The following is a 144,179-nucleotide window of genomic DNA, read 5'->3' on the forward strand; positions in this document are numbered from 1 at the left end:
AGGCAATCTCATGCAGATGCGCTAGGAAGGATGTCATCCTTCTTCGGAAACTTGCTGCCGACCAATGGGCATACCAGAACCCCTTGAGATAACGTAAGGTGCCAGCGATCATCCTCATCCACTCCTCTTTCAGGCCAGAACCATAAGTCTGAGGGCAATTGGATTCATGATCAAACAAAACATCACAAGCTTCTTCCTGTCTTCTCTGTGGAGATGCTACAGAAAACTCTCTGGTGGCAGAAAGTGGCTCTTCAGGAGACACCCAACTTGACAGACTCTAATGTTATGAAGAGATAAAATTCAAACCTGCCCTTTATCACCAGATGCTTGCTAGTGTCAGGCCAGGGATCCTCCCTTTTAAGTAAGGGGCAAGGAAAACGCCTCTCAGGAATATCCTTGGGCAGGCTTGGGTATGGAAGTTTCAGGAAATCTTGAAAATCTTTCTGTGAACTGCTACATCGGATTTCAGGAGTTCTTTTACACAGCATGGGAAGATTTGAGTACCCATCTATTTTCAGAGGACCTAGTAGAAAAACATTGTATCTTTCTAGTCTCTTTGATGTGGAACGCGAAATCCTTACTAGTCCCTTTTACAGAGGAAGAGATTGGCTTCTTTGTTTCTGGTCCAAAGAAAATGAATGTGCCTTTTACGTTTCTTCATAGTCTCTCTCTGACTGGAGGCTGCAGTGGTCGGTTTTTGGCATAATGGGCATGGAGTTCAGATGAGCCTGGTGGCACGTGTACTTGCTTTGTCTCTGCAGCTCAAGACAGACGGGCTCATTTTGCAGTCAGAGACCGGTGCCAAGCTTGCTGAAGTAGTGGAGGAAGCAGCCAAAGACCTGTCTTCTGATGAGCAGATAAAAGGAATCACGTTACATTGTTTAAGGAGAAAGGAAATGGGGGTGGGAGGTGGAATCAAAGGAAAACAAATCAAAGGGCGAGAGGGAAGGGGAAATCCCTCTCCTATGGAGTTTTCATAGTAGGCTAAATGAAGTTGTCAAGAGACTATCGATGATGTAATTCATGTATCAGGAGCCATCTCATTGCTTGTGCAATCCTTTAGTTAATAGATGAGGAAACTTGTGCCAAGGCACCTTATTCAAACACATAGCCAGTTAATAAAACTAGGAATTGAATCCAGATCTTAGGATTTTTCTTATTACTATAGAAGAGATAGAAAAAAAAAAGTTCATTTCCATGCTAAATTTCTACACTTTTCAGGAATACAAGTTAGAATACCAAACAACTCTATTTAAAAATAAAACACAGTACATGGCAACACGTAATGGCAGTAAAGTCCATTTAGATGTATCATTAAGAAGGGACATGTCCCTCAAGGATGTCATTCTTGCTTGGAGCACCCAAGCCACACAGAGGACCGAGGGGCTGCCCCCCCTTCCCATGAGTTATGATGCCCCGCACTGACCCAGATTTTAAGGGGGACAGCACTGGAGACACAGTGCGGATGTTGTGACTGATCAGACCACCACCACCACCACCATACACACACACACGAAAACACACATAAACACACACACACAAACACACACACACACACACACATACACACACACACACACACACACACACCAGAGCGAAACACAAAGGGAGCACAAGAAAGCAGCAAGGGAAGCAAAGAAATGAAGCCCCAAGGATTCCCAAAATAGACTTTGAAATCAGTAGGCAGAGAGTGGCACTTCACCAGATAAGATTGCAAAATCCTTGGAATAGTATTTGGGAACCTTTCAGGAACCTGTTTCATGACGCCAATTTACTTCCAACACTGTGGATAGTGACACACATTCAATGAAGCAAGTGCTTGGCTGCCAACTTTGAGCCGGCTCTATTATTTTACACTCAGCCTATCCAGACATTTCCTTGCAAACTGGCATTATTTTTTTAGCCAAATAAGTTTCTAATGGCTTATTTTTCAATTTAAATAAACCACATCATTTAATAACAAATATATATTTTTTAATCTCCACAAATGAAAAGTTGGTTCTAAAGTATAAACACCAGGGTTATTGGGTAAAAGGGACTGCAGGACACAGGGTACTAGGAACTTCAGAAGCCTAGGGATTTTGGTGGAAACACTGATTGAGGCACACTAAGACACCGCTTGAGGTGGAATAGCCCTCATGCAGACCAAGGAAGTGTGATGTCTCGGCAGTGAGCCTCCAACTCAGTCACAATGACCGACTACTCAGAACTGTTTTGGAGTAAGGGGAGACTGTATGTAAAGTCCCCAGAAAGGACCAGTGTCAAGGCTGGAGTCTGAAGGCATCAATATATTACAGAAACTTGCTTGTGTTCGAATCACTTCTGAAATTCCTAGTACCCTAGTACCCTGTGTTCGGCAGGCCCTATTACCCAATACCCCTGCTGATTCTACTTTATAGACACCTTCTCGTTCGTTGAGACTTCTGATTCAGAGTGACACTGCAGGACAGAGTAGGAAACCCCAATGGGATTTCGAAGGTTGCGGATCTTTATGGGAGCAGCCAGCTTCATCTTTGTCCTGGGGAGTTGTCTGGTGGTTTTCTAACACCAAACTTGCAGTTAGCATCCAGATGTTAAACCCCTGCACCAATAGGGTTTCTGTTTGAGATTTATAATCATCCACTGCTTTTAAATCTATTCCGCTATATAGTGATCAAGTGGACAGAGCACAACTGATCCCTAGAGTTTGTGTTTAGTGGAAAGCCTCACCTTGGTCCTGGTGGTTTCCAACTGCTGACCATTCAGTTGGCAGACCCAACACACTCTACTCCCTGTGTTCTTCAGTGTGAGGGCCCAACTAAAAAACACTGCTATCGATTCAGTTCTGAGGTTAGTGTCCCCAAGGGTCAGATCAGAGCTGCCTCTGTGGGTTTCTGAGACTGCAGATCTTTGTGGAAATAGAAAGCCTCCTCTTTATCCAGAGGAGCATCTGGTGGTTCGAACTGTTGACGTTACAGTTAGCAGGCCATCGTGTTATCCACTTACACAAGTGTGCTGTGTGAGGACTCAAAACCAAACCAAACTCACTAACTTCGAGTCCATGTTGACTCCAAGTGACCATCTTGGATAGAGTAGAACTGTTCCTGTGGGGTGCTGAGGCTGTAACTCAATGAGTTTAGACATCCTCAACCATCTCCCAGGTGAGGACTTGTGGAGGAAAAATATTACCTAAGGGGGTTAATGGAAGGATGACTAGAGTCTGTCCCCTGAGGAGCAAGCCCTGCTGGCCATGGAGGCAATGCTTATAAAATTCTTTCCTAGGTGGCAGCAGCAGCATCAAGCTGGTTGGTGGAGACCATCTATGTAATGTAGCGCCTGCATAGTGTCACAGAATTAACAGCTGAATATGGAAATCTTGAGTTACATTCCTTTCCCTTGGTTTCAATCCACATGGGAATAGTGAGTCATGCTGCAGGAGTGAGCAAAGAACTCTAGGTGAGGTGAGAGCTAGCTACCTGGCCACTGGTCACGTCTCCAGGAAGACAATGGTGTTGGTTTGAGCCTAGTAGTTGGCTGAATGCTGACCCAAATATCTGAGCAGGGTGGATCCAGGTTGCATGCAGTCTTGCTGCCTAACCCAGATGGAAGTGCATCTCTAAACCACTCACTGCCATCGAGTTGATGGTGACTTCTAGTGCCACCATGGGACAGGGTAGAACTGCCCTTGTGTATGTTTTGGTGGCTGGAATACTTTTCTGTGAGTAGCAGTTCTCTTCTTTCTCCTGAGATAGGGGCCAATGTTTATATATTTTTGACCATTTGGTTAGCAGCCCCATTTTACACCCATTCCTCCACAAGGCCTCCTGAATTGTGTTAAAATAGTAGGAAATAGTGGCAATCTAGCTGCTCCCACTCTTGGCGACCCCCTGTCTCTCATAGAACTCTGCTCCATTGGTTTCCCAGGGCTGAGAGTTTGCAAGTATAACACCAGGCTTTTCTACTGAGGGAACTATGCATGGATTCAAATAGCCAGCCTTTTGCTTAGTAGCCTAGCACCTTAACTTAAAATAACCTATACGCATGATTAGTTATTCAATTGACTAACCACAAAGTGGATGATGTGGGGAGAATTATCAACCCCACTTTCGAAAGAAGTAAACTGAGGTACAAAAAGACACCGCTTGAATTGGAAGAGCGCTCATGCAGAACTAGGAAGTTTGACATCTAGGCAGTGAGCCCTCCTACTCAGTCACAATCAACGACTACACAGAACTGTTTTGGAGTCAGGAGAGACTGTATGTAAAGAACCCAGAAAGTATGCATGTTCAGAAAGGATTCTGGAGGGATCAATGTTTTAAAGATAGTTGCTTGTGTTTGCATCAATTTTATCCCTATCATTTTTCTCCTGCAACCAAATCCCCGTCCCACGGAGGATGACACCTACAGTGAACAGTCCGTTCTGTCTGACATCTCCACTAGGACAAATAGACAATTTGAAAAGGCTCTTTGATTCTGTTGCCCGCCCCTACCCGTAGACAAAAGTGCGGCCAGCACCAGACCTCAAACCTGCAGGCTAAGAGTTTGTCACAAGTCCAGAAAAAGCTGTCAATATCCTGAAAAACTAGCCTGCAGAAGAGAAGACATAGAATCAAAAGCGACAGTTGAAAAAGAAAAAAAAAAAACTCCAGGTGAGTGTAATTCAGACAAGCGGGATCAATGAAAACAATACAGATTCTTACAGTGTAAAATCACTTTTACTTCCGTACTATTGTAATTCAAAGTGTTTCACATATCTCACCTCCAAAGATAACTACAGCAGATTGTCGTAATGCAGTTCATCATAACTTTAATACAGCACAACTCAGAGATTGTGTTTTCCGGGTCTTTGAACATGATATAAGCCAATTCAGTTGTGGGCTGATGAACTGAATGTGAAATTGACTTGTTTTTAAAAGCTTGAATGATCTGGAAGGCTAAATGAATGGGGGAAAAGATGGTTTAAATCCTTGGAATAGTGATTTGGGGACATTTCAGAAACCTGTTACATGACGCCAATTTACTTCCAACACTGTGGGTAGCGACACATTTTCAATGAAGCAAGTGCTTGACTGCCAACTTTGAGCCGGCTCTGTTATTTTCCTCTTAGCCTATCTAGACATTTCTTTGCAAACTGGCATTATTTTTTTTAGATAAATTTGTTTGCAATGGCTTATATTTTCAATTTCCATAAACCACATTATTTAATAACAAATAATTATTTAATGGTCACAAATAAAAAGGTGGTTATAAAGTATAAACACCAGGGTTATTGGGTAAAAGGGACTGCAGGACACAGGGTAATAGGAACGTCAGAAGCCAAGGGATTTTGCTGGAAACACTGATTCAGGCACACTAAGACACTGCTTGAGGTGGAATAGCACTCTTGCAGACCAAGGAAGTGTGATATCTGAGCAGTGAGCCTCCAACTCAGTCACAATGACTGACTACTCAGAACTGTTTTGGAGTAAGGGGAGACTGGATGTAAAGTCCCCAGAAAGGACCAGTGTCAAGGCTGGAGTCTGAAGGCATCAATATATTACAGAAACTTGCTTGTGTTCGAATCACTTTTATCTCTATAATTCTTCACATGCAAACAAAAATCAGTCCCAGGGGGATGGCAACTACAGTAACCAGATTGTTCTGTCTGACTTACACAATAGGACACATAGACCATCTGAATTGACCTTTTGATTCTGTGCACCACTCCCTCCCATAGACAAAACTGCAGCCAGCACCAGACCCGAAACCTGCAGATTAAGAGTTTGTCAAAAGTCTAGAAAGAGCTGTCAATACCCTGAAAAACTGGCCTGCAGAAGAGTAGACAAAGAATCAATAGCTACAAGTGAAACAAAAAAAGCTCCAGGTGAGTGGAATTCAGACAACCGAGACAAATGAAAACACTAGAGCTTCTCACAGTGGTTCACGCTGGTTTAGTGGTAGCCAGGTTCAAGTCGCATTGGCCTGAATCGGTGTCTCCACCCAAATCTCTAGGCTTCTGAAATTCCTAGTACCCTGTGTCCTGCAGTCCCTATTACCCAATAACCCTGCTGATTCTACTTAATAGCCACCTTCTCATTAGTTGAGACTTCTGATTCAGAGTGACTCTGCAGGACAGAGTAGGAAACCCAACTTGAATTTCCAAGGCTGTGGATCTTTATGGGAGCAGCCAGCTTCATCTTTGTCCTGGGGATTTGTCTGGTGCTTTTCTAACACCAAATTTACAGTTAGCATCCAGATGTTAAACCCCTGTACCAATAGGATTTCTGTTTGAGTTTTATAATCATCCACTGCTATTAAATCTATTCTGATATATAGTGATCAAGTGGTCAGAGCCGAACTGATCCCTAGAGTTTGTGTTTAGTGGAAAGCCTCACCTTGGTCCTGGTGGTTTCAAACTGCTGACCATGCAGCTTTTATTTTTTTCCACCTGTTGCTTTTGATTCTATGTCTTCTCTTCTGCAGGCTAGTTTTTCAGGATATTGACAGCTTTTTCTGGACTTGTAACAAACTCTTAGTTTGCAGGTTTGGGTTCTGGTGCTAACTGCAGTTTTGTCTATGGGAGGGATAGGGCAACAGAATCGAAGAGTCTTATCAAATGGTCTATTTGGCCTACTAGAGATGTCAGAAAGGTGCACAGGTGGTGTTAATTGAAGGGCGGAATGATTCATGCATTGGTCACTTTAGCTTTGCAAGTTCTCCAGCATTTTGACTTTGAAATTCAGTATAGTGAGATGATGCCTTAGCCAGTTAAATGCTACTGCTTCCAAGCCTCACGTACACCCAGACATATCTGAGAAGAAGCCATATTATCTACGTGAAACAGCTTTGGGTGCTCCACAGCTATATGCAGAAGCCCACCAAATATGAGACTATTTTGCTTTCTCTGACTTGGATTTTACTAGCAGTCAGCCTCATTCCATCTCTTTTGTAGATGCTTGAAGACTGTGTGGACTCTGGGGGGCCTATGGGATAATGGTGGGCTTATGAGATTAAAAAGATCTTTTAGGGAAGTTTTCTTGATGTGCATTTAATATTTAATTACAACTCTCTTTTATACACGTGTGTCTGTGGATTTCAACATCTAAAGTGAACAGATTAACACATTCCGATAGTGGAGTGAACCTCCCTTCCGTCATATCCATAGGTATTTCTCCCTCCTATGGGCAGCTGGACAGTAATTCATCTGGGAAACGTCTGGTAAACAAGGACAACAGTGCTTCCCCAGGTTTCTGTGATGAGGGGACAGGCCATTGGTTACCTTTATAAAAGTTGCCTGACTAGTCCTAGTGATGTCAGTTTCTGGGATCATAGAGGCTTCCTCTTCCTCGGTTGGTCTTGTTGGTAGGTGCTATCCAGTTGGTCTGCTTCAAAGCAACCTCAATGTACAGGAAAAGGAAAGGCTTTCCAGTCCTGGACCACCCTCATATCTTTCTGATGTTTGAACCCATCTTGCACCCCCGTGGCCATGCATCGTGCAAACGGCCTGGCTCGTTGTCACTGGCCCTCGCCTTTAATCAGACCAGAAGGTTTCGCCATCTGGCCCTGTCTCTGACAAAATTCTGCCTTGGTTTACTAGTCCTCCACTACCTGACAGTGTATCCATGATTAGCATAAGGTTTCAGTGGTGCATTAGTTAATCCTCAGTGTGTCCTTAGTCTAGACAACCTGTTGCGTGCTTTGCTCTTTTCATGACGTTGCTGGCATCGGAAATACCAGTTCCTGAACTCTGGCCTTCCTTTCTGTACCTAGCTACAAATGGACAGATAATAAACAGGTCACGGTTCATCACCGGCCCATGTATCACCCTTGGAACAGAATGGGGGTAGATAATAAATAATGAATTGTCCTGCACAAGGAGATGGAGCCCTCGTGTCTGAATGGTTACAAACACCAGCCGCTCCAGGCGCACAAAAGGCACTTTTAATTCCAGTAAAGAGTTAACAACCTTAGAAACCACGATGGGCAATTCTTTCCACCTGCAGCCACCCTCACTGCTTTTGTTTGTTAAGATGGAGGAGGACATTGTGGATTGGGCTGGGACATATGGGCTAATGTTGGACTTGTAGACTTGGGCTGCACTGGTTTGGGATTTTTTCTCCATGTGCATTTCCCCTTTATCTAAAGCTCTCTTTTATACATTTCAGTTTCTGTGGATTTATTTCTCTAATGTACTCAGACTAACACAACTAATATAAGAAAAGGCAGGACACAAGTAAGCATCCGTTTCCGTTTGGGAAAGACACTAAACAGTGAATAGCTATTTTCCTCCATGCCATCTCTGGGTGGCACAAACAGTTAAGTGCTCAATTCATAACTAAAACGATCATCTGAGCCCATACGGTGGTACCTCAGAAGACCGACCTGGTGGTCTGCTTTTGAACCCTCACACAGCCTTGCAGCCCTATCCCACATGGTTCGGTTTTGCTGTGCACACCTGGTAGTTCCATGACTTGGAATCTACCCCACAGTAACTGTTTGGATGAAAGGTACTCAGTCCTGAGTTATGACTGGGCCCATCCTGATGATTCTGTCATGAGGCAGTCCTGACCGAAGTCAAATACCTCATGATTCTAGCTTTTCTTTTATTATTTTTTCCCACAGGTAGTTAAATGACTTTATTTGGAAGGCTTTGAAGTCAAAAATAACACTCTTGAAAGAATATTGTTTCATCCTTTAAGTCGGGTCTGCAGATATATAATCATTGATTTAGCTGGAAGATCAAAGATCCGTTAAATTATTTAAATTAAAATATATTTTGGTTCTTAAAATTTATTCCATAAAGTACATATTTCCCTATAAATTCCCTACTTATACAAAAGAGGTAAAAAATAAAAACAAACAATAAAACAAACACAAAATATAAAAACCCCAACAAAACAGTAACTGAGCATCTTTTTAAAAATTGTAAAAAACTAACAAGAGAAACCAATGTTGTGTGTGTTTGTTAATAATAAAAAAAGTGAAAAATCTTTGGATGGAGGACTCCCACCTCTGGCTTTACATATCTCACGGTCATCAGTCTGTGAGGCTAGAATACATTGGATATAAACTTACAGCTACAATGTCATCAGAGGTGTGTGGTATAGCATGAGTGCATGCTACTTATGGTAAACTTTCTAAAAAAAGAAAGAGAAGCAAATGGTCATAATGCAGCTCATCATAACTATAATACAGCACAACTCAGAGATTGTGTTTTCTGGGTCTCTGAACTGATATGAGCCAATTGAGTTGTGGGCTGATGAACTGAATGTGAAATTGACCTGTTTTTTAAAAGCTTGAATGATCTGGAAGCCTAAATGGAATGGGGAAATATATAGTTTAAATCCTTGGAATAGTGATTTGGGGACCTTCCAGGAACCTGTTTCATGTCGCCAATTTAGTTCCTACACTGCGGATAGTGACACACATTCAATGAAGCAAGTGCTTGGCTGCCAACTTTGAGTCGGCTCTATTATTGCCTACTCAGCCTATCCAGACATTTCCTTGCAAACTGGCATTATTTTTTTTAGCCAAATAAGTTCCTAAAGGCTTATTTTTTTCAATTTACATAAACCAAATTATTTAATAACAAGTAATTTTTTAATCTTCACAAATGAAAAGGTTAAAGTATAAACACCAGGGTTATTGGGTAAAAGGGACTGCAGGACACAGGGGACTAGGAACTTCAGAAGGCTAGGGATTTGGGTCGAAACACTGATTGAGGCACACTAACACACCGCTTGCAGTGGAATAGCCTTCATGCAGACCTGCGAAGTGTGATATCTAGGCAGTGAGCCCTCCTACTCAGTCACAATCACCGACTCCTCAGAACTGTTTTGGAGTCAGGGGAGACTGCATATAAAGTCCCCAGAAAGGATCAGTGTCCAGGCTGGAGTCTGAAGGCATCAATATCTTAAAGATACTTGCTTCTGTTTGCATCACTTTTATCCCTATCATTCTTCTCATGCAGCCAAAACTGAGTCCCAGGCGGATGGCAACTACAGTAACCTGACTGTTCTGTCAGATTTCTACGTTAGGACACAGAGACCATCTGAATAAACATTTTGGTTCTGTGTCCCTCTCTGTCCCATAGCCAAACTGCAGTCAGCACCAGACCTTAAACCTGCAGACTAAGAGTTTGTTAAAAGTCTAGAAAGAGCAGTCAATACCCTGGAAACCTAGCCTGCAGAAGAGAAGACACAGAATCAAAAGCTACAGCTGAAAAAAAAAAAAAAAAGCTCCAGGTGGGTGTCATTCAGACAACCGATTCCAATGAAAACACTTGAGCTTCTCACAGTGTAAAATTGCTTTTACTTCCGTTCTATTGTAATTAAAACAGTTTCCCATATCTCACCTACAAATGTAACTCCAGAAAATTCAAGTATATTAAGGAAGAGGCAATTATTCTGGTGTTTCCCCTGAACCGATTAATGTAGCCTCAATCAGTTTTACTATTCTCAGCTCGTGCCTTAGATTTTCAAGTACTTGAATGTGAAGGAAATCATAAAATGCCACGTTTCACAGGCTTCCTTCTGCGCTGCCTCACCCAGATGTACTTTTTTCATCTTTAGAGTGCCTCAACATGGGCTTTTTTGGGGGGTCAAAGAGCATTATCATTTCTGATCATCAGTTGTTGATGGGAAATTTTACATTCTGCACGTTCCCGTATACAATAATTACATTAAACAATGGAGCTTTCTGTATCTTCCTGTTTTTCACAACAGGTTATGCTCACTGATATTGTTAGCTTATCCTGCCAAATGTACAGGATGCACAGGTGGTGTTAATTGAAGGGCGGAATGATTCATGCATTGGTCACATTAGCTTTGCATGTTCTCGAGGATCTTGATTTGGAAATTCAGTATAGTGAGATGATGCCTTAGCCAGTTAAATGCTACTGCTTCCAAGCCTCACGTTCACCCAGACATATCTGAGCAGAAGCCAAATTGTCTACGTGAAACAGCTTTGGGTGCTCCACAGCTATATTCTGACTTGGCTTTTACTAGCAGTCAGCCTCATTCCATCTCTTTTGTAGATGGTTGAAGACTGTGTGTATTCTGGGGCGGCTATGGGATAATGGTGGGCTTATGAGATTAAAAAGATATTTTACGGAAGTTTTCTTGATGTGTATTTAATATTTTATTACAACTCTCTTTTATACACGTGTGTCTGTGGATTTCAACATCTAAAGTGCACAGATTAACACATTCCCATAGCGGAGTGAACCTCCCTTCCGTCATGTGTATAGGTATTTCTACTTCCTACGGGCAGCTGGTCAGTAATTTATCTGGAGAACGTCTGGTAAACCAGGACAATGGTGTTTCTCCAGCTTTCTATGATGAAGGGCCAGGCCATTGGTTACCTTTATAAAAGTCGCCTGACTAGTCCTAGTGATGTATGTTTCTGGGATCATAGTGGCTTCCTCTCCTTCGGTTGGTCTTGTTGGTAGGTGCTATGCAGTTGGTCTGCTTCAAAGCAACCCCAATGTACAGGACAAGGAAAGTCTTTCCAGTCCTGGGCCACACTCATATCTTTCTGATATTTGAACCCATCGTTGCAGCCCCCGTGGCCTTGCATAATGCAAACGGCCTGGCTCTTTGTCACCGATCCTCCCCTTTAATCTGACAAAAAGTGTTCGTCATCTGGCCCTCTCTCTGATAAGGTTCTGCCTTGCTTTACTAGTCCTCCACTACCTGACAATGTATCAATGATTAGCATAAGTTTTTCTGTGGTGTATTTCGTCATCCTCAGTGTGTCCTTTGGCTGGAAACCCTGTTGGGTGCTTTGCACTTTTCATGACGTTGCTGGCATCGGAAATACCAGTGACCTGCATTCTGGCCTTCCTTTCTGTACCTAGCTACAAATGGACAGATAATAAACAGGTCACAGTTTATCATCGGCTAATGTGCCACCCTTGGAACAGCATTGGGGTAGATAATAAATGACGAATTGTCCTACACAAGGAGATGGAGCCCTCGTGTCTGAGTGGTTACAAAGACCAGCCGCTCCAGGCACGCAAAAGGCGCTTTTAATTCCAGTAAGATTTAACAGCCTCAGAAACCCAGATGGGCAGTTCTTTCCACCTGCAGCCACCCTCACTGCATGTGTTTGTTAAGATGGGGGAGGACATTGTGGATAGGGGTGGGGTATATGGGCTAATGTTGGACTTGGAGACGAGGGCTGCACTGGTTTGGGATTTTTTCTCCATGTGCATTTCCCCTTTATCTAAAGCTCTCTTTTATACTTTTCAGTTTCTGTGGATTTATTTCTCTAATGTACTCAGACTAACACAACTAATTTAAGAAAAGGCAGGAAACAAGTAAGCACCCGTTTCCGTTTGGGAAAGACACTAAACAGTGAAAAGCTATTTTCCTCCATGCCATCTCTGGGTGGCACAAACATTTAAGTGCTCATTTCATATCTAAAACGATCATCTGAGCCCATATGGTGGTACCTCAGAAGACCGACCTGGTGGTCTGCTTTTGAACCCTCAAAAAGCCTTGCAGCCCCTATCTCACACGGTTCAGTTTTGCTCTGCACACCTGGTAGTACCATGACTTCGAATCAACCCCACAGTAACTGTTTGGATGAAAGTTTCTCAGTCCAGAGTTATGACCGGCCCCATCCTGATGATTCTGTCATGAGGCATTCCTGACCGAAGTCAAATAACTCATGATTCTAGCTTTTCTTTTCTTATTTTTTGTCCAGAGGTAGTTAAAAGACTTTACTAAGAAGGCTTTGAAGTCAAAAGTAACAATCTTGATAGAATTCTCTTTCATCCTTTAAGTCGGCTCTGCAAATATATAATCAGTGATTTAGCTGTAAGATCAAAGATATGTAAATTTAATTAAAATAAAATATATTTTAGTTCTTAAAATTCATTCCATAAAGTTCATATTTCCCTATAATTCCCTACTTATACAAAAGCGGTAAAAAATAAAATCAAACAAAAAAACTCAAAATATAAAAACTCCAGCAAAACTGTAACTGAACATCTTTTTAAAAATTGTAAAAAACTAATAAGGGAAACCAATGTTGTGTGTGTTTTTTAAGATTTAAAAAAGTGAAAAATCTCTGGATCGGGGACTCCCACCCTCTGGCTTTACATATCTCACCATCATCAGTCTGTGGGGCTTGAATACTTTGGATATAAACTTACAGCTACAATGGCATCAGAGGTGTGTGGTATAGCATGAGTGCATGCTACTTATGGTAAACTTTCTAAAAAAAGAAAGAGAAGCAGATGGTCATAATGCTGCTCATCATGACTATAATACAGCACAACTCAGAGATTGTGTTTTCTGGGTCTTTGAACTGATATGAGCCAATCAGGTTGTGGGTTGATGAACTGAATATGAAATTGACTCGTTTTTTAAAAGCTTGAATGATCTGGAAGGCTAAATGGAATGGGGAAAAGTAAGGTTTAAATCCTTGGAATAGTGATTTGGTGACCTTTCAGGAACCTGTTTCATGATGCCAATTTACTTCCAACACTGTGGATAGTGACACACATTCAATGAAGCAAGTGCTTGGCTGCCAACTTTGAGCCGACACTATTATTGCCTACTCAGCCTATCCAGATAATTCCTTGCAAACTGGCATTATTTTTTTTAGCCAAATAAGTTTCCAATGGCTTATTTTTTTCAATTTCCATAAACCACATTAGTAAATAACAAATAATTTTTTAATCTCCACAAATGAAAAGGTGGTTATAATGTATAAAGACCAGGGTTATTGGGTAAAAGGGACTGTAGGACACAGGGTAGTAGAAACTTCAGAAGCCTAGGGATTTCGGTGGAAACACTGATTGAGACACACTAAGACACCCCTTGAGGTGGAATATGCCTCATGAAGACCTACGACGTGTGATTTCTAGGCAGTGAGCCCTCCTACTCAGTCACAATCACCGACTCCTCATCACTGTTTTGGAGTCAGGGGAGACTGCATATAAAGTCCCCAGAAAGGATCAGTGTCCAGGCTGGAGTCTGAAGGCATCAATATCTTAAAGATACTTGCTTCTGTTTGCATCACTTTTATCCCTATCATTCTTCTCATGCAGCCAAAACTGAGTCCCAGGCGGAGGGCAACTATAGTAACCAGACTGTTCTGTCTGAATTCTACGTTAGGACACATAGACCATCTGAATAAACCCTTTGATTCTGTGTCCTTCTCCTTCCCATAGACTAAACTGCAGTCAGCACCAGACCTTAAACCTGCAGACTAAAGATTTGTCAAAAGTCTAGAAAGAGCAGCCAATACACTGAAAAGCTAGCCTGCAGAAGAGAAGACACAAAATCAAAGGCAAAATTGAAAAAAAAAAGCTCCAGGTGGGTGTCATTCAGACAACCGATTCCAATGGAAACACTTGAGCTTCTCACAGTGTAAAATTGCTTTTATTTGCATATTATTTTAATTCAATCAGTTTCCCATATCTCACCTACAAATGTAACTCCAGCAAATTCAAGTATATTAAGGAAGAGGCAATTATTCTGGTGTTTCCCCTGCACCGATTAATGTAGCCTCAATCAGTTTTACTATTCTCAGCTCATGTCCTAGATTTTCAAGTACTTGAATGTGCAGGAAATCATAAACTGGCGCGTTTCACAGGCTGCCTTCTGTGTTGCCTCACCCAGATTTACGTTTTTCATTTTTAGAGTGCCTCAACATCGTTGTTTTTTTGGGGTCAAAGAGCATTATCATTTCCCATTATCAGTTGTTTATTGGAAATATTACATCCTGCAGGTTCCTGTATACAATGATTACATTAAACAATGGAACTTTCTGTATCTTCCTGTTTTTCACAACAGGTTATGCTCACTGATATTGTTAGCTTATCATGCCAAATGTCCAAGATGCACAGGTGGTGTTAATTGAAGGGCGGAATGATTCATGCATTGGTCACTTTAACTTTGCAAGTTTTGCGGCATCTTGATTTTGAAATTCAGTATAGTGAGATGATGCCTGAGCCAGTTAAATGCTACTGCTTCCAAGCCTCACGTACACCCAGACATATCTGAGAAGAAGCTACATTATCTAGTTGAAACAACTTTGGGTACTCCACAGCTATATGCAGATGCCCACCAAATATGAGATTATTTTGCTTTTTCTGACTTGGCGTTTACTAGTAGTCAGCCTCATTCCATCTCTTTTGTAGATGGATGAAGACTGTGTGGATTCTGGGGGGTCTATGGGATAATGGTGGGTTTATGAGATTAGAAAGATCTTTAGGGAAGTTTTCTTGATGTGCATTTAATATTAATCACAACTCTCTTTTATACACGTGTGTCTGTGGATTTCAACATCTAAAGTGCACAGATTAACACATTCCTATAGCGGAGTGAACCTCCCTTCTGTCATGTGTATTGGTAATTCAACTTCCTACGGGAAGCTGGACAGTAATTTTTCTGGGGAATGTCTGGTAAACCAGGACAATGGTGCTTCCCCAGCTTTCTGTGATGAGGGGCCAGGCCATTGGTTACCTTTATAAAAGTCTCCTGACTTGTCCTAGGGATGTCTGTTTCTGGGCTCATAGAGGCTTCCTCTTCCTCGATTGGTCTTGTTTGTAGGTGCTATCCAGTTGATCTGCTTCAAAGCAGCCCAAATGTACAGGACAATGAAAGGGTTGCCAGTCCGGGACAACCCTCATATCTTCCTGATGTTTGAACCCATCGTTGCAGCCCCCGTGGCCATGCATCCTGCAAACAGCCTGGCTCTTTGTCACTGATCCTCCCCTTTAATCTGACCAAAAGTGTTCGTCATCTGGCCCTCTCTCTGACAAGGTTCTGCCTTGCTTTACTAGTCCTCCACTACCTGTCAGTGTATCTATGATTAGCAAAAGGTTTTAAGTGGTGTATTTCGTCATCCTCAGTGTGTCCTTAGTCTGGAAATCCTGTTGGGTGCTTTGCTCTTTTCATGACGTTGCTGGCTTTGGAAATAGCAGTGACCTGCATTCTGGCCTTCCTTTCTGTACCTAGCTACAAATGGACAGATAATAAAGAGGTCACAGTTTATACCAGGCCAATGTGCCACCCTTGGAACAGCATTGGGGTAGATAATAAATGACGAATTGTCCTACACAAGGAGATGGAGCCCTCGTGTCTGAGTGGTTACAAACACCAACCGCTCCAGACACACAAAAGGCGCTTTTAATTCCAGTAAAGAGTTAACAACCTCAGAAACCCAGATGGGCACATCTTTCCACCTGCAGCCACCATCAATGCATGTGTTTGTTAAGATGGAGGAGGACATAGTGGATTGGGGTGTGACTTATGCGCTAATGTTGGACTTGTAGACTTGGGCTGCACTGGTTTGGGTTTTTTTTCTCCATGTGCATTTACCCTTTATCTAAAGCTATCTTTTATACATTTCAGTTTCTGTGGATTTATATCTCTAATGTACTCAGACGAACACAACTAATATAAGAAAAGGCAGGACACAAGTAAGCACCCATTTCCGTTTGGGAAAGACACTAAACAGTGAAAAGCTATTTTCCTCCATGCCACCTCTGGGTGGGACAAACAGTTAAGTTCTCAATTCATAATTTAAACGATCATCTTAACCCATATGTTGGTGCCTCAGAAGGCAGACCTTGTGATCTGCTTTTGAATCCTCAAACAGCCTTGCAGCCCTTATCTCACAAGGTTCAGTTTGGCTCTGCACACGTGGTAGTTCCATGACTTGGAATCTACCACACAGTAACTGTTTGGATGAAAGATACTCAGTCCTGAGCTATGACCAGACCCATCCCGACGATTCTGTCAAGAGGCAGTCCTGACAGAAATCAAATACCTCATGATTCTAGCTTTTATTTTCTTATTTTTTTCCACAGGTAGTTAAAATACTTTATTAAGAAGACTTTGAAGTCAAAAGTAACACTCTTGATTGAATTTTCTTTCATCTTTATGTCGGCTCTGCAAATATATAATCAGTGATTTAGCTGTAAGATCAAAGATCCATTAATTTATTCAAAATAAAATATATTTTAGTTCTTAAATTTTATTCCATAAAGTACATATTTCCCTATAAATTCCCTACTTATACAAAAGAGGTAAAAATAATAAAAACAAACACAAAATATAAAAACCCCAACAAAACAGTAACTGAGCATATTTTTAAAATTTTAAAAAACTAACAAGAGAAACCAATGTTGTGTGTGTTTGTTAATATTTAAAAAAGTGAAAAATCTCCGGGTTGGGGGACTTCCACCACCTGTCTTTACATATCTCACCGTCATCAGTCTGTGGGGCTTGATCATATTGGATATAAACTTACAGCTACAATGTCATCAGAGGTGTGTGGTATAGCATGAGTGCATGCTACTTATGGTAAACTTTCTAAAAAAAGAAAGAGAAGCAGATGGTCATAATGCAGCTCATCCTAACTATTATAAAGTACAATTCAGAGATTGTGTTTTCTGGGTCTTTGAACAGATGTGAGCCAATTGAGTTGTGGGCTGATGAACTGAATGTGAAATTGATCTGTTCTTTAAAAGCTTGAATGATCTGGAAGGCTAAATGGAATGGGGAAAAGTATGGTTTAAATCTTTGGAATAGTGATTTGGGGAACCTCCAGGAACCTGTTTCATGACGCTAATTTACTTCCAACACTGTGGATAGTGAGACTCATTCAATGAAGCAAGTGCTTGGCTGCCAACTTTGAGCCGGCTCTTATACTGCCTACACAGCTTATCCAGACATTTCCTTGCAAACTGACATTATTTTTTTTTGCCAAATAAGTTTCTAATGGCTTATTTTTTCAATGTCCATAAACCACATTATTTAATAACAATTTTTTTTTATCTCCACAAATGAAAAGGTGGTTATAAAATATAAACACCAGGGTTATTGGGTAAAAGGGACTGCAGGACACAGGGGACTAGGAACTTCAGAAGCCTAGGGATTTGTGCGGAAACACTGATTGAGGCACACTAAGACACCCCTTGAGGTGGAATATGCCTCATGAAGACCCACGAAGTGTGATATCTAGGCAGTGAGCCCTCCTACTCAGTCACAATCACCGACTCCTCAGAACTGTTTTGGAGTCAGGGGAGACTGCATATAAAGTCCCCAGAAAGGTTCCGTGTCCAGGCTGGAGTCTGAAGGCATCAATATCTTAAAGATACTTGCTTCTGTTTGCATCACTTTTATCCCTACCATTCTTCTCATGCAGCCAAAACTCATTCCCAGGCGGATGGCAACTACAGTAACCAGACTGTTCAGTCTGACTTCTACGTTAGGACACAGAGACCATCTGAATAAACACTTTGGTTCTGTGTTCCTCTCCCTCTCATAGACAAAACTGAAGCCAGCACCAGACCTTAAACCTGCAGACTAAGAGTTTGTCAAAAGTCTAGAAATAGGTTTCCTGGAAACCTAGCCTGCATAAGAGAAGACAAAGAATCAAAAGCTACAACTGAAGAAAAAAAAAGCGCCAGGTTGGTGTCATTAAGACAACCGATTCCAATGAAAACACTTCAGCTTCTCACAGTGTAAAATTGCTTTTACTTCTGCACTATTGTAATTCAAACAATTTCCCATATCTCACCTCCAAATGTAACTCCAGCAGATACTAGAATATTAAGGAAGAGGCAATTATTCTGGTGTTTCCCCTGCACCGATTAATGTAGCCTCAATGAGTTTTACTATTCTCAGCTCATGCCTTAGGTTTTCAAGTACTTGAATGTGAAGGAAATCATAAAATGCCACATTTCACAGACTTCCTTCTGTGTTGCCTCACCTAGATTTACGTTTTTCATTTCTAGAGTGCCTCAACATGGGTTTTTTTTGGGGGGGGGGTCTAAGAGCATTATCAATTACCATCATCAGTTGTTTATGGGAAATTTTACATCCTGCAGGTTCCCATATACAATAATTACATTAAACAATGGAGCTTTTTGCATCTTCCTGTTTCCCACAACAGGTTATGCTCACTGATATTGTTGCTTTTCATGCCAAATGTCCAAGATGCACACGTGGTTTTAATTGAAGATCAGAATGATTCTTGCATTGGTCACTTTAGATTTGCAAGTTCTCGAGCATCTCAATTTTGAAATTCAGTAAAGTGAGATGATGTCTTAGCCAGTTAAATGCTACTGCTTCCAAGCCTCACGGACATCCAGACATATCTGAGCAGAAGCCACATTATCTACGTGAAACAGTATTGGGTGCTCCAAAACTATATGCAGATGCCCACAAAATAAGAGATTATTTTGCTTTCTCTGACTTTGCTTTTACTAGCAATCAGCCTCATTCCATCTCTTTTGTAGATGGTTGAAGACTATGTGGATTCTGGGGTGCCTATGAGATAATGGTGGGCTTATGAGATTAAAAAGATCTTGTAGGGAAGTTTTCTTGATGTGCATTTAATATTTAATTACAACTCTCTTTTATACACTTGTGTCTTTGGATTTCAACATTTAAAGTGCACAGATTAACACATTCCCATAGCGGAGTGAACCTCCCTTCCATCATTTCTATAGGTATTTCTCCTTCCTATGGGCAGCTGGACAGTAATTCATCTGGGGAACGTCTGTTAATCCAGACAATGGTGCTTTCCCAGCTTTCTGTGATTAGGGTCCAGGCCATTGGTTACCTTTATAAAAGTCTCCTGACACGCCCTAGTGATGTCAGTTTCTGGGATCATAGAGGCTTCCTCTTCCTCGTTTTGTCTTGTTGGTAGGTGCTATCCTGTTGGTTTGCTTCAAAGCAACCCCAATGTACAGGACACGAAAGGGTTGCCAGTCCTGGGCCACCCTAATATCTTTCTGATGATGATCAGCAGGAATATCAAGTCATGGGTGTCTCTCACCCCCAGGAAAGAATACAGGAGTTGCCAGAATCCTCAAGAGAAGGCCATGCCCACATTGAGACCTCACTGGCTATGGCCTGAGTGACAATCTGGACTCCACCGCTACGCAAGATGATGGGAGATTAAAAAGCTACCACAGTATCGCTACTCCCATTACTGTTCCTGAGGATTTTATCTGTCCTGGAATCCGTGCTATTTTTTTAACGATTTTTCTTTCAGCATCTTTCTGTGGTGTCCCTGATCTGAATGCCCTGATGCAGTATCTGTGAGTCTCCTGTGAGCAGGGACTGTGTTCTCTACATCTGGGTCTTCTTAAAGCTTTGCAAAATGTTGTCATTTGAATAACACTCAATAAATATTTGTTGAAGGAATGGCATTGCAGGTGACAGTCAGTACCTATTCTCCCATCATTTATATGGTTGGCGGTCTTTTTACCTCTCAGACATATAGCTGAATCATTACAATGTGAGGGTCTGAGCCTGGTTACATTATTGGGACATGTAGTCAAAAGACAAAATATGTTTGCCTAAAGCACCTTTTGAGTATGATGTTTCAATAAAATAAATTGGACAGATCCTGGCAGCAGACATGTTTCAGCCGCTCACAAGCTATGTGGCTTTGAGTAGTGTACCCTAAGCTCTGAATTCAAGGTAAGTAGTTTCAATGGTCAATATGCATGTGAGAGCTGGACAGTGAGTAAGGAAAACTGAAGAAGAATCAATGCATGTGAATGATGTGCAAACAATACCGAAAGTCGTCTGGGCTGTCAGAAGACCAAGCAAATCCCTCTTGGAGGAAGCACGGCCAGAATGCCCCTTAGAAGTGAGGATGGCAAGTCTTCATCTCACATCCATTGGACATGCTATCAGGAGAGACTGGTTCTTAAGAAAGGACATAATGCTTGTTAAAGTACAGGGGCAGCAAGAGGGAAGAAGACCCTTGATAAGATGGATGTCCACAGTGGCTACAGCAATGGGCTCAACATGGACCAACGACTTGGTGATGACACAAGAGCAGGCAGGGTTTCATTCCGTTGTACAGTTCCGGTTTCTGGTACAAAGGAAAATAAGTTGCCCTATCCTGTGGGGTCGAGGCTATTGTGCCTGCTGTGTATTTTGTCCTAAGGACTTGCAGTGTTGTTCTTTATACAGTGTTGTTGTTATTAGCTGCTTTTCGGTCCATTTTGACTCATAGCGACCCCCATGCATTTCAGAGTAGAACTGTTCCATAGGGTTTTTAAGGCTGTGACCTTTTGGAAGCAGATTTTCAGGCCTACCTTCCTTAGGCACCTCTTGGATTCTGGGTGGGATTTAACTGCCGACCTCCTGAGTGCTTGTCAAACACTACCCAGGGAGTCCTCCCACTGAATAGTGTGAGTGTATTCCCACCTAGGGTGCTCCTCTTCCAGTGCTTGTTTGGACGGTATTCTCTTTTGATCCATAGGGTTCCATGGACTCATTTTCAGTAGTACATCATCAGGTCTTTCTTCCCAGTGTGTCTTAGCTTGGATGCTCTGGTGAAGCGTGTCCAGAGTGGCTTGCTCTGGTTATAATCGTAGCTGGTGACACCGCTTACAGCAATCACAGCTATAGACAAATGACAACATGATGACAAACTGACAGATGGGTGGCAGCCTAGGGAAGGAATGATCAACACAACACAACCTGAATGGAAATCGAGCTATGGAGTCTCTGAGAGTCCAGGCTCTTCGTCCTGGCACAGCCTGGGGCAGGGCCTGGAGCCAGGAACTGTGGCTGCTGGGGTGAGGACCCCCAGCTTCCCCACTTGGCATTCCCTCCCCAAACACAGCTGGCAGCCTGTGGGAATTGTCTTTCCCCTTGCACATGACGGCACTGACGAGCATAACACAACCCTGCTGGTGGTTAATGACTGGTGACATTTTGAGGCCGCTGCCCACTTTTGGTTGAGGGAATTTGCCAATGCTCGGAAGTTGTTGGGCTCTAACGAAATGCAACCCCTGCAAGCAAGCACTGAGTCAAGTGCACGAGGTGTGGGGCACTCTGACATCCCCGTGTGACCGTGAAAAGCAGGCTGCGGAGCAGTGGTGGCTGCTGAGGCTCCTTTCTCCTGGCAATACTGGCGTGCTGAAATGGCGGGCTGATTTGCCATGTTAAACAGGGTTTCATGGGAACTTGAGGATTAATAATCCACATGCCTGCAATCAATATTTTATGTTCATCGTATAATTTACTTTGAAAGGGAGACGACACAGTTCTCCGAATTTTTGGGTGAAGTAAACCACTTTTCCAAAGGAGTAAGTGGATTTCTGTGTTTATAAATCATGCCCACCACTTGGGAGTGCAGAGGAGGAGATGGGAGGATGGTAAAGGAGAGCAGCAGGAGAGGACCTGAAGACCTCATGTTTCCTCAGGGTCAGGGGCCAAGCGAAATCAATGTCCCTGGAACACCACTGTCTCTCTGGAATGGTATTAGCACAGCTTGTTATTTGCATACTGTACTGAGTTCATTCTGACTCGCAGCACCCCTATAGGGAAGAATAAACATGCCCCAATAAGTCTCTGAGACTATAATTCTTTACTCAAATAGAAAGCCTCATCTCTTTTCCATGGAGGAACTGGTGGATTCAGAACTGCTGACCTGGTGGTTAGCAGGCCAACACCGAACCTACTATACCACCAGGACATTTCTTTTTAGCCTATAGACTTTCAAATGGATAGAACAAGACCCATCCCAACCCTGTTCACGGCTATCAACCCCCCTTTCTGTGAAGTCCCCACTACGTTCTGTGAAGTTCACCACTTTCTCCGTGTGTGTGTGTGTGTGTGTGTGTCTGTGTGTGTGAGAGAGAGTTATAAAAACAGGAACTTTGACTCCTTTTTAGAACTCTTGCAATTCCAGGGCTTGCTCAACAAAGCACAAATCCCCAGTGTCTTCAACCTGACTTGTCCCATGTGGAAATACACATTGGGGTTCCAGACACACTGAGCTAATGAGTGAGTGGACACTACTGTGCTATCTAAACAAACCCTGTGTGACAGGGCTGCACCTGCCTTACTTAATTGAATAACCAGAACCGTTTTCTAAAATAGGTAATATCAACTTAATCTCCCTGCCATCGAGTCACTGCTGATGCATAGCGACCTTGTAGGACAGGGGAGAATTGCCCCCATGAGTTTCTGAGCCTGTAACCCTTGACAGGAGTAGAAAGCCTCATCTTTCCCTCACTGAGTGCTGCTGTTTTCGAACTGCTGAGTTTAAGGTTAGGGACACAATGTGTAACCCACTACACCACCAGGATATGCTTGTGTCAACTTTCTATATACGAAAATGAAATGTCGCCAGGTCCGATGCCATCTTCATGGTCACTGCTGTATGTGAGTCCAAAGTTGTGGGCCAATACATCTCAAGGAGAATCGCCTGCATATCCAATGACACATCCCCGCACCAAACCGGATTTCCTTTTCTACTGATCAGCCTTGCTTAATGACTTGGCCAAAGTGAGCAAGCATAAATCCTCCCAGCCTCCCTTGCCAGGCACAGTGTGGTTTCCAAGAGCAGTGTTTCTTCTACAATGGGAGTGCTCATGCTTTTGCCACACTGGGCAGATTCTATGAATATTTTGACTTTTTTAAAAACTTATTTGATCATAGAGCATGTTTCCCTTTTCCCTTTGTATGGGATGACAAAATTTCACTCACTTCCTAGTCATCCAAGGAAAGAGTAAAGTTCCCTGCCCTGCCAGCGAAGGGCTTGGCCAATAGAATAAAAGTGGAAGGAGTTGTGTGCCACTCTCGATCAGAGGTTTTAAGAGAAATGGTCCTTTTGTTGCTTACCTATCCTTCAAGAGGAAGGAACCCTGGTAATATAGTGGTTATGCGTTGGGCTCTTAGCCTCATGAGTCACATGCAAGTCTTTCAATTTCAAAGCCTGATTGTTCCCCTGCACAAAGCTAACAGAGATAAGCAACAACTGCTTGTAGGCTGGAAAGATTGCCCGAACATAGTGTACTTTGGGGATTTCTTACTGCCAGGAGAAATACAGGCGATGTGGCAGGTGACGGTCCTAGTATCTCTCAGCTTCCAATCAGAGGCAGGTTCTGAGCCTTCAGTCAGGGCCACTGGAGGAAGTGGCTCATGGTGCTGCTGCCATAGTCCATCCCAGGTCAAGCCCTCTGAGGTGCTGGGTTACAGAGTTTTGGATTGGCACTCAGTGAGGGCTGCTTCAAAGCTCCTTCCTTTCTTAAACTTGCTCCTGCAACCACATTCTTTCTGAAGGTCCTTGTCAGTAAGCCGAAATCCCAACCAATTTGCTGAGTCAGGACAAAATGCAAAATTGATGGTACCGAGAGACATTAAACCACCTACAACCTTTTAGACCATGTCAACAGATCATCTGTAGCCTCAACTGCAGAAACATTTCACTAAATCCTCTCTGTTTCTCCACAAAGATTAGGAATGCCCTTCTTTCTTTTAAAAACAGATATTGGTCTGGCACCACTTCGGTTCCAGCTGAGGTAGTGGATTCACCTGAGCTAAGCTCTAGAGAGGATCACTTAATCTTCATTCAATATATATGTCATGAGGACTGTAGATCATGCAGGGACTGCACAATCCCTCTGTGTCGTCAGTGGCTGCATCACAGCCTGGCCCATTGGGAAGAGAGACGGACCCATGGCAATTATAAGGCAAGATGCTGAGGGTGCTGGGGTGGTCTAGGGATACAGGAAAGGAACTATTGGGCATGGAGGCAATTATGAAGGGTTCTTTTTTCCTATGGACCAAACCCATGCCAGTTGCCATGAAGTTAACTCTGATTCATAGGGACTCCTTTGGGCCAGAGTAGAACGACATTCTGTTGTGTTTTTTTTTTCTATAACTGATTTTGTTGTTGTTTGAAATGCAGCACCAGGCCTTTCTTCAGAGACACTTCTGGCTGGGCTTGAAGCTCCAACCTATGAGTTAGTAGCCCAGTATGTTAACCAACGGCACCACCCAGGGACTCCTCCATGTGACTAAAGAATGACTTAAGGACTTCCCCCACAGACCCAAACCAAAACCAAATCCACTGCCATGGGGTTGACCTCATATATGGCACAATAGACTGGCTTTGCTGATTTTCAGAACTGCACATCTTTACTGGAGCAGAAAACCCTCATCTTTCTCCCAAGGAGTAGCTGGTGGGTTTGAACCATTAACTTTGCCATTAGCAGCAGCCCCACTCTTAACCCAATATACCACCAAGAGTGGTTCAATTTGGAAAAATAGTATGTGATCACCTATCTATGAAGGAAAACCCCTCTCATAGAGTGCACTTACACAAATGAGAAAGAAATGAGTCCCCAAATGCCCGTCTTAATCAACAATCTGGCGAAGGGTGTTCTGGGAAGCAGCTTTCAAATGTGGCTGGAGATTATAAAATTAATCAACCTAATCCCTGTTTTAAAGAGCCCTGGTGGTACAATGGCTAAGGACTGGGTGGCTAAACAAAAGGCTGGTAGTTTGAACCTGCCCATGGGCTCTAAAGGGGAAAAGACCTGACGAGCTGGTCCCATAACGATCTCGGCCTAGGACACCTTTGGGGGCAGTTCTACTCTGTCCTGTAGGGTCACTATGAGCTGACATCAACTTAAAGACACACAGCACGTTTGACTCTACGTCATTTGTTGATAGAGTTTGTGCAGAGCATTCTGAGTAAAAAACAGACTCAGGGGCATCTGACATCAACCAGCAACAGTCTCTTTCCTTGAGAAAGACTGTGGAAAGGGATGAGGAGGGAGCTTCCAAAAGCGTGTGGAAAAATGATACGAAAAAATAATGGAATTTTGCCATGAGCTTTTTGAAGCTCTCTTCATGAGAGCTAGTCCTCCATGGAGGTTTCTAGAAAAGTGAAACACAAAGGAAGAGGCTGGTAAGTCCCACTGAACAATTCCAGGGGAGATTGGGTCTTGACTCAGAGTACTTGAGCATTCTGGCTTATTCCTCCAAATAGCAAATCAGACTAGACCAGATTCTGAGACTCAGGGAAGGCAAATAAGACACACCAGGCCCATGATTCAGACTTATGGGGAAAGTCACACTGGAGAGGGAAGGCCTCTTTACCTTGTGTGCCTGGCAAGTGTCTCATTTGCCTTATCTAAAACCCAGCCCTGGAAAAAAGGCTAACAGTACCAGCTTCAAACTTGTGTTTGAATCTTGTCTCTGTCACTTATTAACTTAGCCACCTTAAATCCCTTCCTCCAGTTTTCCATCTGTAAATGAGGCACAGTTCCAATCATAGGGCCTTCAGTAAATGGCTATTATTAGCTAGGCATTCACTCCTGTTTTCTAGGCGAGAGTTCTCAGCCAGGTTTTTGTGGGAGCTTGTTCTTCAGGGTATTGTCATAGATGAGTGTGTCACCCAGATTCCTCTCAGGGCCAAGAGACTGATTTCCCCAGCTGCTGAGAGAGCCACTGATAGAAAAGGTCCCAGCTGTCTGGCCCCTATCAGGATTGCCTCAGCTGATAAGAGCTCATCCAAGGTCTGCTCCTTCCCCAAACTAACCTTCATCCAACGACTTGTCAATGTAGGGGTATAAATGGCATAGTGGAGGCATTTGACCCCCCTGTAACTTCACAAAAGGCAATAGAGGAAAACCAAGATAAACAGCCCAAGGCTGATTCCTATGAGACAGAGATCAAAATGCCCCCACCCTCCTTTCTTTTCACAGTTTCTGACACCAACCATCCCTACCATGACACTCTCTTCTTCTCTGTTGGGTTTGATAATCCTTAAATGGCAATGGCCACACAGAACTCGCAAACAATACTTATGTTTCTGGGGTTAATTGGGGACCTAGCAGGTGACAATTCAGGATCAGAAATGACTGGGGATATAGTTCTTCAATCAAGACAGTCTCTTCCCAGTGGTGCCCAGAGGCAGAACTTTTTATGGTCCTTGGCCTCTGCCCTGCAGCTCCTTGACCTCTGCTCTGCTTGGGACTGTGTACAAAGTTCTTTCAGCTCAGCTGATAAGTGCGTTGAGGCAGCCCCCTTTGTCTGGAAGCCTTGGCCCAAAGACACTCAGCTTTCTCATTCTGTATGCTGGCGAGCTCCCTGTTCTGGGGTCTTGGTGCTGCTGCCTCTGCTTCCATGAGCTATTTATCTGCCACTGTTTTTCATTGTCTCCTGATGCATCCAGTGTCAGGGATCTCTGTCTCCTGGACAGAGGTGGTGCTCAGAGTAATAATCCTGGGTCCAAAGAGCACACTCCACTGCTGGCTCGTCTTTCTCGGTGCTCTTGAAACTCCACTTTCTGTTTCTGTGTTAACTCACCCAGGATGACCAAACCGACCAATCCCTACATTAGGGGTCTACAGGTCCTTTTGAATGGTCTCACCTCTTCGAGGATGCCATGCACCTTACTGATATTATTAGCATGCTATCTACTTCCCTCGGTGGCATAGTTCCACCCTGTCATTGGTAGGAGTTACAAAGACTATAGCTAGAGGAGAATTAGTAAGCAATTCGCTGCAACGTATTAGGCTAAAAAGTCCCAGGCTACTGGTCACCACTTGGCCAGGTCCCACTTACAGAGCTCCCTGTGATGGCTCCTTTTGCATATCAATGTGGCAAGGCTATGGTGCCCAGTTTTTTGGTCAAACAAGCATTCATCTATTTGCTCTTGTTTTTTAAACATTTTATTAGGGGCTCATACAACTCTTATCACAATCCATACATATACATACATCAATTTTATAAAGCACATCTGTACATTCTTTGCCCTAATCACTCTCAAAGCATTTGCTCTCCACTTAAGCCCTCCGCATCAGTTCCTCTTTTTTTGTCCCCTCCCTCCCCCCTGCCCCCTCCCTCAGGAGCTCTTGATAATCCACAGATTGTTATTTTGTCATCTCTTGCCCTTTCCGGAGTCTCCCTTCCCCCCTTCCCTGCCGTCCATCTCCCAGGGAGGAGGTCACATGTGGATCCTTATAATCAGTTCCCCCTTACAACCCACTCACCCTCCACTCCCCCAGTATCACCCCTCACACCCCTGGTCCTGAAGGTATCGTCCACCCTGGATTCCCTGTGCCTCCAGCTCCCATATGCACCAGTGTACAGCCTCTGCCCTATCCAGTCCTGCAAGGTAGAATTTGGATCCTGGTAGTTGGGGAGAGGAAGCATCCAGGATCTGGGGGAAAGCTTTGTTTTTCATCGGTACTACATCGCACCCTGACTGACCCATCTCCTCTCCTAAAGCCCTCTATGAGGGGATCTCCAGTGGTCAACATTTGGGCCTCTGGTCTCCACTCTGCACTTCCCCCTTCATTCTCTATGGTATATATATATATATATATATATATATATATATACACAGAGATATATATACATATATATATATATATATATATATTCTTTTTTTTGCATGATGCCTTATACCTGGTCCCTTTGGCACCTCATGATCGCACCGGCTGGTATGCTTCTTCCAGGTGGGCTTTATTGCTTCTGAGCTACATGGCCGCTTGTTCACCTCATCTATTTGCTCTTATGAAGGAGTTGGTCTCAAGCAAAATAGAATACCTTCCATAATGTGGGAAGGGGTAAACCTATCAGCCAAAGGCCTTCAGCGCAGAAAGGGAGTTTCCCTAGGGTGTGTTCTGACCATTCTTATTCTTGTCTTTTCCCATCACCTAACCTATGGATTTTAGGATGAACATCTACAGAGCTCTTTAGGCTGTTGCTTGACCTATGAATTTGGAACTTGCCATTCCCCTATGTGAGCCAATTCCTAGAAATAAGCCTCACTCTCTGGGGCTCTGGGGTCGTAGTGGGTGGCCCATTGGGCATCCAACAGCAAGGACATCAGTTTGAAAACACCAAGGGCTCCTTGAGGGAAAGATCGTAATCTTTGTAATCTTCGTAATCTCCTGAAGAGTTACAGTCTCCAATGCCCAAAAGGTCAGTTCTATACTGTTTTACACAGTCATTTTGAGTCCACCTTGATGGCAATGAGTGGCCGGTGCAGTGGTTAACCATAGGAGCCCTGGTGGATATATCGATATCTCCAGTTTCAGCTATATAACTGGTTTGGTTTCTCTAGGGCACACTGACTATGACACTCTCCATAGGCAGGGCTGAGACCTCTGTTGAGATTTCCCTCCTGTGCCCTTCCTTGATTCCCCCCACAGGTGCTTATTCCCTGAGCATTCCTCAATAAATGTCAGGAATCCAGAGCTAATTCTATCACAGTGTCTCCTTCTTCCAGGGAGTCTGAATGGCTTCCGGGGAGTATGAACTACAGTCTCCATCCAACTTCCTCCTTCAATTTCTATGAACCGGATCTTATTTGGGGCTCATTTGGTTGTAAACAGGCAAAGAGACCAGTACTTGGAAGAGAGAATCCTAGGAAAATGGAAAGGTGGGGAGAACAAGAGGACAGCTGGCTCTGTCGACCGTTCCTGACCACCACTGGCATGTTCCTGTGTTCTTTGTGTCTGTCTCTCAGGGCACATGCTGTAATCTCGCAACATAGAGCGCCTCCTCCACGTGGCGGGACATGTGCTTCTGAATTATGCTTCTTAGATGCCAGGCCACTTGCAAAAGCGGGACTTTCCTTTTCGTTTTTTGGTTGGAAATGTTCCAGAAAAAGCGTCTAGTTGACCCATCTTATGTCATTGTCTCCACTGGGCCAATGAAAACAGCCTTGTGACTGTATTGAAATGTGGTGTCTTCCCCAGGGAACTGATGTTTCAGCCAGTGAGGTAGTTCACAGGGACAGATAAGAAAGGGGGTTGGGACAGGTTAAAATAATAATAATGTCTATTTGCAAAGAATAGGGCCTTATTATTTTTCAGATGCCCCCCATCTGAACACCCTACCACTGAATATAGGCAGGAGGTAGGGCCCACCTGTCACTCAAGCAGCTAAAAATGTACAGCACTTGCTGTAGCAGCTGCTAATGTGCCCATGTATTAGCACTTGGCACCCACCACTCCCATAAATGCCAATGGTCTCACAGGAAGCACATGTAACTCCCCACACAGGGAACAGTCATTGAGCAGACAGGGGAGTTGACATCCTCCAGGACCTAATGCCACTTTAACCAATGACACATGAGGATAGGTGGAGCCACACTCCAGTTCCCTCAGCCTTTGGGTGGGACAACTACAAGAGGATTTATACTGTCTCTGGGAACCTACTCAATGACATTTCTTTATCGGCCCCTTCCCTTTGCTCTATCAGTATTACCCTTCTCTACTGGTCCTTCCTGGAGGCACCTCCCAAGGAAACAATAGTCTAGCTGCCATTCCAATTCTAGTGGATTCCAATTCTTGGTGATCGCATTCATGTGAGTCAATCAGAACTGTGCTTTCTGCAGATTCTTTCTCTCCCCTTTTTAAGAGTAGTTTTAAGGACACTGTGAAAGCTTCCCACCATCCAGTTCCAGAACATTTTCATCGACCCTGCAGCCATTAAGCAGTCATTCCCCATTGCCCCTCCCACCCCACCCTGGGAAACAACCAATCTACTCTATGGCTCTACGGGATTTACCTGTCCAGCATTTTTCCTCTAAATGGACTCACAATACATGGCATTTGGTGTTTGGCGTCTTTCACTTCATGTCTTGCGTTCACCTGTGTTACAGAGTCTGTCCGAATCAAAGGCCTTAGTTTTCTTGTGGCAGACTATATGTATACCCCACTCTGTGTAGATCATATTTTCTCTATTCTTCTACTGATGGGTATTGTTGGCTTATTGTTTACCTTTTGCCCATAGTGATTAGTGCAGCATCCATCTGGGTACTCATCTTTCATTCCTTTAGATATGCACTTGGGAATGGACTCCCTGGATCAGCTGGCATGGGTTCATGACCAAGTGGGTTATGTTGGGCTGCTAACCGTAAGGTCAGCATTTTGGACCCTTTAGCTACTGCGAGATAGAAATGCTCTCATAATGATCCACAGCCCCCCAGACCCACCAGCCGCAATTCTACTCTGTCCTTTCGGGTTGCTGTGAGTCAGAATCGACTCGATGGCAGTGGTAGTGATGAAGCCAGCGACTTGAGAGTGGAACCGGGGACCGTGGAGAATTCTGGCAGTAGCCATGGTGTCCTCACTACCCAGATGCCAGCAGCCACCAGTGAACAAAGGAGGCACAAGCAAGGTTCTCGCTGACTTCATGCTGGCAACCTGGCTGCCCCTGCTTCCTCAAATGCCATTTCCTCAGCTTTACTGGCAACGGGGTGTACTGCCTATTATCATGTCACCAACTCTTTCAATGGTCCACCTAGCCAGGTGTGATTCCAGACACTCACTGTGCAGCCACCATCAGCGAAGGTGGCTGCCCAACTCATTTGTACACATGCAAAGAATGTGATCATTCTTGGCACTGGTGTCCTTAGTCATCCTGGTTGGTATATTTACATCCTTGGGGAGCTGGGTCAGTGAGCAAGCGCTTCTCAAGGTGCCCACATGATCTGTTTACTGAGAGTGCCAGCCCAAGGATCTGACTTGCCACCCACAGTGAACGCACCTCTGAGGCAAAGGGGAAGGCTTCTTTCTAACTGGGAGACCAGCAGGTCTTCTGCAGACATCACTCCCCTGCAGCACTCTGATCCGAGGCCTTTCATATTCCAAAGAGCAGCATTAAGATTCCCATCTGTCACCCAGTCAGACTCACCTGTGCGAATTCTCTTTTCAGAGCAAGACAGCCAATGCAGTGAGCTGGGTAAAGGGGCAGTCTCACTCTGAGGAGACTCAACCAGGAGTGTAGGGACAGGGAGTGAAATGTGCAGCTTCCAGCTGCCACCCAAGCCTCCGTAGTGCAGTGGCATGAGAGCAAAGAGATAGTCCTTTGTGACTCTTTGACCTCCTTCCTGGCCTTGGTGGAATTAACACTGCTCAGTGCCAGTCTCTTCTGAATATACGGAAAAGATAGCCCAGAAAAGAATAGAGTTAAATAAGAGCAGGACAGAGTAAGGTGGCTTCATGCTGTTGCATTTGTGTGTCTCAGAGCCCATCCTGGCTCACAGTGACCCTCTGTGACAGAGAAGAACTGTTCCACAAATTTTTCTAGGCAGAATTTTAAGGAAATGTACCTAGCAGCACAGTGGTTGCATGTGTGGCTGTAACAGAGAGACTGGCAGTTTGAACTCACTGATCCCCATCGAGAGAGTGAAGACGTGACTGCCTGCTCCCATGAAGACTCCTAGCCTGTTGTTGTCTGTCCATTTGTGGTGCTGTGGTGAGTTGTGTGTTACTGTGATGCTGGAAGCCACGTGACTGGTATTTCAAATGTCAGCAGGGTTACCCCAAGTGAAGAGGTGTCAGGGAAACTTCCAGGCTACGAACAGAATACAAAGAAGGGTTCCACTGCCCACTTCAGAGGAAGTAGCCGCTGAAAACCCTAACACTATAGCACAGTGTGCCTTTCTTTCCCGTCACAGGGAGTCAGAATCGCCTCAATGGCACATAACAACCAACAACACCTTTGAGGAGGGAAATCTCCTTCAGTAGGGCTGGGTGAGTTTAAACTGGGTGGCTTCTTGGTTAGCACTTGAGCTCTGAATCATCTCACCACCAGGCTACCATCTTCATGATGCAGGCAAATAAAACCATCTTGGTCCTGCTCGGTATTGCCAGCGTCATCATGCTCTATCTCCCATAAGCACATGTCTGGTGGTTGGACCACAGCAAACCCGGTTGACACTATTTCCTCATCACCCCGTGTGTGTCAGAGTAGAAGTGAACCATGAAGTTTTCTTTGATTAAAAACATTTTTATTGTGATTTGGGTGAAGGTTAAAGAGCAGCTCAGCTGTCCATTGAGCAATGCATACACATTTTGTTTCATGTCATCGACAGCAATTCCCACAATGTACCATCACTTCCCCCACATCTTCTTGTTTCTTGTCTCCAAGCTTCCTTCATTCTCAACTTTTTTGAACTTCGTTCTTGGGGGAATGCTGTCTTTTGATCTCATGTGATCTATTATTCTACGGTATCTGTATGTCTCTAATGTCATTGTTTCCATTATAGACCTGTCTATTGTTTGGTTGGACATCGAGCCATGATGAGTTCAGTTCCAGACCTGCAGGGTAACTAAGCACCATAGTCTTGCAATTTCACCAGCCTTTATCCAAACAGTAAGCTTGGTGTTTTATCATGATTTTGAGTTTTGCCCAACATTTCCCTTCTACTCTAATCAAGCCCTTCTAATGTGATCTATTTCATAGCAGTCGATAGTGGGAGCTAGGCACCATCTAGTTCTTCTGGTCTCCAGTGGTGGAGGGTGATCATTGCTTGAGTCACTAGTCATTGATTCATTGTGCCCAATCAGTTCTCCTCTTCTGCTGTCCTCTGGATGGGGAGAGACCAACTGTTGCCCCTTTCCTGATTGCTCAGGAACTTTGAAAATCCCAGAGATGATGGTCCTGATCCCCCAGGCTCAACAACTCATTCCCTCACAGTTTTTGCATCTGTCTCAGAGATTTTATTCCACCCCCACCCCGTTTTATGACATTGGTCCCTGTATGCTCCACCATATACCTGGATCTATTTAACAACCAAGGTCAATACATTCTATAAACTTTTCAATGGCCGAGGATTCTGAAGAAGATTGCCAGGCTTCTCTTTCACAGCTCCTCTAAGTGGGTTGGGAATGACAACTTTTCCCTTAATAGCAGAGCTCATTAACTGTTTACACCCCTAGATACTTCTTACTCTTAGAAAACTCACTGCCATCGAATCCATGCTGACTCACAGCCAACTTATAGGGCAGCGTAGAACTGCTCTTTGAGTGTCTGAGACTCGAACTCTTTATGGGAGCAGAAGGCCTTATCTTTCTCCCACAAAGCAGCTGGTAGTTTCAAACTGCTGATATAGCAATTAGCAGCCCAACTTGTAGCCACTAGGCCACAAAGGCTCTTTTTCTTCTTAGCAAAGAGAGGGAAAATAAGCAAATGGAACATTCCCCTGGTGCTTCCCGTGGATGCTGCGATGGGAGCTGGATCCTGAAGGCCCGGATTGGCTGAAGCTCCATTTACACAGGAACACATGCCTTCCTTGTTAGTATTTGCATTGGGGAAGCCATTTCCTGCGCTGACATTTTGCATCTAGTTAAATGCCAGCAACTCCAGAGAGACGTAGCTTTTACCTGTGGCTCTGCCCTTCTGGACAAGCCTTTGGTGCTCGATGGGGCTACTTTCAGTCTATGATCTTACATGTCCGTTTGGATCCCTTCGTCTCTTGTTTTTGTTTTGATTAACACAAACTGGATGAACAGCTTCAGGCTTAATATAATCGCTGCTGAATATTTCATTGGGAAATGTTCTTAAGAAGGCAGTTGGCATCCATGATCTAAGTGTATGCATAGAGATTTCTTGTCAGATGGTAAAGTGGCTTTGATTAATTATTGTTATTATTAGTGAATTAAAGACAAATGTGCCTCAAAATGTGAACATTAGGTATGTGTGTGCATGTTTTAAAGAGCACATGGCTTGGTGATAGAGAGGGCGAAGCACTGGTGAGGAGCACATGACAGTGTTCAGAGAGATGACAAAGGGTAGTGATGAAACAAAACAGATTCCAACCTCACCCCCTCTGCTCCCTGCCTCAGAGGGAGTTCACAACAAGGAGCAGAAAAGCCAAGGGCATTTCCTGCCCTCTCACAGCTGGCAAGCGCCACAGAAGGCATGGGGTTTTAATGCCGAGGCTTTGCTGCTGTGAGGCAGGGAGGGGGGCTTGCCATAGTTTCCACACGCTGACATCACAAACATACCGCAAGTGGGAGCCTTTAACACACCAAAATCAATGTTCTCACAGCACCGGAGGCTGACAGCATCATGCCAGTGCACCAGCTTGATGGGCAGGCTCTCTTTGTCCATCCCTGGGGGCTGAGGGCTGGTGGGCGGTATTCTTGTTTTGGCTTCAATAACCTCCATGGTTGGTGGTCCTTGGAGCTCTCTGCATGGCAGCTGCCTTCTTCCCTTGGAGTTGGTTTGCTTCAGTGTTGAATTGAATCCTTTTGTATCAGCCAAGTGATTGGTGTAAGGTACAGCCTCTTTAATGTCACAAAGAAAATCTCTGCCAAGGTGGGATTACATCCACAGTAAAAAATCCCACTCCTGTAGAGCTCACTCCAGCTCATCATTGCCCTCTCCAGGGGGGTTCCATGGCTGGGCATATTCATGGAAGCACACAGCCACAATTTTTCTCCAGAGAAACAGCTAGTGGGTTCTGAACTACTGACCTTGTTGTGAATAGCCCCCTTCTTAACATGTGCGCCAGAAGCCCTGCTCTGCGGTTTGATGAGCAGCCCTTCTGGCCATTGCTAAGGGCTACATGGCAAAGCCATTTGGTACAAGCAACGTTATCATCAGCAAAGAATGAGTTTAGCTGGCCTCAGTATGATGCTCAGCAGGGAAGTGATAAACTGCTTGGCTTGGGTTTTATGCAGGAGAACCATGGGAGCTGAGATGTGCAGTCTCTTGATTTGAACCCAGACACTCTATCTCCCAGCCTGAACTCTCACCATCATACTCAACTTTTGGGGGTCAAATGTTTGACTCACCTGAGAGATGTGCAGGTGAAAGCGTGCCCCAGAAACATCTCCCTCCCATCCCTGTCATCTCGGAGAGTTCTCCAGATAAGGATTGGTGGTTCATGTGAAGGGACATACTGTAGCATTTCCCTTGCACTCCTCAAAGGCAAGAAAATGACCCACAGCACCTCGAGTTGCCAGCAGTGTCAAAGGGGATGTGCTCCTTGAGACTCAAGCTGAGTCCCCAGGAGACGAGCTCTCAACTGTGGAATTAGCGCTTTTGAAAAGGGGCAAATCTTCCAGCAGTTCTCTCTTCAGAGGCCTGGCCGTACGCTCTGCAGACTTGTGGGCACGCTCACTCTGGTGAACCCAAATTCTTGGGAGAGGCTGATCTTTCCCTAGAAAACTGGCCACATGCAAAAGCATAGAGACCAATATCTGCCTCCTGCTGGAAGGATCTGGAAGGAGAAGGGTGGCTGGAGTCCTCTAGGAGGGAAGTTGAGAGCCAGGAGAGGCAGCAAAGCCACAGTTCCAGCAGGTGGTGTCCTAAGGCTAAGGGAGCTTGCCAAGGATCAAGTGAGTCCTGGAGGTGTCTGCAGCCCATCTTGCTGAGGGCCTCCATTTATTTCATATATCTATGGATAATGGGAAGGGCCCCCAAGGCCCGCTGGCTGACCTCATATGATACGCCGTGAACTGTCCACCTTGGCATCCTCCAAAATCTTTGAAAGCTGCAGCCCCTCCCACCCACTGGCAGCCTTCTTGGACAGGATCGCCTCAACACTGCTGCAACCATGGGCTCACACACAAGGACCATTGTGAGGACGGTGCAGGACCAGGTGGTGCTTCAATCTCTTGTGTGTACTTTTGCTATGAGTCAGGAGCTCACTCAATGGTATCTAACAAGTTATTGTGAGATGACATAAGAGGACTTCATGGAGGCCCTTCCAAGAGAGGGTTGGAAGATAGCATGGTAAGAGGCCTGGTCAGGAATGTGCTCATTGTGCTCATTGTTTCCATCCCCTTCTCCCAGAAGCCAATGCTCTAGGGAGGAAAGGCAGGCCCAGAGACAGGGAAGGTCTAAGGAAGAGGGAGCGATAGGAGAGCAATAGAAAAGACAGGTTACTCTCCCTCATTCCCAGTATAGCCCCTCAAACCTCAGGCAAAGCCTCTGATTCTGAGGCTTATAATAGGATCAGACTGAACATTTAATCCCTCAAGCTGCCTGGAAAGTGTGGGAGCTGATTAAGATGGCAAGAGATGAAGAAGGAAGGAATCTATTGGTTACAGATGTGAAAGCACCTGTTAGTGAAGCCTTCTCAGTTTCTTATTGCCTTATCAATGTCATCAGTCCACTTAATGTACTCACTTTCCAAACGCCTATTAACCAATTGTACGTACCTTAAGTTCTTTCTAGGAGGCAAAATTAATATTCTCATTTCCGAGTTGAGGCCACAGAAGTTTGGACAACTTCTGGTTGTTGTTGTTGCTGGCAGGTGCTCATCAAGTTGGTTCCAACTCATAGCAACCCCCGTGCATACCGGAAGGGAGCATGGCCCCGTCCTGTGTCCCCCTCTCTGGAGGGCACTTGCCTAAAATCTTTAAATTCAAATCTTCATGTTTTGTCAAATGAAATCATTTCTTTAGTCGATCTCAGAAATCTTTATGTAAAAACGTTGGAAACGCCTTTCACTCAAGGTCTAGGGAGACTGAGTAAGGTGGGAGGGGCTCCAGGACAGATGGTGGGAATCACTCCTGCAGGTGGGTGGTAGGTTGGCGAGGCCAGTGTGACTTGCCTCCCTGGTGACTGACCTCAACCAGCAATGGGCAGCTGGACACATGGCATGAAGTGACCTCTGGTCTTCGTGGCGGTGGATGCCAGTAGACCGTCAGGTATGGGAGACCCATGTGAAAATAGGTTACTTTTCTCTTTCTCTCCAAGTTTCTCTGTGATCTCTTTATGCTGCCTGAGCCCGCATGCATACTGACAAAGGCAGACATGTGCACACACATGGCAAAGTAAATAGAGACGCCCACATTCACAGACGTATCCATCCACGTGCAAATAGGCACATATGTGCACATGCATGCCAAAGCAGACACAGACATCCATGAATGCACATGTATTCGTGCAAGCTGATTTTCATGGGGAAAAAAAGATCAGATCTATCACTGTCAAGTCCACTCCAACTCAAAGCAACTGTAGAGCAGAGAGGAGAACTGCCCCATTGGGTTTCCAAAGCTGTCATCTTGTCAGACACAGTCAGCCACCACTTTCTCCTGCAGAGCAGCTGGGATTTTCCCACTGCCGGCCTTTCTCTTAGCAGCCGAGCACTTGCTGATTTTCATAGGAGTCTGGAAATCAGTTTCATTGCCTGCTAGTCACACCTCCTCTGTGAGTTAGCACAGCCTGGTAAGCTTGGAAGGAGAAAAATCTTCCTTCCCGAGGTAGTTGAGTGGTTTTCCCCTGAGGAAATGGTTCAGAAAAAGATTTCCTTCACGAAATCAGAACACTCTTGAAGAGAAATTTCCTGCCAAAACATTTGTTTGCTTGACAACGAGACAAGTGAAGCAGCCCCCTGACTTCCCCCTTGGGTCCTCTTTCTCATCATGACTGCTCTGCTCAGCTACAAGGCTCCAGGTCCTGGGAGCAAGGGTGCCCTTCTATTTGGAACCTCACAGGGCTCCACTGTGAGTCAGGGAAAGACCTGGAAACTTGAGCATCCTGAAACGGGGCCTGCATAGCAATATCATCTGTCATCAGGCTCATCGTTTCTCTCATTTTTTGTAAGATCATTGAGCCCTTGGAGCCCTGAGAAGTTCTCTCAGAGGAAGCCATCCTCCTCCCATGAATCCAAGAGGGACTGCTTAAAGATTGTTGTCTTCTACTTACAGGAATACGAGCAACCAATTGCCATTGAGTCAACTCGGACTCACGGAGAGCCCAAGTGTGTTAGAGAAGTCCGGTCCCTAGAATTTTCCATGGCTGGGGTGGGTTTTTTTCCAGAGGCATATCACCAGGCCCTTCTTGGAAGGCACCTCTGGGTGAACTCAAACCTTTAACCCGTAGTTCGCAGCCTAGCTCATGAACAACACCATCCAAGGACGGTACAGTTACTTGCAAATGGTCACCTGCAGTAGATGAACCAAGGTCAAGTAACTGCCTGAGAAACATCAACCAGAGGAAAGCAGAGTAAACCCCAGGGTTCTTGGGAAGAGGGCCAGAGAGAGAAAAAGGAGAAAACAGCTTTCTCAGGACATCAGAAAGGAAAGGACTCCACTTTGTGGATGCCAAAGAACAATCCCAAGCCAAGCATGGGTGAGAAACAGACACCACCCAAACACAGCGGGCTGGATTCTGTCGCCAAGTGTTGAACACCAGACATGGATATGACAGAGCCGCTAGTCATCCGTGGAAAGAAACTGTTTGCCCATTGTCTGGTAGTTTTGCAGCATTTGAACAACCAGGCCCCTGCTGCCTCTTCTGGCCTGAAATATAATTGCAGCCATAACCACCCAGCGTTTCAATGGGTAGAACTCCTTGGGGAGGGTTAACTACCCAAATTATTTGGGAGATCATTTTAGGATTGTCCAGGAGATCTTTGGCTGTGTCTATTATATGAACGATGGTGTCTTTTTTTATAAAAAGAAACTTTTTATTGTAAGGTGGGTTAAGATTTACAGAGAAAATCAGCTTTGCACGTAACAATTTATACACGTTTTGTTATGTGACATTGATGACAATCTCCTGCAATGTAATATCACTCATGCCATTGAAACTCTGCTTCCTGTTTTCATTCACCCTTCTCCCTTAACCTTGCCTGCCTTTTGAATTTGGCCTTGGGCAAATACTGCCTATTTGCTTTTGAATGATTGATGGTTCTGAGGAAAGTGTGCACCTCAGGTGTGATGAAGGAAAGTCGGCTCCCTCCCTGCATCTGGGAACAGATGGTGGGGCTGCCCTGGAAACAGCAGGCCAGTCAGCTGGAGCAAAAAAGTCTTGGACTCTAAAGCCCTGGCAGGGCAGACTGAAGCTACCTGGACTGTTTTTTCTTAACCCAGTGGCTCCTGCTACCCTCACCACCCCCAACTAGGTAAAAAGGGAAGAAAGATGCATTTTCTTTACAGAGGCAACTTTCTAGAAAGGAGACAAGCCCACCAGCTGTGAAAGGTCCCCTTAAACCATTTTACTTTGAGCAAGAGGAAGAAATGTTGAGATTCCCAGGGCCACGTGGAATTGTGGATCCTCTAGTTTAGGTTCCAGTGATGCCAGATCGATTTTTCTAGAGAAAGTCAAAATTCCTGTTTTCTGAAAAACCTCCTGATTTTTTCAAAGGCGATTCAATAACATTGGATAGAAGCCAGGTAGGCCAAAGAGCCCTGATGGCACAGTGGGTTATGTGTTGGGCAGCTAACTAGAAGGTCAGTAGTTTGAAACCACCAGTCACACTGGGGGAGCTTGGGGTGGGCGATAGGGTGGGGGGCTGTGCAGAGATGAGACTTTCTAGTCCATGTAGAATTTCAGCCTCAGAAACCCACAGGGGCAGTTCTGCTCGGTCTTACAGGGTCACTGTGAGTTGGAATCTTCTAGATGGCAGTGAAAAAGCAGGCCAACCAGAGTCCACACAGGTCCTCATTTGGCCATGGGAGTCCCCAGTCTGTGACCCTCACAGAATCGACCTTTGTGTATCGATGTTAAAAGTGAGATTAGAGAGGGGAGCGCCTGTCCCCTTGAGGAGCACCGAGTTGACTTTCCAGTCTCCAATCTGTAGCAGACATTCCCGGTGCTCCTTCTCTTCATTCCCAAATTCCTGATTCCGTGTACTCGCCTCAGTCACCAAGGGCCAGCTCTGAAGGTCCCTTTGCTGGTGCTGGCTGAATGTGCTGAGGAACATATGCCCCTGGGAACAGCCCTGACCAGGCCCCTCACTCCTTGGATGGCAAAACTCTGAGAGGCGTGTGCTACACCTACCCCTGGAGACTTCCTAAGTGATTAAGCAGTAGGTTCCCAGGTTTGTAATTGGATTCACAATCTATTTGTTATCGGTGGCCTTCCCTCCACTGGCTCACAACCCCACATCATTACCTGCATGCTCAGAGTTTCCTAAAGAAGCTCATTGCCTTTAAGTCTTAGGCCAGGGTCTGATTCAGTGAGAACCCAAACTAAGCCCTGGTCTGAATCGTTATGTGTCCTTCCTGCCATCCAGTTGATGCCGACTCATGGCATCTCTATAGGATAGGGTAGAACTGCACCTGTGAGTTTCTAAGGCTGGAACTCTATTTTTTTTTAACATTTTATTAGGGGCTCATACAACTCTTATTACAATCCATACATATACATACATCAATTGTATAAAGCATATCCATACATTCTTTGCCCTAATCACTCACAAAGCATTTGCTCTCCACTTAAGCCCTTTGCATCAGGTCCTCTTTTTTTTTTTTTAACCCTCCCTCCAGCTCCCCACTCCCTCATGAGCCCTTGATAATCCACAGATTATTATTTTGTCATATCTTGCCCTCTCCGGAGTCTCCCTCCCCCCCTTCTCTGCCGTCTGTCTCCCTGGGAGGATCCTTGTAATCTGTTCCCCGTTTCCAACCCACTCACCCTCTAATCTCCCAGTATCGCCCCTCACACTTCTGGTCCTGAAGGTATCATCCACCCTGGATTCCCTGTGCCTCCAGCTCCTATATGTACCAGTGTACAACCTTTGCACTATCCAGTCCTGCAAGGTAGAATACGGATCATGGTAGTTGTGGGGAGGAAGCATCCAGGATCTGGGGGAAAGCTGTGTTTTTCATCGGTACTACATGGCACCCTGACTGACCCATCTCCTCTTCTAAACCCCTTTGTGAGGGGATCTCCAGTGGCCAGCAAATGGGCTTTGGGTCTCCACTCTGCACTTTCCCCTTCATTCACTATTTTATATATATATATATATATATATGGTATATATATATATATATATATGTATATATATATATATATATATATATATATATATATATATATATATATATATATATATATATATATTGCATTATGCCTTATACCTGGTCCCTTTGGCACCTTGTGATCGCACAGGCTGGTGTGCTTCTTCCATGTGGGCTTTTTTGCTTCTGAGATAGATGGCCGCTCATTCACCTTCAAGCCTTTAAGACCCCAGACACTATCTCTTTTGATAGCCGGGCACCATCAGCTTTCTTCGCCACATTTGCTTATGCACCCTTTTGTCTTCGGCAATTGTATCATGGAGGTGTGCAGCCAATGCTGTGATTTTTTTGTTCTTTGATGCCTGATAACTGATCCCTTCGGGACATCGTGATCACACAGGCTGGTGTGCTCTTCCATGTGGGCTTTGTTGCTTCTGAGCTAGATGGCCGCTTGTTTATCTTCAAGTCTTTAAGACCCCAGACACTATCTCTTTTGGTAGCCGGCCACCATCAGCTTTCTTCACATTTACTTGTTCACCAGCTTTGGCTTCAGCAGTTGTGTCGAGAGGATGAGCATTGTAGAGTGCCAATTTAATAAAAGAAAGTATTCATGCATTGAGGGAGTGCTTGAGTTAAGGCACAAGGTCCTGCCGCCACCTTAATACTAAACCTATAAATATAGACACATAGATCTATTTCCCCATCCATATATATATATATATATATATATATATATATATATATATATATATATATATATATATATATATATATTTGCATGTACATGTCTTTGTCTAGACCTCTATAAATGCACTTTGATTCCTAGCTCTTTCCTCCATCTCCCTTGACTTTCCTCCTGTCCCACTACCATGCTCCGTCCCCACCTGGGTTACAGCTGTACCTCTTCTTTACGTAACCTTAACCTTGATCATTCCCTACCACGCCTGCCACTTCCCCCTCACTACCATTTTGAGCCCCATGTTGTTCCCTTGTCCCTGTGTTTGTTAACACCACTTCCTTACCCCCCCCCGCACCTCCCCCTATCCCAAGTGCCCCCGGAACTGTCGGTCCTGTTGTTTTTCCTCCAGATAGTTCATCCAGCCTCTCTTATTTAGACAGACCTGTGGAGACACTAACATGCACGAAAACAAGACAGAGGAAAACAGAGCAACAGTATACAACCAGACAACAAAACAACAAAAACAAACCACTGACAAAGAACAAAACAAAACACATCAAGAAAGAAGAGCTTATAGTTAGTTCAAGGATCATTTGTTGGACCTTAGGAGTGTTTTCCAATCCAGTCTGTTGAGGCACCACAACCTGGCCCCAAAGTCCACTTTCAGCATTCCCTGGGGACCTTGCCACTCCGTTCCCTTGCTGTTCCACTGCACTCCACCACACTTTGCCTCGGTGTGGTGGAATCAGGTTAGGTGCAATTCGCACACTGTGTCTCCAGTGCTATCCCCTGTATCACCCTTTGTCACTGAGGGGCATCATGTCTCATAGTGGGGCCAGCCATGTTGTTCTCTTTGTGGACTGGCTGCTCTGAGACTGGAACTCTTTAGGAGAGTAGAAAGCCTCATCTTTCTCCCTTGGAGTGGCTGGGGATTTCAAATTTGCCATTTCAGACATTGCGTTTAGCAGCCCAACACATAAGTTATACCCCACCATAGCTACAGAAAACAATGAAGAAACAAAATCCAACAACACTCATTGCCATTGGGTGCATAACAATCCTATCGAGAGAAAATACTCCGGCCTCCTGGGTTTCCAAGGCTATAACTCTTTGTAAAAATAAAATTGTGTTATGTTTTCAGTGAAAGTTTACATAACCGATTAGATTCTCATTTAACAAATTCTCTACTTGTTTAGTGGCATTAGTTACTTTTTTCAATAAAAAGGAAAGCAGAAAATTAAAAAAAAGAACAAATGAATAACGTGTTAAGTGTAAAGACAAGTGATAAGATGTTAATGTTTAACCTAATCATATCTGCAACAATACACTTTCTGATGTACTGACGGTGAGCAGGGTTTAATCCCAACCCCGGTGAGTGGTCCCAGGGGATTTAATGGAGGCTTATTCTCTGTGGAATCTCTGCCAATGCATTTTGAGTTTTTATACTCATCTAAGGCTATAACTCTTTTTGGGAGAAGAAAGCCTCATCTTTCTCCAAAGGAGCGACTGGTGAATTCCAACTGCTGACCTTGCAGTTAATAGCCCAACACATAACCCATTATGCCACCAGAAGGGACATTTGTCTCTTGGTGCCTTCGAATGCAAGCACTACAATTATGCAAGGAGGATATTTTTTTCTGTACTGGAGCCAGGTCAAGCCAGAACCAGTGTGTCCATGGTTTGCAGCGAAGTCAGAGGAAGAAGAGGGTAGACTGTCTATAACATCTCATAGCCCAGGGAAATGCTAGGCCTGGAAGGGTCATGCTGGCTCAACCATATTCAGAAAGTCGGCACACTAACCTCCCCGGCTCAAATAATTACCAGCACCATGTCTCTGAATATCACCTAAAAGCAAAATAGTGAAAGCACCATTTCCATTTCATAATACTTTTATTAAAAGTAAAGTTCAATTCAGTGATGTGAAGGAGCTGGGAAAATTATCTTTTCATTTCTTTCTTTTTCTTTCCCTCCCTTTCCCCTTCTTCTCCACAGAACTGAGAGGCAGAGGGAATAAAGGCAGCATGGCACCAGCTGGAGGACACCGTGGGGTCAGGGTCACCATTTAACTCATGTTTCTCCAGTTTGGAGGGGCAACTGGATGTCCTCATTTGTGAATTTGCTTATTAATCTTTTTGAGTTAACAAGGTCATGGCAAAAAATGATTGTTGGTGTTTTTGTTAGGAACCTTCTAGTCCAGTTCAACTCATAGTGACTCAATGCATCAGTGCAGAGCTCTCTAGACCAATGGTTCTCAACCTGTGGGACCCTTGCACAGGGTGACTGTAACAAAATTACAGTTATGAAGTAGCAATGAGAATATTTTTATGGTTGTGGAGGTCACCACAACATGAGGAACTGTATGAAAGGGTTGTGGCATTAGGAAGTTTGAGAACCACTGCTCTAGGCTTTTCTATGCTGTAATCTTTACAAGAATGAGTTGCCTGGTTTTTCTGCCAAGAACAGAGCCACTGGTGGGTTCAAACCTTCAACCTTTTGGATAGCAGCTGAGCACTTAACCATTGTGCCTCCAGGGCTCTTTGATAAACTCTATTAGAGGGTCTTAACCATTGCAACCCCATGGATCCTTTTGGCATTTAGGAAAGGCTATGGAACACCTGCCCACTCCCCAGAATATTTCCAAATACCTCCAATGAAATACAGAATCACAAAGGCACAAATTGTATTGAAATGCAGTGATAAAAATAAAAGACATTGGATTTGTGGCAAATATACATGTTAATAAATACATGAAATATGATCTGATGGTGGGTCTAATAAACCAAACCCACACCATTGAGTTGATCCTGACTCACTGTGGCCCTATATAAAATTCCTGAGGCTAAATCTTTACAGGAGCAGATCATCTCACCTTCCTCTCAGAGAACAACTGGTGCCTTTGAACTGCCAACCTTGAGGTTACCTGCCCAATGGCTCACCCACAGCGTCACCGACTGTTCTAGATAGTGATGAGCATGAACTGTACTCAACGATGGCTGCAACGACTAGCATGGGGTGTGAAAGCATGTAGAATTTCTCTCGGTGGTAATCGCATGGCTATTCTGAACACAGCTGTGGACATGCTAAACTGCCCTGCGAGCTTAGGGAAACTCACTCAACCAGGATTGTCCCTCATTCAATTTGACATTGCTCCCCAGCCTGCTGGGGCTCAGTGGCTCAGTGTTAGGGTCCCTTGTCTAGATACCAGGGCTGGCATGGAGAAAGTCATTCCTCTGCAGCCTTCTAGTGTGTGGGGGAAGATATTAGTGTTAAGCCTTGGCAGGAAATTACTGGATTTTCCTGGCAGCCACATTCTTAATAACCATTTACTGGATACTTATTATATTCTGAGGGTAAATTGGTGGTTCCCTTGTAGTATTCTCCTTTTCCATGTGGGACATATGGGTTTGAGTCCAAGACAATGCAACTCATGTGCATCCAACACTCATTTGTCAGGGGGATGCTTGGTTATTGCTGTGGTACTGATTTCTGTGTTGCTATGATATTGAAATGGGGAAGCTTTGTTGAGTGCGGCTATGAGACTGAACCTGTTTCTGTGATGTGTCCAGACTAAGATGAGCGATGAAGAAGAGCCTGGCATTCTACTTCTGAAAACCAGTTAACGAAAACCCCTGTGAATCACAATCTGATGCACAACCAAAGAGATGGTGCAGGACCAGGGAGAATATTGCCCATGGAGTCACTGGGAGCTGGTTGTCACAGTGAGTTGGACTGGAGGCTGACTCAACAGCAGCTAACAACCATTGTGTTCCAGGCACTCGATTTGCTTTAAAAATCTAGCTCAGCCTTCTACTACAGGGAAGTGATTAATCATGCCTACTTTATAGCACACTGTGAACCCTGATCAATGTCAGGCCCTGCTTGTGTTTTGTCCCTCCTTTTCCACATTCACATCACTTCCATTCCCCTCTTCAGACTAATACCCCCAGCTGGGTGCTTGGTGTGTGTGTGTCCTTATAGGCATACAGCCATGTGCACTAGACCATGCTGCCATGTGCACTAGACCATGCTGCTTGGTGAATGGGCTTTCAGCTTCCATGAATGGTACTGCAATATAAATCTCATTCAGTTTCTGACCTTTTCAACTCTTTGCAAAGTCATTAAGAGTTATTGCCATGCTGCATATCAATTGCATGTGCTGCTGCATGCCACTTGGTCATGAGCAATCATCATCTTTCTTTTGTTTCCTTCTTCAGTTGTCTGTTGATTGGCATCCAATTCGGCTCCAACTCTTCTCTACTGCAGGCATCAGTGTGGTGACCATTCTTGTAAAAATGCCCCAAGGGCCCTGCGAATTGCATAAATAGCTTGGCCTATATACCCAGGAATTATGTGTTGGGCTGCTAACCCCAAGGTGAGCAGTTCCAACCCACCAGCAATTCCATGGAGCAAAGAGAGGCTGTCTGCTGTCGTAAGAATTTAGTTTTGTAAACCTAAAGCAGCAGTTCTACTGTGCCTTGCAGGGTTGCTAATGAGGAAGAATCAACTGGGGTTTTGTTTGTTTTTATACATCCAGGAGAGAGCTTTGATGGGGGAGATATTAAGTGCTTGGCTGGTAACCCAAAGGTCAGTAGTTTGAAGCCGTCTTCCACACACTGTGGGATAAAGGCACGGCTGTCTACTTCCCAATAGAAGCCTTGAAAACATCATGGGACCATTCAGCTTTGTTTGATAGGTTCACGAGGAATGAAAGTCAACTCAGTGACTGCGCTTCTTTGGTTGTAAGCCCAGGAGGGGCTCACTAGGTCCTAGGGTCCATTCAATGGACTTTCACTAAGCTCTGCCAGATTGCTGTGCAGCAAACCTGCATCATTAGCAGTGTTTCTCTGCTTTCCCCGGATCTCCAATGACACTTGGTATGTTTGTCTTTCTAACTGTTGCCCGTTTGATGGTTTTAAAAGGCCAAGCACAATAAACTCATCTATCCCAGGCACTTTATGGTTCTGTAGCAGATTCTTAGGGTTGCCATGCCACATTCCTTTGACCCATCTCTGACACCATCTCCCTGCCTTCCAGTCAATACCGACTCATAGCGATCCTGTGGGGCAGTGTACAATTGCCCCCTGCGAGTTTCAAACACTTCAACTCTTTATTGGAGTAGAAAACCCCATCTTTCTTCCTTGGAGCTAGTAGTTTTGAACTGTTGACCTTGAAGTCAGCAAACCAACTTGTAACCACCGCACTTCCAGGTCTCCTCCTGATATCCATCATAGCAGTGGTGAACGGCTCTATGTAAGTGCAGGCTCCTGCTGAAATGGTGTCTCATCACAACTGTGCAGCACGCAGCTCTCCATGTCCTTCTGCCTCGAAGCCTTTTCAAAGGCATGGAAAGGCAAACCCAGGAAGGTAGGAGAGGTCACCTTACTAGGAGGAATGCTCAACACCACTACAGGCGAAGAAGAGCCCAGCCTCCTGTTTCTGGTAGACAATTCTAGGACTGAACCCATGTTCCTCAGAAGTCCTGGGGGAATCAAGCCCCTTTATCCTACATTAAAAGCCTCAACACCCCGTTCCCATTGTGATTGCTTCTCCCCCTAACTCAGTTTTGCGTCCGCTTTCCTATTCCCACTCCCTGCCATCAGATCTCAAATAGACTCTCTGCACCCAGGCCTGAGGAATAAGCTCGGCATGCAAGGGCACTCAATCCAAGACACACACATTACTCTGAATCTCCAAAACAACCCTGTGGCTACGTGTGTAATCCCCAGTTCACAGATGAGAAACGGATTGAAAAACAGTGACACACCCAAGATCACACAGGCCAGTGTTCAAGTCTGTGTCTATCAGTTATTCTTTTATTCAAGTATGTCAGAGAAGACTGGGTCTTAACACTTGAGCAATCTTCTTGGAAGAATAAGGCAAACTACAGAAAACACAAAATGAATATCGCTTTTGTTCATTTATCCATTTGCAAAAGACATAATACCTATAGTGCTAAGAATATTATTCAAAGTATCTATTACTACCCCCTCAAAGCTTACATACTAGTCACCAAACTCAAACAAATAAAATGCTATCAAGTTGATTACAACTTATAGCAACCCCATATAGGGCTTCCAAGACTGTAAATCTTTACAGAAGCAGAGAGCTTCACTTTTCTCCCCCTGAGTGATTGCTGCATTTCAACTACTGACTTTGTGGTTAGCAGCCCATTACTAAATGATTAGTTCCATAATCATTACGCTTACTTAACTCTACATTCTTTTAATTATTTCTCTATCAGTCCAAATTGCATCTGGCTACATGGGAAAAAAACAAACCGACTCTACTGGTCTAATCACAAAAGCTTCATTTTTCTTATATTAACACCAAAAATACCAAACCAGTTGCCACAGAATTGATTCTGATTTACAGTTACCACATATGATTCAGGGTTGAACTGTGCTCCATGAGGTTTTCATGGGCTTAATTTTTAAATGTAGATTGCGAGGTTTTTCTTCCATGGCATCTTTGGCTTAGCAGTGAAGTGTGTTAACCCTTTGCACCACACAGGTGTTTGTCTTATACAATAGTAAGTCTTGAAATAGGTAGCCTAGGTCTGGCGTATTTGCTCAGGGACTCATCTTGGATGTAGGAGAATGCATGCTTTTTGGTCTGCCAAACTCACGTAACCTATGTGACAGTCCCATCTTTCAATATTCTGACTAGAGAGCATGATAGCAGAAGAGCCAAGGACAAAAATGAAATGGGTTATGCCAGACAAGTGTTTTGCCTTAAACAACAACAAAAACTTTCTTGGGAGTCCTACTCAGTATCTTTCACCTACACATATTTGGCCCAAACTGGGTCAAATGCTTATGCATAGCTGCAAGGGAGCCTAGGAGTGAGCGATTTAAGTAGGTACATTATCACCCTAAACAAAATTGAGCTTCTATTAGTAGTAAGAATGAGAAAAATGGATACTGTTTAGGCATATAGCAGGGTTGGGTAGAATTCTATTTTGTGTCTTAATTTACATTTTGAATGAACTCAGAAAAAGTCATAGAGAGTAGAACAAAGGGATGGAAGTGCATCCAACCACCTCAACTACTCATTTCTTTTCATGCTCTCCCTCTAGCTTCCCTGAATAGTTCTTGGTTACACATTGGGCTGCTAATTGCACGGTCGGGATTTTGAAATCACCGGCTGCTCTTCGGGAGAAAGATGGGACTCTACTCTGTAAAGAGGTACAGTCTCAGAACCTCACAGGTACAATTTTACCCATGTCCTGTAGGGTCGATATGAGTTAGCATTGATTCAATGGCAGTGAGCTTGGTTTGGATAGATCTGTGGAATCTTAGGATGGAATAGTTTGAATACACAGAAAAAAATTCAGTGGAATCATAACCCTCTAAATAATTACCCTCTAAAGCCACAAAGATCAACTGTGTCCAGCATGGTGACAGTTTAGCATATGCCATGGGGACATTGCTCATATCCCAGTGTTGTTAATCAACAAAAACTCACGCACTGCCACTTATAGTGACACTATGCACAATAGAATAAAAGCCTTTCTAGTCCTGTGACATCCTCACAATGGTCATATTTTAGCCTATTGTTACAGCCACTGTGTTGATCCATCTCATTCAGGGTTTACCTGTTTTTGGATGATGCTCTACCAAGTATTTTGTCCTTTTCTAGGGACTAATTTCTCCTGATACCATGTTCAAAGTATATGAAATGAAGTTTTACCATCCTCACTTCTAAAATACATTCTGGCTGTACTTCTTCCGGGACAGACCTCTTTGTTCTGCTGGACATTCATGGTATATTCAATAATATTTGCAACATCATATTTTCTTCAGTCTTCCTTATTTATGGTCCATCATTCACATGCATATGTCAAACATTACCATCAAGTCTATTCTTATTCATAGTGACCATATAGGGTTTCCAAGGCTGTAAATCTTTACAGGGTCAAATAGCTTCCTCTTTCTTCTGTGGAGCAGCAAGTGGGTTGAACCACCAACCTTGCTGTTAGTCATTCAACCCATACCAGACACTGAAATTAAGACTCCTTTCACATGCATCTAAGGTGATTAAAAATATCAAGGCTAAAAGCAGGCATAACTTGCTAATCCCCAGAATAAAACACTTGCTCTTTCACATTTTAAAGAGGTCTTTTACAACAGATTTTTCCAATGAAATACGTTGATTTATTGACTGCTGCTTCTGTGAGTATTGATTGTGGGTCCAAGTAAAATAGAGTTTAGCTACATTTCTCTATTTGTAATGATGTTTTGGGTTTATATTTGTCAAGTTGAGAAGACATTTGTATTCTTAGTGTTGAAGACTAATTTATACTGAAGGTGTACTCTATGAGCTTTATCAGTAAGTACTTCAAGGCCTATTGACTTTCAGCCAGCAAGATTGGGTCATCTGCATAACACAGGTTGTTAATGATTCTTCCTCCAATCCAGATGCCTCAACTTCTTCATACAGAGCAGCTTCTCAGATTATGTGAATAAGTATAGTGTGATAGATAGGTAGGTTTATAGTGCCAACCTGGCCAATAAGAACATGTGGGATTAATAAGTTCGCAGTTTGATTAGTGGGCAAAGAGATAAATGGCTCAGCAAGCCACACCTATCTCTCAGTTGCTCTCTGGTGATCAGACCAGTGTGTGGCTGCCTTACCTAGTTCTGCAGTTTGCTGCCTGGCTGTACTGCCATATTTACTGTTGCATGGAAGTGAGTTCAACTGAGTCCTCTGTACTGCTATGTGGACTAATTAGCTGTTATATTCCTTCGTGTTCTATCTATCAAATCATAAATGTCCTAGTTTTGTTTCTCTAGAGAACCCTGTCTAACACATATGGTGAAAGGATATAACCACAACACACACTCTCCTGATTTTAAACCACGCACTATCCCCTTGTTCTATTCGAACCACTTCCTGTTGGTTTATGTACAGGTACCACAGGAGCACAATTAAATGTACGGGAATTCCCATTGTTCTCATATGCATTCATATGCTACCCAAAGTTTGTTATGATACACAGTAAAATCCTCTGCATAGTCAATAGTACATAAGTAAGCATTTTCCTTGTATCCTCTGTTTTCAGCCAAGGTCCATCTGAAATCAGCATTGATATACCTTGCCTCATGCCCTCTTTTAATACAGCCTGGATTTCTGGCAGCTTCCTGTTGACATATTGCTATAACTACTTTAAAGTTATCTTCAATAAAATTGTACTTGCATGTCATATTAATGTTATTTTAAATTAATTTGCAGATTTTGTTGCGTTATATTTCTTTAGAATGGACACAAATATTAATCACTTCCAGTTGGTTGGCCAGATAGCTATCTTCCAAATTTCTTGACATGGACTATCACTGCATGAGCGTGTTGAAATATTTCCATTCCTATCCCTTCCTTGCTTTTCACTAATGCTTACATTGCAGCTTCAACTTCCTCTTGCCCTTTTGAACTAGTAGAACCTCAACTAAATCTTGGGAACAGAGACTCTGTATACTCCTTCCATATTCTTTGGATTCTCCCTGCATCATTCAATAGTTTGATAAATAATCCTTCAACATTTTAATCCAAGGCTTGGATTTTTTCTTCTGTTCTTTCAATTGATGATATGCTGACTGTACTCATTCCTTTTGCTTTCCTAATTCCAGGTCATTACACGTTACAATATAATTCTTTATCTTCTCAAGCTGGCCTTTCAAATTTTTCTGTTCAACTCTTTTATTTCATCATTTCTTCCATTTGCTTTAGCTGCTTTAGGTTCAAGAGCAAGTTTCACAGTCTCCTCTGATATCTACTGTAGTATTTTCTTTCTTTCCTGTATTATTAATGATCTTTTTGAGGAGCCCCCAATAAAATGATTTATGATAAATAAATATATAGCCCCAGATGACATGACAAAAGAAAAAAAGATTGATGACCTTGATGCTATTTCACAAGTCTTTTGGTAGCTGATCATTAATGTTCAATATGTCCGAACCATTCTTGAGATAGGCTCTAAATTCAGGTGAGATATTGTGATAGTAAGTTTTGGTGTCAATTTAGCTTGACCAGGATCTTCAGAAGGTGCAGGTCACAGTCTCCTTGGGGGTGTGATCGATTTCATAGCTATAAGTAGACTGTGCAGAATGGGCTCACTCTTTTTCTTCCTGATGAAAAGACCCTGGACCCTACATCTGGCTTCTTGGGATGGCAATCACCATGAGACCTGCTGACCCTAAGAGCTGTCTGTGGCCTGCCAACTGCCTGTTGACTTTGGATTCTCCCAACTCTGCCTCCACCAACCTGTGGTTTTCCTGTTTCTTGGGCTATTCCTCCAACAGCTTCATGAGTCTGGAAGGGCCTCTAGTTTGCATCTGATTTATGGGCTGGAGTTGGACTGGGGTTTCTGGTTGTGTGGACTTCTTAATGTAAAATTCTTTATTGATATAAATTTCCTTCTTCTACATGTATCAGTATCACTGGTTTGTTTCTCTAGAAACCCCAGCCGACCACAGATATAATGTAGGCTGTATTTTGGCTCTTTTGCATTCTTATTTTAATTTTCTTCAGGTTTGACTTGAACTTGCATATTAGTAATTGATAGTCTGTTACATACTTGGCCCTTGGTCTTGTTTTGTCTCAATGATATTGAGCTTCTCTATCATGTCTTCCCACAGATTTAATCAATTCCATTCCTGTGTATTCCACATGTATATATGCCGCTCCTGTTGTTGAATAAAGGTGTTTGCAATGAGGAAGTTATTGCTCTTGCAGAATTCTTTCATGCATTCTTCAGCTTCTTTTCGATCCCCAAAGCCATAGTTTCTAATTACTCTTCCTTCCTTTTTGTTTCCATGTGTGCATTCCAATTGTCATCAATTATTAATGCATTTTCGGTACATGTGTGATCAAATTCAGACTAAAGAAGTTGGTACAATTCTTCATTGGCTTTAGTGGTTTGTGAGAAAATTTGAATAATGGTTCTATTAACCGGCCTTCCTTGTGTATGAAGATAGATATTATTCTGTCACAGGCAGCATTGCACTTCAAGAAATGCTCTTTTTGAGGATGAAATGCTCTTTTTGAGGATGAAAGAGACATTCTTTTGAATTTGTCATTGTCAGCATAGTCATTCTTATCATTTTAAGATTCAAAGGGACTATTTCAACTCACCAATGCCTAGGATATTCATCTTTATAGGTCAGATTCCGTTTTTTATGATTTCCAATTTTCCTAGATTCTTATTTTGCACGTTTCATGTTCTGATTATAATGAATGGTTGCAATGATTTTTCTCATTTTGAATTATAATCCATCAGCAAATGAAGGTGCCAGAAAGCTTTAGTACACTTTGTTGCTAGATGCCTTCAAGTCAGTTCTGTCTCATAATAATGCCTACACAACAGAATGAAACATTGCCTGGTCCTGCCCCATACTCAAAAATTTTGTTATGTTTGAGCCCATTGTTGTAGGAATTGTCTCGATCCATTTGATCGGGTGTCTTCCTCTTTTTGCAACCCCTCCACTGTAATGTGTATGATGTCCTCCAGGGACTGGTCTGTCCTGAAAACATCTGCAAAGTACATGACATGAAGTCTCGCCATCCTATCTTCCAAGGAACATTTAGCTGCACTTCTTCTCAGACAGATTTGTTTGTTCTTCTCTCCACCCATGGTACTTTCAGTATTTTTTTTGTCAGTACTTTAATTCAAATGCACCAGTTCTCCTTCAGTCGTTCTCATTCAATGTTCAAATTTCACATGCATAAGATGTGGTGGAAAATACCATAACTTGGGCCAGGCGCAACTTAATCCTAAGTGAAATTCTTGATCTTCAGTACTTTAAAGTGGTTATGTGCAGTAGATTTGCCTAATGCAATATGTTATTTGGTTTCTTGATTGTTGTTTCCATGAGCATTAGTTGTGAATCTAAGCAAGATGAAATCCTTGATAACTTCAATATTTTCTCCATTTATTATGATGTTATCTACAGCTCCTGTTGTGAGGTTTTGAGTTATCATTAAGGTGGACTCTACTTTGAGAAAGCTCTCTTGCTCGGTGATATTTTGATTGTTTTGCAATCTGAGGGGCTCATTTTCTGGCATTATATCAGACAATATTTTACTGCTATGCAGAAAGTTTTCAATGGTGAATCCCTCAGAAGTGGACTGATTGTTTTGTCGTCCTGTCAGTTCTTAGTCTGGAAGCTGTTTTGAAATCTGTTCACCGTGGGTGATCCTGCCTGGTATTTGAAGTACTAGTGGACTAACTCCCAGCATCACAGCAAAGCACAAGCTACCACAGTGCAGCAAATTGACAGATGGGGCGGGGGAGAGGAGTTGTCATTGTTAAACACTGTTAATTTGGCTCTAACTCATAGCACCCACAGCCTGTTTCCTCACAGTTTATGTTGGAGACCATTTTTTGCAGCCAGTATGCCAATTCATCCCATTGAGGACCTTCTTCTTTTTTTCACCACTCCACTTTACCAAGTATGATATCCTTCTCTAGGGACGATGCTCAGCTGTTAACATGTCCAAAGTATGTGATATGAAGTCTTGCCATTCTCACGTCTAGGAAGCATTCTGGCTCTACTTCCGCCAAGAAAGATTTGTTCCTTCTTCTGAAAGTCCATGGAATATTCAATATTCTTCAACAGCATCATAATTCAAAGACATCAACTTTTATTTTACCTTTCATAATTATTGTCCATTTTCAAGTACATATGAGGTGATTGAAAATGCCATAGTATGATAGTTATATAATTTTATGTCAGTTTCAAGATATGTAAAAGTGTAAGGTTGGTATCCAATCTGTCAATCACACCATAGCCTGATGGTGCCTCTTTGTGCCATGGCCTTCTCATAAGGAGGACCCTGGAAACCTCCCCTTATTTTTGCATTCACCTGACTGCTTCCTGCCCACGTTGAGAGCTGCCAGAGTCTTGCCATGCTTCTTCAAGGGTGTGTGTATGTGTGTGTGTTTGTGTAACAAGGACACAAAGTCAGAAGCCCTCCAGAGATTCTGCAAGGGTGTATGTGTGTGTGTGTGTGTGTGTGTGTGTGCGTGTAAAAATCACACGAAGTCAGAAGCCCACTATTGATTCTGCAAGGGTGTGTGTGTGTGTGTGTGTGTGTGTGTGTGTTGTGTTTGTAATAAGTACACCAAGTTAGAAGCCCTCCAGAGATTCTGCAAGAGTGTGTGTGTGTGTGTGTATGTGTGTATGTGTGAAAACGACACGAAGTCATAAACCGTCTGGAGATTCTGCAAGGGTGTGTGTGTGTGCGTATGTGTGTATGTGTGTCAAAACGACACGAAGTAAGAAGCCCTCTAGAGATTCTGCAAGGGTGAGTGTATTGTGTTAAAAGGACACGAAGTCAGAAGCCCTCTAGGTTTTCTGGAAAGGTATGAGTGTGAGAGTGAGTGAGTGAGAGTGTGTGTGTAATAAGGACACGAAATCAAAAGCCCTCCAGAGATTCTACAAGTGTGTGTGTATGTGTTTAAAAAGGACACGAAGTCAGAAGGACTGCAGAGATTTTGCAAGAAAATGACTTTAGATTGTGTGTGTGTGTGTGTGTGTGTTAAAAGGACACGAAGACAGAAGCCCTCTAGAGATTCTGCAAAGGTGTGTGTGTGGGTAAAACGGACACGATGTGAGAAGCCTTCTAGAGATTCTGCAAGGGTGTGTGTAAAAAGGACACGAAGTCAGAAGCACTCCAGAGATTCTGCACGGGTGCTTGTGTGTGTGTGTATGTGTGTGTAAAAAGATATGAAGTCAGAAGGCCTCCAGAGATTCTTCAAGGGTGTGAGTGTGTGTGCGTGTGTGTGTGTTTAAAAAGGACACGAAGTCAGAAGGAATGCAGAGATTTTGCAAGAAAATGACTTTAGGTTGTGTGTGTGTGTATGTGTGTGTGTGTGTGTAAAAAGGACATGAAGTCAGAATACTTGTAGAGATTCTGCAAGGGTGTATGTGTGCTTATGTGTGTGTGTGTATATAAAAAGGACACCAAGTCAGAAGCACTCTAGAGATCCTGCAAGCGTGTGTGTGTGTGTGTGTGTGTGTGTGTGTGTGTGTGTAAAGAGGACACGAAGTCAGAAGCACTCCAGAAATTCTGCAAAGGTGCTTGTGTGTGTATGTGTGTGTAAAAACATATCAATAAGAAGGCCTCCAGAGATTCTTCAAGGGTGTGAGTGTGTGTGCGTGCGTGCGTGCGTGTGTGTGTGTGTAAAAAAGAAAAGAATTCAGAAACCCTCTAGAGATTCTGCAAGGGTATGTGTGTGTGTGTGTGTGTGTGTAAAAAGGACATGAAGTCAGAAGCTCTCCATAGATACTAAAAGGTTGTGTGTGTGTGGTTTTGTGTGTTTAAAACGGACAGAAATTCAGAAACAGTCTAGAGTTTCTATAAGGGTGTGAGTGTTTGTGTGTATGTGTGTGTAAAAAGGACACGAAGTCAGAAGCACTCCAGAGATTCTGCACGGGTGCTTGAGTGTGTGTATGTGTGTGTAAAAAGAGATGAATTCAGAAGGCCTCCAGAGAGTCTTCAAGTGTGTGAGTGTGTGTGCGTGCGTGTGTGTGTTTCAAAAGGACACGAAGTCAGAAGGACTGCAGAGATTTTGCAAGAAAATGACTTTAGGTTGTGTGTGTGTGTGTGTGTGTGTAAAAAGGACATGAAGTCAGAATACTTGTAGAGATTCTGCAATGGTGTATGTGTGCTTATGTGTGTGTGTGGGTAAAAAGGACACCAAATCAGAAGCACTCTAGAGATCCTGCAAGCGTGTGTGTGTGTCTGTGTGTGTGTGTAAAAAGGACACGAAGTCAGAAGCACTCCAGAGATTCTGCAAAGGTGCTTGTGTGTGTATGTGTGTGTAAAAAGATATGAAGTCAGAAGGCCTCCAGAGATTCTTCAAGGGTGTGAGTGTGTGTGCGCGCGTGCGTGTGTGTGTGTGTAAAAAAGAAAAGAATTCAGAAACCCTCTAGAGATTCTGCAAGGGTGTGTGTGTGTGTGTATAAAAAGGACATGAAGTCAGAAGCTCTCCATAGATACTAAAAGGTTGTGTGTGTGTGGTTTTGTGTGTTTAAAACGGACAGAAATTCAGAAACAGTCTAGAGTTTCTGCAAGGGTGTGTGTGTTTTTGTGTATATGTGTGTAAAAAGGACACGAAGTCAGAAGCACTCCAGAGATTCTGCACGGGTGCTTGAGTGTGTGTATGTGTGTGTAAAAAGAGATGAATTCAGAAGGCCTCCAGAGAGTCTTCAAGTGTGTGAGTGTGTGTGCGTGCGTGTGTGTTTCAAAAGGACACGAACTCAGAAGGACTGCAGAGATTTTGCAAGAAAATGACTTTAGGTTGTGTGTGTGTGTGTGTGTGTGTAAAAAGGACATGAAGTCAGAATACTTGTAGAGATTCTGCAATGGTGTATGTGTGCTTATGTGTGTGTGTGTGTGTAAAAAGGACACCAAATCATAAGCACTCTAGAGATCCTGCAAGCGTGTGTGGGTGTCTGTGTGTGTGTGTAAAAAGGACACGAAATCAGAAGCACTCCAGAGATTCTGCAAAGGTGCTTGTGTGTGTGTATGTGTGTGTAAAAAGATATGAAGTCAGAAGGCCTCCAGAGATTCTTCAAGGGTGTGAGTGTGTGTGTGTGTGTGTGAGTGTGTGTGTAAAATAGAAAAGAATTCAGAAACCCTCTAGAGATTCTGCAAGGGTGTATGTGTGTGTGTGTGTGTGTGTGTGTGTATAAAAAGGACATGAAGTCAGATGCCCTCCATAGATACTAAAAGGTTGTGTGTGTGTGTGGTTTTGTGTGTTTAAAAAGGACAGGAATTCAGAAACCCTCTAGAGTTTCTGCAAGAATGTGTGTGTGTGTTTCTATTTGTTAAAAAAGGACCCAAAATCAGAAGCCCTATGGAGATTCTGCAACGATGTGTGTGTGTGTGTGTGTGTGTGTGTGTGTGTAAAAAGGACATGAAGTCAGAAGCCTTTTAGAGATTCTGCAAGGTTGTGTGTATGGGTGTGTGTGTGTGCGCGCGTGTGTTTGTGTAAAAAGGACACAAAGTCAGAAGACCTCTAGAGATTCTGCAACGGTGAGTTTGTTGTGTTAAAAGGACATGAAGTCAGAAGTCATCCAGAGATTCGGCAAGGGTGTGTGTGTGTTTAAAAAAGACAAAAAGTCAGAAGCCATCCAGAAATTCTGCAAGGATGCATCTATGTGTGTGTGTGTGTGTGTGTGTGTGTGTGTGTAAAAAGGTCACGAAGTCAGAAGTCCTCCAGAGATTTTGCCAGTATGTGTGTGTGTTTCTAAAAAGCACACCATGTACGAAGCTCTCAAGAGATTCTGCAAGGTTATAGGTGTGTGAGTGTGTGCGTGTGTAATAAAGTCAGGAAGCCAGAAGCCCTCCAGAGATTCTGCCAGTATGTGTGTGTGTGTTTGTGAAAAGGACACTTAGTAAGTAGCTCTCAAGATATTCTGCAAGGGTGTATGTATGTGAGTGTGTGTGTGTGTGTGTGTGTAAAAAGGACACGAAGACAGAAGCCCTCTAGAGATTCTGCAAAGCTGTGTGTGTGTGTGTAAAACGGACACGATGTGAGAAGCATTCTAGAGATTCAACAAGGGTGTGTATTTGTGTGTGTATGTGTGTGTAAAAAGGACACGAAGTGAGAAGCACTCCAGAGATTCTACAAGGGTGCTTGTGTGTGTGTATGTGCGTGTAAAAAGATATGAAGTCATAAGTCCTCCAGAGATTCTTCAAGGGTGTGAGTGTGTGTGCGTGTGTGTGTGTGTGTGTATATAAAAAGAAAAGAATTCAGAATCCCTCCAGAGATTCTGCAAGAGTGTGTGTGTAACAAGGACTAGACGTCAGAAGCCCTCAAGAGATTCTGCAAGGGTGTGTCTCTGTGTGTGTGTGTATGTTTGTGTGTGTGTAAATAGGACACAAAGTCAAAAGACTTCTCGGGTTTCTGCAAAGGAATGACTTTGAGAGTGAGGGAGTGTGTGTGTGTGTGTGTGTAAAAAGGACATGAAATCGGAAGCCCTCCAGAGATTCTACAAGCATGTCTGTGTGTGTATGAGTAAAATGGACAAGAATTCAGAAGCCTTCTAGAAATTCTGCTAGGGTGTGTCCATGTGTGTGTATGTGTGTGTGTGAGTTTGTGTATAAAAAGAACACAAAGTCAGAAGCACTCCAGAGAATCTGCAATGGTGCGTGCATGTGTGTATGTGTGTGTGTAAAAAGAAGACGAAGTACGAAGCCTTCTAGAAATTCTGCCAGGTTGTGTGTTGTGTGTGTGCGTGTGTTTGTGTAAAAAGGACACAGAGTCAGAAGCCCTCTAGAGATTCTGTAACGGTGAGTGTGTTGTGTTAAAAGGACATGAAGTCAGAAGTCCTCCAGAGATTCTGCAAGGGTGTGTGTGTGTGTGTTTAAAAAGGACAAAAAGTCAGAAGCCATCCAGAAATTCTGCAAGGATGCATCTGTGTGTGTGTGTGCGTGTGTGTAAAAAGGACAGGAAGTCAGAAGCCCTCTAGGAATTCTGGAAAGGTATGAGTATCAGTGTGAGGGTGTGTGTGTGTGTGTGTAAAAAAGACACGAAGTCAAAAGCCTTCTAGGGTTTCTGCAAAGGAATGAGTGTGAGAGTGAGGGAGTGTGTGTGTGTGTGTGTAAAAAGGTCACGAAGTCAGAAGCCTTCCAGAGATTCTACAAGCGTGTCTGTGTGTGTATGTGTAAAAAGGACAAGAATTCAGAAGCCTTCTAGAAATTCTGCTAGGGTGTGTCTGTGTGTGTGTGTGTGTGTGTGTAAAGAGGACATGATGTTAGACGCCCTCCATAGATACTGCTAGGGTGTGTGTGTGTGGTTTTGTGTGTTTAAAAAGGACAGAAATTCAGAAACCTTCTAGATTTTCTGCAAGGGTGTGTGTGTGTGTTTGTGTTTGTATCTGTGTAAAAAGGAAACGAAATCAGAAGCCCTCTGGAGATTCTGCAATGGTGAGTGTGTTGTGTTAAAATGACATGAAGTCAGAAGTCCTCCAGAGATTCTGCAAGGGTGCGTATATGTGTGTGCGTGTGTGTGTGTGTGTGTGTGTGTAAAAGGGACATGAAGTCAGAAGCCCTCTAGAGATTTTAAAAGCTGTGTGTGTGTGTGTGTGTGTATAATAAGGACATGAACTCAGAAGCTCTTTAGTGATGCTGCAAGGGTGTGTGTGTGTGTGTGTGTGTGTGTGTGTGTGTGTGTGTAAAAACGACTTGAAGTCAGAAGCCCTCTAGATATTCTGCAAATGTGTGTTTGTGCGTGTGTGCAAAAAGGACACGAAGTCAGAAGCCCTCTATTGATTTTGCAAGGGTGTGTGTGTGTGTGTGTGTGTGTGTAAAAAGGACACCAAGTCAGAAGGCCTCCAGAGATTTTGCAAGGGTGTATGTGTGTGTATAAAAAGGACACCAAGTCAGATGCCCTCTAGTGATTCTGCAAGGGTGGGTGTATCTGTATGTGTGTTTGTGTGTAAAAAGGACACGAATTCAGAACCCGTCTAGAAATTCTGCTAGGGTGTGTCTGTGTGTGTGTGTGTGTGTGTGTGTGTGTGTAAAAAGGACATGATGTTAGACGCCCTCCATAGATACTGCTAGGGTGTGTGTGTGTTTGTGTGTGGTTTTGTGTGATTAAAAAGGACAGGAATTCAGAAACCCTCTAGATTTTCTGCAAGGGTGTGTGTGTGTGTGTGTGTGTGTGTGTGTGTGTGTGTGTGGTTTTGTGTGATTAAAAAGGACAGGAATTCAGAAACCCTCTAGATTTTCTGCAAGGGTGTGTGTGTGTGTGTGTGTGTGTGTGTTTGTATCTGTGTAAAAAGGACACGAAATCAGAAGCCCTCTGGAGATTCTGCAATGGTGAGTGTGTTGTGTTAAAAGGACATGAAGTCAGAAGTCCTCCAGAGATTCTGCAAGGGTGCGTGTTTGTGTGTGCGTGCGTGTGTGTGTGTGTAAAAGGGACATGAAGTCAGAAGCCCTCTAGAGACTTTAAAAGATGTGTGTGTGTGTGTATAATAAGGACATGAAGTCAGAAGCTCTTTAGTGATTCTGCAAGGGTGTGTGTGTGTGTGTGTGTGTGTAAAAACGACTTGAAGTCAGAAGCCCTCTAGATATTCTGCAAATGTGTGTTTGTGTGTGTATGTGCAAAAAGGACACGAAGTCAGAAGCCCTCTATTGATTTTGCAAGGGTGTGTGTGTGTGTGTGTGTGTGTGTGTGCGTAAAAAGGACACCAAGTCAGAAGGCCTCCAGAGATTTTGCAAGGGTGTATGTGTGTGTATAAAAAGGACACCAAGTCAGATGCCCTCTAGAGATTCTGCAAGGGTGGGTGTATGTGTGTGTGTGTGTGTGTGTGTTTGTGTGTAAAAAGGACACGAATTCAGAAGACCTTTAGAGATTCTGCAAGGGTGTGTGTGTGTGTGTTTGTGTGTGTGTGTGTTTGTAAAAAGGACACAAAGTTAGATGCCCTCCAGAGATTCTGCAAGGGTGTGTGTGTGTGTGTGTGTGTGTGTAAAAAGGACACGAAGTCAGAAGCCCTCTATTAATATTGCAAAGGTGTGGGTGTGTGTAAAAAAGACACCAAGTAAGAAGCCCTCCAGAGATTCTGCAAATGTGTATTTGTGTGTGTGTGTGTGTGTGCAAAAAGCACACGAAGTCAGAAGCCCTCTATTGATTTTGCAAGGGCGTGTGTGTGTGTGTGTGTGTGTGTGTGTAAAAAGGACACCAAGGCAGAAGCCCTCCAACGATTTTGCAAGGGTGTATGTGTGTGTATAAAAAGGACACCAAGTCAGATGCCCTCTAGAGATTCTGCAAGGGTGTGTGTGTGTGTGTGTGTGTGTTTGTAAAAAGGACACAAAGTTAGAAGCCCTCCAGAGATTCTGCATGTGTGTGTGTGTGTGTGTGTGTGTGTGTGTGTAAAAAGGACATGATGTCAGACGCCTTCCAGAGATTCTGCAAGGGTATGGGTATTTGTTTGAGTGTGAGTGTGAGTGTTTGTGTGTGTGTGTGTGTGTGTGTGTGTGTGTGTGTGTGTGTGTGTAAAAAGGACCCGAAATCAGAAGCCCTTTTTGTGAGCACTGTCTCTGTTCCATAGTGGTCCTTATCTCTCAATTTTGGACTCCCAGATACCTGAGGGTGTCATGGTTCTGTGTTGGGGTTCTAACGGCAAGGACAGCAGCTAGGCCCTACCAGGCACTCCAAAGGAGAAAGATGACACTTTCTGGTCCCCTAGATAGTTCGTATCGGAAACCCACAGGGGCGGTTTTGCTGTGTTCTGTGGGGTCACTGTGAGTCAGAATCGACTCAGTGACAGTGAATGTGGTTGAGTGTTTGAACACCTTCCTTTCATCCTCTGTGCAGGCAGCTCTGTTTTAGAGGAGTTAGGCCAGTCCCATGTATTAGACTCTCCTTCAGAGCAACCTGGCAGGTGTGTGTCTGCGTGTTTCTAAGGTCATCTTGTTTTTCTCATTCAAGAAATGTGGAGAGCAGGGGTCTTCAAATCGGTTTAAAGAGAGAAAGGGGATAAAAAGGAGAACAAAGAAAAAGAGGGTGAAAAAGGATTGGAGGGGAGGGGCTCTGAGGAGAAGAGGGTGTTGCTCAGGCTTCCAAGGCTGTCAATCAGCCTGGTAGCCAGCTGTGAGCTTCCCTGGTGCACCTCCAAGATCCCAGAATCCCTAGTTGACAGTGGAATTTGCATAGCGAACTGGCGCATTGAGCCGAGCCGGAGGCCTCTGTCTGCAGCAGAGACCAAGCCCTGTGCGGCAGCTCCTGCTCCCATCTGCAAGCAGTGGGGTCCAGATGCGGGTCCTGCGGTCTGCTTCCTGTTGTAAAAGGCAGGGTTGGGACAAGTAGCCTTCTACTGAGTGTCTCCCCCATCTACCCAGTCGACCCCCTTACCTGGGGGAGCAGGCTCCAGGCTTGCTGTGGCCAGCTAATAGCAAGTAGTAGGCATAGCGCTAATGAAGAGAGGGGACAGCTGGGCAGAGGGCCTAAACCTGCTGAGCGCCACGGCCCCTGAGACACTGGCGAGCTGTTGGCTCCCAGCTCCTTGTCCCTGACTCTTACCTGCCTCCCTCTCTCGAGTTCACTCTTGAATTTCTGTCTCCATCCAATCTCACCAAGCCTTGCTGCCTGACTGGAGAGGGAGCCTGGAGGCTGTTAGAATGGCGCTGCTCAGGCTCTTTGGGCTAAAGAGTCTGACGTGGGCCAGCAGCTCCATGAAGTTCCCTCCCTCAGGCAGTTTTCTGCCCCTCCATCCCACTTAGTCTCCCTGCAGGCCTGGCCCTGGGCCCTGACCTTCCACTTGCTTCCTCATCCAACATGTGGAGGGATAGCTCTTGCCAAGTACACACATGGGTGCAGACATGAGAGATCCCACCCTCTCCTGGAAACCAGGTCTGTAAACAAGGGCACAGCTGAGGCCTGTTCTTACCCAAATCATGTGCATCCTTCTCTCTGCCCTCTGCCCTGGGGTATGGACAAGAGCTCTGGGAAGACCGGCCACCCCATCGCTATGGGGCATGGCCCGACGGTGCTGGTGCACAGAGCACTGGGCAGGCAGGGATCCCTACAGGCCCTTGTACCGTGTGGGGCTACAGAAGGGGAGAAAGGCGGAAGAGTGCTGTCAGGAGCCAGCTGCACGTTGGCAACGTGGGGTCCTCTGGGCTTGGCCACTGAGGTGGGGTGCTAAGTCTGTGCTCCCCTCTCCCTCTCCCCAGGTGTATGGTTGTGCTCTTCAACCCCCGGAAACACAAGCGGCACCACATCCACAACAGCTCCAGGTAAATGGGCTCTGGGGCTTTGGGGAGTGCCACCTTTCCCCAGAGATGGCCAGAGGGGTGCCACCTGCTTCTCTGTGGCATTGGGCCCTGTTGGGCCCCAGGCCTGCGAGGGAAGCAGCACAGGGACGGCGGGTTTGCTGCCCTTGTTTTGAGAGGGGACTGTGAGAGGCCAGACCTGGGCCAGGCTGCCAGTGCCCCTCTTGAGCCTGCCCCCATTCCTTTCAGGAAAACCATCACTGCCCTTGCCTTCTCTCCTGATGGCAAGTACCTGGTCACCGGTGAGGTGAGTGAGGAAGGAAGCTCAGGCACTGCAGAGGGGGTGACCTGGCCTTAGCAGAGAGTGACAGCCTGCGGCCCACATAGGACTGGTGCCAATTTTGACTTTCTGTACTGGTGTCCACTTTGGGTGTTTGGTCTGCCCTAGAGCAGTGTTCTTAGGCTGTAGCCTGCATCAGAAGTGCCATGGTCACCCCTTAGTACAGACTGCTGGCTCTGGGGTTCAGCAGGTCTGGGGTGGCTCTCTTCAGTTTGCAATGCTAACAAGTAGTTCCCAGTGAGGCTGAAGCTGCCAATTTGGGAACCACATTTTGGAAACACCTCCTTAAAACATTCCTTAACCCTGGAGTCCCCCTGCTGGTCACAGTGTGGAACAGGACTGCCCTCCCATAGACTTGCCCTGTGAGGCTGTGAGAGCAAACCGCAGGAGTGGTGGTTCTTGCCCATCCAAATCACGCCAGGAACCAGTCCCTGAGATTCCCTGTTCCTCAACACTGATCACATTCCCTCCGGGGGTGTCCTTGATTCATGTGCAGGCGCATTAGGTTAGGTGTCCTTCATTTATGTGCAGGCTCTTGTCCAGTGGCTGGGAGGGCCAGGCCCCCGTGGATGGGGAGGGAGCTGGCTGCCTCTGGCCTTTACTTCGGGGTTTTCGGTCCCTGCAGAGTGGACACATGCCTGCTGTGCGGGTATGGGACGTGTCGGAGCGCAGCCAGGTGGCGGAGCTTCAGGAGCATAAGTATGGCGTGGCATGTGTGGCCTTCTCACCCAGCGCCAAGTACATTGTCTCAGTGGGCTACCAGCATGACATGATCGTCAATGTCTGGGCCTGGAAGGTGAGTGGGCTGCTGGCCTCAGGACAGGCGGGGCCGGGAGGGGAGCCAAGAAACTGCTGACCGGTGGCCTTCACTTCCGCATGCGGCCTCAGTCCCTTTCTAGAGAACTCTGAGCAGAAAGGAGCAACTGGGTATCTAGGATGCTGAAGAAGGGGCAGAAGGAGAGGTCACGTTCACAGCTTGTCTAACCTCCTTCAGTGTGGAAGTTTCTTTTCCCTCAGCTCCTAGAAGCAGAGCCTTGATTTCCCTTGACTTTCTCTCCAGAAAAACATTGTAGTGGCTTCCAACAAGGTGTCCAGTCGGGTGACAGCAGTATCCTTCTCTGAGGACTGCAGCTACTTTGTCACTGCAGGCAACCGGCACATCAAATTCTGGTACCTCGATGACAGCAAGACCTCAAAGGTGAGGCAGCAAGTAGCCACTAGGGTGGGGTCTCCCCAGATCTGTTCCACCTGCGCCCCCTTCTGCATGCTCAAAAGCCCCTTGGAAGTCTCAGCTGGGCCAGGTGCTATGTCAATCTGCAAGGGAAGCCTTCTCCCTCTCTCCCCAGGGCCTGCTTTCCAGGGGGTAGCCTGCAGGGTGGGTGGCTGGCACCTGTGTTGGGTCTCCACAGGTGAATGCCACTGTGCCCCTGCTGGGCCGCTCCGGGCTGCTGGCGGAACCTGCGGAACAACCTGTTCACTGATGTAGCCTGTGGCCGCGGGAAGAAGACTGACAGCACCTTCTGTATCACATCCTCAGGGCAGCTGTGCAAGTTCAGTGACCGGAGACTGTTGGACAAGTGGGTGGAGCTGAGGGTAAGTGAAAGCTTTGTCGGCACCCTCCCATCTGTCACCTCCGGGCTCCGGGGCACCTGAGTCTGCATGCACGCTGGGGGATGCCCCAGGCGGAGGGAGGTGTTTGGGAACCTCTCTGCTCGCTCGCGCTCTCTGTCTCTGCCTCTTCCTCTGCTTTCCTCTTCTGCTCAGCACACAGACAGCATCACAGTAAGTGTGCTGTACCTGTCCGCTGCCTCTGCTGCGTTTCTCTTGGCCGGCCTTTTCTGGGTGTGTCTTTGCCCAAACCTCAGGTGCCTTATGAGGCTTGATGACTCCTTCCCCCTAATTGCACAGGTCTGTGGGCCCTCTGGCCAGCTGCTGTTAGAGGGAGGGGCATTGAGGGGCTCCGGCCAGGGCAGCTGGCCTGCCTTGCATTTGTCCTTGCCTCTTGGCTCATGGCTGTTGAGGTGTCGGGTGAAGGAGTGGGCAGATGCCCTTGCTGACTGGGGCTTCTGTGCTCACAGACCACAGTGGCCCACTGCATCTCGGTGAGCCAGGACTACATCTTCTGCGGCTGTGCTGACGGCACCGTGTGCCTTTTCAACCCCTCCAACCTGCACTTCCTCAGCACGCTGCCCCGGCCCCATGCCCTGGGGACAGGCATTGCCAGCATCACAGAGGCCAGGTGAGCGGTGTGGGTGGGCCCCTGAGTCCTGTCAGAGCCCCACTCTGTGCCAGGCCGTCCCTGGCATGCTGCAAGGAGAGGAGGGTGCACACAGACCTCTGGGAAGACCCTTGCAGTCAAGCACAGGTGGGTCTTTTAGCATTTGTTGCTCACTGTGGGCAACCGTGGTAATCTGAGTCTGCAGTGTGGTAATGCATTGTCCTGTAAAGACCACAGCTAGGACAGACGGGCAGTTCCTTAGGGTTTCTGAGAGAGACTGGAAACCTGACGGAGCAGGCCTTTCTCCCTCAGGGTGGTCCTGGGTAGCAGCTGCAGTAGGAGGGTCTTATTGTAGCCTCGGGCCTTGGGTTGGGTGATTGCAGGAAGTGAAGTTTTGCTCTGGTTTCAGTGCTGTCAGGAAGCGGGGCAGTTCTGCAGTTGGGTATATTAATTTCTCTTTCAGGGCAGGAGGGGGCTAAATCTGCAATTGGCAGGAAATGATATATGACCATGACTGTGGTTTGCACAGTGCCCTTCCTTTTCCTCTGACGTGAGTCTAGAAGGGCCTGATATCTGCTTGGCTGCATCACGGCCACACACTGTCCCCGCCTGACGTTGGGGCTATGAAATAGCTTGTGTTCTTTTGGAGAGCCCCATGGCAAGGAATGCCAGGCCAGCCGCTGCGTTTTCTCCAGTGACTGCTGGCCAGGCTGCTGCTCCTCCCTTTAGTGCCCCATTTCATGAGCGCTCACTCACCAGTTTACCCTGTCTGCCCTGGACACACCTTCCCCCCTCTTTCCTCAGTCGCCTTTTCGCTGGAGTGGCCAATGCGAAGTATGGGGACACCATCGCCTTGACCTTTGATCCTGCAAATCAGTGGCTGTCTTGTGTGTACAATGACCATGGTACTTATGTCTGGGATGTGAAGGACCCCAAGAAAGTGGGAAAGGTGTATTCAGCTCTGTATCATTCCTCCTGCGTCTGGAGTGTAGAGGTACGTGGGCCAGGTCTGCTGAGACTGACCGTGTTTCCTGGCCTACCATTAGGAGCTGGGGTTCCTCAAGTGTGGAATTTGTTTCCTCCAGCACCTTTGCATCCCCAGCAGTGCCCCTGGGTCCCTTCGTATCTGTTAATTGACTCTGAGGATGGGAGGGGATTTTAGTGCTGACTCATCTCAGACGTTTTTCAGTATGCCCCTGTGCAGTCTTAGCTTGGCCTCTTTGGACATGTTCCTGAACTTGACCAAACCTTAGTTTCTGCAATTGTGAAATGACATACCTGATGCATTTGATTTTTACGAAAAGGAGACAATGTAAGTGGGAGATTTAGAATGCCTAGTACTTACGAGGTGCTTGGTTAATGTATATTCCTTTACTTGTTAAAGACAAGAGCTAATCATTATGACTTGCTTGCTATGGGATAAGCCTGGGGCTAAGTCTTGACCAGCCTTTTCTCTACTCTCATTCCGTCCCATCTCTGTGGGCAGCCAAGGTCTGACCCGGGTCCCTCTGGTCCTTGTGCTCCTCCAGGTCTACCCTGAGGTGAAGGACAGTCAACAGGCCTGCCTGCCCCCGAGCTCCTTTATCACCTGTTCTTCTGACAGCACCATCCGCCTGTGGAATACAGAGAGCTCTGGGGTGCATGGCTCCACCCTGCACCGAAACATCCTCAGCCACGTGAGCCTGGTGCCCCCACACCACAGTCTCAGGATCTGGGTCTCCAGACCAGACTGTTCCAGATGTTGTTTGGCCAAACTCTGACAAGGATGTCCTCGTGGCCCGCATTTCTCTCCCTGACAGGTGTCCTGTGTCAGGCCTTCCTCACCCACCTCTTCTCCTGACCTGTTTCACTAGTACCTCATTAAGATCATCTATATGGATGGGAACATGCTGGCCCTGCTGGACACCGAGCTGCCTGAGGGAGACAAAGCCGATGGGTCCCTGATGGACCCCCATGTGGGCATCCAATCTATGTGCATCAGCCCCAACGGGCAGCATCTAGCATCAGGGGACCGTATGGGCACGCTCAGGTAAGGCCATTTCTGGAGTGCAACCCGTTGCCTCCAGGGGACACGATGGGGGAACTTTAGGCCCCCAAGGACAGAGGTTCAGGAGGGTTTAGCTGAAAAGGGTTGGGGACAAAATTTATTATCTTCAAAGGAAAGATACTAACTTGACAATGAAGAAACGGCAAAACCCACCCTTAGCCAAGTCATTAAGGTTAACATCCCGTGGCAGCAGCATGCATCTGGTGAGAGGGTACACTGAGAGGCTTCTAAATGTTCCCAGAAAATGTTATGACTCTTAAGAACTCCCAATAAAATGTTGAACAACAACAACCAACGTTAATGGAAAGTTTCTTTTAGTTCTGTTTTTCCATGCAGACTCCTCCTAGCATTGTGTCTGGTATTCTTGACCCAAATGTATAAGGAACTTAGGATAGTCATGAGGAAACATCAGGCAACCTTCATTTGAGGTACACCTGCCAGAGTAACTTATCACACTCTCCCAGGTGTCAGGGTAGGAAAGACAAGCAAAGACTGAAAGCCGTTCTAGACTGGGACAGATGACACCCCATGTGCCGTGCGGGCTCCTAGGATCGTGGAGCAGAAGGACATTCGTGGGATAAACAAACAAACTCATTGGCATTGGGTTGATTCCAACTCACAGAAACCCCCGCTGGTGACATTTAAATAAAGTCTAATAATGTTGTACCAGTGTGACCTCCGTGGTCCTTATCACTGTGTACTGTAGTGCATAAAACATTAATACGAAGGGAGACCAGGTGAGAGAGTTGAATGTGACATATCTTGACTCATTTTTCTAAGTTAAAGGTTCAACCCAAAAGGTAAAGTAAAACAGCTCTTGATGGAGAGGAAAAGGTGGAAGGGGGTGGGTGATGATTCTTTCCCCCGCTGCCTGGCACTGAACGGCCTCTCCTCTCTTCTCATTTTGCAGGGTCCACGAATTGCAGTTCCTGAGTGAAATGCTGAAGGTGGAGGCCCATGAGTCAGAGATTCTGTGCCTGGAGTACTCGAAGCCAGATACAGGTACCTGGCCCTGGCCTAGTATGGCCTTGAGTGAGCCCCTCCAGTCTGGCCAGAGCCACTGATACTTGTCCTGCCTCTTGACTATGGGGCTGATCGTTCTTTTGGCTACCAAAAGAGTTAGTGATCCTTCTTGATGTCTCTGAAGGCTTCTTGTTGTCTCTAAAGTCTTTGGGGAATACTGCATCTCAACTCTGCCCGACTCCATGGCTCATGTGGCTTAAGGATGTGGGGCTCAGTTTCTCTGGGTGCTCTTTTCTGGGCACTCATCAGCTGACGGAGTTCATCCCATCCCAGGTCTGAAGCTGCTGGCCTCAGCGAACCGGGACCGGCTGATCCATTTGCTGGATGCAGGGCGGGAGTATAGCCTGCAGCAGACGCTGGACGAGCACTCCTCCTCCATCACTGCTGTCAAGTTCGCAGTTGTGGGAAGAGCACTTAGACACACTCTGCCACCTACCACCCCTGCCACCTGCCTGCCACCCCCAACACTCCATAGATTCTGAAAGGTTGTGTGTGTGTGTGGGTGTAAAAAGGTCACAAAGTCAGAAGTCCTCCAGAGATTCTGCCAGTATGTGTGTGTGTGTGTTTGTAAAAAGGACACCAAGTACTAAGCTCTCAAGAGATTCTACAAGGTTTTATGTGTGTGTGTGTGCGTGTGTAAAGAGGTCACGAAGTAAGAAGCCCTCCAGAGATTCTGCAAGGGTGTGTGTGTGTGTGTGTGTGTTTAAAAAGGACACAAAGTAAGAAGCCATCCAGGAATTCTGCAAGGATGTGTGTGTGTGTGTGTGTGTGTGTGTGTAAAAAGGACAGGAAGCCAGAAGCCCTCTAGGAATTTTCCAAAGGTATGAGTATCAGTGTGAGGGAGTGTGTGGGTGAGTGTGTGTGTGTGTGTGTGTGTAAAAAGGACACGAAGTCAGAAGCCCTCCAGAGATTCTGCAAAGGTGTATGTGTGTGTGTGTGTGCGTGGAAAAATCACACGAAGTCAGAAGCCCATTATATATTCTGCAAGGGTGTGTGTGTGTGTGTTGTGTTTGTAATAAGTACACCAAGTAAGAAGCCCTCCAGAGACTCTGCAAGAGAGTGTGTGTGTGTGTGTGTGTGTGTGTGTGAAAACAACACGAAGTCATTAACCGTCTGGAGATTCTGCAAGGGTGTGTGTGTGTGTGTGTGTGTATGTGTGTGTGTGTCAAAAGGACAGGATGTCATAAGCCCTCTAGAGATTCTTCAAGGGTGAGTGTGTCGTGTTAAAAGGACACGAAGTCAGAAGCCCTCTAGGTTTTCTGGAAAGGTATGGGTGTGAGAGTGAGGGAGTGTGTGTGTGTGTGTGTGTGTGTGTGTGTAATAAGGACACGAAATCAGAAGCGCTCCAGAGATTCTACAAGTGTATGTGTGTTTTTGTGTGTGTTTAAAGAAGGACATGAAGTCAGAAGGACTGCAGAGATTTTGTAAGAGAATGAGTTTGGTGTGTGTGTGTGTGTGTGTGTGTGTAATAAGGACACGAAATCAGAAGCCCTCCAGAGATTCTACAAGTGTATGTGTGTTTAAAAAGGACACGAAGTCAGAAGGACTGCAGAGATTTTGCAAGAGAATGAGTTTGGTGTGTGTGTGTGTGTGTGTGTGTGTGTGTGTGTGTGTGTGTAAAAAGTACATGAAGTCAGAATCCCTGTAGAAATTCTGCAAGGGTGTATGTTTCTGTGTGTGTGTGTGTGTGTGTGTAAAAAGGACACCAAGTCAGAAGCACTCTAGAGATCCTGCAAGGGGTGTGTGTGTGTGTGTGTGTGTGTGTGTGTAAAAAGGACACGAAGTCACAATCACTCCAGAGATTCTGCAAAGGTGCTTGTGTGTGTGCGTGTGTGTAAAAAGTTATGAAGTCAGAAGAACTCCAGAAATTCTTCAAAGTGTGTGTGTGTGTGTGCGTGTGTGTGTGTAAAAGGACACAAAGTCAGAAGCCCTCTAGAGATTCTGCAACGGTGAGTGTGTTGTGTTAAAAGGACATGAAGTCAGAAGTCATCCAGAGATTCAGCAAGGGTGTGTGTGTGTGTGTGTGTGTGTGTGTGTGTGTGTTTAAAAAGGAAAAAAGTCAGAAGCAATCAAGAAATTCTGCAAGGAAGCATCTATGTGTGTGTCTGTGTGTGTGTGTGTGTGTGTGTGTAAAAAGAACACGAATTCAGAAGCAATCCAGATATTCTGCATGGGTGCGTGCATTTGTGTATGTGTGTGTGTAAGTGTGTAAAAAGAACACGAAGTCCGAAGCCCTCTAGGATTTCTGCAAGGGTGTGTGTGTGTTTGTATCTGTGTGAAAAGACACAAAATCAGAAGCCTTATGTAGATTCTGCAAGGATGTGTGTGTGTGTGTGTGTGTGTGTGTAAATAGGACATGAAGTCAGAAGCATTCTAGAGATTCTGCAAGGTTGTGTGTATGTGTGTGTGTTTGTGCGTGTTTGTGTAAAAAGGACACAAAGTCAGAAGCCCTCTAGAGATTCTGCAACAATGAGTGTTTTGTTAAAAGGACATGAAGTCAGAAGCCATCCAGAGTTTCTGCAAGGGTGTGTGTGTGTGTTTGTGTGTGTGTTTAAAAAGGACACAAAGTAAGAAGTCATCCAAGTATTCTGAAAGGGTGTGTGTGTGTGTGTGTGTGTGTGTGTGTGTGTGTGTAAAAAGGACACAAAGTAAGATGCCCTCTAGGAATTTTGCAAAGGTATGTGTATCAGTGTGAGGGAGTGTGTGTGTGAGAGAGTGTGTGTGTGTGTGTTTAAAAAGGACACGGAGTCAAAAGCCCCCCAGAGATTCTGAAAGAGTGTGTGTGTGTAACAAGGACATGAGGTCAGAAGCCCTCAAGAGATTCCTCAACGGGGTATGTGTGTGTGTGTGTGTGTGTGTGTGTGTGTGTAAAAAGAACACGAAGTCTGAAGCCCTCTAGGATTTCTGCAAGAGTGTGTGTGTGTGTGTGTGTGTGTGTGTGTATGTTTGTATCTGTGTGAAACAGACACAGAAACACTGTGATCGTGAAGGAAAACAAGGGAGAGCAGAAGTACTTCCAATAATCCAACACTTAAATTAAGCCTCAAACCTAAATCCTTTCCTAAAACCAACCCTAATCCTAACACTAACCTAGGTGAAAACCTAACCCTAGGTCTAAACCTATACAGAGATGTAACCCTAAGCCTAGGTCTAACTCTGTATACTCCTAACCTTAAACTTAACCCTAACCTAAGGCTCACCCTAAACCAAGGCCTAACCCTAACCGTATGTCTACCCTAAGGCTAACCCTAATCCTAACCCCAAATCTGATGTGAACATGCAGCTCCCCCTACAACTAACCTTACTCCTAACCGTCACCCTTCGCCTGAACCTAACTTGCCTCTATCCCTCACCTTCAATCGAAGCCTCCATATCACCGTTATTGTAATCCAATCCCTTAAACTAGACAGAGAGCTAAACTTAACCTTAACCAAAACGGATGTAACACACAAACCGTAAGCCTGACCCCAACTCTTAACCACGCACACTTTCTAACCCTCACACAAATATTAACACCAACCCATATCTAAACAGTCAAGTTTACCATAAGGCTAAACGAGACAATAGGTTCGCTAATCCTTAAGCAATAAGCCCTACACGTACCTTCAACCTCACACTCACCCTACATTTGATCCTCAAATTTACCATAACCCGAATCCCCACACAGCCGTAACTCTAACGTGAACGCTAACCCTGTCCCTAAACATGCCCAAATGCCTATACCTATGCCCGTCTAAAGTTGAGCCAAAACCGAAATCTTCTGTGCCACGATTTTGCAGCAGTTTAAAGAAGTACACTGGGAAAGATTTTTCTGCAAGAAAGAAACTGCAGGCGACGTGCCTGAACTGAGAATATGATGCTGCACGAGCTCTTTGGCCCCAGATGCTAGAAGTGCCATGAGTGGGCACTATAAAGAAACGGAGGTTACTTTCTCCGTGATCATCAACCCCTGTGGATTCTCTTTGTTCTAGACGCCGGAAATAAAGACAGTTGTCCTAAGTCACATAAACCTCCACGGAGTGGTCTTAGTGAGGCGCGGGAATTTGCCGGTATCAGAGAATTCCGAAGAAGGCTGAACATCAACAATTGAATGGCCATTGCCCAGAAATGAAGCGGCAGCCGGATCAGCTTGGGAAATAAGCTTCCATTAGATAATGAAGATGTGAGAATCGGGTACGTCCACAGTTCACGTTTCCCATAGATCCATGAAATTCCGTGTTGAATTTTAGTCAGAAAATGAAACCTATGGAACCTCTGTTCAGCACGGCCTGGTGTAGCTCCCAGAGGCACAATGGTGCTCCTCTAGAATTTGCACGAAAAAAGTTTTCACGGGAATAAGCAACATTGATCAAGCCAGGTGGGTCTTGGAAAAACGAAATTGCTGCGTGTGCCTGGAATACTGACAAGCACACACCTGTGTCATTCCATGGCGCACTCAGCACAGGAATCTGCAGCGATTGAGCCAAGACAAAGATAAGTTCAGGCAGGCAGCACAAGTGTAGAAAAGCATTTGTACTTCAAAGAGGAGGCCAGTATTGTGAAACGACATACCCAAGGCACATAGTTTTCATCATCGGCAGAATTTCACGGAGCAATATTGCTGGGAGAGAAAAGGCAACACCTGAAGGAGGCACGCTCAAAAAAACTACCTAGGGCAGGAGGCGGGTTGCCCCAATGTGCTAGGGCTGTCAGGCCTCAGCATTGTAAGGAGAGTTCACTGAAGTCCCTGAGTGAAGTTTTCTCCGGTATCCTACGAGTACATTCCGAAAATTTACTCTGCGGTTTCTGATGATCCTGGGTTATGAACCGCCACCATTCAGCGTTCTCCTTACATTCGTGCCTCTCCATCGACCTTAAAAGAACGGGAGGACACGCAACTGCTGGCAGCCAAATTCAGCAGAGTTTGTCTCACCACAAAAGAGACAGCTCTGTGGTGACACGTTTTCCATGGTAAAACATTTCCTAGCGAATAAGAAATCTTCCCATCGCAATGACAACATGAGAGAATTGCCACCGATGGATTTGCCGCTGTGCCTACAAACATCTTCTTCAGCCCATAAAGTAGTGAAGCTCGGAAACCCAGGCGCTTCACCCTTTTCCCTAGACCTGTGAAACTTAAAGAACCACTATTGACCTGTGAGACATGACGTTGCTTGAAACATCAGTGTACAGAGGAATGGGAACCTCGAAGGAGCTTCTTCCGTGTGAAAATAAAAAGCAGGCTGAACTTCATGGCAGGGCTCCAGATTCCCAGGAATTCCACGGGCTGTATTGCTCAGAGATAGAACACACTGCTTGGAGCACACTTGATCTGAAAAACGTGCTGGATTCATGGCTTTCCCAAAGACCCAAGATTCTCAAAGAGCGAGTGTAAGTTTGACGGAAAAACAAACTGCCGGTGTCGCCTTTTTACCTTGAAACCGGCAAGAAGCAAGATTTCCCTTAAAACATGAATGTCAGAAACATTGTGATCGTGAAGGAAAACCACGAAGAGCAGATGAACTTCCAATAATCCAACACTTAAATTAAGCTTCAAACCTAAATCCTATCCTAAAACCAACCCTAATCCTAACACTAACTTAGGTGAAAACCTAACCCTAGGTCTAAACCTAAACAGAGATGTAACCCTAAGCCTAGGTCTAACTCTGTATACTCCTAACCTTAAACTTAACCCTAAATAAGGCTCACCCTAAACCAAGGCCTAACCCTAACCGTATGTCTACCCTAAGGCTAACCTTAATCCTAACCCCAAATCTGATGTGAACATGCAGCTCCCCCTACAACTAACCTTACTCCTAACCGTCAACTTCGCCTGAACCTAACTTACCTCTATCCCTCACCTTCAATCGAAGCCTTCATATCACCGTTAATGTAATCCAATCCCTTAAACTAGACAGAGAGCTAAACATAACCTTATCCAAAACGGATGTAACACACAAACCGTAAGCCTGACCCCAACTCTTAACCTCGCACACTTTCTAACCCTCACGCAAATATTAACCCCAACCCATATCTAAACAGTCAAGTTTACCATATGCCTAAACGAGACAATAGGTTCGCACATCCTTAAGCAATAAGCCCTACACGTACCTTCAACCTCACACCCTACATTTCATCCTCAAATTTACCATAACCCGAATCCTCACGCAGCCGTAACTCTAACGTGAACTCTAACCCTGTCCCTAAACGTGCCCAAATGCCTATACCTATGCCCGTCTAAAGTTCAGCCAAAACCGAAATCTTCTGTGCCACGATTTTGCAGCAGTTAAAAGAAGTACACTGGGAAAGATTTTTCTGCAGAAAGAAACTACAGGCGGTGTACCTGAACAGAGAATATCATGCGGCACGAGCTCTTTGGCCCCAGCTGCTAGAAGTGCCATGAGTGGGCACTATAAAGAAACGGGAGTTTACTTTCTCCGTGATCATCAACCTCTGTGGATTCTCTTTGTTCTAGACGCCTGATATAAAGACAGTTGTCCTGAGTCACATAAAGCACCACCGAGTGGTCTTAGTGAGGCGCGGGAACTTGCCGGTAGCAGAGAATTCCGAAGAAGGCTGAACGTCCACAATTGAATGGTCATTGCCCAGAAATGAAGCGGCAGCCGGATCAGCCTGGGAAACAAGCTTCCATTAGACAATGAAGATGTGAGAATCTGGTACGTGCACTGTTCACGGTTTCCATAGATCCATGAAATTCCGTGTTGAATTTTAGTCAGAAAATGAAACCTCTGAAGCCTCTGTTCAGCAGGCCTGGTGTAGCTCCCAGAGGCACAATGGTGCTCCTCTAGAATTTGCACGAAAAACGTTTTCACGGGAATAAGCAATCTTGATCAAGCCAGGTGGGTCTTGGAAAAACGAAATTGCTGCCTGTGTCTGGAATACTGACAAGCACACACCTGTGTCAGTCCATGGCGCATTTAGCACAGGAATCTGCATCTATTGAGCCAAGACAAGGGAAAGTTCAGGCAGGCAGCACCCGTGTAGAAACGCATTTGTTCTTCAAAGAGTTAGGCCAGAATTGTGAAACGACATAACCATGGCAAATAATTTTCATCATTGGCAGAATTTCACGGAGCAATGTTGCTGGGAGAGAAAAGGCAGCACCTGAGGGAGGCACGCTCAAAAAAAACTACCTAGGGCAGGAGGCGGGTTGCCCACAGGCACTAGGGCTGTCAGGCCTCATCATTGCAAGGAGAGTTCACTGAAGTCCCTGAATGAAGTTTTCTCCGGTGTCCTAAGTCTACGTTCCTAATATTTACTCTGCGGTTTTTGTTGATCCTGAGTTATGGAGCGCCACCATTCACCGTTCTCCTTACACTCGTGCGTCTCCATCGACCTTTAAGGAACGGGAGGACACGCAACTGCTGGCAGCTAAATTCAGCAGAGTTTGTCTCACCACAAAAGAGACAGCTCTGTGGTGACACGTCTTCCATGGTATAACATTTCGTAGCGAATAAGAAATCTTCCCATCGCAATGACAACATGAGAGAATTGCCACCGATGGATTTGCCGCTGTGCCTACAAACATCTTCTTCAGGCCATAAAGTAGTGAAGCACGGGAACCCAGGCGCTTCACCCTTTTCCCTAGACCTGTGAAACTTAAAGAACCACTATTGACCTGTGAGACATGACGTTGCTGGAAGCATCAGTGTACAGAGGCATGGGAACCTTGAAGGTGCTTCTTCCGTGTGAAAATAAAAAGCAGGCTGAACTTCATGGCAGGGTTCCAGATTCCCAAGAATTCCACGGGTTGTATTGCTCGGAAATAGAACCGACTGCTTGGGGCACACTTGATCTGAAAAACTTGCTGGACTCACGGCTTTCCCAAAGACCCAAGATTCTCAAAGAGCGAGCGTAAGTTTGACGGAAAAACAAACTGCCGGTGGCGCCTTTTTACCTTGAAACCGGCAAGAAGCAAGATTTCCCTTAAAACATGAATCTCGGAGTCTGGGAAAGATGGCCGACAGGGACACCGGCATACTCTGAGAGCTCCTCCAAACAAAGCGGGATTGGAGACCAGGTAGCTGAATAGTAAGAGTCTGGTGAGTGAAATATCCCCCTGGGACAGCACCCCAGTCCTACCCCACGTATTTGTCCTGAGCAGGGGTCTAGGTGAAAGAGGACCGGACTAGTGGGACATCTCTGGCCACTAAGCTGCCGTGAGCTCACTGGCGACCGGCCTAGGCTCCATCCCCAAACTGGACGCCAGCCCAGAGCCGCTTGCCTGCCCTGCCTAGACAGGCGCGGAAGGTCACGCTCCCCTATTCCAGCGGCCCACTCCCCACTCGCGGATCCCCACTGGGAGAGAAGCTTTCCTCTCCCGCAGTTCTCCTCTCCCCGCAGGGCAGCGATCTGCCCTCGGGCCCACGTCCCTCCATCCATTTATCCAAGCTCAGGGGAGCGGACCCACGGGTTGTCTGGCGACCCCCACGGGGGACCATCCACCCGCACTGCTGCCGCGGACCTCTCCACCTGCCCTCCGTGCGCCGGCCTCCCATCCCCACCTGCCCCCGCCAGCCCCTAGCAGCCTAGCGCCAGCTCCACTCCTGGCGGGGACCCTGCGCTGAGCACTTCCCGCCAACAGGAGCCATAGCCCAATCCGCGCCTGTCCCGGACCCTGAGCTTCCGCGGAGCGCCGCGCCCCGCGCTGCTGAGTCTGCCCACCAAGGGCCCCTCCCTGCGCAAGGCACAAGAGTAGGTGCCCTCCCCAGGGTGCTGCGGGGACCCCGGCGGCGGCGACTCTGAGCCTGAGCGGAGGAAGGGCGCCATTGCCCCCTGTGGTTTCGCGCCAAGCCTCCTTTGCTGGCGCCATTACCCCCTGCGGTTTCGCGCCAAAAGGGCGGAGAGCGAACACCATTGTTCCCTGCAGTGTCGCGCAGCTGCCTGCGCAGCTATCCGAGGGGCCTCCCCGCGCCCGCTCACAGCCCGGGCAGATCAAACATTCCACCTGCAGTGGAGCCTGGGTCTCGGCTTTGCAGTCCCTGAGGAGCCGTCAGTGAGCTCCAGCCAGCTCTCACCACCTGGGGCCCTGTTGGGTCCCCAGTGCCAGCCCTAAGCCTGCCGCAGCCCGCCCCAGCCACCCCAGGAGACGGCACAGTGGCCTGAGCCTACACACAATAAGGTTACTCCTGTCTCCCAGAAGCATGGGACCTATTAAAGGATCAAGGAAAAATCAACAGACCACATCACTCCCAACAAAAAAATCAGAGAAATGAGGCACTTTAACAGACCTAACGTCACTCATAGAAGAAACAGATATAGATCAGCCACAAAAGGAAATCTTCAGAACTCTGCTTGCAGTAATACAGGAGCTAAGAGAAGCAAACCAAAATAAGGATGCAATGATAGATGGGATGAAATGCACAATAGAGGGGATGAAGTCCACAATAGAGGGGATGAATACTATCCACCAAAAGGAACTGCAGAAACTAACAGAGGAGGTAGCAGAGGCCACACAAAATGTCACAGAAGCTATATCTAGGCTGGAGGAGGCTGAGAACCGTATCAGTGAACTCAAGGACGCTCAAACCAAACGAAGCAAGCGAGAAAAACAATCAGATAGGAAAATTAAAGAAACAGAAGACAGCCTGAGATCAATGACAGATGCTATGAAGAGGAATAATATTCGAATAATCGGTCTACCGGAACACAACATAACACACAAATCGACCGCCAAGATAGCAAAGGAATTCCTGGAAGAAAATTTCCCCAACCTAACAAAGGAGAATCTGACTCTCATACAGGAAGCAGAAAGGACGCCGGCTAAGCTAAACACCAAGAAGAACACTCCAAGACATATAATTGTAAAATTATCCAACTTAGAGGAAAAAGAGAAAATTCTACGAGCATCAAGAGAAAGGAAGACAGTCACATAAAAAGGAGCGCAGGTAAGAATATGCTCAGACTTATCAGCAGAAACCATGAAGAGGAGGAGAGAATGGAGCAACATCTTCCAAAAACTGAAAGATAAAAATGCCTCCCCCAGAATCCTATACCCTGCCAATTTATCCATTAAGATAGAGGGTAAGATAAGGGTCTTCCAGGACAAGGAAGAACTCAAAAAATATACTGCAAGTCACCCGACCCTGCAGAACATACTGGCTGACTCACTATGGCCAGAAGATCAAGCTCCAACTAGAACCACCAGGAGACCACCATATAGCCCATCTCCATCTAGAAGCCAACATGCCAGCAACATGTACCAGGACAACACGGTCTCAGATAGAAAAGAGGACAGGATAGAAACCCTCCACTCAAACGCAGTACACTGATATGAAGGAAGATAGGCAAAGACCCAAAACACAAAAGAGAATATGGCAACCATGAAGCCAGAGATTGTAATAATCACTCTGAATACAAATGGGCTCAATTCATATGTTAAAAGAAAGAGGCTGGAGGATTGGATTAGAAAACATAACCCATCAATCTGCTGCCTGCAAGAGACACACCTTAAGCAAGCAGACAAGCATATGCTGAGAATAAAGGGCTGGCAGAAAGTTTACCAAGCAAATGGTAACTCTAAGAAGGCAGGAGTGGCTATCTTAATCTCCGACAAAATGGATCTCAAGATCCAAAACATAAAAAGAGACAAAGAGGGACATTACACAATGCTCAAAGGCTCAGTAAACCAGGAAGCAATAAGCATACTGAATATTTACGCACCTAATAATGGTGCGGCAAATTTCGTCAAACAAACTATTAAAAAATGACAGAAGAAATCACGGAAACAACAATAATAGTGGGGGACTCCAACACTCCACTATCAGAGAAAGACAGGTCACAGGGAAAGAAGCTCAGCAAAGAGGCCAGAGAGCTAAACAATGTAATTAGGCAACAGGGCCTGATAGACATCTATAGAGCCTTTCATCCAAAAGCAAAAGGTTTCACATTCTTCTCCAATCCACACGGATCTTTCTCAAGAATAGATCACATGCTGGGGCACAAGGCCAGCCTGAGTAAATTCAAACACATAGATATTATCCAGACGTCTTTCTCAGACCACCATGCCATAAAGCTGGAGATTAATAGGAGGGCACCCAGAAAAGCAAGGGCCACCAATTGGAGAATAAACAACGATCTCCTGCGACATGAATGGGTTAAGGTCCAGATCAGAGAGGATATCAGGAAATTTCTAGAAACTAATGAGAACGAGCATACAACATATCAAAACTTATGGGACGCTGCAAAGACAAGTTATCAGAGGTAGCTTGATATCACTGAATGCATACATGAAAAAAGAAGAAAGGTGTATGACAGATATGTTAACACAAAACCTCCAACAACTAGAACAGAGTCAACAGAACTACCCCTCCAATAGCAAGAGAAAAGATATAATAATAATCAGGGCGGAGTTAAACCAGTGGGAAGACAAAAGAACAATGCAAAGGATTAACGCAACTAGAAGCTGGTTTTATGAACGAATTAATAAAATTGACACTCCCCTGGCAAAGCTTACCAAAGATAGAAAGGAGCAATCATCAATAGCCAGGATGAGGGATGAATCGGGGGCAATAACAACAGACCGCAATGAGATAAAAAGGATAATCACAAAGTACTATGAAGGTTTGTATTCTAATGAATTCAGAAACCTGGAAGACATGGATAAATATTTAGAAAAACAATCTATCCCTAGATTATCTGAGACAGAGATCAAGAACCTCAACAAACCCATAGCGAAGGAAGAAATAGAGAGTGTCATAAAAAACCTACCAAGGAAAAAGGCCCCAGGGCCAGATGGCTACACAGCAGAATTTTACCAAACATTCAGGGAAGAGCTGACACCGATCCTCCACAAAGTATTCCATAACATAGAAAAGAACGGTAAGCTCCCAAACTCATTTTACGAAGCCAGCATTACTTTGATACCCAAACAGGGAAAAGACCCCACAGGTGTACAGAATTATAGACCAATATCTCTAATGAACATAGATGCAAAAATCCTTAACAAAATATTGGCCAATAGAATACAAAGGAACATCAAACATATCATTCACCACGACCAAGTAGGATTCATCCCAGCGATGCAGGGATGGTTTAACATCCGAAAATCCATCAATATCATACACCACATCGAGAAGAAAAAGGATAAAAACCATATGATAATATCCATAGATGCAGAAAAAGCATTTGACAACACCCAGCACCCATTCCTAATCAAAACACTCATGAAGATAGGATTAGAAGGTAAGTTCCTCAAGCTCATACAAGCTATCTATGAAAGACCAACAGCCAACATCATAGTCAATGGAGAAAAGACAAGAACAATACCACTGAAAAAGGGTACAAGACAAGGATGCCCCCTGTCCCCTCTTCTATTCAATATCGTTTTGGAGGTTCTGGCTAACAACATAAGACAGCGGAAGGACATCAAAGGGATCCAGTTGGGAGAGGAGGAGGTGAAACTATCGTTATTTGCAGATGACATGATCCTATACATTGAAGACCCCCAAAACTCCACAGTTGGAATACTTACAGCAATAGAGGAATACGGAAGAGTAGCAGGATACAAGATCAATAAACAGAAGTCGGTAGGGTTTCTATACACATCGGACAGGGCCATGGAAGAGGCGATTAAGAGGGAAGTACCCTTCACAGTAGCCAAGAACAAACTGAAATACCTAGGAATATACTTAACAAAAAATACTAAAGACCTTTATAAGCATAATTATAAAACTCTATTACAGGAAACCAAAAGTGACCGTCACAAATGGATGAAGCTCCCCTGCTCATGGTTAGGTAGGCTGAACATAGTAAAGATGACAGTTCTTCCTAAAGCACTCTACAAGTTCAATGCTATACCAATCCAATTACCATCAACCTTCTTCAAAGAATTGGAAAAACTGACCACCAACTTCATATGGAGAGGGAAGAAACCCAGAATTAGCAGAGAACTCCTCAAGAAGAAGGACACAATTGGAGGACTCGCCCTACCTGATTTTAATGCCTACTACACAGCTACAGTGGTCAAAACAGCATGGTACTGGCACAATGATAGACACTCAGACCAGTGGAAAAGAATAGAAAGCCCAGGAGTAAAATCATCAGCATATAGACAACTGATCTTCGACAAGGGTCCCAAAAACGTCAAGTGGGAAGCAGATGCCCTCTTTAATAAGTGGTGCTGGAAACAATGGATATCCACATGTAGAAAGTTGAAACAAGACGTCTACCTCACCCCATGCACAAGAATACACTCAAGGTGGATCACAGATCTAGAAGTCAAACCCGAAACCATCAGGACCATCAAGGAGGGAATCGGGACTAATCTCAGAGCACTGGCCCAGGGAGCACATAGGCTCACTGCAACAGGGAAGGGGACACACACAGGTGATCTGGAAATCGACAAATGGGATCTAATAAGAATAAAACACCTGTGCACCTCGAAAGACTTTGCCAAGAGGGTGACAAGGCAACCCACAGACTGGGAGAAGATTTTTAGTAATGACACGTCAGACAAAGGGCTCATTACTAAAATCTACAACACCATCATGACCTGCAAAAAGAGGAAAACAGTTAACCCCCTAAGGAAGTGGGCAAAAGAAATGAGAAGAACTTTCACTAGAGAGGAGATCAATATGGCCAATAAATGAGAAAGTGCTCGAAGTCCCTTGCCATAAGAGAAATGCAAATCAAAACAACCATGAGATACCACCTAACACCCCTGAGGCTAGCCCAGATCAGTAAATCAGAGAGCAACAAGTGTTGGAGGGGCTGTGGTGAAGTAGGAACCCTCCTCCACTGCTGGTGGTCGTGCAGATTTGTACAGACACTGTGGAAAGCAATCTGGTGATACCTAAAGAAAATGGAAATTGATCTACCTTACGACCCAGCCATCCCTCTACTGGGCATATACCCGGTTGAAGCAGCAAATAAAACACGACCAGTCATATGCGCTCCAATGTTTATTGCGGCACAATTCACAATAGCAAAGACTTGGAAACAGCCTAAGTTTCCATCGATAGACTAGTGGATTAGCAAACTTTGGCACATACACACAATGGAGTATTATGCAGCACTAAAAAGCACCGATGAGCACATGAAACACGTTATTTCATGGGAAGAGCTGAAAGGAATTATGTTAAGCGAGGTAAGCCAGACCCAAAGGGACAGGTACAACATGAGTCCCCTGAGGTAAGTACAATCAGCATGACAGAAATGGGGCATTAATCCACCCAAGGGAAGGGTATGGTTTATATCTCCACAGGGAAAGTGGGACCAGACTTCAACCCAGTGTCGCAAGGTGTGAATGCAATATCCCTGCGTGGAGGAGGGAACCGGTGGAGAGGTCTGGGAGGCTGGCCCCAGCACCATAAATTAAGTGGAATCCTGCCCCTTCCCCGAAAAGAATTTGTTCCAAAGGACGACATTGACTCTGCAGCTATGGGAGATGGACATATTTGATCAGAGCACACGGGAGCAGATGAAGGGGCAGGAGGAGAGAGTGGAGCACAGCCTGGCCCACCAGGCCATGATGATGATGTTCCTGAGTAGAGCAGCCAGTCCACAGAGAGAACAACATGGCTGGCCCTACTATGAGACATGATGCCCCTCAGTGACTAAGGGCGATACAGGGGACAGCACCGGAGACATAGTGTGGGAATTGCACCTGACCTGATCCCACCACACCGAGGCAAAGCACTGGGGGAGTGCAGCGGAACAGCAAGGGAATGGAGTGGCAAGGTCCCCAGGGAATGCTGAAAGTGGACTTTGGGGCCAGGGAGTGGTGCCCCAACAGACTGGACTGGAAAACGCTCCTAAGGGCCAGCAAACGATCCCTGAACTAACTACAAGCTTTTCTCTTGTGAACTGTTTTGTTCTGTTCTTTTTCAGTGGTTTGTTTTGGTTGTTTTGTTGTCTGGTTGTATACTGTTGCTTTGTGTTCCTCTGTCTAGTTTTCGTGCATGTTAGTGACTCCACAGGTCTGTCTGAATAGGACAGGCTGGATGAACTATCTGGATGAAAAACAACGGGACCGTCAGTTCCGGGGGGACTTGGGGTGGGGGGGTAGGGGGAGTAAGGAAGTGGTGTTAACAAACCCAGGGACAAGGGAAAAACATGGGACCCCAAATGGTAGAGAAGGGGGAGTGGCAGGCCTGGTGGGAAATGATCAAGGGTAAGGTTGCTTAGAGAAGAGGTATACTCTAGCCCAGGTGGCGATGAAGCATGGTAGTAGGGCAGAAGGAAGGTCAAGGGAGACGGAGGAAAGAGCTAGGAGTCAAAGGGCATTCATGGAGGTCTAGACAAAGACATGTACATGCAAATATATATAGGAGGATGGGGAAATAGATCTATGTGTCTATATTTATAGGTCAAGTATTAAGGTGGTGGAAGGACCTTGGGCCTCTACTCAAACACTCCCTCAATGCAGGAATACCTTCTTTTATTAAATTGGAACTCTATGATGCTCACTCTCCCGACACAACGGCTGGAGCTAAAGTGGGTGAACAAGTAAATGTGGTGAAGAAAGCTGATGGTGCCCGGCTATCAAAAGAGATAGTGACTGGGGTATTAAAGGCTTGAAGATAAACAAGCGGCCATCTAGCTCAGAAGCAACAAAGTCCACATGGAAGAACACACCAGCCTGTGTGATCGAGTGGTCCCAAAGGGATCAGTTACCAGGCATCAAAGAACAAAAAATCATATCATTGACTGCACACCTCCATGATAGGATCGCTGAAGACAAATGGGTGCACAAGCAAATGTGGTGAAGAAAGCTGATGGTGCCCGGCTATCAAAAGAGATAGTGTCTGGGGTCTTAAAGGCTTGAAGGTGAACAAGCGGCCATCTAGCTCAGAAGCAACAAAGTCCACATGGAAGAACACACCAGCCTGTGTGATCGAGTGGTCCCAAAGGGATCAGTTACCAGGCATCAAAGAACAAAAAATTATATCATTGACTGCACACCTCCATGATAGGATCGCTGAAGACAAATGGGTGCACAAGCAAATGTTGTGAAGAAAGCTGATGGTGCCCGGCTATAAAAAGAGATAGTGTCTGGGGTCTTAAAGGCTTGAAGGTGAACAAGCGGCCATCTCGCTCAGAAGCAAAAAAGCCCACATGGAAGAAGCACACCGGCCAGTGCGATCACGAGGTGCCCAAGGGACCAGATATAAGGCATCATGCAAAAAAAAAAAAAGATATAAGTGTGTGTATGTATGTGTATATGTATATATGTATGTGTATATATATATTATATTAAATGAAGGGGGAAGTGCAGAGTGGAGACCCAAGGCCCAAGTGTCGGCCAATGGAGATTCCCTCATAGAGGGGTTTAGGAGAGGAGATGGGTTAATTAGGGTGTGAGGTAGTATCGATGAAGAACACAGCTTTCCCCCAGATCTTGGATGCTTCCTCCCCCCAACTACCATGATCCGAATTCTACCTTGCAGGGCTGGATAGGACAGAGGCTGTACACGGGTACATATGAGGGCTGGAGGTACAGGGAATCCAGGTGGATGATACCTTCAGGACCAAGGTTGTGAGGGAAGATGCTGGGAGAGTGGAGGGTGAGTGGGTTGGAAAAGGGGAACTGATTACAAGGATCCACATGTGACCTCTTCCCTGGGAGAGGGACAGCAGAGAAGGGGGGAAGGGAGACTCCGGATAGGGCAAGATATGACAAAATAATGAGGTATAAATTACCAAGGGCATATGAGGGAGGGGGGAAAGGGGAGGGAGGGGGGGGAAAAAGAGGACCTGATGCAAGGGGCTTAAGTGGAGAGCAAATGCGTTGAGAATGATTGGGGCAGGGAATGTATGGATGTGCTTTATACAATTGATGTATGCATATGTATGGATTGTGGTAAGAGTTGTTTGAGTCCCTAATAAAATGTAAAAGAAGAAAAGAGAAAAAAATGATTAGGGCAAAGACTGTACAGATGTGATTTATACAATTGATGTATGTATATGTATGAACTGTGAAAAGAATTGTATCAGCCCCAATAAATTGTTAAAATAAAAAAAATTTTAAAAAACACGAATCTCAGAAACATTGTGATCATGAAGGAAAACCAGGGAGAGCAGATGTAGTTCCAATTATCCAACACTTAAAATAAGCCTCAAACCTAAATCCTATCCTAAAACCAACCCTAATCCTAACACTAACCTAGTGGAAACCTAACCCTAGGTCTAAACCTAAACAGAGATGTAACCCTAAGCCTAGGTCTAACTCTGTATACTCCTAAATTTAACTTAACCCTAACCTAAAGCTCACCCTAAACCAAGGCCTAACCCTAACCGTATGTCTACCCTAAGGCTAACCCTAATCCTAACCCCAAATCTGATGCGAACATGCAGCTCCCCCTACAACTAACCTTACTCCTAACCGTCACCCTTCGCCTGAAACTAACTTACCTCTATCCCTTACCTTCAATCGAAGCCTCCATAGCACCGTTAATGTAATCCAATCCCTTAAACTAGACAAAGAGCTAAACTTAACCTTAACAAAAACGGATGTAACACAAAAACCGTAAGCCTGACCCCAACTCTTAACCTCGCAACCTTTCTAATCCTCACACAAATATTAACCCCAACCCATATCTAAACAGTCAAGTTTACCATAATCCTAAACGAGACAATAGGTTCGCTCATCCTTAAGCAATAAACCCTACACTTACCTTCAACCTCACACTCACCCTACATTTGATCCTCAAATTTACCATAACCCGAATCCTCACGCAGCCGTAACTCTAACGTGAACTCTAACCCTGTCCCTAAAAATGCCCAAATGCCTATATCTATGCCCGTCTAAAGTTCAGCCTAAACCGAAATCTTCTGTTCCACGATTTTGCAGCAGTTTAAAGAAGTACCCTGGGAAAGATTTTTCTGCAAAAAAGAAACTGCAGGCAGCGTGCCTGAACTGAGAATATCATGCTGCACGAACTCTTTGGCCCCAGATGCTAGAAGTGCCATGAGTGGGCACTATAAAGAAACGGGAGTTTACTTTCTCCGTGATCATCAACCTCTGTGGATTCTCTTTGTTCTAGACGCCTGAAATAAAGACAGTTGTCCTAAGTCACATAAACCTCCACGGAGTGGTCTCAGTGAGGCGCGGGAACTTGCCGGTATCAGAGAATTCCGAAGAACGCTGAACGTCCACAATTGAATGGTCATTGCCCAGAAATGAAGCGGCAGCCAGATCAGCCTGGGAAACAAGCTTCCATTAGACAATGAAGATGTGAGGATCTGGTACGTGCACAATTCACGGTTCCTATTGATCCATGAAATTCCGTGTTGAATTTTAGTCAGAAAAAGAAGCCTCTGGAGCCTCTGTTCAGCAGGCCCTGGTGTAGCTCCCAGAGGCACAATTGTGCTCCTCTAGCATTTGCACGAGAAACGTTTTCACGGGAATAAGCAACCTTGATCAAGCCAGGTGGGTCTTGGAAAAACGAAATTGCTGCGTGTGCCTGGAATACTGACAAGCACACACGTGTGTCATTCCATGGCGCACTCAGCACAGGAATCTGCATCGATTGTGCCAAGACAAAGGAAAGTTCAGGCAGGCAGCACAAGTGTAGAAAAGCATTTGTACTTCAAAGAGGAGGCCAGTATTGTGAAACGACATACCCATGGCAAATAGTTTTCATCATCGGCAGAATTTCACGGAGCAATATTGCTGGGAGAGAAAAGGCACCACCTGAGGGAGGCATGCTCAAAAAAACTACCTAGGGCAGGAGACGGGTTGCCCCCAGGCACTAGGGCTGTCAGGCCTCAGCATTGTAAGGAGAGTTCACTGAAGTCCTTGTGTGAAGTTTTCTCCGGTATCCTACGTCTACGTTCCTAAAATTTACTCTGCGGTTTCTGATGATCCTGGGAAATGAACCGCCACCATTCACCGTTCTCCTTACACTCGTGCGTCTCCATCGACCTTAAAAGAACGGGAGGACATGCAACTGCTGGCAGCTAAATTCAGCAGAGTTTATCTCACCACAAAAGAGACAGCTCTATGGTGACACGTCTTCCATGGTAAAACATTTCCTAGCGAATAAGAAATCTTCCCATCGCAAGGACAACATGGGAGAATTGCCACCGATGGATTTACCGCTGTTCTTACAAACATCTTCTTCAGGCCATAAAGTAGTGAAGCTCAGGAACCCAGGCTCTTCAACCTTTTCCCTAGACCAGTGAAACTTAAAGAACCGCTATTGACCTGTGAGACATGACGTTGCTGGAAGCCTCGGTGTACAGAGGCATGGGAACCTCGAAGGAGCTTCTTCTGTGTGAAAATTAAAAGCAGGTTGAACTTCATGGCAGGTTTCCAGATTCCCAGTAATTCCACGGGCTGTATTGCTCAGAGATAGAACACACTGCTTGGGGCACACTTGATCTGAAAAACTTGCTGGACTCACGGCTTTCCCAAAGACCCAAGATTCTCAAAGAGCGAGCGTAAGTTTGACAGAAAAACAAACTGCCGGTGGCGCCTTTTTACCTTGAAACCGGCAAGAAGCAAGATTTCTCTTAAACCACGAGTCTCAGAAACATTGTGATCGTGAAGGAAAACCAGGGAGAGCAGACGTACTTCCAATGATCCAAAACTTAAATTAAGCCTCAAACCTAAATCCTATCCTAAAACCAACCCTAATCCTAACACTAACCTAGGTGAAAACTTAACCCTAGGTCTAAACCTAAAGAGAGATGTAACCCTAAGCCTAGGTCTAACTCTGTATACTCCTAACCTTAAACTTAACCCTAAATAAGGCTCACCCTATACCAGGCCTAACCCTAACCGTATGTCTACCCTAAGGCTAACCTTAATCCTAACCCCAAATCTGATGTGAACATGCAGCTCCCCCTACAACTAACCTTACTCCTAACCGTCACCCTTCGCCTGAAACTAACTTACCTCTATCCCTCACCTTCAATCGAAACCTCCATATCACCGTTAATGTAATCCAATCCCTTAAACTAGAAGAGAGCTAAACTTAACCTTAAACAAAACGGATGTAACACACAAACCGTAAGCCTGACCCCAACGCTTACCTCGCACACTTTCTAACCTTCACACAAATATTAACCCCAACCCATATCTAAACAGTCAAGTTTACCATAATCCTAAACGAGACAATAGGTTCGCTCATCCTTAAGCAATAAACCCTACACTTACCTTCAACCTCACACTCACCCTACATTTGATCCTCAAATTTACCATAACCCGAATCCTCACGCAGCCGTAACTCTAACGTGAAATCTAACCCTGTCCCTAAACATACCCAAATGCCTGTGCCTAAGCCCGTCTAAAGTTCAGCCAAAACCGAAATCCTCTGTGCCACGATTTTGCAGCAGTTTAAAGAAGTACACTGGGAAAGATTTTTCTGCAAGAAAGAAATTGCAGGCGGCATGCCTGAACTGAGAATATCATGCTGCACGAGCTCTTTGGCCCCAGATGCTAGAAGTGCCATGAGTGGGCACTATAAAGAAACGGGAGTTTACTTTCTCCGTGATCATCAACCTCTGTGGATTCTCTTTGTTCTAGACGCATGAAATAAAGACAGTTGTCCTGAGTCACATAAAGCACCACCGAATGGTCTTAGTGAGGCGCGGGAACTTGCCGGTATCAGAGAATTCCGAAGAAGGCTGAACGTCCACAATTGAATGGTCATTGCCAAAAATGAAGCGGCAGCCGGATCAGCTTGGGAAACAAACTTCCATTAGACAATGAAGATGTGAGAATCTGGTACGTCCACCGTTCACGGTTTCCATAGATCGAGGAAATTCCGTGTTGAATTTTAGTCAGAAAATGAAACCTCTGGAGCCTCTGTTCAGCAGGCCCTGGTGTAGCTCCCAGAGGCACAATGGTGCTCCTCTAGAATTTGCACGAAAAACATTTTCACGGGAATAAACAACCTTGATCAAGCCAGGTGGGTCTTGGAAAAACGAAATTGCTGCGTGTGCCTGGAATACTGAGAAGTGCACAACTGTGTCAGTCCATGGCGCACTCAGCACAGGAATCTGCAACGATTGAGCCAAGACAAAAGAAAGTTCAGGCAGGCAGCACAAGTGTAAAAAAGCATTTGTACTTCAAAGAGGAGGCCAGTATTGTGAAACGACATACCCATGGCAAATAGTTTTCATCATCGGCAGAATTTCACGGAGCAATATTGCTAGGAGAGAAAAGGCACCAGCTGTGGGAGGCATGCTCAAAAAAACTACCTAGGGCAGGAGACGGGTTGCCCCCAGGCACTAGGGCTGTCAGGCCTGAGCATTGTAAGGAGAGTTCACCGAAGTCCTTGTGTGAAGTTTTCTACGGTGTCTTATGTCTACGTTCCTAAAATTTAGTCTGCGGTTTCTGATGATCCTGGGATATGAACCGCCACCATTCACCGTTCTCCTTACACTCGTGCGTCTCCATCGACCGTTAAAGAACGGGAGGGCATGCAACTGCTGGCAGCTAAATTCAGCAGAGTTTATCTCAGCACAAAAGGGACAGCTCTATGGTGACACGTCTTCCATGGTAAAACATTTTCTAGCGAATAAGAAAGCTTCCCATCGCAAGGACAACATGGGAGATTTGCCCCCGATGGATTTGCCGCTGTGCCTACAAACATCTTCTTCAGGCCATAAAGTAGTGAAGCTCGGGAACCCAGGCGCTTCACCCTTTTCCCTAGACCAGTGTAACTTAAAGAACCACGGTGAGACATGACGTTGCTGGAAGTATCAGTGTACAGAGGCATGGGAACTTCGAAGGAGTTTCTTCTGTGTGAAAATTAAAAGCAGGCTGAACTTCATGGCAGGGTTCCAGATTCCCAGGAATTCCACGGGCTGTATTGCTCAGAGATAGAACACACTGCTTGGGGCCCAATTGATCTGAAAAACTTGCTGGACTCACGGCTTTCCCAAAGACCCAAGATTCTCAAAGAGCGAGCGTAAGTTTGACGGAAAAACAAACTGCCGGTGGCGCCTTTTTACCTTGAAACCGGCAAGAAGCCAGATTTCCCTTAAACCACGAGTCTCAGAAACATTGTGATCGTGAAGGAAAACCAGGGAGAGCAGATGTACTTCCAATAATCCAACACTTAAATTAAGCCTCAAACCTAAATCCTTTCCTAAAACCAACCCTAATCCTAACACTAACCTAGGTGAAAACCAAACCCTAGGCCTAAACCTCAACAGAGATGTAACCCTAAGCCTAGGTCTAACTCTGTATACTCCTAACCTAAAACTTAACCCTAACCTAAGGCTCACCCTAAACCAAGGCCTAACCTTAATCGTATGTCTACCCTAAGGCTAACCCTAATCCTAACCCCAAATCTGATGCGAACATGCAGCTCCCCCTACAACTAACCTTACTCCTAACCGTCACCCTTCGCCTGAAACTAACTTACCTCAATCCCTCACCTTTAATCGAAACCTCCATATCACCGTTAATGTAATCCAATCCCTTAAACTAGACAGAGAGCTAAACTTAACCTTAACCATAACGGATGTACCACACAAACTGTAAGCCTGACCCCAACTCTTAACCTAGCACACTTTCTAACCCTCATACAAATATTAACCAAAACCCATATCTAAACAGTCAAGTTTACCATAATCCTAAACGAGACATAGGGTTCGCTCATCCTTTAGCAATAAACCCTACACTTACCTTCAACCTCACACTCACCCTACATTTGATCCTCAAATTTAACATAACCCGAATCCTCACGCAGCCGTAACTCTAACGTGAACTCTAACCCTGTCCCTAAACATGCCCAAATGCCTGTGCCTATGCCCGTCTAAAGTTCAGCCGAAACCGAAATCTTCTGTGCCACGATTTTGCAGCAGTTTAAAGAAGTACACTGAGAAAGATTTTTCTGCAAGAAAGAAACTGCAGGCGGCGTGCCTGAACTCAGAATATCATGCTGCACGAGGTCTTTGGCCCCAGATGCTAGAAGTGCCATGAGTGGGCACTATAAAGAAAGGGGAGTTTACTTTCTCCGTGATCATCAACCTCTGTGGATTCTCTTTGTTCTAGACGCCTGAAATAAAGACAGTTGTCCTGAGTCACATAAAGCACTACCGAATGGTCTTAGTGAGGTGCGGGAACTTGCCGGTATCAGAGAATTCCGAAGAAGGCTGAACGTCCACAATTGAATGGTCATTGCCCAGAAATGAAGCGGCAGCCGGATCAGCCTGGGAAACAAGCTTCCATTAGACAAAGAAGATGTGAGAATCTGGTACGTCCACCGTTCACGGTTCCTATTGATCCATGAAATTCCGTGTTGAATTTTAGTCAGAAAATGAAATCTCTGGAGCCTCTGTTCATCAGGCCCTGGTGTAGCTCCCAGAGGCACAATGGTACTCCTCTAAAATTTGCACGAAAAACGTTTTCACGGGAATAAGCAACCTTGATCAAGCCAGGTGGGTCTTGGAAAAACGAAATTGCTGCGTGTGCCTGGAATACTGACAAGCACACACCTTTGTCAGTCCATGGGGCATTCAGCACAGGAATCTGCTTCGATTGAGCCAAGATAAAGGAAAGTTCAGGCAGGCAGCACAAGTGTAGAAAAGCATTTGTACTTCAAAGAGGAGGCCAGTATTGTGAAACGACATACCCAAGGCACATAGTTTTCATCATCGGGAGAATTTCACGGAGCAATATTGCTGGGAGAGAAAAGGCACTCCCTGAGGGAGGCATGCTCAATAAAACTACCTAGGGCAGGAGAAGGGTTGCCCCCAGGCACTAGGGCTGTCAGGCCTCAGCATTGTAAGGAGAGTTCACTGAAGTCCCTTTGTGAAGTTTTCTCCGGTGTCTTATGTCTATGTTCCTAAAATTTAGTCTGCGGTTTCTGATGATCCTGGGATATGAACCGCCACCATTCACCGTTCTCCTTACACTCGTGCGTCTCCATCGACCTTAAAAGAACGGGAGGACATGCAACTGCAGGCAGCTTAATTCAGCAGTTTATCTCACCAGAAAAGAGACAGCTCTGTGGTGACACGTCTTCCATGGTAAAACATTTCCTAGCGAATAAAAAATCTTCCCATCGCAAGGACAACATGGGAGAATTGCCACCGATGGATTTGCCGCTGTGCATACAAACATCTTCTTCAGGCCTAAAGTAGTGAAGCTCGGGAACCCAGGCGCTTCACCCTTTTCCCTAGACCAGTGAAACTTAAAGAACCGCTATTGACCTGTGAGACATGACGTTGCTGGAAGTATCAGTGTACAGAGGCATGGGAACCTCGAAGGAGCTTCTTCTGTGTGAAAATTAGAAGCAGGCTGAACTTCATGGCAGGGTTCCAGAGTCCCAGTAATTCCACGGGCTGTATTGCTCAGAGATAGAACACACTGCTTGGGGCACACTTGATCTGAAAAACTTGCTGGACTCACGGCTTTCCCAAAGACCCAAGATTCTCAAAGAGCGAGCGTAAGTTTGACGGAAAAACAAACTGCCGGTGGCGCCTTTTTACCTTGAAACCGGCTAGGAGCAAGATTTCCCTTAAACCACGAGTCTCAGAAACATTGTGATCGTGAAGGAAAACCAGGGAGAGCAGATGTACTTCCAATAATCCAACACTTAAATTAAGCCTCAAACCTAAATCCTTTCCAAAAACCAACCCTAATCCTAACACTAACCTAGGTGAAAACCTAACCCTAGGTCTAAACCTAAACAGAGATGTAACCCTAAGCCTAGGTCTAACTCTGTATACTCCTAACCTTAAACTTAACCCTAACCTAAGGCTCACCCTAAACCAAGGCCTAACCCTAACCGTATGTCTACCCTAAGGCTAACCCTAATCCTAACCCCAAATCTGATGCGAACATGCAGCTCCACCTAAAACTAACCTTACTCCTAACCGTCACCCTTCGCCTGAAACTAACTTACCTCAATCCCTCACCTTCAATAGAAACCTCCATATCACCGTTAATGTAATCCAATCCCTTAAACTAGACAGAGAGCTAAACTTAACCTTAACCAAAACGGATGTACCACACAAACTGTAAGCCTGACCCCAACTCTTAACCTCGCACACTTTCTAACCCTCACACAAATATTAACCGCAACCCATATCTAAACAGTCAAGTTTACCATAATCCTAAACGAGACATAGGGTTCGCTCATCCTTAAGCAATAAACCCTACACTTACCTTCAACCTCACACTCACCCTACATTTGATCCTCAAATTTAACATAACCCGAATCCTCACGCAGCCGTAACTCTAACGTGAACTCTAACCCTGTCCCTAAACATGCCCAAATGCCTGTGCCTATGCCCGTCTAAAGTTCAGCCGGAACCGAAATCTTCTGTGCCACGATTTTGCAGCAGTTTAAAGAAGTACACTGGGAAAGATTTTTCTGCAAGAAAGAAACTGCAGGCGGCGTGCCTGAACTGAGAATATCATGCTGCACGAGCTCTTTGGCTCCAGATGCTACAAGTGCCATGAGTGGGCACTATAAAGAAAGGGGAGTTTACTTTCTCCGTGATCATCAACCTCTGTGGATTCTCTTTGTTCTAGACGCCTGAAATAAAGACAGTTGTCCTGAGTCACATAAAGCACCACCGAATGGTCTTAGTGAGGCGCGGAAACTTGCCTGTATCAGAGAATTCCGAAGAAGGCTGAACGTCCACAATTGAATGGTCATTGCCCAGAAATGAAGCGGCAGCCGGATCAGCCTGGGAAACAAGCTTCCATTAGACAAAGAAGATGTGAGAATCTGGTACGTGCACCGTTCACGGTTTCTATAGATCCATGACATTCCGTGTTGAATTTTAGTCAGAAAATGAAACCTCTGGAGCCTCTGTTCAGCAGGCCCTGGTGTAGCTCCCAGAGGCACAATGGTACTCCTCTAGAATTTGCACGAAAAACGTTTTCACGGGAATAAGCAACCTAAATCAAGCCAGGTGGGTCTTGGAAAAACGAAATTGCTGCGTGTGCCTGGAATACTGACAAGCACACACCTGTGTCAGTCCATGGCGCATTCAGCACAGGAATCTGCTTCTATTGAGCCAAGATAAAGGAAAGTTCAGACAGGCAGCACAAGTGTAGAAAAGCATTTGTACTTCAAAGAGGAGGCCAGTATTTTGAAATGACATATCCAAGGCACATAGTTTTCATCATTGGCAGAATTTCACGGAGCAATATTGCTGGGAGAGAAAAGGCACCCACTGAGGGAGGCATGCTCAAAAAAACTACCTAGGGCAGGAGATGGGTTGCCACCAGGCACTAGGGCTGTCAGGCCTCAGCATTGTAAGGAGAGTTCACTGAAGTCCTTGTGTGAAGTTTTCTCCGGTGTCTTACGTCTACGTTCCTAAAATTTACTCTGCGGTTTCTGATGATCCTGGGATATGAACCGCCACCATTCACCGTTCTCCTTACACTCGTGCGTCTCCATCGACCTTAAAAGATCGGGAGGACATGCAACTGCTGGCAGCTAAATTCAGCAGAGTTTCTCTCACGACAAAAGAGACAGCTCTGTGGTGACGCGTCTTCCATGGTAAAACATTTCCTAGCGAGTAAGAAATCTTCCCATCACAAGGACAACATGGGAGAATTGCCACCGATGGATTTGCCGCTGTGCCTACAAACATCTTCTTCAGGCCATAAAGTAGTGAAGCTCGGGAACCCAGGCGCTTCACCCTTTTCCCTAGACCAGTGAAACTTAAAGAACCGCTATTGACCTGTGAGACATGACGTTGCTGGAAGTATCAGTGTACAGAGGCATGGGAACCTCGAAGGAGCTTCTTATGTGTGAAAATTAAAAGCAGACTGAACTTCATGGCAGGGTTCCAGATTCCCAGGAATTCCACGGGCTGTATTGCTCAGAGATAGAACACACTGCTTGGGGCACACTTGATGTGAAAAACTTGCTGGACTCACGGCTTTCCCAAAGACCCAAGATTCTCAAAGAGCGAGCGTAAGTTTGACGGAAAAACAAACTGCCGGTGGCGCCTTTTTACCTTGAAACCGGTAAAAAGCAAGATTTCCCTTAAACCACGAGTCTCAGAAACATTGTGATCGTGAAGGAAAACCAGGGAGAGCAGATGTACTTCCAATAATCCAACACTTAAATTAAGCCTCAAACCTAAATCCTTTCCTAAAACCAACCCTAATCCTAACACTAACCTAGGTGAAAACCTAACCCTAGGTCTAAACCTAAACAGAGATGTAACCCTAAGCCTAGGTCTAACTCCGTATACTCCTAACCTTAAACTTAACCCTAACCTAAGGCTCAATCTAAACCAAGGCCTAACCCTAACCGTATGTCTACCCTAAGGCTAACCCTAATCCTAACCCCAAATCTGATGCGAACATGCAGCTCCCCCTACAACTAACCTTACTCCTAACCGTCACCCTTCGCCTGAAACTAACTTACCTCAATCCCTCACCTTCAATAGAAACCTCCATATCACCGTTAATGTAATCCAATCCCTTAAACTAGACAGAGAGCTAAACTTAACCTTAACCAAAACGGATGTACCACACAAACTGTAAGCCTGACCCCAACTCTTAACCTCGCACACTTTCTAACCCTCACACAAATATTAACCCCAACCCATATCTAAACAGTCAAGTTGACCATAATCCTAAACGAGACATAGGGTTCGCTCATCCTTTAGCAATAAACCCTACACTTACCTTCAACCTCACACTCACCCTACATTTGATCCTCAAATTTAACATAACCCGAATACTCACGCAGCCGTAACTCTAACGTGAACTCTAACCCTGTCCCTAAACATGCCCAAATGCCTGTGCCTATGCCCGTCTAAAGTTCAGCCGAAACCGAAATCTTTTGTGCCACGATTTTGCAGCAGTTTAAAGAAGTACACTGAGAAAGATTTTTCTGCAAGAAAGAAACTGCAGGCGGCGTGCCTGAACTGAGAATATCATGCTGCACGAGCTCTTTGGCCCCAGATGCTAGAAGTGCCATGAGTGGGCACTATAAAGAAAGGGGAGTTTACTTTCTCCGTGATCATCAACCTCTGTGGAGTCTCTTTGTTCTAGACGCCTGAAATAAAGACAGTTGTCCTGAGTCACATAAAGCACCACCGAATGGTCTTAGTGAGGCGCGGGAACTTGCCGGTATCAGAGAATTCCCAAGAAGGCTGAAGGTCCACAATTGAATGGTCATTGCCCAGAAATGAAGCGGCAGCCGGATCAGCCTGGGAAACAAGCTTCCATTAGACAAAGAAGATGTGAGAATCTGGTACGTCCACCGTTCACGGTTCCTATTGATCCATGAAATTCCGTGTTGAATTTTAGTCAGAAAATGAAATCTCTGGAGCCTCTGTTCAGCAGGCCCTGGTGTAGCTCCCAGAGGCACAATGGTGCTCCTCTAGAATTTGCACAAAAAACGTTTTCACGGGAATAAGCAACCTTGATCAAGCCAGGTGGGTCTTGGAAAAAAGGAAATTGCTGCGTGTGCCTGGAATACTGACAAGCACACACCTGTGTCAGTCCATGGGGCATTCAGCACAGGAATCTGCTTCGATTGAGCCAAGATAAAGGAAAGTTCAGGCAGGCAGCACAAGTTTAGAAAAGCATTTGTACTTCAAAGAGGAGGCCAGTATTGTGAAACGACATACCCAAGGCACATAGTTTTCAACATCAGCAGAATTTCACGGAGCAATATTGCTGGGAGAGAAAAGGCACCCCCTGAGGGAGGCATGCTCAAAAAAACTACCTAGGGCAGGAGACGGGTTGCCCCCAGGCACTAGGGCTGTCAGGCCTCAGCATTGTAAGGAGAGTTCACAGAAGTCCTTGTGTGAAGTATTCTCCGGTGTCTTACGTCTACGTTCCTAAAATTTACTCTGCGGTTTCTGATGATCCTGGGATATGAACCGCCACCATTCACCGTTCTCCTTACACTCGTGCGTCTCCATCGACCTTAAAAGAACGGGAGGACATGCAACTGCTGGCAGCTAAATTCAGCAGAGTTTCTCTCACGACAAAAGTGACAGGTCTATGCTGACGCGTCTTCCATGGTAAAACATTTCCTATCGAGTAAGAAATCTTCCCATCACAAGGACAACATGGGAGAATTGCCACCGATGGATTTGCCGCTGTGCCTACAAACATCATCTTCAGGCCATAAAGTAGTGAAGCTCAGGAACCCTGGCGCTTCACCCTTTTCCCTAGACCAGTGAAACTTAAAGAACCGCTATTGACCTGTGAGACATGACGTTGCTGGAAGTATCAGTGTACAGAGGCATGGGAACCTCGAAGGAGCTTCTTCTGTGTGAAAATTAAAAGCAGGCTGAACTTCATGGCAGGGTTCCAGATTCCCAGGAATTCCACGGGCTGTATTGCTCAGAGATAGAACACACTGCTTGGGGCACACTTGATCTGAAAAACTTGCTGGACTCACGGCTTTCCCAAAGACCCAAGATTCTCAAAGAGCGAGCGTAATTTTGACGGAAAAACAAACTGCCGGTGGCGCCTTTTTACCTTGAAACCGGCTAGGAGCAAGATTTCCCTTAAACCACGAGTCTCAGAAACATTGTGATCGTGAAGGAAAACCAGGGAGAGCAGATGTACTTCCAATAATCCAACACTTAAATTAAGCCTCAAACCTAAATCCTTTCCAAAAACCAACCCTAATCCTAACACTAACCTAGGTGAAAACCTAACCCTAGGTCTAAACCTAAACAGAGATGTAACCCTAAGCCTAGGTCTAACTCTGTATACTCCTAACCTTAAACTTAACCCTAACCTAAGGCTCACCCTAAACCAAGGCCTAACCCTAACCGTATGTCTACCCTAAGGCTAACCCTAATCCTAACCCCAAATCTGATGCGAACATGCAGCTCCACCTAAAACTAACCTTACTCCTAACCGTCACCCTTCGCCTGAAACTAACTTACCTCAATCCCTCACCTTCAATAGAAACCTCCATATCACCGTTAATGTAATCCAATCCCTTAAACTAGACAGAGAGCTAAACTTAACCTTAACCAAAACGGATGTACCACACAAACTGTAAGCCTGACCCCAACTCTTAACCTCGCACACTTTCTAACCCTCACACAAATATTAACCCCAACCCATATCTAAACAGTCAAGTTTACCATAATCCTAAACGAGACATAGGGTTCGCTCATCCTTAAGCAATAAACCCTACACTTACCTTCAACCTCACACTCACCCTACATTTGATCCTCAAATTTAACATAACCCGAATCCTCACGCAGCCGTAACTCTAACGTGAACTCTAACCCTGTCCCTAAACATGCCCAAATGCCTGTGCCTATGCCCGTCTAAAGTTCAGCCGGAACCGAAATCTTCTGTGCCACGATTTTGCAGCAGTTTAAAGAAGTACACTGGGAAAGATTTTTCTGCAAGAAAGAAACTGCAGGCGGCGTGCCTGAACTGAGAATATCATGCTGCACGAGCTCTTTGGCTCCAGATGCTACAAGTGCCATGAGTGGGCACTATAAAGAAAGGGGAGTTTACTTTCTCCGTGATCATCAACCTCTGTGGATTCTCTTTGTTCTAGACGCCTGAAATAAAGACAGTTGTCCTGAGTCACATAAAGCACCACCGAATGGTCTTAGTGAGGCGCGGAAACTTGCCTGTATCAGAGAATTCCGAAGAAGGCTGAACGTCCACAATTGAATGGTCATTGCCCAGAAATGAAGCGGCAGCCGGATCAGCCTGGGAAACAAGCTTCCATTAGACAAAGAAGATGTGAGAATCTGGTACGTGCACCGTTCACGGTTTCTATAGATCCATGACATTCCATGTTGAATTTTAGTCAGAAAATGAAACCTCTGGAGCCTCTGTTCAGCAGGCCCTGGTGTAGCTCCCAGAGGCACAATGGTACTCCTCTAGAATTTGCACGAAAAACGTTTTCACGGGAATAAGCAACCTAAATCAAGCCAGGTGGGTCTTGGAAAAACGAAATTGCTGCGTGTGCCTGGAATACTGACAAGCACACACCTGTGTCAGTCCATGGCGCATTCAGCACAGGAATCTGCTTCTATTGAGCCAAGATAAAGGAAAGTTCAGACAGGCAGCACAAGTGTAGAAAAGCATTTGTACTTCAAAGAGGAGGCCAGTATTTTGAAATGACATATCCAAGGCACATAGTTTTCATCATTGGCAGAATTTCACGGAGCAATATTGCTGGGAGAGAAAAGGCACCCACTGAGGGAGGCATGCTCAAAAAAACTACCTAGGGCAGGAGATGGGTTGCCACCAGGCACTAGGGCTGTCAGGCCTCAGCATTGTAAGGAGAGTTCACTGAAGTCCTTGTGTGAAGTTTTCTCCGGTGTCTTACGTCTACGTTCCTAAAATTTACTCTGCGGTTTCTGATGATCCTGGGATATGAACCGCCACCATTCACCGTTCTCCTTACACTCGTGCGTCTCCATCGACCTTAAAAGAACGGGAGGACATGCAACTGCTGGCAGCTAAATTCAGCAGAGTTTCTCTCACGACAAAAGAGACAGCTCTGTGGTGACACGTTTTCCATGGTAAAACATTTCCTAGCGAATAAGAAATCTTCCCATCGCAAGGACAACATGGGAGACTTGCCCCCGATGGATTTGCCGCTGTGCCTACAAACATCTTCTTCAGGCCTAAAGTAGTGAAGCTCGGGAACCCAGGCGCTTCACCCTTTTCCCTAGACCAGTGAAACTTAAAGAACCGCTAGTGACCTGTGAGACATGACGTTGCTGGAAGTATCAGTGTACAGAGGCATGGGAACCTCGAAGGAGCTTCTTCTGTGTGAAAATTAAAAGCAGGCTGAACTTCATGGCAGGGTTCCAGATTCCCCGGAATTCCACGGGCTGTATCGCTCAGAGATAGAACACACTGCTTGGGGCACACTTGATCTGAAAAACTTGCTGGACTCACGGCTTTCCCAAAGACCCAAGATTCTCAAAGAGCGAGCGTAAGTTTGACGGAAAAACAAACTGCCGGTGGCGCCTTTTTACCTTGAAACCGGCTAGGAGCAAGATTTCCCTTAAACCACGAGTCTCAGAAACATTGTGATCGTGAAGGAAAACCAGGGAGAGCAGATGTACTTCCAATAGTCCAACACTTAAATTAAGCCTCAAACCTAAATCCTTTCCTAAAACCAACCCTAATCCTAACACTAACCTAGGTGAAAACCTAACCCTAGGTCTAAACCTAAACAGAGATGTAACCCTAAGCCTAGGTCTAACTCTGTATACTCCTAACCTTAAACTTAACCCTAACCTAAGGCTCACTCTAAACCAAGGCCTAACCCTAACCGTATGTCTAACCTAAGGCTAACCCTAATCCTAACCCCAAATCTGATGCGAACATGCAGCTCCCCCTACAACTAACCTTACTCCTAACCGTCACCCTTCGCCTGAAACTAACTTACCTCAATCCCTCACCTTCAATAGAAACCTCCATATCACCGTTAATGTAATCCAATCCCTTAAACTAGACAGAGAGCTAAACTTAACCTTAACCAAAACGGATGTACCACACAAACTGTAAGCCTGACCCCAACTCTTAACCTCGCACACTTTCTAACCCTCACACAAATATTAACCGCAACCCATATCTAAACAGTCAAGTTTACCATAATCCTAAACGAGACATAGGGTTCGCTCATCCTTAAGCAATAAACCCTACACTTACCTTCAACCTCACACTCACCCTACATTTGATCCTCAAATTTAACATAACCCGAATCCTCACGCAGCCGTAACTCTAACGTGAACTCTAACCCTGTCCCTAAACATGCCCAAATGCCTGTGCCTATGCCCGTCTAAAGTTCAGCCGGAACCGAAATCTTCTGTGCCACGATTTTGCAGCAGTTTAAAGAAGTACACTGGGAAAGATTTTTCTGCAAGAAAGAAACTGCAGGCGGCGTGCCTGAACTGAGAATATCATGCTGCACGAGCTCTTTGGCTCCAGATGCTACAAGTGCCATGAGTGGGCACTATAAAGAAAGGGGAGTTTACTTTCTCCGTGATCATCAACCTCTGTGGATTCTCTTTGTTCTAGACGCCTGAAATAAAGACAGTTGTCCTGAGTCACATAAAGCACCACCGAATGGTCTTAGTGAGGCGCGGAAACTTGCCTGTATCAGAGAATTCCGAAGAAGGCTGAACGTCCACAATTGAATGGTCATTGCCCAGAAATGAAGCGGCAGCCGGATCAGCCTGGGAAACAAGCTTCCATTAGACAAAGAAGATGTGAGAATCTGGTACGTGCACCGTTCACGGTTTCTATAGATCCATGACATTCCGTGTTGAATTTTAGTCAGAAAATGAAACCTCTGGAGCCTCTGTTCAGCAGGCCCTGGTGTAGCTCCCAGAGGCACAATGGTACTCCTCTAGAATTTGCACGAAAAACGTTTTCACGGGAATAAGCAACCTAAATCAAGCCAGGTGGGTCTTGGAAAAACGAAATTGCTGCGTGTGCCTGGAATACTGACAAGCACACACCTGTGTCAGTCCATGGCGCATTCAGCACAGGAATCTGCTTCTATTGAGCCAAGATAAAGGAAAGTTCAGACAGGCAGCACAAGTGTAGAAAAGCATTTGTACTTCAAAGAGGAGGCCAGTATTTTGAAATGACATATCCAAGGCACATAGTTTTCATCATTGGCAGAATTTCACGGAGCAATATTGCTGGGAGAGAAAAGGCACCCACTGAGGGAGGCATGCTCAAAAAAACTACCTAGGGCAGGAGATGGGTTGCCACCAGGCACTAGGGCTGTCAGGCCTCAGCATTGTAAGGAGAGTTCACTGAAGTCCTTGTGTGAAGTTTTCTCCGGTGTCTTACGTCTACGTTCCTAAAATTTACTCTGCGGTTTCTGATGATCCTGGGATATGAACCGCCACCATTCACCGTTCTCCTTACACTCGTGCGTCTCCATCGACCTTAAAAGATCGGGAGGACATGCAACTGCTGGCAGCTAAATTCAGCAGAGTTTCTCTCACGACAAAAGAGACAGCTCTGTGGTGACGCGTCTTCCATGGTAAAACATTTCCCAGCGAGTAAGAAATCTTCCCATCACAAGGACAACATGGGAGAATTGCCACCGATGGATTTGCCGCTGTGCCTACAAACATCTTCTTCAGGCCATAAAGTAGTGAAGCTCGGGAACCCAGGCGCTTCACCCTTTTCCCTAGACCAGTGAAACTTAAAGAACCGCTATTGACCTGTGAGACATGACGTTGCTGGAAGTATCAGTGTACAGAGGCATGGGAACCTCGAAGGAGCTTCTTATGTGTGAAAATTAAAAGCAGACTGAACTTCATGGCAGGGTTCCAGATTCCCAGGAATTCCACGGGCTGTATTGCTCAGAGATAGAACACACTGCTTGGGGCACACTTGATGTGAAAAACTTGCTGGACTCACGGCTTTCCCAAAGACCCAAGATTCTCAAAGAGCGAGCGTAAGTTTGACGGAAAAACAAACTGCCGGTGGCGCCTTTTTACCTTGAAACCGGTAAAAAGCAAGATTTCCCTTAAACCACGAGTCTCAGAAACATTGTGATCGTGAAGGAAAACCAGGGAGAGCAGATGTACTTCCAATAATCCAACACTTAAATTAAGCCTCAAACCTAAATCCTTTCCTAAAACCAACCCTAATCCTAACACTAACCTAGGTGAAAACCTAACCCTAGGTCTAAACCTAAACAGAGATGTAACCCTAAGCCTAGGTCTAACTCTGTATACTCCTAACCTTAAACTTAACCCTAACCTAAGGCTCAATCTAAACCAAGGCCTAACCCTAACCGTATGTCTACCCTAAGGCTAACCCTAATCCTAACCCCAAATCTGATGCGAACATGCAGCTCCCCCTACAACTAACCTTACTCCTAACCGTCACCCTTCGCCTGAAACTAACTTACCTCAATCCCTCACCTTCAATAGAAACCTCCATATCACCGTTAATGTAATCCAATCCCTTAAACTAGACAGAGAGCTAAACTTAACCTTAACCAAAACGGATGTACCACACAAACTGTAAGCCTGACCCCAACTCTTAACCTCGCACACTTTCTAACCCTCACACAAATATTAACCCCAACCCATATCTAAACAGTCAAGTTGACCATAATCCTAAACGAGACATAGGGTTCGCTCATCCTTTAGCAATAAACCCTACACTTACCTTCAACCTCACACTCACCCTACATTTGATCCTCAAATTTAACATAACCCGAATACTCACGCAGCCGTAACTCTAACGTGAACTCTAACCCTGTCCCTAAACATGCCCAAATGCCTGTGCCTATGCCCGTCTAAAGTTCAGCCGAAACCGAAATCTTTTGTGCCACGATTTTGCAGCAGTTTAAAGAAGTACACTGAGAAAGATTTTTCTGCAAGAAAGAAACTGCAGGCGGCGTGCCTGAACTGAGAATATCATGCTGCACGAGCTCTTTGGCTCCAGATGCTAGAAGTGCCATGAGTGGGCACTATAAAGAAAGGGGAGTTTACTTTCTCCGTGATCATCAACCTCTGTGGAGTCTCTTTGTTCTAGACGCCTGAAATAAAGACAGTTGTCCTGAGTCACATAAAGCACCACCGAATGGTCTTAGTGAGGCGCGGGAACTTGCCGGTATCAGAGAATTCCCAAGAAGGCTGAAGGTCCACAATTGAATGGTCATTGCCCAGAAATGAAGCGGCAGCCGGATCAGCCTGGGAAACAAGCTTCCATTAGACAAAGAAGATGTGAGAATCTGGTACGTCCACCGTTCACGGTTCCTATTGATCCATGAAATTCCGTGTTGAATTTTAGTCAGAAAATGAAATCTCTGGAGCCTCTGTTCAGCAGGCCCTGGTGTAGCTCCCAGAGGCACAATGGTGCTCCTCTAGAATTTGCACAAAAAACGTTTTCACGGGAATAAGCAACCTTGATCAAGCCAGGTGGGTCTTGGAAAAAAGGAAATTGCTGCGTGTGCCTGGAATACTGACAAGCACACACCTGTGTCAGTCCATGGGGCATTCAGCACAGGAATCTGCTTCGATTGAGCCAAGATAAAGGAAAGTTCAGGCAGGCAGCACAAGTTTAGAAAAGCATTTGTACTTCAAAGAGGAGGCCAGTATTGTGAAACGACATACCCAAGGCACATAGTTTTCAACATCAGCAGAATTTCACGGAGCAATATTGCTGGGAGAGAAAAGGCACCCCCTGAGGGAGGCATGCTCAAAAAAACTACCTAGGGCAGGAGACGGGTTGCCCCCAGGCACTAGGGCTGTCAGGCCTCAGCATTGTAAGGAGAGTTCACAGAAGTCCTTGTGTGAAGTATTCTCCGGTGTCTTACGTCTACGTTCCTAAAATTTACTCTGCGGTTTCTGATGATCCTGGGATATGAACCGCCACCATTCACCGTTCTCCTTACACTCGTGCGTCTCCATCGACCTTAAAAGAACGGGAGGACATGCAACTGCTGGCAGCTAAATTCAGCAGAGTTTCTCTCACGACAAAAGTGACAGGTCTATGCTGACGCGTCTTCCATGGTAAAACATTTCCTATCGAGTAAGAAATCTTCCCATCACAAGGACAACATGGGAGAATTGCCACCGATGGATTTGCCGCTGTGCCTACAAACATCATCTTCAGGCCATAAAGTAGTGAAGCTCAGGAACCCTGGCGCTTCACCCTTTTCCCTAGACCAGTGAAACTTAAAGAACCGCTATTGACCTGTGAGACATGACGTTGCTGGAAGTATCAGTGTACAGAGGCATGGGAACCTCGAAGGAGCTTCTTCTGTGTGAAAATTAAAAGCAGGCTGAACTTCATGGCAGGGTTCCAGATTCCCAGGAATTCCACGGGCTGTATTGCTCAGAGATAGAACACACTGCTTGGGGCACACTTGATCTGAAAAACTTGCTGGACTCACGGCTTTCCCAAAGACCCAAGATTCTCAAAGAGCGAGCGTAAGTTTGACGGAAAAACAAACTGCCGGTGGCGCCTTTTTACCTTGAAACCGGCTAGGAGCAAGATTTCCCTTAAACCACGAGTCTCAGAAACATTGTGATCGTGAAGGAAAACCAGGGAGAGCAGATGTACTTCCAATAATCCAACACTTAAATTAAGCCTCAAACCTAAATCCTTTCCAAAAACCAACCCTAATCCTAACACTAACCTAGGTGAAAACCTAACCCTAGGTCTAAACCTAAACAGAGATGTAACCCTAAGCCTAGGTCTAACTCTGTATACTCCTAACCTTAAACTTAACCCTAACCTAAGGCTCACCCTAAACCAAGGCCTAACCCTAACCGTATGTCTACCCTAAGGCTAACCCTAATCCTAACCCCAAATCTGATGCGAACATGCAGCTCCACCTAAAACTAACCTTACTCCTAACCGTCACCCTTCGCCTGAAACTAACTTACCTCAATCCCTCACCTTCAATAGAAACCTCCATATCACCGTTAATGTAATCCAATCCCTTAAACTAGACAGAGAGCTAAACTTAACCTTAACCAAAACGGATGTACCACACAAACTGTAAGCCTGACCCCAACTCTTAACCTCGCACACTTTCTAACCCTCACACAAATATTAACCCCAACCCATATCTAAACAGTCAAGTTTACCATAATCCTAAACGAGACATAGGGTTCGCTCATCCTTAAGCAATAAACCCTACACTTACCTTCAACCTCACACTCACCCTACATTTGATCCTCAAATTTAACATAACCCGAATCCTCACGCAGCCGTAACTCTAACGTGAACTCTAACCCTGTCCCTAAACATGCCCAAATGCCTGTGCCTATGCCCGTCTAAAGTTCAGCCGGAACCGAAATCTTCTGTGCCACGATTTTGCAGCAGTTTAAAGAAGTGCACTGGGAAAGATTTTTCTGCAAGAAAGAAACTGCAGGCGGCGTGCCTGAACTGAGAATATCATGCTGCACGAGCTCTTTGGCTCCAGATGCTACAAGTGCCATGAGTGGGCACTATAAAGAAAGGGGAGTTTACTTTCTCCGTGATCATCAACCTCTGTGGATTCTCTTTGTTCTAGACGCCTGAAATAAAGACAGTTGTCCTGAGTCACATAAAGCACCACCGAATGGTCTTAGTGAGGCGCGGAAACTTGCCTGTATCAGAGAATTCCGAAGAAGGCTGAACGTCCACAATTGAATGGTCATTGCCCAGAAATGAAGCGGCAGCCGGATCAGCCTGGGAAACAAGCTTCCATTAGACAAAGAAGATGTGAGAATCTGGTACGTGCACCGTTCACGGTTTCTATAGATCCATGACATTCCATGTTGAATTTTAGTCAGAAAATGAAACCTCTGGAGCCTCTGTTCAGCAGGCCCTGGTGTAGCTCCCAGAGGCACAATGGTACTCCTCTAGAATTTGCACGAAAAACGTTTTCACGGGAATAAGCAACCTAAATCAAGCCAGGTGGGTCTTGGAAAAACGAAATTGCTGCGTGTGCCTGGAATACTGACAAGCACACACCTGTGTCAGTCCATGGCGCATTCAGCACAGGAATCTGCTTCTATTGAGCCAAGATAAAGGAAAGTTCAGACAGGCAGCACAAGTGTAGAAAAGCATTTGTACTTCAAAGAGGAGGCCAGTATTTTGAAATGACATATCCAAGGCACATAGTTTTCATCATTGGCAGAATTTCACGGAGCAATATTGCTGGGAGAGAAAAGGCACCCACTGAGGGAGGCATGCTCAAAAAAACTACCTAGGGCAGGAGATGGGTTGCCACCAGGCACTAGGGCTGTCAGGCCTCAGCATTGTAAGGAGAGTTCACTGAAGTCCTTGTGTGAAGTTTTCTCCGGTGTCTTACGTCTACGTTCCTAAAATTTACTCTGCGGTTTCTGATGATCCTGGGATATGAACCGCCACCATTCACCGTTCTCCTTACACTCGTGCGTCTCCATCGACCTTAAAAGAACGGGAGGACATGCAACTGCTGGCAGCTAAATTCAGCAGAGTTTCTCTCACGACAAAAGAGACAGCTCTGTGGTGACGCGTCTTCCATGGTAAAATATTTCCTAGCGAGTAAGAAATCTTCCCATCACAAGGACAACATGGGAGAATTGCCACCGATGGATTTGCCGCTGTGCCTACAAACATCTTCTTCAGGCCATAAAGTAGTGAAGCTCGGGAACCCAGGCGCTTCACCCTTTTCCCTAGACCAGTGAAACTTAAAGAACCGCTATTGACCTGTGAGACATGACGTTGCTGGAAGTATCAGTGTACAGAGGCATGGGAACCTCGAAGGAGCTTCTTATGTGTGAAAATTAAAAGCAGACTGAACTTCATGGCAGGGTTCCAGATTCCCAGGAATTCCACGGGCTGTATTGCTCAGAGATAGAACACACTGCTTGGGGCACACTTGATGTGAAAAACTTGCTGGACTCACGGCTTTCCCAAAGACCCAAGATTACCAAAGAGCGAGCGTAAGTTTGACGGAAAAACAAACTGCCGGTGGCGCCTTTTTACCTTGAAACCGGTAAAAAGCAAGATTTCCCTTAAACCACGAGTCTCAGAAACATTGTGATCGTGAAGGAAAACCAGGGAGAGCAGATGTACTTCCAATAATCCAACACTTAAATTAAGCCTCAAACCTAAATCATTTCCTAAAACCAACCCTAATCCTAACACTAACCTAGGTGAAAACCTAACCCTAGGTCTAAACCTAAACAGAGATGTAACCCTAAGCCTAGGTCTAACTCTGTATACTCCTAACCTTAAACTTAACCCTAACCTAAGGCTCAATCTAAACCAAGGCCTAACCCTAACCGTATGTCTACCCTAAGGCTAACCCTAATCCTAACCCCAAATCTGATGCGAACATGCAGCTCCCCCTACAACTAACCTTACTCCTAACCGTCACCCTTCGCCTGAAACTAACTTACCTCAATCCCTCACCTTCAATAGAAACCTCCATATCACCGTTAATGTAATCCAATCCCTTAAACTAGACAGAGAGCTAAACTTAACCTTAACCAAAACGGATGTACCACACAAACTGTAAGCCTGACCCCAACTCTTAACCTCGCACACTTTCTAACCCTCACACAAATATTAACCCCAACCCATATCTAAACAGTCAAGTTGACCATAATCCTAAACGAGACATAGGGTTCGCTCATCCTTTAGCAATAAACCCTACACTTACCTTCAACCTCACACTCACCCTACATTTGATCCTCAAATTTAACATAACCCGAATACTCACGCAGCCGTAACTCTAACGTGAACTCTAACCCTGTCCCTAAACATGCCCAAATGCCTGTGCCTATGCCCGTCTAAAGTTCAGCCGAAACCGAAATCTTTTGTGCCACGATTTTGCAGCAGTTTAAAGAAGTACACTGAGAAAGATTTTTCTGCAAGAAAGAAACTGCAGGCGGCGTGCCTGAACTGAGAATATCATGCTGCACGAGCTCTTTGGCTCCAGATGCTACAAGTGCCATGAGTGGGCACTATAAAGAAAGGGGAGTTTACTTTCTCCGTGATCATCAACCTCTGTGGAGTCTCTTTGTTCTAGACGCCTGAAATAAAGACAGTTGTCCTGAGTCACATAAAGCACCACCGAATGGTCTTAGTGAGGCGCGGGAACTTGCCGGTATCAGAGAATTCCCAAGAAGGCTGAAGGTCCACAATTGAATGGTCATTGCCCAGAAATGAAGCGGCAGCCGGATCAGCCTGGGAAACAAGCTTCCATTAGACAAAGAAGATGTGAGAATCTGGTACGTCCACCGTTCACGGTTCCTATTGATCCATGAAATTCCGTGTTGAATTTTAGTCAGAAAATGAAATCTCTGGAGCCTCTGTTCAGCAGGCCCTGGTGTAGCTCCCAGAGGCACAATGGTGCTCCTCTAGAATTTGCACAAAAAACGTTTTCACGGGAATAAGCAACCTTGATCAAGCCAGGTGGGTCTTGGAAAAAAGGAAATTGCTGCGTGTGCCTGGAATACTGACAAGCACACACCTGTGTCAGTCCATGGGGCATTCAGCACAGGAATCTGCTTCGATTGAGCCAAGATAAAGGAAAGTTCAGGCAGGCAGCACAAGTTTAGAAAAGCATTTGTACTTCAAAGAGGAGGCCAGTATTGTGAAACGACATACCCAAGGCACATAGTTTTCAACATCAGCAGAATTTCACGGAGCAATATTGCTGGGAGAGAAAAGGCACCCCCTGAGGGAGGCATGCTCAAAAAAACTACCTAGGGCAGGAGACGGGTTGCCCCCAGGCACTAGGGCTGTCAGGCCTCAGCATTGTAAGGAGAGTTCACAGAAGTCCTTGTGTGAAGTATTCTCCGGTGTCTTACGTCTACGTTCCTAAAATTTACTCTGCGGTTTCTGATGATCCTGGGATATGAACCGCCACCATTCACCGTTCTCCTTACACTCGTGCGTCTCCATCGACCTTAAAAGAACGGGAGGACATGCAACTGCTGTCAGCTAAATTCAGCAGAGTTTCTCTCACGACAAAAGTGACAGGTCTATGCTGACGCGTCTTCCATGGTAAAACATTTCCTATCGAGTAAGAAATCTTCCCATCACAAGGACAACATGGGAGAATTGCCACCGATGGATTTGCCGCTGTGCCTACAAACATCATCTTCAGGCCATAAAGTAGTGAAGCTCAGGAACCCTGGCGCTTCACCCTTTTCCCTAGACCAGTGAAACTTAAAGAACCGCTATTGACCTGTGAGACATGACGTTGCTGGAAGTATCAGTGTACAGAGGCATGGGAACCTCGAAGGAGCTTCTTCTGTGTGAAAATTAAAAGCAGGCTGAACTTCATGGCAGGGTTCCAGATTCCCAGGAATTCCACGGGCTGTATTGCTCAGAGATAGAACACACTGCTTGGGGCACACTTGATCTGAAAAACTTGCTGGACTCACGGCTTTCCCAAAGAACCAAGATTCTCAAAGAGCGAGCGTAAGTTTGACGGAAAAACAAACTGCCGGTGGCGCCTTTTTACCTTGAAACCGGCCAGAAGCCAGATTTCCCTTAAACCACGAGTCTCAGAAACATTGTGATCGTGAAGGAAAACCAGGGAGAGCAGATGTACTTCCAATAATCCAACACTTAAATTAAGCCTCAAACCTAAATCCTTTCCTAAAACCAACCCTAATCCTAACACTAACCTAGGTGAAAACCAAACCCTAGGTCTAAACCTCAACAGAGATGTAACCCTAAGCCTAGGTCTAACTCTGTATACTCCTAACCTTAAACTTAACCCTAAATAAGGCTCACCCTAAACCAGGCCTAACCCTAACCGTATGTCTACCCTAAGGCTAACCTTAATCCTAACCCCAAATCTGATGTGAACATGCAGCTCCCCCTACAACTAACCTTACTCCTAACCGTCACCCTTCGCCTGAAACTAACTTACCTCTATCCCTCACCTTCAATCGAAACCTCCATATCACCGTTAATGTAATTTAATCCCTTAAACTAGACAAAGAGCTAAACTTAACCTTAACCAAAACGGATGTAACACACAAACTGTAAGCCTGACCCCAACTCTTAACCTCGCACACTTTCTAACCCTCACACAAGTATTAACCCCAACCCATATCTAAACAGTCAAGTTTACCATAAGCCTAAACGAGACAATAGGTTCGCTCATCCTTAAGCAATAAACCCTACACTTACCTTCAACCGCACACTCACCCTACATTTGATCCTCAAATTTACCATGACCCGAAACCTCACGCAGCCGTAACTCTAACGTGAAATCTAACCCTGTCCCTAAACATGCCCAAATGCCTGTGCCTATGGCCGTCTAAAGTTCAGCCTAAACCGAAATCTTCTGTGCCACGATTTTGCAGCAGTTTAAAGAAGTACACTGGGAAAGATTTTTCTGCAAGAAAGAAACTGCAGGCGGCGTGCCTGAACAGAGAATATCATGCTGCACGAGCTCTTTGGCCCCAGATGCTAGAAGTGCCATGAGTGGGCACTATAAAGAAAGGGGAGTTTACTTTCTCCGTGATCATCAACCTCTGTGGATTCTCTTTGTTCTAGACGCCTGAAATAAAGACAGTTTCCTGAGTCACATAAAGCACCACCGAATGGTCTTAATGAAGCGCGGGAACTTGCCGGTATCAGAGAATTCCGAAGAAGGCTGAACGTCCACAATTGAATGGTCATTGCCCAGAAATGAAGCGGCAGCCGGATCAGCCTTGGAAACAAGCTTCCATTAGACAATGAAGATGTGAGAATCTGTTACGTGCACAGTTCACGGTTTCCATAGATCCATAAAATTCCGTGTTGAATTTTAGTCAGAAAATGAAACCTCTGGAGCCTCTGTTCAGCAGGCCCTGGTGTAGCTCCCAGAGGCACAATGGTGCTCCTCTAGAATTTGCACAAAAAACGTTTTCACGGGAATAAGCAACCTTCATCAAGCCAGGTTGGTCTTGGAAAAACGAAATTGCTGCGTGTACCTGGAATACTGACAAGCACACACCTGTGTCAGTCCATGGCGCACTCAGCACAGGAATCTGCATCGATTGAGCCAAGACAAAGGAAAGTTCAGGCAGGCAGCACAAGTGTAGAAAAGCATTTGTACTTCAAAGAGGAGACCAGTATTGTGAAACGATATAACCATGGCACATAGTTTTCATCATCGGCAAAATTTCACGGAGCAATATTGCTGGGAGAGAAAAGGCACCACCTGAAGGAGGCATGCTCAAAAAAACTACCTAGGGCAGGAGACGGGTTGCCCCCAGGCACTAGGGCTGTCAGGCCTCAGCACTGTAAGGAGAGTTCAGTGAAATCCCTGTGTGAAGTTTTCTCCGGTGTCCTACGTCTATGTTTCTAATATTTACTCTGCGGTTTCTGATGATCCTGGGATATGAACCGCCACCATTCACCGTTCTCCTTACACTCGTGCTTCTCCATCGACTTTAAAAGAACGGAAGGACATGCAACTGCTGGCAGCTAAATTCAGTAGTTTATCTCACCACAAAAGAGACAGCTCTGTGGTGACACGTCGTCAATGGTAAAACGTTTCCTAGCGAATAAGAAATCTTCCCATCGCAAGGACAACATGGGAGAATTGCCACCGATGGATTTGCCGCTGTGCCTACAAACATCTTCTTCAAGCCATAAAGTAATGAAGCTCGGGAACCCTGGCGCTTCACCCTTTTCCCTAGACCAGTGAAACTTAAAGAACCGCTATTGACCTGTGAGACATGACGTTGCTGGAAGTATCAGTGTACAGAGGCATGGGAACCTCGAAGGAGCTTCTTCTGTGTGAAAATTAAAAGCAGGCTGAACTTCATGGCAGGGTTCCAGATTCCCAGGAATTCCACGGGCTGTATTGCTCAGAGATAGAACACACTGCTTGGGGCACACTTGATCTGAAAAACTTGCTGGACCCACGGCTTTCCCAAAGAACCAAGATTCTCAAAGAGCGAGCGTAAGTTTGACGGAAAAACAAACTGCCGGTGGCGACTTTTTACCTTGAAACCGGCCAGAAGCAAGATTTCCCTTAAACCACGAGTCTCAGAAACATTGTGATCGTGAAGGAAAACCAGGGAGAGCAGATGTACTTCCAATGATCCAACACAAATTAAGCCTCAAACCTAAATCCTTTTCTAAAACCAACCCTAATCCTAACACTAACCTAGGTGAAAACCAAACCCTAGGTCTAAACCTCAACAGAGATGTAACCCTAAGCCTAGGTCTAACTCTGTATACTCCTAACCTTAAACTTAACCGTAAATAAGGCTCACCCTAAACCAGGCCTAACCCTAACCGTATGTCTACCCTAAGGCTAACCTTAATCCTAACCCCAAATCTGATGTGAACATGCAGCTCCCCCTACAACTAACCTTACTCCTAACCGTCACCCTTCGCCTGAAACTAACTTACCTCTATCCCTCACCTTCAATCGAAACCTCCATATCACCGTTAATGTAATTTAATCCCTTAAACTAGACAGAGAGCTAAACTTAACCTTAACCAAAACGGATGTAACACACAAACCATAAGCCTGACCCCAACTCTTAACCTCGCACACTTTCTAACCCTCACACAAGTATTAACCCCAACCCATATCTAAACAGTCAAGTTTACCATAAGCCTAAACGAGACAATAGGTTCGCTCATCCTTAAGCAATAAACCCTACACTTACCTTCAACCTCACACTCACCCTACATTTGATCCTCAAATTTAACATGACCCGAAACCTCACGCAGCCGTAACCCTAACGTAAAATCTAACCCTGTCCCTAAACATGCCCAAATGCCTGTGCCTATGGCCGTCTAAAGTTCAGCCTAAACCAAAATCTTCTGTGCCACGATTTTGCAGCAGTTTAAAGAAGTACACTGGGAAAGATTTTTCTGCAAGAAAGAAACTGCAGGCGGCGTGCCTGAACTGAGAATATCATGCTGCACGAGCTCTTTGGCTCCAGATGCTAGAAGTGCCATGAGTGGGCACTATAAAGAAAGGGGAGTTTACTTTCTCCGTGATCATCAACTTCTGTGGATTCAATTTGTTCTAGACGCCTGAAATAAAGACAGTTGTCCTGAGTCACATAAAGCACCACCGAATGGTCTTAGTGAGGCGCGGGAACTTGCCGGTATCAGAGAATTCCGAAGAAGGCTGAACGTCCACAATTGAATGGTCATTGTCCAGGAATGAAGCGGCAGCCGCATCAGCCTGGGAAACAAGCTTCCATTAGACAAAGAAGATGTGAGAATCTGGTACGTCCACCGTTCACGGTTCCTATTGATCCATGAAATTCCGTGGTGAATTTTAGTCAGAAAATGAAACCTCTGGAGCCTCTGTTCAGCAGGCCCTGGTGTAGCTCCCAGAGGCACAATGGTACTCCTCTAGAATTTGCACGAAAAACGTTTTCACGGGAATAAGCAACCTTGATCAAGCCAGGTGGGTCTTGGAAAAACGAAATTGCTGCGTGTGCCTGGAATACTGACAAGCACACACATGTGTCAGTCCATGGGGCATACAGCACAGGAATCTGCTTCGATTGAGCCAAGATAAAGGAAAGTTCAGGCAGGCAGCACAAGTGTAGAAAAGCATTTGTACTTCAAAGAGGAGGCCAGTATTGTGAAACGACATACCCAAGGCACATAGTTTTCATCATCGGCAGAATTTCACGGAGCAATATTGCTGGGAGAGAAAAGGCACCCCCTGAGGGAGGCATGCTCAAAAAAACTACCTAGGGCAGGAGACGGGTTGCCCCCAGGCACTAGGGCTGTCAGGCCTCAGCATTGTAAGGAGAGTTCACTGAAGTCCCTGTGTGAAGTTTTCTCCGGTGTCCTATGTCTATGTTCCTAAAATTTAGTCTGCGGTTTCTGATGATCCTGGGATATGAACCGCCACCATTCACCGTTCTCCTTACACTCGTTCGTCTCCATCGACCTTAAAAGAACGGGAGGACATGCAACTGCTGGCAGCTAAATTCAGCAGTTTTTCTCACCACAAAAGAGAGCTCTGTGGTGACACGTCTTCCATGGTAAAACATTTCCTAGCGAATAAGAAATCTTCCCATCGCAAGGACAACATGGGAGACTTGCCACCGATGGATTTGCCGCTGTGCCTACAAACATCTTCTTCAGGCCTAAAGTAGTGAAGCTCGGGAACCCAGGCGCTTCACCCTTTTCCCTAGACCAGTGAAATTAAAGAACCGCTATTGACCTGTGAGACATGACGTTGCTGGAAGTATCAGTGTACAGAGGCATGGGAACCTCGAAGGAGCTTCTTCTGTGTGAAAATTAAAAGCAGGCTGAACTTCATGGCAGGGTTCCAGATTCCCCGGAATTCCACGGGCTGTATTGCTCAGAGATAGAACAAACTGCTTGGGGCACACATGATCTGAAAAACATGCTGGACTCACGGCTTTCCCAAAGAACCAAGATTCTCAAAGAGCGAGCGTAAGTTTGACGGAAAAACAAACTGCCGGTGGCGCCTTTTTACCTTGAAACCGGCTAGGAGCAAGATTTCCCTTAAACCACGAGTCTCAGAAACATTGTGATCGTGAAGGAAAACCAGGGAGAGCAGATGTACTTCCAATAGTCCAACACTTAAATTAAGCCTCAAACCTAAATCCTTTCCTAAAACCAACCCTAATCCTAACACTAACCTAGGTGAAAACCAAACCCTTTGTCTAAACCTAAACAGAGATGTAACCCTAAGCCTAGGTCTAACTCTGTATACTCCTAACCTTAAACTTAACCCTAACCTAAGGCTCACTCTAAACCAAGGCCTAACCCTAACCGTATGTCTAACCTAAGGCTAACCCTAATCCTAACCCCAAATCTGATGCGAACATGCAGCTCCCCCTACAACTAACCTTACTCCTAACCGTCACCCGTCGCCTGAAACTAACTTACCTCAATCCCTCACCTTCAATAGAAACCTCCATATCACCGTTAATGTAATCCAATCCCTTAAACTAGACAGAGAGCTAAACTTAACCTTAACCAAAACGGATGTACCACACAAACTGTAAGCCTGACCCCAACTCTTAACCTCGCACACTTTCTAACCCTCACACAAATATTAACCCCAACCCATATCTAAACAGTCAAGTTGACCATAATCCTAAACGAGACATAGGGTTCGCTCATCCTTTAGCAATAAACCCTACACTTACCTTCAACCTTACACTCACCCTACATTTGATCCTCAAATTTATCATAACCCGAATCCTCACGCAGCCGTAACTCTAACGTGAACTCTAACCCTGTCCCTAAACATGCCCAAATGCCTGTGCCTATGCCCGTCTAAAGTTCAGCCGAAACCGAAATCTTCTGTGCCACGATTTTGCAGCAGTTTAAAGAAGTACACTGAGAAAGATTTTTCTGCAAGAAAGAAACTGCAGGCGGCGTGCCTGAACTGAGAATATCATGCTGCACGAGCTCTTTGGCTCCAGATGCTAGAAGTGCCATGAGTGGGCACTATAAAGAAAGGGGAGTTTACTTTCTCCGTGATCATCAACTTCTGTCCATTCTCTTTGTTCTAGACGCCTGAAATAAAGACAGTTGTCCTGAGTCACATAAAGCACCACCGAATGGTCTTAGTGAGGCGCGGGAACTTGCCGGTATCAGAGAATTCCGAAGAAGGCTGAACGTCCACAATTGAATGGTCATTGTCCAGAAATGAAGCGGCTGCCGGATCAGCCTTGGAAACAAGCTTCCATTAGACAAAGAAGATGTGAGAATCTGGTACGTCCACCGTTCACGGTTCCTATTGATCCATGAAATTCCGTGGTGAATTTTATTCAGAAAATGAAATCTCTGGAGCCTCTGTTCAGCAGGCCCTGGTGTAGCTCCCAGAGGCACAATGGTACTCCTCTAGAATTTGCACGAAAAACGTTTTCACGGGAATAAGCAACCTTGATCAAGCCAGGTGGGTCTTGGAAAAAAGAAATTGCTGCGTGTGCCTGGAATACTGACAAGCACACACCTGTGTCAGTCCATGGCGCATTCAGCACAGGAATCTGCTTCGATTGAGCCAAGATAAAGGAAAGTTCAGGCAGGCAGCACAAGTTTAGAAAAGCATTTGTACTTCAAAGAGGAGGCCAGTATTGTGAAATGACATACCCAAGGCACATAGTTTTCATCATCGGCAGAATTTCACGGAGCAATATTGCTGGGAGAGAAAAGGCACCCCGTAAGGGAGGCATGCTCAAAAAAACTACCTAGGACAGGAGACGGGTTTCCCCCAGGCACTAGGGCTGTCAGGCCTCAGCATTGTAAGGAGCGTTCACTGAAGTCCCTGTGTGAAGTTTTCTCCGGTGTCCTATGTCTATGTTCCTAAAATTTAGACTGCGGTTTCTGATGATCCTGGGATATGAACCGCCACCATTCACCGTTCTCCTTACACTCGTGCGTCTCCATCGACCTTAAAAGAACGGGAGGACATGCAACTGCTGGCAGCTAAATTCAGCAGTTTATCTCACCACAAAAGAGACAGCTATGTGGTGACACGTCTTCCATGGTAAAACATTTCCTAGCGAATAAGAAATCTTCCCATCGCAAGGACAACATGGGAGACTTGCCCCCGATGGATTTGCCGCTGTGCCTACAAACATCTTCTTCAGGCCTAAAGTAGTGAAGCTCGGGAACCCAGGCGCTTCACCCTTTTCCCTAGACCAGTGAAACTTAAAGAACCGCTAGTGACCTGTGAGACATGACGTTGCTGGAAGTATCAGTGTACAGAGGCATGGGAACCTCGAAGGAGCTTCTTCTGTGTGAAAATTAAAAGCAGGCTGAACTTCATGGCAGGGTTCCAGATTCCCCGGAATTCCACGGGCTGTATCGCTCAGAGATAGAACACACTGCTTGGGGCACACTTGATCTGAAAAACTTGCTGGACTCACGGCTTTCCCAAAGAACCAAGATTCTCAAAGAGCGAGCGTAAGTTTGACGGAAAAACAAACTGCCGGTGGCGCCTTTTTACCTTGAAACCGGCTAGGAGCAAGATTTCCCTTAAACCACGAGTCTCAGAAACATTGTGATCGTGAAGGAAAACCAGGGAGAGCAGATGTACTTCCAATAATCCAACACTTAAATTAAGCCTCAAACCTAAATCCTTTCCTAAAACCAACCCTAATCCTAACACTAACCTAGGTGAAAACCTAACCCTAGGTCTAAACCTAAACAGAGATGTAACCCTAAGCCTAGGTCTAACTCTGTATACTCCTAACCTTAAACTTAACCCTAACCTAAGGCTCACTCTAAACCAAGGCCTAACCCTAACCGTATGTCTAACCTAAGGCTAACCCTAATCCTAACCCCAAATCTGATGCGAACATGCAGCTCCCCCTACAACTAACCTTACTCCTAACCGTCACCCGTCGCTTGAAACTAACTTACCTCAATCCCTCACCTTCAATAGAAACCTCCATATCACCGTTAATGTAATCCAATCCCTTAAACTAGACAGAGAGCTAAACTTAACCTTAACCAAAACGGATGTACCACACAAACTGTAAGCCTGACCCCAACTCTTAACCTCGCACACTTTCTAACCCTCACACAAATATTAACCCCAACCCATATCTAAACAGTCAAGTTGACCATAATCCTAAACGAGACATAGGGTTCGCTCATCCTTTAGCAATAAACCCTACACTTACCTTCAACCTTACACTCACCCTACATTTGATCCTCAAATTTATCATAACCCGAATCCTCACGCAGCCGTAACTCTAACGTGAACTCTAACCCTGTCCCTAAACATGCCCAAATGCCTGTGCCTATGCCCGTCTAAAGTTCAGCCGAAACCGAAATCTTCTGTGCCACGATTTTGCAGCAGTTTAAAGAAGTACACTGAGAAAGATTTTTCTGCAAGAAAGAAATTGCAGGCGGCGTGCCTGAACTGAGAATATCATGCTGCACGAGCTCTTTGGCTCCAGATGCTAGAAGTGCCATGAGTGGGCACTATAAAGAAAGGGGAGTTTACTTTCTCCGTGATCATCAACTTCTGTGGATTCAATTTGTTCTAGACGCCTGAAATAAAGACAGTTGTCCTGAGTCACATAAAGCACCACCGAATGGTCTTAGTGAGGCGCGTGAACTTGCCGGTATCAGAGAATTCCGAAGAAGGCTGAACGTCCACAATTGAATGGTCATTGTCCAGAAATGAAGCGGCTGCCGGATCAGCCTTGGAAACAAGCTTCCATTAGACAAAGAAGATGTGAGAATCTGGTACGTCCACCGTTCACGGTTCCTATTGATCCATGAAATTCCGTGGTGAATTTTATTCAGAAAATGAAATCTCTGGAGCCTCTGTTCAGCAGGCCCTGGTGTAGCTCCCAGAGGCACAATGGTACTCCTCTAGAATTTGCACGAAAAACGTTTTCACGGGAATAAGCAACCTTGATCAAGCCAGGTGGGTCTTGGAAAAAAGAAATTGCTGCGTGTGCCTGGAATACTGACAAGCACACACCTGTGTCAGTCCATGGCGCATTCAGCACAGGAATCTGCTTCGATTGAGCCAAGATAAAGGAAAGTTCAGGCAGGCAGCACAAGTTTAGAAAAGCATTTGTACTTCAAAGAGGAGGCCAGTATTGTGAAACGACATACCCAAGGCACATAGTTTTCATCATCGGCAGAATTTCACGGAGCAATATTGCTGGGAGAGAAAAGGCACCCCGTCAGGGAGGCATGCTCAAAAAAACTACCTAGGGCAGGAGACGGGTTGCCCCCAGGCACTAGGGCTGTCAGGCCTCAGCATTGTAAGGAGCGTTCACTGAAGTCCCTGTGTGAAGTTTTCTCCGGTGTCCTATGTCTATGTTCCTAAAATTTAGACTGCGGTTTCTGATGATCCTGGGATATGAACCGCCATCATTCACCGTTCTCCTTACACTTGTGCGTCTCCATCGACCTTAAAAGAACGGGAGGACATGCAACTGCTGGCAGCTAAATTCAGCAGTTTATCTCACCACAAAAGAGACAGCTATGTGGTGACACGTCTTCCATGGTAAAACATTTCCTAGCGAATAAGAAATCTTCCCATCGCAAGGACAACATGGGAGACTTGCCCCCGAGGATTTGCCGCTGTGCCTACAAACATCTTCTTCAGGCCTAAAGTAGTGAAGCTCGGGAACCCAGGCGCTTCACCCTTTTCCCTAGACCAGTGAAACTTAAAGAACCGCTAGTGACCTGTGAGACATGACGTTGCTGGAAGTATCAGTGTACAGAGGCATGGGAACCTCGAAGGAGCTTCTTCTGTGTGAAAATTAAAAGCAGGCTGAACTTCATGGCAGGGTTCCAGATTCCCAGGAATTCCACGGGCTGTATTGCTCAGAGATAGAACACACTGCTTGGGGCACACTTGATCTGAAAAACTTGCTGGACTCACGGCTTTCCCAAAGACCCAAGATTCTGAAAGAGCGAGCGTAAGTTTGACGGAAAAACAAACTGCCGGTGGCGCCTTTTTACCTTGGAACCCGCAAGAAGCAAGATTTCCCTTAAACCACGAGTCTCAGAAACATTGTGATCGTGAAGGAAAACCAGGGAGAGCAGATGTACTTCCAATAGTCCAACACTTAAATTAAGCCTCAAACCTAAATCCTTTCCTAAAACCAACCCTAATCCTAACACTAACCTAGGTGAAAATCTAACCCTAGGTCTAAACCTAAACAGAGATGTAACCCTAAGCCTAGGTCTAACTCTGTATACTCCTAACCTTAAACTTAACCCTAACCTAAGGCTCACTCTAAACCAAGGCCTAAACCTAACCGTATGTCTAACCTAAGGCTAACCCTAATCCTAACCCCAAATCTGATGCGAACATGCAGCTCCCCCTACAACTAACCTTACTCCTAACCGTCACCCTTCGCCTGAAACTAACTTACCTCAATCCCTCACCTTCAATAGAAACCTCCATATCGCCGTTAATGTAATCCAATCCCTTAAACTAGAAAGAGAGCTAAACTTAACCTTAACCAAAACGGATGTACCACACAAACTGTAAGCCTGACCCCAACTCTTAACCTCGCACACTTTCTAACCCTCACACAAATATTAACCCCAACCCATATCTAAACAGTCAAGTTTACCATAATCCTAAAGGAGACATAGGGTTCGCTCATCCTTTAGCAATAAACTCTACACTTACCTTCAACCTTACACTCACCCTACGTTTGATCCTCAAATTTAACATAACCCGAAACCTCACGCAGCCGTAATTCTAACGTGAACTCTAACCCTGTCCCTAAACATGCCCAAATGCCTGTGCCTATGCCCGTCTAAAGTTCAGCCGAAACCGAAATCTTCTGTGCCACGATTTTGCAGCAGTTTAAAGAAGTACACTGGGAAAGATTTTTCTGCAAGAAAGAAACTGCAGGCCGCATGCCTGAACTGAGAATATCATGCTGCACGAGCTCTTTGGCCCCAGATGCTAGAAGTGCCATGAGTGGGCACTATAAAGAAAAGGGAGTTTACTTTCTCCGTGATCATCAACCTCTGTGGATTCTCTTTGTTCTAGACTCCTGAAATAAAGACAGTTGTCCTGACTCACATAAAGCACCACCGAATGGTCTTAGTGAGGCGCGGGAACTTGCCGGTATCAGAGAATTCCGAAGAAGGCTGAACATCCACAATTGAATGGTCATTGCCCAGAAATGAAGCGGCAGCCGGATTAGCCTGGGAAACAAGCTTCCATTAGACAAAGAAGATGTGAGAATCTGGTACGTGCACCGTTCACGGTTTCCATAGATCCATGAAATTCCGTGTTGAATTTTAGTCAGAAAATGAAACCTCTGGAGCCTCTGTTCAGCAGGCCCTGGTGTACCTCCCAGAGGCACAATGGTACTCCTCTAGAATTTGCACGAAAAACGTTTTCACGGGAATAAGCAACCTTGATCAAGCCAGGTGGGTCTTGGAAAAACGAAATTGCTGCGTGTGCCTGGAATACTGACAAGCACACACCTGTGTCAGTCCATGGCGCATTCAGCACAGGAATCTGCTTCGATTGAGCCAAGATATAGGAAAGTTCATGCAGGCAGCACAAGTGTAGAAAAGCATTTGTACTTCAAAGAGGAGGCCAGTATTTTGAAATGACATATCCAAGGCACATAGTTTTCATCATTGGCAGAATTTCACGGAGCAATATTGCTGGGAGAGAAAAGGCACCCACTGAGGGAGGCATGCTCAAAAAAACTACCTAGGGCAGGAGATGGGTTGCGCCCTGGCACTAGGGCTGTCAGGCCTCAGAATTGTAAGGAGAGTTCACAGAAGTCCTTGTGTGAAGTATTCTCCGGTGTCTTACGTCTACGTTCCTAAAATTTACTCTGCGGTTTCTGATGATCCTGGGATATGAACCGCCACCATTCACCGTTCTCCTTACACTCGTGCGTCTCCATCGACCTTAAAAGAACGGGAGGACATGCAACTGCTGGCAGCTAAATTCAGCAGAGTTTATCTCACGACAAAAGAGACGGCTCTATGCTGACGCGTCTTCCATGGTAAAACATTTCCTAGCGAGTAAGAAATCTTCCCATCACAAGGACAACATGGGAGAATTGCCACCGATGGATTTGCCGCTGTGCCTACAAACATCATCTTCAGGCCATAAAGTAGTGAAGCTCAGGAACCCTGGCGCTTCACCCTTTTCCCTAGACCAGTGAAACTTAAAGAACCGTTATTGACCTGTTAGACATGACGTTGCTGGAAGTATCAGTGTACAGAGGCATGGGAACCTCGAAGGAGCTTCTTCTGTGTGAAAATTAAAAGCAGGCTGAACTTCATGGCAGGGTTCCAGATTCCCAAGAATTCCACGGGCTGTATCGCTCAGAGATAGAACACACTGCTTGGGGCACACTTGATCTGAAAAACTTGCTGGACTCACGGCTTTCCCAAAGAACCAAGATTCTCAAAGAGCGAGCGTAAGTTTGACGGAAAAACAAACTGCCGGTGGCGCCTTTTTACCTTGAAACCGGCAAGATGCAAGATTTCCCTTAAACCACGAGTCTCAGAAACATTGTGATCGTGAAGGAAAACCAGGGAGAGCAGATGTACTTCCAATAATCCAACACTTAAATTAAGCCTCAAACCTAAATCCTTTCCTAAAACCAACCCTAATACTAACCCTAACCTAGGTGAAAACCAAACCCTTTGTCTAAACCTCAACAGAGATGTAACCCTAAGCCTAGGTCTAACTCTGTATACTCCTAACCTTAAACTTAACCCTAAATAAGGCTCACCCTAAACCAGGCCTAACCCTAACCGTATGTCTACCCTAAGGCTAACCTTAATCCTAACCCCAAATCTGATGTGAACATGCAGCTCCCCCTACAACTAACCTTACTCCTAACCGTCACCCTTCGCCTGAAACTAACTTACCTCTATCCCTCACCTTCAATCGAAACCTCCATATCACCGTTAATGTAATTTAATCCCTTAAACTAGACAAAGAGCTAAACTTAACCTTAACCAAAACGGATGTAACACACAAACTGTAAGCCTGACCCCAACTCTTAACCTCGCACACTTTCTAACCCTCACACAAGTATTAACCCCAACCCATATCTAAACAGTCAAGTTTACCATAAGCCTAAACGAGACAATAGGTTCGCTCATCCTTAAGCAATAAACCCTACACTTACCTTCAACCGCACACTCACCCTACATTTGATCCTCAAATTTACCATAACCCGAAACCTCACGCAGCCGTAACTCTAACGTAAAATCTAACCCTGTCCCTAAACATGCCCAAATGCCTGTGCCTATGGCCGTCTAAAGTTCAGCCTAAACCGAAATCTTCTGTGCCACGATTTTGCAGCAGTTTAAAGAAGTACACTGGGAAAGATTTTTCTGCAAGAAAGAAACTGCAGGCGGCGTGCCTGAACTGAGAATATCATGCTGCATGAGCTCTTTGGCTCCAGATGCTAGAAGTGCCATGAGTGGGCACTATAAAGAAAGGGGAGTTTACTTTCTCCGTGATCATCAACCTCTGTGGATTCTCTTTGTTCTAGACGCCTGAAATAAAGACAGTTGTCCTGAGTCACATAAAGCACCACCGAATGGTCTTAGTGAGGCGCGGGAACTTGCCGGTATCAGAGAATTCCGAAGAAGGCTGAACGTCCACAATTGAATGGTCATTGCCCAGAAATGAAGCGGCAGCCGGATCAGCCTTGGAAACAAGCTTCCATTAGACAATGAAGATGTGAGAATCTGTTACATGCACAGTTCACAGTTTCCATAGATCCATAAAATTCCGTGTTGAATTTTAGTCAGAAAATGAAACCTCTGGAGCCTCTGTTCAGCAGGCCCTGGTGTAGCTCCCAGAGGCACAATGGTGCTCCTCTAGAATTTGCACAAAAAACGTTTTCACGGCAATAAGCAACCTTGATCAAGCCAGGTGGGTCTTGGAAAAACGAAATTGCTGCGTGTACCTGGAATACTGACAAGCACACACCTGTGTCAGTCCATGGCGCACTCAGCACAGGAATCTGCATCGATTGAGCCAAGACAAAGGAAAGTTCAGGCAGGCAGCACAAGTGTAGAAAAGCATTTGTACTTCAAAGAGGAGGCCAGTATTGTGAAACGACATACCCATGGCACATAGTTTTCATCATCGGCAGAATTTCACGGAGCAATATTGCTGGGAGAGAAAAGGCACCACCTGAAGGAGGCATGCTCAAAAAAACTACCTAGGGCAGGAGACGGGTTGCCCCCAGGCACTAGGGCTGTCAGGCCTCAGCACTGTAAGGAGAGTTCAGTGAAGTCCCTGTGTGAAGTTTTCTCCGGTGTCCTACGTCTATGTTTCTAATATTTACACTGCGGTTTCTGATGATCCTGGGATATGAACCGCCACCATTCACCGTTCTCCTTACACTCGTGCTTCTCCATCGACTTTAAAAGAACGGGAGGACATGCAACTGCTGGCAGCTAAATTCAGTAGTTTATCTCACCACAAAAGAGACAGCTCTGTGGTGACACGTCTTCAATGGTAAAATATTTCCTAGCGAATAAGAAATCTTCCCATCGCAAGGACCACATGGGAGAATTGCCACCGATGGATTTGCCGCTGTGCCTACAAACATCTTCTTCTGGCCATAAAGTAGTGAAGCTCGGGAACCCTGGCGCTTCACCCTTTTCCATAGATCAGTGAAACTTAAAGAACCGCTATTGACCTGTGAGACATGACGTTGCTGGAAGTATCAGTGTACAGAGGCATGGGAACCTCGAAGGAGCTTCTTATGTGTGAAAATAAAAAGCAGGCTGAACTTCATGGCAGGGTTCCAGATTCCCAGGAATTCCACGGGCTGTATCACTCAGAGATAGAACACACTGCTTGGGGCACACTTGATCTGAAAAACTTGCTGGACTCACAGCTTTCCCAAAGAACCAAGATTCTCAAAGAGCGAGCGTAAGTTTGACGGAAAAACAAACTGCCGGTGGCGCCTTTTTATCTTGAAACCGGCAAGAAGCCAGATTTCCCTTAAACCACGAGTCTCAGAAACATTGTGATCGTGAAGGAAAACCAGGGAGAGCAGATGTACTTCCAATGATCCAACACAAATTAAGCCTCAAACCTAAATCTTTTCCTAAAACCAACCCTAATCCTAACACTAACCTAGGTGAAAACCAACCCTAGGTCTAAACCTCAACAGAGATGTAACCCTAAGCCTAGGTCTAACTCTGTATACTCCTAACCTTAAACTTAACCCTAAATAAGGCTCACCCTAAACCAGGCCTAACCCTAACCGTATGTCTACCCTAAGGCTAACCTTAATCCTAACCCCAAATCTGATGTGAACATGCAGCTCCCCCTACAACTAACCTTACTCCTAACCGTCACCGTTCGCCTGAAACTAACTTACCTCTATCCCTCACCTTCAATCGAAACCTCCATATCACCGTTAATGTAATTTAATCCCTTAAACTAGACAGAGAGCTAAACTTAACCTTAACCAAAACGGATGTAACACACAAACACTAAGCCTGACCCCAACTCTTAACCTCGCACACTTTCTAACCCTCACACAAGTATTAACCCCAACCCATATCTAAACAGTCAAGTTTACCATAAGCCTAAACGAGACAATAGGTTCGCTCATCCTTAAGCAATAAACCCTACACTTACCTTCAACCTCACACTCACCCTACATTTGATCCTCAAATTTACCATGACCCGAAACCTCACGCAGCCGTAACTCTAACGTGAAATCTAACCCTGTACCTAAACATGCCCAAATGCCTGTGCCTATGGCCGTCTAAAGTTCAGCCTAAACCGAAATCTTCTGTGCCACGATTTTGCAGCAGTTTAAAGAAGTACACTGGGAAAGATTTTTCTGCAAGAAAGAAACTGCAGGCGGCGTGCCTGAACTGAGAATATCATGCTGCACGAGCTCTTTGGCTCCAGATGCTAGAAGTGCCATGAGTGGGCACTATAAAGAAAGGGGAGTTTACTTTCTCCGTGATCATCAACATCTGTGGAGTCTCTTTGTTCTAGACGCCTGAAATAAAGACAGTTTCCTGAGTCACATAAAGCACCACCGAATGGTCTTAGTGAGGCACGGGAACTTGCCGGTATCAGAGAATTCCGAAGAAGGCTGAACGTCCACAATTGAATGGTCATTGCCCAGAAATGAAGCGGCAGCCGGATCAGCCTGAGAAACAAGCTTCCATTAGACAATGAAGATGTGAGAATCTGGTACGTGCACAGTTCACGGTTTCCATAGATCCATAAAATTCCGTGTTGAATTTTAGTCAGAAAAATGAAACCTCTGGAGCCTCTGTTCAGCAGGCCCTGGTGTAGCTCCCAGAAGCACAATGGTTCTCCTCTAGAATTTGCACAAAAAACGTTTTCACGGGAATAAGCAACCTTGATCAAGCCAGGTGGGTCTTGGAAAAACGAAATTGCTGCGTGTACCTGGAATACTGACAAGCACACACCTGTGTCAGTCCATGGCGCATTCAGCACAGGAATCTGCATCGATTGAGTCAAGACAAAGGAAAGTGCAGGCAGGCAGCACAAGTGTAGAAAAGCATTTGTACTTCAAAGAGGAGGCCAGTATTGTGAAACGATATACCCATGGCACATAGTTTTCATCATCGGCAGAATTTCACGGAGCAATATTGCTGGGAGAGAAAAGGCACCAACTGAAGGAGGCATGCTCAAAAACACTACCTAGGGCAGGAGACGGGTTGCCCCCAGGCACTAGGGCTGTCAGGCCTCAGCACTGTAAGGAGAGTTCAGTGAAGTCCCTGTGTGAAGTTTTCTCCGATATCCTACGTCTATGTTCCTAATATTTACTCTGCGGTTTCTGATGATCCTGGGATATGAACCGCCACCATTCACCGTTCTCCTTACACTCGTGCTTCTCCATCGACTTTAAAAGAACGGGAGGACATGCAACTGCTGGCAGCTAAATTCAGTAGTTTATCTCACCACAAAAGAGACAGCTCTGTGGTGACACGTCTTCAATGGTAAAACATTTCCTAGCGAATAAGAAATCTTCCCATCGCAAGGACGACATGGGAGAATTGCCACCGATGGATTTGCCGCTGTGCCTACAAACATCTTCTTCAGGCCATAAAGTAGTGAAGCTCGGGAACCCAGGCACTTCACCCTTTTCCCTAGACCAGTGAAACTTAAAGAACCACTGTGATACATGACGTTGCTGGAAGTATCAGTGTACAGAGGCATGGGATCCTCGAAGGAGCTTCTTCTGTGTGAAAATTAAAAGCAGGCTGAACTTCATGGCAGGGTTCCAGATTCCCAAGAATTCCACGGGCTGTATTGCTCAGAGATAGAACACACTGCTTGGGGCACACTTGATCTGAAAAACTTGCTGGACTCACGGCTTTCCCAAAGAAACAAGATTCTCAAAGAGCGAGCGTAAGTTTGACAGAAAAACAAACTGCCGGTGGCGCCTTTTTACTTTGAAACCGGCAAGAAGCCAGATTTCCCTTAAACCACGAGTCTCAGAAACATTGTGATCGTGAAGGAAAACCAGGGAGAGCAGATGTACTTCCAATGATCCAACACAAATTAAGCCTCAAACCTAAATCCTTTCCTAAAACCAACCCTAATCCTAACACTAACCTAGGTGAAAACCAAACCCTAGGTCTAAACCTCAACAGAGATGTAACCCTAAGCCTAGGTCTAACTCTGTATACTCCTAACCTTAAACTTAACCCTAAATAAGGCTCACCCTAAACCAGGCCTAACCCTAACCGTATGTCTACCCTAAGGCTAACCTTAATCCTAACCCCAAATCTGATGTGAACATGCAGCTCCCCCTACAACTAACCTTACTCCTAACCGTCACCCTTCGCCTGAAACTAACTTACCTCTATCCCTCACCTTCAATCGAAACCTCCATATCACCGTTAATGTAATTTAATCCCTTAAACTAGACAGACAGCAAAACTTAACCTTAACCAAAACGGATGTAACACACAAACCGTAAGCCTGACCCCAACTCTTAACCTCGCACACTTTCTAACCCTCACACAAGTATTAACCCCAACACATATCTAAACAGTCAAGTTTACCATAAGCCTAAACGAGACAATAGGTTCGCTCATCCTTAAGCAATAAACCCTACACTTACCTTCAACCTCACACTCACCCTACATTTGATCCTCAAATTTACCATGACCCGAAACCTCACGCAGCCGTAACTCTAACGTGAAATCTAACCCTGTCCCTAAACATGCCCAAATGCCTGTGCCTATGCCCGTCTAAAGTTCAGCCGAAACCGAAATCTTCTGTGCCACGATTTTGCAGCAGTTTAAAGAAGTACACTGGGAAAGATGTTTCTGCAAGAAAGAAACTGCAAGCGGCGTGCCTGAACTGAGAATATCATGCTGCACGAGCTCTTTGGCTCCAGATGCTAGAAGTGCCATGAGTGGGCACTATAAAGAAAGGGGAGTTTACTTTCTCCGTGATCATCAACCTCTGTGGATTCTCTTTGTTCTAGACGCCTGAAATAAAGACAGTTTCCTGAGTCACATAAAGCACCACCGAATGGTCTTAGTGAGGCGCGGGAACTTGCCGGTATCAGAGAATTCCGAAGAAGGCTGAACATCCACAATTGAATGGTCATTGCCCAGAAATGAAGCGGCAGCCGGATTAGCCTGGGAAACAAGCTTCCATTAGACAAAGAAGATGTGAGAATCTGGTACGTGCACCGTTCACGGTTTCCATAGATCCATGAATTTCCGTGTTGAATTTTAGTCAGAAAATGAAACCTCTGGAGCCTCTGTTCAGCAGGCCCTGGTGTACCTCCCAGAGGCACAATGGTACTCCTCTAGAATTTGCACGAAAAACGTTTTCACGGGAATAAGCAACCTTGATCAAGCCAGGTGGGTCTTGGAAAAACGAAATTGCTGCGTGTGCCTGGAATACTGACAAGCACACACCTGTGTCAGTCCATGGCGCATTCAGCACAGGAATCTGCTTCGATTGAGCCAAGATAAAGGAAAGTTCATGCAGGCAGCACAAGTGTAGAAAAGCATTTGTACTTCAAAGAGGAGGCCAGTATTTTGAAATGACATATCCAAGGCACATAGTTTTCATCATTGGCAGAATTTCACGGAGCAATATTGCTGGGAGAGAAAAGGCACCCACTGAGGGAGGCATGCTCAAAAAAACTACCTAGGGCAGGAGATGGGTTGCGCCCTGGCACTAGGGCTGTCAGGCCTCAGAATTGTAAGGAGAGTTCACAGAAGTCCTTGTGTGAAGTATTCTCCGGTGTCTTACGTCTACGTTCCTAAAATTTACTCTGCGGTTTCTGATGATCCTGGGATATGAACCGCCACCATTCACCGTTCTCCTTACACTCGTGCGTCTCCATCGACCTTAAAAGAACGGGAGGACATGCAACTGCTGGCAGCTAAATTCAGCAGAGTTTATCTCACGACAAAAGAGACGGCTCTATGCTGACGCGTCTTCCATGGTAAAACATTTCCTAGCGAGTAAGAAATCTTCCCATCACAAGGACAACATGGGAGAATTGCCACCGATGGATTTGCCGCTGTGCCTACAAACATCATCTTCAGGCCATAAAGTAGTGAAGCTCAGGAACCCTGGCGCTTCACCCTTTTCCCTAGACCAGTGAAACTTAAAGAACCGTTATTGACCTGTGAGACATGACGTTGCTGGAAGTATCAGTGTACAGAGGCATGGGAACCTCGAAGGAGCTTCTTCTGTGTGAAAATTAAAAGCAGGCTGAACTTCATGGCAGGGTTCCAGATTCCCAAGAATTCCACGGGCTGTATCGCTCAGAGATAGAACACACTGCTTGGGGCACACTTGATCTGAAAAACTTGCTGGACTCACGGCTTTCCTAAAGAACCAAGATTCTCAAAGAGCGAGCGTAAGTTTGACGGAAAAACAAACTGCCGGTGGCGCCTTTTTACCTTGAAACCGGCAAGATGCAAGATTTCCCTTAAACCAGGAGTCTCAGAAACATTGTGATCGTGAAGGAAAACCAGGGAGAGCAGATGTACTTCCAATAATCCAACACTTAAATTAAGCCTCAAACCTAAATCCTTTCCTAAAACCAACCCTAATCCTAACACTAACCTAGGTGAAAACCTAACCCTAGGTCTAAACCTAAACAGAGATGTAACCCTAAGCCTAGGTCTAACTCTGTATACTCCTAACCTTAAACTTAACCCTAACCTAAGGCTCACTCTAAACCAAGGCCTAACCCTAACCGTATGTCTAACCTAAGGCTAACCCTAATCCTAACCCCAAATCTGATGCGAACATGCAGCTCCCCCTACAACTAACCTTACTCCTAACCGTCACCCGTCGCTTGAAACTAACTTACCTCAATCCCTCACCTTCAATAGAAACCTCCATATCACCGTTAATGTAATCCAATCCCTTAAACTAGACAGAGAGCTAAACTTAACCTTAACCAAAACGGATGTACCACACAAACTGTAAGCCTGACCCCAACTCTTAACCTCGCACACTTTCTAACCCTCACACAAATATTAACCCCAACCCATATCTAAACAGTCAAGTTGACCATAATCCTAAACGAGACATAGGGTTCGCTCATCCTTTAGCAATAAACCCTACACTTACCTTCAACCTTACACTCACCCTACATTTGATCCTCAAATTTATCATAACCCGAATCTTCACGAAGCCGTAACTCTAACGTGAACTCTAACCCTGTCCCTAAACATGCCCAAATGCCTGTGCCTATGCCCGTCTAAAGTTCAGCCGAAACCGAAATCTTCTGTGCCACGATTTTGCAGCAGTTTAAAGAAGTACACTGAGAAAGATTTTTCTGCAAGAAAGAAATTGCAGGCGGCGTGCCTGAACTGAGAATATCATGCTGCACGAGCTCTTTGGCTCCAGATGCTAGAAGTGCCATGAGTGGGCACTATAAAGAAAGGGGAGTTTACTTTCTCCGTGATCATCAACTTCTGTGGATTCAATTTGTTCTAGACGCCTGAAATAAAGACAGTTGTCCTGAGTCACATAAAGCACCACCGAATGGTCTTAGTGAGGCGCGGGAACTTGCCGGTATCAGAGAATTCCGAAGAAGGGGGAACGTCCACAATTGAATGGTCATTGTCCAGAAATGAAGCGGCTGCGGGATCAGCCTTGGAAACAAGCTTCCATTAGACAAAGAAGATGTGAGAATCTGGTACGTCCACCGTTCACGGTTCCTATTGATCCATGAAATTCCGTGGTGAATTTTATTCAGAAAATGAAATCTCTGGAGCCTCTGTTCAGCAGGCCCTGGTGTAGCTCCCAGAGGCACAATGGTACTCCTCTAGAATTTGCACGAAAAACGTTTTCACGGGAATAAGCAACCTTGATCAAGCCAGGTGGGTCTTGGAAAAAAGAAATTGCTGCGTGTGCCTGGAATACTGACAAGCACACACCTGTGTCAGTCCATGGCGCATTCAGCACAGGAATCTGCTTCGATTGAGCCAAGATAAAGGAAAGTTCAGGCAGGCAGCACAAGTTTAGAAAAGCATTTGTACTTCAAAGAGGAGGCCAGTATTGTGAAACGACATACCCAAGGCACATAGTTTTCATCATCGGCAGAATTTCACGGAGCAATATTGCTGGGAGAGAAAAGGCACCCCGTCAGGGAGGCATGCTCAAAAAAACTACCTAGGGCAGGAGACGGGTTGCCCCCAGGCACTAGGGCTGTCAGGCCTCAGCATTGTAAGGAGCGTTCACTGAAGTCCCTGTGTGAAGTTTTCTCCGGTGTCCTATGTCTATGTTCCTAAAATTTAGACTGCGGTTTCTGATGATCCTGGGATATGAACCGCCATCATTCACCGTTCTCCTTACACTCGTGCGTCTCCATCGACCTTAAAAGAACGGGAGGACATGCAACTGCTGGCAGCTAAATTCAGCAGTTTATCTCACCACAAAAGAGACAGCTATGTGGTGACACGTCTTCCATGGTAAAACATTTCCTAGCGAATAAGAAATCTTCCCATCGCAAGGACAACATGGGAGACTTGCCCCCGAGGATTTGCCGCTGTGCCTACAAACATCTTCTTCAGGCCTAAAGTAGTGAAGCTCGGGAACCCAGGCGCTTCACCCTTTTCCCTAGACCAGTGAAACTTAAAGAACCGCTAGTGACCTGTGAGACATGACGTTGCTGGAAGTATCAGTGTACAGAGGCATGGGAACCTCGAAGGAGCTTCTTCTGTGTGAAAATTAAAAGCAGGCTGAACTTCATGGCAGGGTTCCAGATTCCCAGGAATTCCACGTGCTGTATTGCTCAGAGATAGAACACACTGCTTGGGGCACACTTGATCTGAAAAACTTGCTGGACTCACGGCTTTCCCAAAGACCCAAGATTCTGAAAGAGCGAGCGTAAGTTTGACGGAAAAACAAACTGCCGGTGGCGCCTTTTTACCTTGGAACCCGCAAGAAGCAAGATTTCCCTTAAACCACGAGTCTCAGAAACATTGTGATCGTGAAGGAAAACCAGGGAGAGCAGATGTACTTCCAATAGTCCAACACTTAAATTAAGCCTCAAACCTAAATCCTTTCCTAAAACCAACCCTAATCCTAACACTAACCTAGGTGAAAATCTAACCCTAGGTCTAAACCTAAACAGAGATGTAACCCTAAGCCTAGGTCTAACTCTGTATACTCCTAACCTTAAACTTAACCCTAACCTAAGGCTCACTCTAAACCAAGGCCTAAACCTAACCGTATGTCTAACCTAAGGCTAACCCTAATCCTAACCCCAAATCTGATGCGAACATGCAGCTCCCCCTACAACTAACCTTACTCCTAACCGTCACCCTTCGCCTGAAACTAACTTACCTCAATCCCTCACCTTCAATAGAAACCTCCATATCGCCGTTAATGTAATCCAATCCCTTAAACTAGAAAGAGAGCTAAACTTAACCTTAACCAAAACGGATGTACCACACAAACTGTAAGCCTGACCCCAACTCTTAACCTCGCACACTTTCTAACCCTCACACAAATATTAACCCCAACCCATATCTAAACAGTCAAGTTTACCATAATCCTAAAGGAGACATAGGGTTCGCTCATCCTTTAGCAATAAACTCTACACTTACCTTCAACCTTACACTCACCCTACGTTTGATCCTCAAATTTAACATAACCCGAAACCTCACGCAGCCGTAATTCTAACGTGAACTCTAACCCTGTCCCTAAACATGCCCAAATGCCTGTGCCTATGCCCGTCTAAAGTTCAGCCGAAACCGAAATCTTCTGTGCCACGATTTTGCAGCAGTTTAAAGAAGTACACTGGGAAAGATTTTTCTGCAAGAAAGAAACTGCAGGCCGCATGCCTGAACTGAGAATATCATGCTGCACGAGCTCTTTGGCCCCAGATGCTAGAAGTGCCATGAGTGGGCACTATAAAGAAAGGGGAGTTTACTTTCTCCGTGATCATCAACCTCTGTGGATTCTCTTTGTTCTAGACTCCTGAAATAAAGACAGTTGTCCTGACTCACATAAAGCACCACCGAATGGTCTTAGTGAGGCGCGGGAACTTGCCGGTATCAGAGAATTCCGAAGAAGGCTGAACATCCACAATTGAATGGTCATTGGCCAGAAATGAAGCGGCAGCCGGATTAGCCTGGGAAACAAGCTTCCATTAGACAAAGAAGATGTGAGAATCTGGTACGTGCACCGTTCACGGTTTCCATAGATCCATGAAATTCCGTGTTGAATTTTAGTCAGAAAATGAAACCTCTGGAGCCTCTGTTCAGCAGGCCCTGGTGTACCTCCCAGAGGCACAATGGTACTCCTCTAGAATTTGCACGAAAAACGTTTTCACGGGAATAAGCAACCTTGATCAAGCCAGGTGGGTCTTGGAAAAACGAAATTGCTGCGTGTGCCTGGAATACTGACAAGCACACACCTGTGTCAGTCCATGGCGCATTCAGCACAGGAATCTGCTTCGATTGAGCCAAGATAAAGGAAAGTTCATGCAGGCAGCACAAGTGTAGAAAAGCATTTGTACTTCAAAGAGGAGGCCAGTATTTTGAAATGACATATCCAAGGCACATAGTTTTCATCATTGGCAGAATTTCACGGAGCAATATTGCTGGGAGAGAAAAGGCACCCACTGAGGGAGGCATGCTCAAAAAAACTACCTAGGGCAGGAGATGGGTTGCGCCCTGGCACTAGGGCTGTCAGGCCTCAGAATTGTAAGGAGAGTTCACAGAAGTCCTTGTGTGAAGTATTCTCCGGTGTCTTACGTCTACGTTCCTAAAATTTACTCTGCGGTTTCTGATGATCCTGGGATATGAACCGCCACCATTCACCGTTCTCCTTACACTCGTGCGTCTCCATCGACCTTAAAAGAACGGGAGGACATGCAACTGCTGGCAGCTAAATTCAGCAGAGTTTATCTCACGACAAAAGAGACGGCTCTATGCTGACGCGTCTTCCATGGTAAAACATTTCCTAGCGAGTAAGAAATCTTCCCATCACAAGGACAACATGGGAGAATTGCCACCGATGGATTTGCCGCTGTGCCTACAAACATCATCTTCAGGAAATAAAGTAGTGAAGCTCAGGAACCCTGGCGCTTCACCCTTTTCCCTAGACCAGTGAAACTTAAAGAACCGTTATTGACCTGTGAGACATGACGTTGCTGGAAGTAACAGTGTACAGAGGCATGGGAACCTCGAAGGAGCTTCTTCTGTGTGAAAATTAAAAGCAGGCTGAACTTCATGGCAGGGTTCCAGATTCCCAAGAATTCCACGGGCTGTATCGCTCAGAGATAGAACACACTGCTTGGGGCACACTTGATCTGAAAAACTTGCTGGACTCACGGCTTTCCCAAAGAACCAAGATTCTCAAAGAGCGAGCGTAAGTTTGACGGAAAAACAAACTGCCGGTGGCGCCTTTTTACCTTGAAACCGGCAAGATGCAAGATTTCCCTTAAACCACGAGTCTCAGAAACATTGTGATCGTGAAGGAAAACCAGGGAGAGCAGATGTACTTCCAATAATCCAACACTTAAATTAAGCCTCAAACCTAAATCCTTTCCTAAAACCAACCCTAATACTAACCCTAACCTAGGTGAAAACCAAACCCTTTGTCTAAACCTCAACAGAGATGTAACCCTAAGCCTAGGTCTAACTCTGTATACTCCTAACCTTAAACTTAACCCTAAATAAGGCTCACCCTAAACCAGGCCTAACCCTAACCGTATGTCTACCCTAAGGCTAACCTTAATCCTAACCCCAAATCTGATGTGAACATGCAGCTCCCCCTACAACTAACCTTACTCCTAACCGTCACCCTTCGCCTGAAACTAACTTACCTCTATCCCTCACCTTCAATCGAAACCTCCATATCACCGTTAATGTAATTTAATCCCTTAAACTAGACAAAGAGCTAAACTTAACCTTAACCAAAACGGATGTAACACACAAACTGTAAGCCTGACCCCAACTCTTAACCTCGCACACTTTCTAACCCTCACACAAGTATTAACCCCAACCCATATCTAAACAGTCAAGTTTACCATAAGCCTAAACGAGACAATAGGTTCGCTCATCCTTAAGCAATAAACCCTACACTTACCTTCAACCGCACACTCACCCTACATTTGATCCTCAAATTTACCATAACCCGAAACCTCACGCAGCCGTAACTCTAACGTAAAATCTAACCCTGTCCCTAAACATGCCCAAATGCCTGTGCCTATGGCCGTCTAAAGTTCAGCCTAAACCGAAATCTTCTGTGCCATGATTTTGCAGCAGTTTAAAGAAGTACACTGGGAAAGATTTTTCTGCAAGAAAGAAACTGCAGGCGGCGTGCCTGAACTGAGAATATCATGCTGCATGAGCTCTTTGGCTCCAGATGCTAGAAGTGCCATGAGTGGGCACTATAAAGAAAGGGGAGTTTACTTTCTCCGTGATCATCAACCTCTGTGGATTCTCTTTGTTCTAGACGCCTGAAATAAAGACAGTTGTCCTGAGTCACATAAAGCACCACCGAATGGTCTTAGTGAGGCGCGGGAACTTGCCGGTATCAGAGAATTCCGAAGAAGGCTGAACGTCCACAATTGAATGGTCATTGCCCAGAAATGAAGCGGCAGCCGGATCAGCCTTGGAAACAAGCTTCCATTAGACAATGAAGATGTGAGAATCTGTTACATGCACAGTTCACGGTTTCCATAGATCCATAAAATTCCGTGTTGAATTTTAGTCAGAAAATGAAACCTCTGGAGCCTCTGTTCAGCAGGCCCTGGTGTAGCTCCCAGAGGCGCAATGGTGCTCCTCTAGAATTTGCACAAAAAACGTTTTCACGGCAATAAGCAACCTTGATCAAGCCAGGTGGGTCTTGGAAAAACGAAATTGCTGCGTGTACCTGGAATACTGACAAGCACACACCTGTGTCAGTCCATGGCGCACTCAGCACAGGAATCTGCATCGATTGAGCCAAGACAAAGGAAAGTTCAGGCAGGCAGCACAAGTGTAGAAAAGCATTTGTACTTCAAAGAGGAGGCCAGTATTGTGAAACGACATACCCATGGCACATAGTTTTCATCATCGGCAGAATTTCACGGAGCAATATTGCTGGGAGAGAAAAGACACCACCTGAAGGAGGCATGCTCAAAAAAACTACCTAGGGCAGGAGACGGGTTGCCCCCAGGCACTAGGGCTGTCAGGCCTCAGCACTGTAAGGAGAGTTCAGTGAAGTCCCTGTGTGAAGTTTTCTCCGGTGTCCTACGTCTATGTTTCTAATATTTACACTGCGGTTTCTGATGATCCTGGGATATGAACCGCCACCATTCACCGTTCTCCTTACACTCGTGCTTCTCCATCGACTTTAAAAGAACGGGAGGACATGCAACTGCTGGCAGCTAAATTCAGTAGTTTATCTCACCACAAAAGAGACAGCTCTGTGGTGACACGTCTTCAATGGTAAAATATTTCCTAGCGAATAAGAAATCTTCCCATCGCAAGGACCACATGGGAGAATTGCCACCGATGGATTTGCCGCTGTGCCTACAAACATCTTCTTCTGGCCATAAAGTAGTGAAGCTCGGGAACCCTGGCGCTTCACCCTTTTCCATAGATCAGTGAAACTTAAAGAACCGCTATTGACCTGTGAGACATGACGTTGCTGGAAGTATCAGTGTACAGAGGCATGGGAACCTCGACGGAGCTTCTTATGTGTGAAAATTAAAAGCAGGCTGAACTTCATGGCAGGGTTCCAGATTCCCAGGAATTCCACGGGCTGTATCACTCAGAGATAGAACACACTGCTTGGGGCACACTTGATCTGAAAAACTTGCTGGACTCACAGCTTTCCCAAAGAACCAAGATTCTCAAAGAGCGAGCGTAAGTTTGACGGAAAAACAAACTGCCGGTGGCGCCTTTTTATCTTGAAACCGGCAAGAAGCCAGATTTCCCTTAAACCACGAGTCTCAGAAACATTGTGATCGTGAAGGAAAACCAGGGAGAGCAGATGTACTTCCAATGATCCAACACAAATTAAGCCTCAAACCTAAATCTTTTCCTAAAACCAACCCTAATCCTAACACTAACCTAGGTGAAAACCAACCCTAGGTCTAAACCTCAACAGAGATGTAACCCTAAGCCTAGGTCTAACTCTGTATACTCCTAACCTTAAACTTAACCCTAAATAAGGCTCACCCTAAACCAGGCCTAACCCTAACCGTATGTCTACCCTAAGGCTAACCTTAATCCTAACCCCAAATCTGATGTGAACATGCAGCTCCCCCTACAACTAACCTTACTCCTAACCGTCACCGTTCGCCTGAAACTAACTTACCTCTATCCCTCACCTTCAATCGAAACCTCCATATCACCGTTAATGTAATTTAATCCCTTAAACTAGACAGAGAGCTAAACTTAACCTTAACCAAAACGGATGTAACACACAAACACTAAGCCTGACACCAACTCTTAACCTCGCACAGTTTCTAACCCTCACACGAGTATTAACCCCAACCCATATCTAAACAGTCAAGTTTACCATAAGCCTAAACGAGACAATAGGTTCGCTCATCCTTAAGCAATAAACCCTACACTTACCTTCAACCTCACACTCACCCTACATTTGATCCTCAAATTTACCATGACCCGAAACCTCACGCAGCCGTAACTCTAACGTGAAATCTAACCCTGTACCTAAACATGCCCAAATGCCTGTGCCTATGGCCGTCTAAAGTTCAGCCTAAACCGAAATCTTCTGTGCCACGATTTTGCAGCAGTTTAAAGAAGTACACTGGGAAAGATTTTTCTGCAAGAAAGAAACTGCAGGCGGCGTGCCTGAACTGAGAATATCATGCTGCACGAGCTCTTTGGCTCCAGATGCTAGAAGTGCCATGAGTGGGCACTATAAAGAAAGGGGAGTTTACTTTCTCCGTGATCATCAACATCTGTGGAGTCTCTTTGTTCTAGACGCCTGAAATAAAGACAGTTTCCTGAGTCACATAAAGCACCACCGAATGGTCTTAGTGAGGCACGGGAACTTGCCGGTATCAGAGAATTCCGAAGAAGGCTGAACGTCCACAATTGAATGGTCATTGCCCAGAAATGAAGCGGCAGCCGGATCAGCCTGAGAAACAAGCTTCCATTAGACAATGAAGATGTGAGAATCTGGTACGTGCACAGTTCACGGTTTCCATAGATCCATAAAATTCCGTGTTGAATTTTAGTCAGAAAAATGAAACCTCTGGAGCCTCTGTTCAGCAGGCCCTGGTGTAGCTCCCAGAGGCACAATGGTTCTCCTCTAGAATTTGCACAAAAAACGTTTTCACGGGAATAAGCAACCTTGATCAAGCCAGGTGGGTCTTGGAAAAACGAAATTGCTGCGTGTACCTGGAATACTGACAAGCACACACCTGTGTCAGTCCATGGCGCATTCATGGCGCATTCAGCACAGGAATCTGCATCGATTGAGTCAAGACAAAGGAAAGTGCAGGCAGGCAGCACAAGTGTAGAAAAGCATTTGTACTTCAAAGAGGAGGCCAGTATTGTGAAACGATATACCCATGGCACATAGTTTTCATCATCGGCAGAATTTCACGGAGCAATATTGCTGGGAGAGAAAAGGCACCAACTGAAGGAGGCATGCTCAAAAACACTACCTAGGGCAGGAGACGGGTTGCCCCCAGGCACTAGGGCTGTCAGGCCTCAGCACTGTAAGGAGAGTTCAGTGAAGTCCCTGTGTGAAGTTTTCTCCGATATCCTACGTCTATGTTCCTAATATTTACTCTGCGGTTTCTGATGATCCTGGGATATGAACCGCCACCATTCACCGTTCTCCTTACACTCGTGCTTCTCCATCGACTTTAAAAGAACGGGAGGACATGCAACTGCTGGCAGCTAAATTCAGTAGTTTATCTCACCACAAAAGAGACAGCTCTGTGGTGACACGTCTTCAATGGTAAAACATTTCCTAGCGAATAAGAAATCTTCCCATCGCAAGGACCACATGGGAGAATTGCCACCGATGGATTTGCCGCTGTGCCTACAAACATCTTCTTCAGGCCATAAAGTAGTGAAGCTCGGGAACCCAGGCACTTCACCCTTTTCCCTAGACCAGTGAAACTTAAAGAACCACTGTGATACATGACGTTGCTGGAAGTATCAGTGTACAGAGGCATGGGATCCTCGAAGGAGCTTCTTCTGTGTGAAAATTAAAAGCAGGCTGAACTTCATGGCAGGGTTCCAGATTCCCAAGAATTCCACGGGCTGTATTGCTCAGAGATAGAACACACTGCTTGGGGCACACTTGATCTGAAAAACTTGCTGGACTCACGGCTTTCCCAAAGAAACAAGATTCTCAAAGAGCGAGCGTAAGTTTGACAGAAAAACAAACTGCCGGTGGCGCCTTTTTACTTTGAAACCGGCAAGAAGCCAGATTTCCCTTAAACCACGAGTCTCAGAAACATTGTGATCGTGAAGGAAAACCAGGGAGAGCAGATGTACTTCCAATGATCCAACACAAATTAAGCCTCAAACCTAAATCCTTTCCTAAAACCAACCCTAATCCTAACACTAACCTAGGTGAAAACCAAACCCTAGGTCTAAACCTCAACAGAGATGTAACCCTAAGCCTAGGTCTAACTCTGTATACTCCTAACCTTAAACTTAACCCTAAATAAGGCTCACCCTAAACCAGGCCTAACCCTAACCGTATGTCTACCCTAAGGCTAACCTTAATCCTAACCCCAAATCTGATGTGAACATGCAGCTCCCCCTACAACTAACCTTACTCCTAACCGTCACCCTTCGCCTGAAACTAACTTACCTCTATCCCTCACCTTCAATCGAAACCTCCATATCACCGTTAATGTAATTTAATCCCTTAAACTAGACAGACAGCAAAACTTAACCTTAACCAAAACGGATGTAACACACAAACCGTAAGCCTGACCCCAACTCTTAACCTCGCACACTTTCTAACCCTCACACAAGTATTAACCCCAACACATATCTAAACAGTCAAGTTTACCATAAGCCTAAACGAGACAATAGGTTCGCTCATCCTTAAGCAATAAACCCTACACTTACCTTCAACCTCACACTCACCCTACATTTGATCCTCAAATTTACCATGACCCGAAACCTCACGCAGCCGTAACTCTAACGTGAAATCTAACCCTGTCCCTAAACATGCCCAAATGCCTGTGCCTATGCCCGTCTAAAGTTCAGCCGAAACCGAAATCTTCTGTGCCACGATTTTGCAGCAGTTTAAAGAAGTACACTGGGAAAGATGTTTCTGCAAGAAAGAAACTGCAAGCGGCGTGCCTGAACTGAGAATATCATGCTGCACGAGCTCTTTGGCTCCAGATGCTAGAAGTGCCATGAGTGGGCACTATAAAGAAAGGGGAGTTTACTTTCTCCGTGATCATCAACCTCTGTGGATTCTCTTTGTTCTAGACGCCTGAAATAAAGACAGTTTCCTGAGTCACATAAAGCACCACCGAATGGTCTTAGTGAGGCGCGGGAACTTGCCGGTATCAGAGAATTCCGAAGAAGGCTGAACATCCACAATTGAATGGTCATTGCCCAGAAATGAAGCGGCAGCCGGATTAGCCTGGGAAACAAGCTTCCATTAGACAAAGAAGATGTGAGAATCTGGTACGTGCACCGTTCACGGTTTCCATAGATCCATGAAATTCCGTGTTGAATTTTAGTCAGAAAATGAAACCTCTGGAGCCTCTGTTCAGCAGGCCCTGGTGTACCTCCCAGAGGCACAATGGTACTCCTCTAGAATTTGCACGAAAAACGTTTTCACGGGAATAAGCAACCTTGATCAAGCCAGGTGGGTCTTGGAAAAACGAAATTGCTGCGTGTGCCTGGAATACTGACAAGCACACACCTGTGTCAGTCCATGGCGCATTCAGCACAGGAATCTGCTTCGATTGAGCCAAGATAAAGGAAAGTTCATGCAGGCAGCACAAGTGTAGAAAAGCATTTGTACTTCAAAGAGGAGGCCAGTATTTTGAAATGACATATCCAAGGCACATAGTTTTCATCATTGGCAGAATTTCACGGAGCAATATTGCTGGGAGAGAAAAGGCACCCACTGAGGGAGGCATGCTCAAAAAAACTACCTAGGGCAGGAGATGGGTTGCGCCCTGGCACTAGGGCTGTCAGGCCTCAGAATTGTAAGGAGAGTTCACAGAAGTCCTTGTGTGAAGTATTCTCCGGTGTCTTACGTCTACGTTCCTAAAATTTACTCTGCGGTTTCTGATGATCCTGGGATATGAACCGCCACCATTCACCGTTCTCCTTACACTCGTGCGTCTCCATCGACCTTAAAAGAACGGGAGGACATGCAACTGCTGGCAGCTAAATTCAGCAGAGTTTATCTCACGACAAAAGAGACGGCTCTATGCTGACGCGTCTTCCATGGTAAAACATTTCCTAGCGAGTAAGAAATCTTCCCATCACAAGGACAACATGGGAGAATTGCCACCGATGGATTTGCCGCTGTGCCTACAAACATCATCTTCAGGCCATAAAGTAGTGAAGCTCAGGAACCCTGGCGCTTCACCCTTTTCCATAGATCAGTGAAACTTAAAGAACCGCTATTGACCTGTGAGACATGACGTTGCTGGAAGTATCAGTGTACAGAGGCATGGGAACCTCGAAGGAGCTTCTTCTGTGTGAAAATTAAAAGCAGGCTGAACTTCATGGCAGGGTTCCAGATTCCCAAGAATTCCACGGGCTGTATCGCTCAGAGATAGAACACACTGCTTGGGGCACACTTGATCTGAAAAACTTGCTGGACTCACGGCTTTCCTAAAGAACCAAGATTCTCAAAGAGCGAGCGTAAGTTTGACGGAAAAACAAACTGCCGGTGGCGCCTTTTTACCTTGAAACCGGCAAGATGCAAGATTTCCCTTAAACCACGAGTCTCAGAAACATTGTGATCGTGAAGGAAAACCAGGGAGAGCAGATGTACTTCCAATAATCCAACACTTAAATTAAGCCTCAAACCTAAATCCTTTCCTAAAACCAACCCTAATACTAACCCTAACCTAGGTGAAAACCAAACCCTTTGTCTAAACCTCAACAGAGATGTAACCCTAAGCCTAGGTCTAACTCTGTATACTCCTAACCTTAAACTTAACCCTAAATAAGGCTCACCCTAAACCAGGCCTAACCCTAACCGTATGTCTACCCTAAGGCTAACCTTAATCCTAACCCCAAATCTGATGTGAACATGCAGCTCCCCCTACAACTAACCTTACTCCTAACCGTCACCCTTCGCCTGAAACTAACTTACCTCTATCCCTCACCTTCAATCGAAACCTCCATATCACCGTTAATGTAATTTAATCCCTTAAACTAGACAAAGAGCTAAACTTAACCTTAACCAAAACGGATGTAACACACAAACTGTAAGCCTGACCCCAACTCTTAACCTCGCACACTTTCTAACCCTCACACAAGTATTAACCCCAACCCATATCTAAACAGTCAAGTTTACCATAAGCCTAAACGAGACAATAGGTTCGCTCATCCTTAAGCAATAAACCCTACACTTACCTTCAACCGCACACTCACCCTACATTTGATCCTCAAATTTACCATAACCCGAAACCTCACGCAGCCGTAACTCTAACGTAAAATCTAACCCTGTCCCTAAACATGCCCAAATGCCTGTGCCTATGGCCGTCTAAAGTTCAGCCTAAACCGAA

This window comes from Tenrec ecaudatus, chromosome X, assembly GCF_050624435.1.
Source record: "Tenrec ecaudatus isolate mTenEca1 chromosome X, mTenEca1.hap1, whole genome shotgun sequence".
In the NCBI taxonomy this organism is placed as follows: Eukaryota; Metazoa; Chordata; class Mammalia; order Afrosoricida; family Tenrecidae; genus Tenrec; species Tenrec ecaudatus.